The 116,593-nt window shown below is 47.1% G+C and overlaps 2 protein-coding genes across 3 annotated transcripts; one reads left to right on the top strand and one right to left on the bottom strand.

Moving 5' to 3' along the window:
- The first annotated feature begins 5,301 nt into the window (after positions 1-5,301).
- Positions 5,302-35,791, top strand: LOC144124815 (coiled-coil domain-containing protein 149). 2 transcript variants are annotated; one of them, XR_013313282.1, is made up of 13 exons: positions 5,302-5,488; positions 7,492-7,650; positions 10,441-10,497; positions 14,212-14,316; positions 15,847-15,969; positions 16,576-16,751; positions 17,460-17,532; positions 19,107-19,173; positions 24,956-25,088; positions 27,094-27,179; positions 28,337-28,447; positions 31,329-34,472; positions 34,524-35,791. XR_013313282.1 is itself a non-coding variant. In XM_077657713.1 (12 exons), exons 1-12 carry the CDS (start codon positions 5,432-5,434, stop codon positions 31,517-31,519), a joined length of 1,338 nt encoding a protein of 445 aa, XP_077513839.1. In that variant the 5' UTR covers positions 5,302-5,431; the 3' UTR covers positions 31,520-35,791. The 2 variants fall into 2 exon arrangements, 1 of the variants encoding a protein (XP_077513839.1); XM_077657713.1 differs by having other exon boundaries at positions 31,329-35,791.
- A 4,995-nt stretch (positions 35,792-40,786) lies between these two features.
- On the bottom strand, positions 40,787-66,017 carry LOC144124006 (uncharacterized). The gene is made up of 10 exons (XM_077656688.1): positions 66,012-66,017; positions 64,348-64,455; positions 62,745-62,987; positions 61,892-62,097; positions 54,812-54,923; positions 51,737-51,979; positions 50,836-51,012; positions 50,399-50,608; positions 42,149-42,325; positions 40,787-41,346 (listed from the first exon to the last, which is right to left on the bottom strand). The coding sequence occupies exons 1-10, from the start codon at positions 66,015-66,017 to the stop codon at positions 41,062-41,064; spliced, it is 1,767 nt and encodes a 588-aa protein (XP_077512814.1). The 3' UTR covers positions 40,787-41,061.
- Positions 66,018-116,593: the final 50,576 nt, after the last annotated feature.

The following is a 116,593-nucleotide window of genomic DNA, read 5'->3' as shown; positions in this document are numbered from 1 at the left end:
ACGGCACTCCATCTCTGACTTTTGGGTCTCCCTGCTTCTGTTGTAAATATGTAGCACTTCATCTCTGACTTTTGGTCTCCCTGCTTCTGTTGTAAATATGTAAATAAACCTTCAAGTTCACCAACCCTCCTGAAGGTTTCCCTCCGTCGTCTGCAGAGATCATCGTCATGCGGTGAAGACTTCGGTCCCGATACCCCAAGCATATCAGCACTGTATTCTCACAGCTAGGCTTCAATCAAGCCTACCAGCAGCTTGCTGTGTACAGTGACACAGTCGATGTCCTGACGGTAGTACACATCGAGGACTGTTCCTAGTTACTTGCCTGCCATTCGTAGTGTCATCCACCGTAGCCCTATTTCAGCGTTACATGGAGGGGGTGCCTCGTGGTACTGCCTGGAGTCCACGTGTACCTCGACGACATCATAAAAGGAGGTGGGGATGCCTACGAGCATAGCAAACGCCTGCGAGCAGCGCCAAAGCGCATAAGAGATGACGACATTCGTGCACGAGAGCCGAGAGACATGCACCTTCGGCACACCGGAAGTAACCTTCCTTGGATACCACATTGACGACACCGGTATTCATCCGACCGGAGAAAAGGTCGAAGCGTAGAAGCCCTGAACGAATTGCTCCGAGTTCTAAGAACAAGCAGCAACTCCAGTCTTTTCTCGGACCAGGGGCGTAGCCAGGGGGCGCGTTTCGATGTCAACCCCCCCCCCCCCCCCCCCAAAAAAAAAAAAAATTCTGAGCCCTGCATTTCCCCTCCCCCTTTGGCCTTTTCCTTTCGCCCGTTTTATTCACACCGCATCGATATATTAAAATGTAACAACGAAAATAAGAGTCGGTTTTCCGACAAAAATAGTTCCTATTCTATTAGCAAGCGGAAGTTATTGCAGAAAATAGTCACTCTTCGCTATCGCACGACGTAAGGCACTACTTATAACTGTAGGCACAGTTAACCCCCAAAAAAGAACATAGCTTTTCGCTTCAGCCTACGTTTTATCATTTGCACTCAAGGTCATAAACTATCACGAAAATAAAAATTTAATTTTTTAAAGCGACCCTGCGTCTGGGCGCAGGTTCACATGCATTGAGTAGAAGTTTTGACAAATGCCATTCGTTCGCAGTTGCCGACTTTGTTGTAGAGCAGAAGATTTTGTGTTGTTGTATATTATGTTAAAATATTGTAAATATCCGCGATTTTTCGTACGAGTGTTTTTTTTTCGTGAGAAAATAAATGTTATTTACGAATCAAGTCCTCGGAGTCCCATGAACACTCGTATTATGTAGATACTTAGTGAACGAAGCAACTAACCTTTCGGCTTTATTAAGCAGAAAAATGACTATGATGTTGTTTGGGCGCAGGCTCTCTTTCTTTTTATTTTTTTTTTACCGGCGGCTTATGACACCCAAAAAAAATATTTCTGGCTACTCCACTGGCTCGGACTGCTGAAATTCTGTCACAGAATCATGCGTGGTGCTGCTCACATCCTTGAGCCTCTGTATCGCTTGCTTGCGAAGGTCCACCGTTGCAGATGGTGCCACTTCGCTAGAATTAGCTGCTCGCACAGTACGGCTACGAGCTCATCTGCAGGCCAGGACGACAAATGGGCGACGCTGATTCATTCAGCCGCCTTCCATCGCCCTCTGCAAATGCTGAAAGTCCTGCTATGGCAGATGTCCAGCCTTGAATACCTATCCGAAGCTTTTGAGGATGCAAAAAATATTGCTCAACTGACAAAGAAGGATCATGTGTTTTACCGAGTGCTCAAAGGAATTCGTTCCGGATGGCCAGAAAAAGTAGAGGACCAGATCCAACCTTACTTCGTGCGCCGCAACTATAACTCTTCGCTTATCGCGACTGCATTTTGTAGGGTTCCCGAGTCGTGATTCCACCGCCACTCCACGCGGAAGTGCTTGAGTAGCTTCACTCATCACACCCCGAGATCGTCCGCATGTCGGGATCGCACGAGGTTATGCGTGGTGGCCGAAACTTGACAGTGATATAGGAAACACCGTCCGTGTGCGTAGTATCGATCTGCGAAGAATCTAGGAACGCTCCATCGCACGCTGCAGTCCATCCCTGGGAGCGGACTACGAGACAGTGGTCAAGGCTGCACGTGGACTTCGCTGCACCATTTCAAGGCAAGATGTTCCTAATTGTTGTAAATTCGTTTTCAAAGTGGCTAGAAGTCGTTATTGTCAAGACCGCTCCAGCTGCTATCGTTATCCGAGAACTGATAATAATTGGTTTTTTGGGGAAAGGAAATGGCGCAGTATCTGTCTCGTATACCGTTGGACACCTGAACCGCGCCGTAAGGGAAGGGATAAAGGAGGGAATGAAGGAAGAAAGGAAGAATAGGTACCGTAGTGGAGGGCTCCGGAATAATTTCGACCGCCTGGGGATCTTTAACGTGCACTGACATCGCACAGCACACGGGCACCTTAGCGTTTTTCCTCCATAAAAACGCAGCCGTCGCGGTCGGGTTCGAACCCGGGAACTCCGGATCAGTAGTCGAGCGCCCTAACCACTGAGCCACCGCGGCGAGAAAACTCTTTTCCACACATGAGACTTCCTGACGTCGTCGTATCCGAGAGCGGTTCTGCATTCACATCAGCAGAGTTCTGACAGCTTAATATTGTCGTCTGAAACAACATTCGTCAAGCTTTAGTCGCACCCTATCATCCATCTTCCAACGGACAGGCCGAGTGCATCGTTCAGGAAACAAAGACAGCGCTGAAACAACTGAAAATCGGCGACGTCGAACTTCAGCTGGGCCGCCGTTTCCTGCTCCAGCAGCACTTGCTGCCATGCACGACATGAATAAGCCCAGCGGAGCTGCTGTTCTCACGCCAGCTAAAGTCTGCCTTAGACAGCTTGCACGCTGATTCCCAGGAAGAACAGTCCAGCGAGAACGTAACCACATGCTGCCACAGAAGTTCCGAGCTACACCAACCCGCAAGTCTGCGCCCGGCGACCCAGTCTTGACAAGGAACTTTTCGTGATACGGACCTCGATGGCTTCCCACTATCACTTGCTCCTGCAAGGGACGTGTCCTATGAGGTCTGACTTCACGATGGTACGACCTGGCGAAGCCACGTCGACGACATTAGGGAGTCTAGTGACCTACCCGATGTTGCTCGACGTGCACCCGAACTCGAAATGTCTGAGCCGCACTCAGAGTCAGAAGATCAAAATGAACAACCTGCTCGCAAGCCATCATTTGGCTCACCAGAACACATGCACAGCCGCTCCGACTCTGACAGCGCAGGTGCCTCCAATGAGATTCCTCCGGCAACCGCCATCACTGTTCGGTGCTCCGCCCGAGAGAGGAGGTTTTCCTCTCACCTCCGACTAGCAAAGGAAGAGGAATGCAATGGCACTGCCGCTCTGCTCTGCATACCGCTCTACTGCCGCTCCGAGCGCCGCTTCATGTATACATCCTTCTGTCTGACCCGAGCATCGTATTTCGTTCACCACGTAATATCCCCGCCCCCCTCCCCCCCCCCCCCGGTCTCCGCGTTTACGCAGTTACATGAGGACACTGAACTCTATTCACTCTCCCTCCTTTTTGTCACGTGACTGTCTACCCTGCTTGCATGCTTTCGATCTAATGAACAGTTTTACCGCAGACTCAGACAGTTACAGCGCTGTGTGCTCGGCCTCTCTTTATCATCCTCAATCAATTTCGCCCTTTCCACACACACACACACACACACACACACACACACACACACACACACACACACACACACACACACACACACACACACACACACACACACACACACACACACACACACACACACACACACACACACTCTCTCTCTCTCTCTCTCTCCGGAGGAGAACACTTCAGTAGTCAAACACGCACAAATTAACTTCTGTTACGAAGTGAATTATCTGGTTTGGTTCTCCGGCAGTCACAGCTACAGCACCGAAAGCGTTTACTTGACGATAGAAATTCTGGCTATTACGACATGAGTATGTCTCAGAACTCTTAAGACAAAAGGACAACATATTTCTGCCGTTCATGTCAGCCGGTTCATCCCCGCTTACTTGTTTTCTCAATATCTCGTCGGTAGGGGTCTCCTTCCAGTCGACGTCTCTGTCCTGGAAGTAGTGACCGTCCAAAGGACAGACGTGTTCACCGTCCAGTGTGCAGTGCTCGTAGCAAGATTGACACAGCAAGTGCATGCAGGGAAGCAGTGCAGTCGTCCTGCACACGAGTCCACAGGCCAGGCATATCCTGTTCGGCGGAATTCGCTGAACGAAGCGCAGTGGCCTCCAGTCCAAGTCTGGAGCAAACCCGACCAGCGTGTACTGCGCGCCTCGAGGAGGCATCTTTCACAGACTCCGCAAGCTGTTTTGCAAGCAGCGCGAACGAAGGTTTCCGCGCGGCCTTATCTGTCCTGTTTCTCTTTTTTTTTTTCCGAACTAGTTGTCAAGGTTACAATCGTGTATTCATCCGCTACCTTTCCTTTCGCCGCTTCACGAAGCAGGTGCTTCGTCAGAGAAAGATATTTCCAGGCTGCGCTCACCGGATGCTTTGTTGGGCTAGCGTGCATGTTCAGGAACGGCAGATAACGAGTTATTAAAGAGTTATAGGCTAGCATAGCGTGATCCGCGACCCGCTTTCGCGAGCGCCACCAAAGGCGCGGCACCACTGACACAGTGGCACGTGACCCCTGATTAGGCTCTGATTGGTCTCGACGCGGCAGGCGTAGACACATATGACTCTACACATCACTACAGAGGCTAGAAGATTTGACAAAACTTCTAGCCTCTATAACATGACACTACAGATGACAGACGACGGGCCCGTGGCGCCATCTGGCGCTCTCAGAGCGATCTGCGCACGCGCAGTAGCACCTCGCGGAAGCGGTTCACGGTAGCGGATCGCACATGTGCCGTTGATCGCGCTGTTAGGGTGGCTTAGCACTGTGCTGTAATTCTCTATTAAGTCGCGGTGCGGTTAATTCTACCGGGGGAGCTCAATGGTCTTGATGCTTTCATCAGAGCTGTTGGACCCTGGTTAGACCGTTAAATTACCCGCCTAAACGTAACAAAAAAGTTTAAAAAAAAAGTGCAGCGTTGCTAGATTAATATAATAAATGGCCTGTTCTGGAGCATTAATAGTTGCCTTGTGGTGAGAAGAACAACATATAAACATAATTTTTAGGCAGTGCTGACCAGCATTTACGGCGTGTGTAATTAAATTATACAGAATTTGTAATGCCCTTTGAAATTCCACGGAAAAGATCTGTTTAACAGTTTCGGAATCGTGCCATGTTGCCAGGGTACCCGCCACAGCTGTATCGCTTGTGTAGCGGTGTTTGCTGTGCGCGCGGCTGTCGCCGCTGCCAAAGGGAACTGCGGCCCGCGCTTGTGCTTGTATGCGTCTCTTAAATTTAGGTTAGCAGAGCAAGAATGTCGTCGTCCAAGTACGCCAAACTCGAGCAGGACTACCAGAAGCTGGTCAGCGAGGTGAGTCGCACTCTTCTCCGGACATCGCCCGCTCGGAGACTCGCCGATTCCGGCGCGCGCATATCCGCTGCTCCAACAGCTGTACACAGTCACGGCTGGTGCGGCCGGGTGAGCGATCGCCCATCGTCTAACTGCTGTTGCGGGTCGCTCAAGTATGTCAGTGTGGTTGTCGAAGCTAGCCGCTCGATCCGTGCGACGGTCGCGTTCGGGAACGCGTAACGCACATCTGTTAGCATCTCGCTCAGATAAAACGGATGGGGACATCTGCAGTGCGGATCGATGTTAGTGCCCTGCGCTCTGTGCGGAAATGTAAAGGCATCGTTCATGTTATCCCGAAGCGCTGAACTCTGTCAGCACTGCAGTGTGCATGGAAGTCTCCCCAAAGCTATAGTGTGCTGTCAGTTTTGTGCGCAGATCTTCGCGGCGATCGAGGGCAAAATAATTAATCGGCTTACTTCACATACAGCTGTGTTTGAAGACCGGTATTGGACAGGAAAAACGGTAACGATCTTGTACTACAGTTGGTCTGTGTCGCGCTAATGCGCATTTATACATCTTGCTTAATTGGTGAGCCGCACGTCGCACGAGTGTTGTCACGGCTACAATAAAGGGCCGTGTGTGGCAGGAAAGCTTGCTTTGAGGAGGACGTTGTACGGAAAAGCGAGAAAGCACGAAGAGAAGCTAAAGCGAAACAATAAAACAAGTTAGCATGGGTTCTGAGGGGCTTAGGCAGAATTCTTACGTGCAAATCAATCAGGTCGGCATTTTCAGTCTATACTCAACGTCCTACCACACACGCACACGCGCGCACACACACACACATACACGTGCACCATCAAAGGAAATTTGTTTATTGGTCATAACTATGGCATATATGATGCTCCGATGTTTTGTATGAGGGCAATTAGTAACCGAAAGAGAGTATTGTGAAGTTTGAAGAAACATAAAATTTGTATAGGTGAGTGCGACTTAATTACAAGACTAGCACAGTATTTTTCAATCAACCCATAGCAGTATACACAGGCAGAAACAGAATGAATGTCATTTAATTTAAAACCAAAAAATAGAGGGGAGTCCCTATAAGTCGGTATATGTAGTACGTACTTCTGGCTTATGGGTCACTGTACATTTGCCCCAAAAAATAAAATTTGAGAGAAATGCACCATCTGCACGATAGATTTAATTGCACTGTTGAAAAATTACAATGCTTAAGAAATCTTTTACCGTAGCCAGAACTGTGACACATTTATATGCAGATAATTTCATTTTAATGGCGTAAGAGAGCTTGGCCAAACAGTGTCATCGCTAAAATGTTTTCATTTTTACATGCTTCTCAAGGCAATACACTATTGTAGCTTTCCAGTTCAGTGCGTTGTGCTGGGATTACCCTAGAAAACAACCCCATAAATGAATGTCAGGACCATTCTGGTGTGCTGCTGCAACATTCCTATGTTTAAGTTTCTCCGGAGTTCAGGAGGAGCAAATAACTGTGGTTTGTCATAAAGAATGAAATTGATTTCAGACCCAATTTTCTTGTGAGCAGCTTAACTGTTGCTGTACAGCAAAGAACCCCACATGATTGAAACTAACATGAAGCCCCCCACTACGGCATGCCTCATATAGCGCTGCTTTGGCACATTAAGATTCATTGATCATTATGCCAATCATTCAGTCCAAACCAAAAATCTTGTGCACTACATTATCCTGAATATGATGATGAACTGTGCATGGGTTATATTGACAGAACAGAAATATAAAGGCCAAAACTGAGGCCTCAGGTTAACTACATGCACTTATGCATGCGCACATATATCTCGATCACTACAAAGAAAGATGTTTTGAAGTTGAGCTTGAGTGATTTAATCCTTTCACCTTTGTGTTAGAATTTCTCCGAGGGGAAGGTGAGGTTGATTAAGGCAAGGAAGAGATTATGGTAGCTCGTGACAGGCCATCATTGGGAAGTTCCTAAGGAGGTCTGTTCTGCTGTACATTCCGGCATGCAGATGGGTGTCCTGCGGTGTCGGCTGGAGAGCAAGGCGGAGGCCTTGCTCATCCTCACCCGTGACCTGGAGCAGTGCCAGAGCGAGCGTGACCAGTTCAAGCTCATGGCCGACCAGCTGAGGGAACGGCACGGCGAGCTGCGCAAGCGCCTCCAGGCATGGGTGCGTGAGGGAGAGCACACATTTCTTACACTCCCTCTCAGTAACCCACACGCGCACACTCATCTTATCAGTAAATAACTCGCCTGCCTTCCTATGTACTCTTATGTGAAGTCATCTATATTGTGGATGGTCAACCTGTTTCCGATCTAATTAAAACTGGGTATAGTGGGAGGTACAGGGATCATTACCCTGCATTTTTGGCAATATATGTATAGTGGGAGGTTTGCCAGCTAGGGACAGGGAACATAACTTGCACCAGCACTTACTCCAATATCATCTTCACTCAACGCAGTGTCACAGCAACATCCTAACCTTCTGGTGATGGTGTACGATACCACTATAACATGCAAGGAGGGTACATTAAGTGTTTAGGTGCACTAGCAGGATGCAAGGTGACTTTGTGACTGGAGAGATATCTCTGAGAAGATGAGGGCTGTAATCCTATGTACTGCTCGCATTAAATGTGAACAGAATGCAACTCTGTAATGTGACTGCACTGGCCTCTGGGCAGTTAACAACTTTAGGGCACATTATGATGTCGAGCAAACGTGCCTCTGCAACATCCAAGTACAGGCAAGGTATGCCTCCTTAGGTGGTGGTTGTGGTGGTGGTAAACATTTTATTCACTAAAGAGCTTTGTGCCCCCTAAACTGGGAGGGGCTCTTAGTCTAGGGCTCCTTCCGCTTTAGCAGCTTACTATGCCCCATGGACAAGTGTTACGAGGCACTTCGGTCTCAGAAATGTGTTCTACTTATGTCTGCAGCGACCTGTATATATGTGAGCTGAAGAAATACCAGAAAGTGTCAGTCATACGAACACTAGAGTTTTAGCTTTAGGTTGTTTGTTTTCTCCAATCTGTCAGTCAGTCTCGCATTGCACTGCTCGCTCTCAGCTGTTATGGTCCTTGCTCCATCTGCAAAATAGATATATGGTTGTGGGTAATTTCATTTCTAAATAGGGGAAAAGGTTTATTGCACTGTGAAAGCTCATCTGCGAGAAGCAAATGTAGCTGGCTTTCTGGTTTTTAAACAGAGCAAGGCGGCCGAATGCTTTCTGGCGTCTAAACAGAACAAGGCTGCTGAAGGAACTCATGCCAGTAGTCGTACTGCCTTTCCGTACTGCTGTCATCATTCCTTTTGTGCTGCTTTGCATTGGTTGCTATTAACTTGCCCAGTTTGCCACCCTAGTAAGCCTATGGTTTGCTCTGTTGACACCTACCTTCATTTTACTTTGTTAAAATTTATGTTATGCTTCCAATTCAAATCCTGTGCATACTACTGCATGCATAATGGTGACAAATTCACTGCAAGGTTTCTTATACTCTTACTCTGTCATATGCAGTAAATGCAGTAACTATGTTGAACAAACTACATCAAGAATGGCATCAAAATATATGTATATGTCACTGATGAGTGGGAATGGTATTTCAAGGACCACAATTCTCAGAAAAAGCCAGCCACAATACCAAAACACTAAGGCTGGAGCCCTTACTTTGAATGATCAGTTTTGCTTCTTGTTTCACCCATAGAGCATGCTAAACTGGGTAAGTTGGAGTGGCCGCATAGTTAGACTTCAGCACAACTAGGTGGTGTGTGCGCGGTCACCTTTCTTTCGTCTTCATCTGTTTGCACTGAAGTCTAACTATGATGTCTTCTGATAATTTCCACAGGCTGTTGAAGTCATAGTAAAGCTACATATTTAGCAGCGGGTGCTTAAAGAACAGTTTGGACCATTGATCTTGTTTTTCTCATTTGTCTGTCCTTTGCATGGGAGCGAGAGCTCACTTGTAACTGTGATAAATGGGAAACCTGTTCCATATAACATAAAGACTAGTCAGCCTTTAAAATGATTAATTCCCATATTTATGTGTCCTTTAGCCTGCCTTCTTGGAAAAGCAAAACTTTTGCTGTTACATATTTCACAGTTACGCACATACACAAAACACTAAAGCTTGTTTCAGCATATTCCCAAAAGTTCAAGCCTATTTCTTTCATAGAGAGCTGACAAGATTATAGGAATGCACACACCAAACTTTTGCTTGCATGTTTTCTTCTTTCAATTAATGCGTTAAGCATTAGCATACATGGATTACCCAGTGGTATTCACCGACAACCACTAAATAATTTATAATGGAATTTCTTCTTGATGATGTTTAAGTTTCGGTTTCATCTACCAAACAGTGGCTGCGACGTGTAGCTATAGTGTTTACGTCACGTGAGGCATGAAAAAGATGGCAATATAAGTGCTGATACATCGTTTATTGCCATTCAAGCTCTTGATACAGGCTGGCTTAAGTGTTGTAGTGAATTAAAACTACGTGTCAGTGAATATACTGCAATTTTTTTTTGTGCGTCTCATGTGACCTAAACACCAACTACACGTCACAGCCATGATTTGGTTGTTGAAACCAAAACAGCATGGGGAAGAAATGCAATTACAAACTATTTAGCGGTCGTCGGCAAATACCGTGTGGTGATCCATGTATGCTTATGTCTAACGCATAATTGGAAAGAAGAAAACTAGCAACTAAAATTAGGTGTCTGTGTTCCTTTAAGGTTTTGAAATTTGGCGGAAAAATTGCACTAACCAGCAGATCACCAGCAGGCACAAAGCTTGACTGTTTTTCATACTGTCTTTTAAATGATCCCCAACGAAGTTAAGCATATTAATATTACCATATATTAATGACCCTGGTATTCTATCCTGATTATAGATATCAGTGCTTAGGGGCAGATTCCATTACAACAGTATGTGGCAGGAATTTCATGACTTGTTTCTAAACTTATGCAGGGCCCCACTGTGGCGAGTGTGTATGATGCCAGGAATCTCAAAGGCCAAACTGAGAAGGTGAGCCTGTTATGCTAATAACTTTCATCAAGTGCATTTCAAGCTGCTGGATGCGGTCTTTAATAGCAAGTAGCTGCAATTGATCTTAGCAAATTGAGTCTTGAATTTGTGGGCTGCGTTTTGGCTAAATGTACTCCTATGTCATTGCTTATACAATGTGGGGGGGCTGTTTCTTCTTTTATTGCAGAGCAGGTGCAGCTGGAGGTTATGGCACATTGTAATGGGGTATCCACATTTGTCCTTTTCGGAATTATTTTAATGCTTTTATAAAAGCTTGTAACTCTGTCAACTCTGCTGGAAACATGGCTGTTCTTTGCTCGGTTTAAAAGTGCCCGCTTCTCTCTCTTTCAAGCCAGAGCTGTAAAGCATAGTGGTAAACAAAACAGTAGCACACACCATGAAAATTAGCCAGCTGCAGCAGTCACATTTTAATGGAGGCGAAGTGCTAGAAGATCATGTCCTGTGTGATGTCAGTGCATGTTAGAGCCCCAGGTGGTCGAAATTATCCAGAGCCCTCCTCGACGGCATCCCTCATAGCCTGAGTCACTTAGGGATGTTAAACCTGATAGAGCATAAATCAACCATGATATTAGGTGTGTCATGTGTACAATACTTCATCTTTTCACGGTTTTGGCTTTGGTTTCCAAAGTTTTGTCTAAATGCTTGAAGGTTTATGCCAATTTAATCATGCAGATATCGGTGCAGATTTCACAGGCAAGAACACATAAAATGTGGTCAATAAAAGTTTTTATACGAATCATTTCTTGCTTTTTGTTTAGCTTGCATACTGCTGCTAACAAAAACTGCTGCACCAATGCAACTCATCCAACTTTAATAGCCTTACAGGTCTGCCTTTTTTTTGTCTTAAATTTTTACCCATTTGAGGTATGCTGTAAAAATTCAGTGATGTTGTCCACTTTATATGGGCAGTGACATCTATTACAGTGTATTGCCTAGTCACTATTTTTAGACTTAAGAAAAGCCTTTGACTCTCTTCACGTAATCTTACTACATAAATTACAATTTTGTGGGATACGAGGCTCCGACCTGAGTCTTATTTAAAGTTATTTGTCATCCAGAGTGCAATTCGCGATCATTATATGACATGCCTTCCAGCTACGGCTTTATACGCATTGGTGTGCCACAGGGCTCGATACTAGGTCCCATTGTATTCCTGTTCCACATAAATAATATTGTTAATGTTCCTCTTTGTTCTGAAGCAGTCTTGTACACCGATGACACAAATGTTTTTTTTAATGACCCCAGTTTACAAGCTATGCAGCAAATAGAACAAATCTGTGGTTAGAAAAACCTAGCATTATGATTGTGTGCCAGCAGGTTAGAATTAAACATCAAGAAGATGAATAATATAATATTCAGTGATAAAAATAGTCATAGAAGATGAGCCAATCATATACAACTCAAATATTATACGAGTACAATCAATAACATTCCTTGGAGTCATATTTTATGAATGCGTGTTGCGGACCGAGCATATTATTAAGTAAGAAAGAAAATTTTGCGAACAGTGGGTCTCCTAAACAAATTTAGGCTTTTATTACTATAATGGCTTAAAAGAACAACTTTATTTCAGTTTAATTCAATCGCATCTTCATTGTTGTGTGCTGACATGGGACAATACAACACCAACCAATTTAAATTCTTTGTTTCTGCTATAGAAAAAGCCATTAGAGCTGCTGCTAACTTACGTTATTTAGAAAGCATGGACCCGTTGTGGAACAGTTTCAGGCTGTTAACCATATTTCAGTTAAAATATCTTCGGCTAGCTCTTGAGACATATAACATAATTTATCGTGAACTTGAGTTTTTTGCAACAGCAGAGGTACCATAAAATTGATATCACCAAGCGAGAACAAATTACGGGTTTAAAACCATTAGATACCAAATGACTGCCTTTTTGAATGAAAACAGAAACATTTATGACTGCCTGTATGAAAATAAAAATCAAGAAATATAAAAAATGTGATTGCAGAGTTGACTGCATGATTTTTTTGTATGCTGTGTGATCTACTGAAAATTTCTAATAGTAAACAAGTGCTATGTGAATAAAACTGCTTATTTGCTGTGTATAGATCCATGTATTATGTATTGTTACAGCTTGTATCTGCCTAACAAGTCTACAGCTAGAGTAACAAGCACTCTGCAATTTTTCTTTTTTTATGCATTTATCTTAGGTTGCTGTTTCAGCACTTATGGTATGTGATGGTTTGGTATATTTTTGTGTGCAAAATGCTTCAAGTTCAGGTATTGCTGTTGTTTTTTTCATGGTTTTTATTCGTGGATTTCATTGTTTTTTTTTTTCACTATGGCAACAAGTGTCCACATGAGTACTATGCTAATTGCGTTAGTTCTTTTGTATGTATGCGCCAGATGCAACCTGCTTACTGCAGGAAGGAAGGCCCTCGTCAGGCATCATGCCTTTTGGCCTCCTTCCTGAAGTGTATGCAAATACACTTCAAATAAAATTCTAAAACAACTCTAGGAAGTTTCAGTTCCGTGATTATCGATTGCGTACAAATGGTGTACAGTACTACAAAATCTACTGAATCATATATCCTAGCTTGACAAGTTTGTGTGTTGTGTGTTCATGTGAGAGCGAGAGATGGTGTGGGGGGGAAGCATATAATTGGCATAGCAATAAGTCATGTTAGTGGAAAGCAAGACTTGAAAACATTTGAGTACCACACATTCTGTTTGAGTGGCTTGGCTTCTGCTAATGAGCTAATGCTAATTCATCACTTATACACACACTTTTCCTTCCAAGGTCGGTAGCCAGACAGGTGGTATTCATATTGGATGCTAAATGTTTTAATTTTTTTTTGTAGCTTGTGTCATTACGTCCAGTGGCTAGGTACACTGTTTCAGAGAACAGTACCTTGCAAAAGTGGAAGTTCTTTAATCAGTCCCTGCTCAGCGCTCTAGAAAATTGTATTTTTATCACTTCATTACTTGCCAACATTTCAGCTCATGGGTGTATTGATAACACCACACAGTGGAATGCATTGCCAGCAAGAACTGTTGTGAATTCAAATTGCAGAACAGCGTTTGATAAAAGAGAGTTTGACGTGAAATGCACTCTCCTCAAAAATGATGCTGATTCACCCTGACTGCAATGCCATTCTGAAGGAGGTATGCTTTGGAGTCACAGAATAAACTATCCTTGACAATATTCAACACAGAACTGTATACTGGCTTCACAAAAGTTCAAATTAACTGTCTTGGGCAAAAAGACATTACAGCTGTCAAAGAGTATTACTGCAGGTTGCTTGTAGTGCTTCTCAATTTTTTCAGGGCAAGACATACAACTTATGTATACCAAATATGGGAGCTTCCATTAGAGGTGAGGGTATCTAGAGCCTGTTAGAATGTTACACTAATTCATCTCAATAGATATTGTCCCACGCCTTGCAAACACTGCACATTGTAAACAATATGACAAAAACAATTACAAATAATGGGTGTCACTAACAAATTATTCTTGCTTTTGCTGCAACAGGAACCTTTTAACCAAAATAATAAGTCTCCCATCATGCTTGCACAGTGGTTGTAGCTGTCAAATGCCTGCTGCTGCTGTTGAATGAATAGTATGTTTTTTTGAGAGGCAAAGAGGTGAAGGTTCAGGGGGCACTAGCCAACCGATCATGCTTAATCTTAAAAGAGGCAATTAACGCCAGCCCTGTCCATCTTCTGCAGAGCCTGGCCCAGCTGCTTTGTGACATGAAGGAGCAGAACCGGCGGCTGCAGTCAGAGAACGAGTCTCTTGCCCAGAAACTCCGGGAGGCCCTTGAAGATGGCAAGGCATGTGACTTCCAACCTTTGCATACAGCTGAAGTGGCTGCTGCCTTTTCAACCGCTGTCAGAGAATGTGCATGGCTGCTGTTTGCTACTACTTCCATGTTTCTGTAAAAGCTACGGCATCCTTGCATATAACCTGATTTTATAAACTGTATGCAGCGTAAACATAGCATGGTGGTGGTAGTGGTTGTTTATTAAAATAATAGTAAAAAGGAAGGAAAAGATATTTGTTAGCCCCGGCATCTGCCATCGATACTGAAGCACCTGAGCTGGGGCAGCGGAAATAAAGGATAGCAGGCAGAATGGAGAAATGAAATGAAGGAGGTGAGGGGACAGGAAGAGAGGATAGGGAAACATAGCATAGAAGGTACAAAATTGTTGCCGTAGCTCTGTAGTATATCTGACAAAGCACAGTACTATGCACAAAGAGTCTCTCGAACCATGAGTAATTGTTCACTGGCCTTGTGCTCTCCATGAACAGAGGTGTTGACAGCTACTCTGCACAGCATTTCTATTTTGTGCTTAAGTTCAGAGTGTGTCACGAAAAATGATGCTTCTGGCGTGCATTGTGGTTTAAGCTTGTGAAGCATGTCTAGTCATTACTCCACATATTCGATGGTCGAAGTAGCAGGTGGTGTGAAGGAGCTTGATACAATGGCGTGGCTCTTGTCTGCAGTTTTCATGACACTTTCTAGTGCTCAGCAGCACACCTTCCAAGGCAGTCCTGTAGACCAGACCTTACTGCCATGTTATTTGGCTGCATAAGCAATGCCATCTTTCTTATTCTGTGCTGAGCAGAGTTCTGGGCTTTTGCAGTATGTCATCTGGCACTTTGGAAGCCATCGTAAGTAGTCGTAAGATCATGAACCACGAAACATTCATTGGATGTCAACTCACAGTTTTAATGCCTTAGCATTGGAATGGCCATTATCGCGAAAAGTGTCCGATGTTGGCATCTGAAGCCTCAGTTCGCAGCAGGCAAAGTGGAGAAAAGGAAATCCCCTCACCACTTTCGAGCGATAAGTGGTGGCAAAAGAAAGAGAGGTGGGAGGCGACGGGTGGCAAGAGGGACACCGCAGTCACCAGTCAATGTGGAGGGGTGGGGAGAGTGGAGAGGGGGTATCGAGTGTCACAATGTGATTGCTGGATTGGATTGGGAGATTGGAGCCGGAGTACGACATCTCATATGGTGATTGATAGACTGGTTCACACCACCCGCTCACACAGTCCGGACCTCTCGGCAGCAGCATCGGCTTCATCCCAGGGAAACACCAATGCTAACACATACTCAGCTGCATTAATCGCATTGATAATGTGTGAATTTTTTATTTTGTATATGTATTGCACAGCATGACAGCACAGAACTTTGCAATGGAAGAGCAAGTAACACCAGTGGCATTTGCCTTTTTGGCAGCACTCTGTGTGCTAACTCACGGTGTTCTATTTGATAACTAAGAGGCCGTGCACTTTCAAAAGTTTCGCATGCAGTGTGCACAACTGTGAGTGTCTCTGTGCCTCTCTGTGCCCATGCAGCTGTTGCGGGCACAGCTACAAGAGCAGGGACGCAGCCGCCTCGCAGCAGAGCCATGCGCCCAGTGCTCCGCCAGGCAGGATCGCCAGGAGCTGGTGCGACACCTGGAGATGCTCCAATCACGGGTCAGTGCATCACCACAGCATGAAAAGGAGCACCCCTATGCTGTTTGCCATGGGATGTAGCTCATCATGTTCGGTAGACAGCAGTGCAATTACTTGGTTTGTTTTTTAAAACAAGTCCAGCATCAGTGCCTAACCGCTTGAGAAACACTAGCATTCCACATGCTCTACTGCATGGCACCTTGTTTCGTCTTTTCACTAGGTCGTTCTGTGCATGTGTGCCTTTCCTCCTCTGCCCTCTCTCAAACTTCACTAGTTGAAAACAAACTGCTACCTTGCCCTGCGCATGTGCAACATGCACAGTTTGCACCTCAACTGGTTTTCTGTGGAACAGACAAACCTTTGCACAATCCACAAAGGATGCCGCAGCAAGGTCTAATTGTACTGGGCAGTACAGTGCAGTACCACAGTGTAAAGTGTAACTCCAAAAAGAAGTAGACAGCAAGACTGCAAGCTTCTTGACAGTGCGCTTCACCACCGCAGATGCTGACTGCCGACAAGGTTGTGCTTGGAAAGTGCTGGTGAATTGAGTGGGTTGCTTACGGCATTCACAACCTGGTTTGTCTTTATTCATGCAGCGTGTGTAGCTATGACATGTGTCACTTGCAGTGTTCAATGCTGGAGGGAGACCTGCAGGCAGTACTGGACGAGAAGGAGGAGCTGGTGCGGGCGGGGGATGCGTACCGCCATAAGGTGGACCGCCTCAACCTACAGTTGAACCATGCTTTGCGCGGGGGCGGGGACTACGTGCCCCTGGACGTCGACGCCCTGCTCATGGAGAACAGGTGGTCTTTCTGTGGCAGTATACAGACTAATGCCAGACCCGGTGAAGCGGGATTTCGCAGTGCAGCAAATATCATTTGCAGCTGGGAGAGCAGGCAGCAAGCCTAGTTATGATAAGAAAGTTGTGGAGGCCTCTATTGTCATATACTTTCTAGTTGAGGAGGAAATCCGGCTTGCAACACATGCTGTAGCAAACAAAGGTATACTGATATTTAATGAATTAGTGCATCTGTATAGTTTGCGAATCACCAGGACAAGTGAGGAGATATGCCTCGTGGCTTTTCCTACGAAGTTTGACTTGCCAAGAACTTTTATATAGGCTAGGCACTGCCAACCATGATGTCTGTGGTAGTCATTTTGCCGTCCGAGCGACTAATGGGGCTGCTGGTTTGTGCAGTAAAACTGCCTTATTGCTCAGGCATCAGCAGAGATGATGGCATACTCCTGCTTTGGACAGAGAACTGCAACTTGCTAAAACTAAACTTAATATTAAATAAGTAAATGTCAAGTGTTGTCCTATATGAAATTTGAGCTCGAAACTATTCAAAAGGCTTCCAGGATAATGTGTACTTGCTCTTGAAAGCAACATAATGGTCTAGGCACCTCTGTATTCATTTCCGCTTACTTACGGTCGTGCCTTGTAGTTTAGGAAGTGCACAAGTAAGCTGGCTGGCCACCTTGGTCAAAGCAGCGGGTGTCTTCCACCCCAGGTACAATCATGAGCGCCTGCAGCTTGCCCAGGAGGAGAAGGCACTGCTTACAGCATCGCTTAACAAGTTCAAGGTGGGTGTGGGTGCCTGTGTCCATACGGTGCACTTGAGCCATCTTCCATTTTGTTAAAAAATTCACTTAATATTGAATCAGCAATCAGCTATTTCTTTAGCACTCTCTTTATTTATGTGGGGCATTAGGCCATTTCTCAAAGCCTGCACACCTTGGTTTCAGCTGGAACCTAGTGGGTGAGGTTGCATTTAGTATTGGCATGCATATCTCTTCGTGCAAAGCACAGTCTTTTTTTCCCCCACTCTGTAGACTATGTGTGTACACTTTTGAGCAAATCTGAGACCACCCTTTTTTTATTGATAAATTTAATTTTTGCCCAAATCAGTACGTGTTTTTGACATTAATATTTGTTATTCAGAAAGTGAGCTGCACCATGAGAATGGAAGATATCAACAGCCTTGTTGCAAGTTTCACTGCGAATGAAATTCGAAATGACGAGGGAGGGGTGTCATTTCTTGCCCTGCTCATGTGTCGATGCATGCTAATTTCATTTTTTTTCTCTCAAAATTTATTGCTCGATGTAATAAAGGCCACAAACTTATTCCTATGTCTTGTATATAGTGTTAATAATGGCTTGTGCTTGGCAGGCATCCGCATGCGGGTCAGTAGGTGCTCATGCTGATGGCATGCAAATGTTGTCATCCATATGCAGCTGTTGATGCCAATTTGGAAATGCAAAAGCATTGCTTTTTTCATGAAACTGTGCTTGTGGGTGCTGCAGTCATGACATGGGTGCATACTGATTCATGGCTGGCATGCTGTCGCATGAAATTTCATGATAGTCCAATGTTTAGGGAAATTTCCCAAAGTGGAGTAGATTTGTAATTAGAGCAATTATGCAATTACATGGCATTTTCGAATTTAACAACCTTTCCTCTTTTACTGAAATTGTTGGAGGTGAGCGTTCATTATAGTGTCTTGTAAGAGCATACATTTCGTGTAACGCAAGTTTGCCTGATTAATCATGTAGACACAGTGTAAACAAAACAGATGTTGCTAGTACACCTAGTATTCAACAACATTCTCTTGGTTTTATTTCTCCTGAATGGTAGCCTTTCCAAAAATCCCTTTTCTTGTTTGCCTGGGCACCCTGAATTTACAAAATGCATCCAAAGTAGTTGCAGGCAAGCTGATAAAGTTTTTTTTTATTTTTGTTAACATTTGTGTTGTGCAAACTATCTTTTAGTCTGATTGGTGCCTACTTGCATGTAAATAGTGCTGAGAACAACACTGTAGCTGATAAAGTTTTTTTTTATTTTTGTTAACATTTGTGTTGTGCAAACTATCTTTTAGTCTGATTGGTGCCTACTTGCATGTAAATAGTGCTGAGAACAACACTGTATTACAGGAGTCTAAATGTCACATCTTTAGCAGCCTTTCCATGTTTGAATACACTTACCTTGTGTGTGCAATGTGAGGTGAAACTTATTTCAGCGAAGTGTATGTGGGGATGTAGTTAGCAAAGCAGCTAGGGTAGTTGCGCTGATCGACAGGCATTGATCCTTTCATGCAACTGTTTGAGAAATTCAACAGGATGGACTCATTTCTTGTTCCCACTTCTGCTGTGACAACAGAACCTGGCAGAGAAGAACCGTGGTCGTACGAGCACAGCTGCCTTGGCTGGCGTGTCCAGCAAGCAGAGTGAGTGCCCCACTTCGTTCTCCCCAACTTATCTCATTGCAGAAAGAGTCTCTTGTTTAATTAGCATCTTGAATATGGTGCTGAGCAGATTTTTAAAGGGCGTACCACACCTTTTTTAATGGCTGCAGAGCCTGTTCTCTGTATTTTTATACTAGGCAGTGTGGAGCACACTTTGAAAACTCTTTGTCATCACCATTTGAGACCAACCCTCTACAAGGGCTCAGTGGCTTTGGCATCTGGCCGCAGATCCATAGCTCCTAGGATTGAAGAAACAGCTGCTGCGTCCTCGTTTCTTTGTGAAATGGAAAAAAAATAAAAGATGCACTTGTGTGGTGTACAATGTCAGTGCATGTTAATGATCCCAGTGACGCCATTTGACAGCATGTAGGCCACAATAAGAAGAACGCACGTTTATTGCGGGGCATTGTACTTATAGCTTTTGCGATAGCACGGCTTACGCACTGCGCATGTCAGGCACAGAGTCATCTTGTTATCACGCAAGCCCGATACATCCTTCCACGGTTAGCACAAGATTATTGTTCCAGTTCTTGTTAATTGATTGAAGGCAGCATCATTATGAAGACGTTCGGGAGGCTTCACGATGCGAGTCAACCTCCTCAGGGTAATGGCAGTTGCGGGTTGCTCTGGTAGGGTAACTGAAGCCGAAGGTGTGGCACCATGGGCTGAAAGTTGCTAACACAGCCCCAGAGGCTGCTGCGGTGTTGCACTCCCCGGGTTGTTAGTCGCATTTGGCTCAGCCGAAACTGCGCAGTCGTGGTCGGTGTCATCGTCACTTGATTCAATATACTGCTCGTCTGAATGAAGCAGGTGTCTCCTGTTGTGCCGAAGAACACGATGATTTTCAGTTACGACGTGGTAGGTCCTCGAGGGAGCTTTTCCAACCACCTTCTCGTTCTGTGACCAAGTTTTATCTCGCAGCTTGACGACGGCACCTTTAGCTAGGGGAGGCAACAGCTGTCCTTTGAGCGTATGGCGGTGCTTCTTGACTTCAGTAGTCTTGATACTGCCAAGATCAGGGATGTTAGATCGAAAACGCCTGCCTTGAAGAAGTTCGCCAGGGGATTGACCATCAGTCAGTGGCGTCGATCGGTAGGCCAGAAGGCCTAGCCAGAAGTCCTGTCGTGCATCTTGCGTTTTCTTCATTATCCGCTTGACAACTTGCACACCTTTTTCTGCGAGACTGTTAGACTGTGGGTAGTGCGGACTAGAAGTGACGTGTGCGAAGTCGTGCTCTTTAGCGAAGGCTGTGAACTCTTGGCTTGAAAATTGGGGTCCATTGTCAGTGCACAGTTCGACAGGAATGCCATACCGAGCAAACATAGTGCTGAGAGCCGCAACAACACTGCTTGCACTTGTGTCGGGAAGCTTCTCGACATCTGGGAAGTTAGAAAGAGCGTCACATATGACCACGTAAGAATGTCCCCCAAAACAAAAGATATCCACTCCGACTCTGTACCATGCACACTGTGGCACCGGGCACATTAACAAGGGTTCTTTGGCTTGCTGGTATGCGAACTTTATGCATCTAGAACAGTTTTGAAGGACTATTGCGTTGTCGTTGTTGAGGCCTGGCCAAAAAACGAGCAGTCTTGCTCTTTCTTCGCATTTGTTTAAACCAAGGTGGCCGGCATGAATCCTTGTCAAGATATCCAGTCGCATGCTTTTCGGTATGACAGCTTTCGTACCCTTGAACAGGATTCCACTGATTACAGACAGTTCAGATGAAAAAGGTTTCAGCTCACCTTGAATTTGTTTTCCTGCTGATATATTGCCGACGACAGTCTGCAAGTAGCAGTCACGAGCAGTTTCCTTCGCCAGTTTCTGCTGCGTTGTTTCCGTGACCAGGCAGTTCAGCAGCTGTAGTGCGTGAACTTCGACGTCTTCTATGGCACCAGCATTGTCGACGTTTCCGGGAGGAGTCGCTCATGACAGCATGTCCGCCAAGACCAGGTGCTTCCCTGGAATGTACTACAGAACATTGTCATACCTGAGAAGTCTTAAAAAAAATCTCTGCAATCGTGGGGGCATGTCACAAATTCCTTTAGAAGCGATCGACAGAAGTGGTTTGTGGTCGGTCTCGATGATGACCGTCTGTACATACAGGAACTGGTGAAACTTCTCGCAACCGAACAGAATGTCGAGCGCCTCTTTTTCAATTTGTGCATAACGCTGCTCCGGTAGTCTTAAAACCTGTGAAGCATGTGTTACTGGTTGCCAGTGACCACCGTGACACTGCAAAAGTGCTGCTCCAACGCCGTCTTTGGATGCATCGCATGTTAGTTTTGTTTCCTTTTTTGGGTCAAATATTGCTAGCACGGGCGCTGTCGCGAGTGCCTGGGTGATGCTTTTCTATTCTTTCGCATGGGTTTCAGTCCACTCAAACTCAACTTGTGGTTTGATAAGCACTCGGAGTGGCGCTCTTCTGTCCGGCAACAGTGGCACATATTTTCCGAAGTAGTTAACCACTTCTAGCATGCGCTGCACATCAGCTCTGTTTTTTGGTGTTGGCATTTGCACCAGATTTCGCACAAGGTTCGGGTTCGGGGAAATTCCTCTTTGTCCGATAACGTCACCCAGAAAATGCACCCCAGTTAAGCCGAACTTGCATTTTTCTATGTCGAATGTTAATTCTGCTTTTTCGGCAGCTTTCAGAACTGCTATGAGCGGTTAATTATGCTCTTGACGTGCAGTCCCCCACACCAGAATGTCATCGATATACACGTGTACTCCTGGCAGCCCGTCAAACATCTGAATCAGCATTTTGTGAAAAACTTCCGGCGCTGATGAGATGCCAAACGGTAAGCGCAAGTAACGGTATCGACCGAAGGGTGTGGCAAAAGTACATATTTTCGATGTTCTATCGTCGAGCGGTATCTGATGAAATCCAGAGTTTGCGTCTAGGCAACTAGAGTACTAAGCGCCGGTCAATTCTGCTTCAATATCTTCGCGCCTGGGACGCTGGTAGTGCTGCCTCTTTATATGCTCATTGATCCTTCTTGGGTCCATGCACACCCTAAGTCTGCCGTCCTTCTTTTTGACCAAAGCCAAGGGGCTTACCCAGTCTGTAGGTCCGCCTTCTTTTTTGATGATGCCAGCTCTCTCCATTCTCTGAAGCTCGTCGCGAAGTGGTTGGCGCAAGGACAGGGACACCCGCCACGCTGGCTGGACTAGAGGGACAGCAGCTGGCTGCAGTTCCATGCTGTATGGTTGCTTTAAGCATCCTAAACCCTCGAAGACGTGCCTGAACTGCTTGACTGCTTCGTATTCAGCAGAGTTGCTGACAGTGTCTACTGTGCGTTGCGCAAGGCCCAAAGCTTTGCATGCCTGAAGGCCCAGTATTACCCGACGGTCATTTTTCACCACATAAAATTTTACATTAGTTTCGACATTTCCAACGGTTACTTTTTGGACTGTTGTTCTGAAACTGGTGATTATGCCTCTGTTGTAAGCTCGCAGCACGAAGCTCGTAGGACTCAGTTCGGAAGTTTGCAAGTTGTGTATACTGAAAATGGTAAAAGGCTTGCTTGTGTACCGGTATCCACCTTGAATAATGCTTCACGACCCGTGACTTGGGCTTTCACAATCCAATGGCCACTACTGCAACTTTCGATGCTGACGCCAAGAACGTCAAACTCATCATCAAAGTTGAGTTCACCGACTTCGCCGAGAGCTGACGCCTTCGCTGACAAGTTCAGTTCGCTAACCTTGCTGACGACCGCCCTGGCCGGACAACAAATCACAAAGTGATGAAGCTTTCAGCAGGAATTGCATCTTTTTCCATAGGCAGGACACTGTCTTTGTTCATGCCGTCGGTTGCATTTCTTGCAGCGGTACAAATTACCGACGACTGCACTGATCACTTGCTGCTCTATGCAGCGGCAGCATGATCCCCTACTACGAGAGAGTGCGTCAATGCTGTCATCTGGCCTAGCCTAGACCTGATTTCTTTGTGCCACTGATTCCGCTACCCTACACATTTCTTTGGCCTTTGCCAACGTTAAGCCCTTTTCTCGCAGCATTTTTTTCATGCAGTTTGGGATTATTTGTCCCAAAAACGATCTGATCTCTGATCATAGAATTGTCCTTCGAAGTTGCACTGCGCTGCTCGCTTCTTGAGGTCTCGAACAAATCTTTCGAACGGCTCTCCATCTTGTTTCCTCGAGCGAAAAACATAGCGCTTCATCTCCTGCAACGCTCAACAGGAGCGCAACTTTTGCTGCTCCGCTTCTCTGATGGTCCCTTGATGTGGTCACCCTGATGAAGAGTTCCAGTTTTTGCTTAAACCGCTTCCAATTCTGCGACAAGTTAGCCGAGAGCTGCAAAGGTTCCAAGGGCTTCAGCATCGGAAATGGTTGCATGCCGGCGCCTCCCACTCTTGGTTCACCTCCGTGCTCCGGCTGGGCGATCACGCTCCAAGCTGCTCCCTGCCCAACTGGCACCATGTGTCAGATCCCAGTGACGCCACTCACCAGCATGAAAGCCAGAACAAGAAGAACGCATGTTTATTGCGGGGCATCGTACTTAGAGCTTTCGCGATAGCGCGGCTTATGCACTGCGCATGTTAGGCACACAGTCATCTTGTTATCACGCAAGCCCGATACACCCAGATGTTTAAATAATATCGGACCCCTCTATGCTATGCTGTCCCACATGACAATTTGGAGCATTAAACCCCAAATATTGTACCGTTTGAGACGTTGCTTGCGCGGAGATATGATGTTTTTTGAAAATTGGCTTGAACGCTCTGAAAAAAAGAAGCAGCAGGCCACTTGTTGTTTTGTTGGTTGAAATTACACATTAATAATTCATGTGGATGTGAGTGTATGTTTCCACATTAAATAACTAATTGTACTACCCAAGAAACCGAAGGCAACCTGTGTGGTGAGTGCTAAAGACTATTTCTGCACCAAGCATTACTTCATAAAGATCTGAAGTTTCAATTATTATATTCATTGTTTTCTTTCTCTTAAGAGGTGGAGTCATAATGATCATACTTACTCTGTTACCTTTTTATTTTTCTTGGTGGAGTGGCCTTACCTCATGCGTAAACATGCACCAATTCCTGTTTACAATCTGGTCCATAACCAGGTTTTGCTGTTCGTGTTTCACCATTCCTTGATGTTAGTATAGTTTGTGACTTCTTAATTACTTGAGTGATTAAGACCTCACACAGGCAATAATCAAAGCAGGTTTAGAAAATTATTTATATCTTTTGTCTGCCACTACGGAAATGTTTCAGGTAGCTGTCCTTCAAAGAGTATACGAGGGAACGAGATGCAGGGTTTTAAAATGCTGCGGGCAAATAAATTTGTTGTATAGACTGTAGTTAATTTAATAGATAAGAGAATAATTACTTACGGCATGCAGCTGTCATAGTTTCAGTGCACACTGATGACCTCTTGTCTCTTTTTTTGTCATCTTTTCGCTTTATGCACAATATGTAAAACTTATGGTTGCTCTCTGCAATCATTTCCTCATATTGAAGACCTCTGATTTCCCCTGTATGTTTACCCTGTGATCCCCCTTCTCCTGTTGGCTTGATCCAGTTTTTCTGGCAGCCAAATAAATATCATAGGGGGAAATAAATCATCACTGACACGTCTCCAAGCACCATGACCACAAGTTGTGGTAGCTTGTGCCAGCGTACTTGCTTAGGAGTCGGCATGCTGAGAACTTGGCTGCAAGTGCATTACTATAGCAAAAGAAAGGAACTTGTGGTGAAAAGATTGTTCATTGTTCCCTATGGTGCATGTCTGCGCAGTCCAGCAGCTGCTGAAGGACAGCTCCCTGGACCTAAGCTCGGCGGGCGCTGACATGCGGGGCCTGGTTGCCCTGCTCCTGGAGGCCCTCAATGACCGCACCCTGGCACTCAACCATCAACGCAAGGCCAACAAGTGAGCTCCGTGCCATTCTCCAGCTAGCATGCCTTTTGTTTGCGTTCTCATACTGCTGCTGTTGCTGTGCTGCGACCAACCGAGTGGTTGGGGTTTCGGTTGCAGAGTTGTCCCATTCTACCAGATGCGAAACTCCTCTTCAGTTTTCTGCCTCCTTTGGAGAATTTATAGGTGCAAGCGGACCAAGTCTGTGTGTGTTATGTCCACCTCACAGCCCTATAGCTGTGACTCAGCGTACCCATCTCTGCATACCCATCTAGAGCATTAAACTGGCATCCTCTGGTACGAGCTGGCAGTATTTTGCACTGCCTCTTGGACTCAGCACGGCTTTCCGACTCACAAGAAGTCGATCAAGGTCTATGCAATATTGTGTGCAAAACAGTATGCTGTTTCAAACCGTGTGGCCACCTGCAAATGCTGCCTGCACACTCCACTGTGCGCTGTTTGTGTGCTCTAGGTGAGCATATGAAGCACTCTATCTGCTCACTCAGTTTTGCCCTTTGCTGACTTAGCCGACATACAGCCTTTATAAGAAGTTTACAGCCCATGAGGTTTGCTTCCAAACCGCATACTGTGGCTTTCTAGCAGCTCTGCCAGTGCAAAGCTCCAGGTGGGTTAGAATGAGAGTTCCTTTGAACTTGGAGACATTTAAACCATTGACAGTTCAATACAAACCTCACTATATTGGCCCTGAAGGGAACCTAGTGGGCTTTGTATTTTTGACGAAAGCTGTACACATCCCTATAGCAGCAAGAAATAACCAGGCAGATGCCGCTTTGGTGTTGAGTGATGGTAACATCCTGTAGTTCATCTGTCCTCTCACAGATGACTTGTTTGTAGACTTCCAAATTTCAGACAGTCAGCAAGCTGCATTTTGCTGCAGGGAGGCTGTATATGGAGTTCAAAAGCTACTATGAGCCCTGCGTGCCTATCACAACCCTAGAAAGTACACAGCACTAATGGTAGGAAAACATAAAACACTAAGGCATTGTTGACAGCTGTTACTGCTAGGACAAATGCAGAAATGCAAGTGTGGATGTTAGGAATCAAGACTTCATGTTTTAAAGCTGAATAAGGCTAGACATAGTCGGGTGTGGTGGTGGTGATGGTAACTCTTATTTGAAAGAAAAATAATGAAAGTCCGCAAGGGTGGGCTCCTACTTGTCCAGCAGTCCACAAGCCTGGGCTTCACGGAGAGCTCTGTCCACTAGTCATGTTTGCTGTGAGATGGGTAGAAACTCACTGAATGAACAGTTTTGCTCAGTGCATCCTTCATTTGTTGTCCCCTCTGGGACAAACGTTGCTATTAGTTCATGACATGCTTCAGGCATTTAAAGAGCCATTTGTAAAGAGGTATCACTTGTACCGGTGCTCTGTATGGGGTATTAAGTAGAGTGCCACATAACTTGCTGGCCAAACTTCTTTTCATTTTGGTGATGCATATGTGGAGCATGTAAGCTACTATTCATACAAAAATAACTTGCATATGTTAGATTTTTAATAAATTTTCTCCTGTTTGGATAGAAGTGGATGGTGTGGGATGTCAGGCTCACATCTGTTAAGAAGGACTAGTCCATGGGCTTTCTCATGCAATCTGCACAGTTAGCAGTGCTTGATCTGTAGCGCAATCTGCATAGCAGTGAATAACGTTCTGCTTCCTATTGATCTTTCTTTTTTCGAATCATTGTGGCGATGCCAAGTCTCCTGCATTTTTTATAGCAGGGCCTCTTGCATTTATTTTTACGGAGTGGAGTGCTCTGAATACTGCAGCACATTTCTAACTTGGTTGGGAGAAGCAGCATTTAAGTGGCTGATTGACAGTCATGCTTCTAGATATGTCATTTACTAATGACATGCCTACAATTTTTTTGTAAAGCTAGTGTAGCTTAATCACAGCCAAGAATGGCTGGAGGTGACGTGATGACAAGTTTCCTGTGGAGTTGTTCTGGACAGCTCATTTTTGCCTCGTCTGCACCACCCCCTTCTTCAATTGCCTCAATTGCAGAGTGCTGGGCAAGCGTGTCACAGAGCTTGAGAACAGGCTCAAGTGCGATGGTACCTGGAGAGTCAACATGCCCCTCTCGGCCACAGGTGAGTGCTTATTGCATGTGTTCTGTGACATTGAACATGGCAAACATGCAAGGGAAGAAAATGTGGGCACTGTGGCTGGAGGATATTACGTTTAAATTCTTAATGATTGTTTGAGCAAAGAAATTGATTTTTAAAAATTCTAAGTACTCTCCAAAGACCTTTGATGTTAAAGAACTCCAAAAAAGGGATGTTTTACTGCACTGCAAGATGAAAGGTAGGTGATATGCTTTGATTTCTTTTTTTTTTTCTCAGAGGCAGACATAACCAGGTTCACGATAGATGTTTTGTGGCACTACATTGCTCTGCCATTCTGTGCACGGACGCTGAACAGTTAGACACTGCTTCCAGCAGCCATCACATATGCAGATTGCCTCCTTTGGTTCGGTTTCCAGTTTTTCTGTTCCTAATTTCAAACGAAATGAAACAAGAAAACTATACAGAGTGTAGCACACTAAATCACGGTACTTTATTGACAGCTAAGGACACTATGAATCTGTTTTCGGCGTTGAGCGTGAGAACTCTCAGTAAATTTTTATGAGCATAAAACTGGTGTAAAGTGTATCTTTTCTGGATACCTGAGAGAACTATAGACACAGCTAACGAAAACTGTGGTTGTTGCTCATTTCAAGGAATTTGATTTGAACTTGAAAGATATGAATGTGCAGTGAAAATATACTGTATACAAGTAAACCTTCCAAGCAGGAGCTCTGATCGCAGAACTGTTTACTTCTGAGGCCAGCTGCGTAGCCAAGTGTTAGCGTACTGGCATCTGGGCTTCTCATTACATCGGTATCAGAAACCCTATTTTATCGAATCTGTCCATTAGCCATATTGGCCTGATAAGTATTGTTGCATCCAACTTCACATTTGTTTTTGGCCTGTAATGTGTCGTGTATGTCATGCAACTTGCAGGGTTCACCTTTTTACGTGGCAGGGCATGGATGATTGCTTCATAAACAATACACATATATACAGTTCACATATGAGATAAAATTGCTTCTGGCATGTGTAGTCATAGTCATGTGCCTCTTTCCTGTGCAGTAGTAGTTTTCAGTGTGCATTGAATCATGTTGCAAGTCATATGAATGTTTGCTAACCCTCTGCAAGTCATATGGATGTTTGCTGACCCTTTGTTTATCCGTTTTCCACCATCTCAGATTCAGCAAAATTAACCAATGGGTGCAAGGGGAACTGCATTTTGGAAGATATTGGCTCATTATCCAGTGGTTGCCTGGAGTCTACCACATCCAAAGTAGCACCAGAAAAAGGTCAGTTTTGCAATCTGCCTCATCCACCTACCTATGCACCCTGTGCAGAAGAGAATTAGTATTTGAATATTACGTCCTCATTGCACAATGTGTTTCAGCAGCAACTTTTGTGTTGAAAAGCTCCACTGAGCTTGCATAACAACAAGGTCATCCTGAGGTCACTGTGCTTTTGTGTGAACATGCCGTGCCATGCATGATTTCATACACTGCGCAGACATTTAGTGTGTGAAATGTGCCTGGAAAGCGTGTGTGAAGCATAAAATTGAGGCTGGGCTCAGTGCACTGAAAGCAGTCGTGAGCATCAGTGTATGCAGGTTTTATGCTGAGAGATGTCTCAAACTGTGTAATCACGCATGCGATTTTGCTAGCGCCCAGCAGATGTACAGCTGTGACGTACCACTGCTCAAAGAGGACACACACTCATTTTCACATATTCTTCCATCAAGCAAAACCATGCACGCTTGTCAAATAGTAATATGACTTCATCAGTATTATTAACAGCTGAATGGCATCAAAGCATCTTAAAACTGGTGCAGTTATATTGGGCCACAGTGTTTTTATCCTGTCGTTTTAATTTGTCTTTGCTGTGAATGTTACCATATTAGTTAGCCACACACTTTGTGGTCTTGTTTTCTTTACTGCCTGTTCATAGCGCACTGTCTTGGAGCCCTGATCTTTCACAAGCACTGTTTAGCAGTTCTGAGCTAAATTCAGCCATTAACATTGCCCTCTTTGACAAAACATAAGACTAAAGCTGAGGACATGAACACTGCATGCGGCATAGCATTCAGCACAGTGTGTGCAGTCTAGCAGGCAGCAATAGACACGGAATTTCGAGACATGTGATGTTCTTTGACCCTGAAATGATTTTTTCTGGTGATATTCAAATGCAATAGATCTGTAAAGGTTGTCGTGAGTATTCAGGTCAAACTTGGTAGCTTGAGTATGGCCCCTCTAATTTACAAATAATTTTTAAGATTGCTGCTTGCAACCAATTAGGGCGACACCTCACCACACTCTTAGTCACCCCTCCCCTTCTGACATAAAGTGGGGAATGTGGAGGAGCCTTCTCATTGGGCATGCTCAAGTGACATGGGTGAGATGCGGTGCAGCAGGGCGCAGTCTCAACATGTTTAAAGTCCCTTCGCCCTTTATTTTCCTTCTGCCTCACGATGAGCTTTTTGGCCGCCGCAGTGGCTCAGTGGTTATGGCACTTGGCTGGTGACCCGAAAGACGTGAGTTTGATCCCAGCCGCCGCAGTCGAATTTCAATGGAGGCGAAATTCTATAAATCTGTGTGCTGTGTGATGTCAGTGCACGTCAAAGAACCCCAGGTGGTCAAAATTTCAGGAGCCCTTCACTACGGCATCCCTTATAGTTTGAGTCGCTTTGGGACGTGAAACCCCCATAAACCATAAACTAATCACGATGGGCTTCGCCGTGCACGCCTCCCCAGGTTTGTGTTGGACATGAGAGAGAAATGAAGGAGGAAGTGGAGAAGGGGAAGAGGGATATCGCTACTTTTGAGGGGCTTTAGATATATTTCTTTCTTTTTCTTTCTCATGCTTCATTGTGTACGAGTTCAGGGGGAGGGGGGGAGAAGCATATAAATTTTAATAGCTGATATATCTTCGGTGTTAAAGGTGCTCTAAAGAGGAATCTGAACTTGTCTTTTTACCGCGGGAACTCTATCTACACGTTCTGGGTATTCTTATAGAAACTTCTAATTATGGTCCTGTGCGGCCAATTGCCCTAATTAAATTGGATTAAACGTCCCAGCTCCCGCCTTTTTTTGAACTCAACGTGGTAGGTAGGCGGAGTCAGCAAACGCGTGGAGTGCTTTCAGCCAGTGCAGTGGCGGCTTCGCTTTCACTTTTATGTTGTTTTTTAGGTTTCTGTGAATAAATAGTTTCAGTCACAGACAATGTAGTCACAAATTAGGCCCACGGAAATAAAAATACACGTGGACTCTGATTTACATATTATCCGCCGATGGTAGAGCGGTGAGCCGCCATGGGACTGGCTAACGCGTTGGTTGACTCCTCCTCCCTATCGCGTTGAGTTAAAAAAAAAGGCGGGAGCCGGGACGTTTAATCCGATGTAATTAGAGCAATCGGCCAAACGGCAATAATTCGCAGTATCTAAGAATGCCCGGAACATGTAGATAGAGTTCCCGCGATAAAAAGACGAGTTCAGATTCCTCTTTAGTGCACCTTTAATGAAGCTAGCTTAAAAATTTTTGTGGTGCAGTGACAAAGGACAGAGCACCCATCGCTCATGCACCGACCTCAGTAAATATCATGTCATGGTCCCTTTAAGCTTTGCTTCTTTAATTAGCACTTCTTTTCGGTTCCAGCTAACCAGCGCATACTTAGCTCATTTGTGTGTCACATTCATGAGTGACACTATCTGCAGACTGAAGGTGCTAACATACTCTTCAGAATGCTGGCAACTATTTTTTTCCCTGGATTGACGCAGTGCCCACAAGCTTGTGTGAGCTAGCACAACCATTAAAATAAATTAACATTGTCCAAGCGCAACCATATGAGCTTCACTTGTCACTGAGGTGGCTCTTATAACTCCTTATCAGCTTTTCATGATTACACTGTTCTGTTCCACACATTGTTTATGACAAATGGGCCTCAAGCACTTGCACAAATTTTTAAGGTGCCAAAGAACTCTGTTTCATTTTCAGTACGTGCTTATGTCCGTGGCTTTTCTTTTGTGTTGGCACCAGTGGCTTGCAAGAGTGAACATGGACAGTTCAGCAGATGATGTCCCTTTTAGGTTCAGTATGGCTTTGTTTCTTTTCATTTGTGTGACCCGCTGCACTCACCGCATTGTTATCCCCCCCTTCCCCATTACAATGTCTCCTTCTGCAGAGGTTCGCCGTTCTGTGATTTCTCGTGAGAGCTCGCGCGACGAGGATGACTGTGTGGCTGGAGAGGAGGACCTTCCCCCCGAGTTGCAGCGGCTTCTCTCGGCTGCCATGAAGGAGCTCAACTCACCTCAGCACCGGCCACCCCTACTGCCCCCCAAGGAAGTGACCGCAGCGGCTGACCTTGCGTGCTGACACAAGGCGCTCCCTGGAGGTGGCGCCGCGGCGCTTCGTCGCCAGCCTAGTGTGTGAAACACACGCACAGGGGACGCCGAGACGTTTGCATGTCTTCTGTTGGTTATAATTACAGCCTACAGAGTGAGCTACAGTTCATGAGACAGTCTGTGCAGGGACATCTGGAGGTGCTTTCTATGTTTCACAACTACTGAAGGCATGTGAAGCACAGTTCTTTGAACAATATTCCATGTGGATGTGTGAATTGGGTGCTATGACCATTCCAATGCAGTGCTGTTGGCAGAGTTGTTTATTAATCAACATGTTCCCATTAATTTGATGCTCTTTTCTTCTTTTGCAAAAAACGATATATGGTTTGAGTCTGCAGCAGTATATCTTGCTGAACTTCACACAGCTTATAAACTTCTGAGCTTCATTGCACAAAGGAAGACACGCTTGTGCACCACGCAGGCTCCCGCATGGACATCGTCCTGGTCATAACCCTAGCTGAGCATGGATATGAGATAGCGCTCAAGAACTATGTACCAAAAATGCAGCTCTTCCATCAGAGTAATGGCCTCTAAATGGCCTTGCATTAATGCCACTGTGTGTGTGCTTGATCGAGAGCTTTGGAGTTGTGCAGGCTAGTGAATGAGAATTTCAGGCTGCAGAGCACTTGTGTGTATGAGCTAGATACCTGGCTGGCCTTGCATTGTTGCTGGTAGAGATGGCTGCTCAAAATGGTCCAGCAAGCAATGTCCACGTTACCTACAAACCAACATGGTTAACTGTGCCCGTGTTTTAAAGTCCAGTGACCCTCAGCACTTCTTGGTGAATGTACAGGGCTACCTAACGAGTGGCAGAAGCCACGTGTTAGGTGTGGCTGTGATGTGACAGCATAGGTAATGAAAGGATTCTGAAACTGGAATAAGTAGCTATTGCTTTGAGTAGCATTTGTTGCAGCAGTTCACTTTGTGGTACACTGCATGCTTGACAGCCTTGCTGATTGCATGAGTGCAGCCACAAGCTACAGGTGTGCAAGGGGATACATAAGCGATGCTGTGGTGAGCTACAAATTTTGTACTACTTCATACTAGGTGACTTGCACAGGACTTAAGTGCACTGCCAGTTGTTTAATGTTGGCTTGTTAACTCTGCGATAACGAAGGTTTTTGAACTGCGCAGTGGCTGTGGTCATGAACTATTTTGCAAATTGCAGACATCGCAATGAAACACTGCTTCATTTCAGCAGTCTCTTGCAGCACTGGCAAAACTATGAAGTGTGTAGAGGCAACATTTTTGCACTGAAAATGTAGTGGCAATATAAAAGTCACCTCCTTGACTGCGGAGTCATGATGTGTATCAGTAGATTTTATAGGAGCAGTAGTGGGCTCTATGTTAGGAAACAGAACAACGTTTTATGCGATATGGCAAATTTTTCTAGGCTATTTAGGCAAAGATAGTTCTCTAGTTTCTTCCGTGTATCCCTGGAAACAATGGCATAAAAACTATATCATTAATATCAGTTCAGTTTCGTGTGTAGACGTCATCAGAACAAAATTTCGTGCTAAATACCCGGAGCACCGTGGAAGACTGCGAGAGGGTAGTGCTTTGGGTTTTGCAAAATTGTCATCCACTGTCACTTGTCGCACGTGTCGGAACTGTTACTAACAGCTTTATTGATGCATGCTGCCTACAGCCTAAAACCTAGATGATGCCACATGTCCAGGTGCACAGAAACACGTTTAAGATGTGTGCTTTCTTCTGATTTTTTTAGGCATCCTGTAGCTTCTGTAGTGGCAAAAGGAAGTGTCGAAAGTAAATATAGTGAAGCAACATTTATTTGTGCTGTGCCTGCACCATATCACCTGATGAAATCATAATACAGTAGGATCTCTATGATACAATCATGCCTGATATGAATTTGTAGAATTTCCTGCTCAAAGTGCGCTGTTTGCAGTGGGCAGAATTTCGGATGTTCCGAATGCCCTCCCATGCCACTACGAATGATACAAGCACAGGAGCCACCACCCACGATCAGCACTAAGCGATGACCTCACATTAGAGAGTTAGAGCATACTGTGACCCGCTTCCGTGGGATACCACTGAGTATGCGCTGACTGGTCCTGATGCAGCTGACGGGCACCCTAAAGGCTTTCTGCACACTTGCAGTGGCACCTCGCAGAAGCGGATCACAGTATCGGATCATCGCACTATGCTATAACTATGAGAGAGCAGTGGCGCGCGACCTGTACATCGCTGGCGTCGTGATCGCCAGTTTCGTGATATGCATCGCAATCATAGTGCGTGGTGCGCGCTATGCTAAAGATCATAATAAATCCGGTCAGCTGTAAAGGGACCTGCTTGTATGAATTTCCCGTGCTTCTGCATGTGAATGTTGTTCACTTTTGGATGATATGAATTTCAAATGATTCGAATATTTTTCGCGATCCCACAAGATTCGTATCATCGAGATTCTATTGTGACATGCATGCAGGCATGCAGGTGCCGTCTTCTCTCATTTTACAAGATAAAGGTCTGCACAGAGGTGTGGACAGTATCCTTAACAATGGCCATAATGATGTGTTGGTGCAGACACTGACTGCCTGATTGTTATTTGAGTCCCAGTACCTCTCAAGTCAGCGTTGAGAGCATTCATATAACCTTCCACATAATACTTGACTAGCTGTCCAGTTAAAGAGGCTTTTTTTTCTTTTTTCATTCGAGGAATAATGATGACAGCATCCTTGCCACTTGACGCAGTGCTGTTTATGGGGTACTGTTTCCTGCAGTGTTAGGTATGACTTTCTGGCTTTTTGTCTGCCATCTGATCTAGTTGCATCTTGACGGAGAGTGCACCAAATAACATCTCAAGCTGCCAATTCTGTCTCCATCATAGAAGAGTAAGGCATGAATGAGGGGCTCATTCCTTTGTGAATGTTCAAGGTAACAAGCCCTTGCACAGTCTGGCTTGAGTAGATACTTATTAACAGAGGCATAAAGAATTAAGAATTGCAGCCAAGGAGTGAGATGGCATTATTCTGATCAGAAAGATGCTACTAAGAATGGTTTCGGTGGAACTGGCGTGCAGTATTGCTGATTGCCACATTAGAGTTGGGCTTTGGCCGTCACTCATTGTATAATGCTGCAGAGCAGACTTCATCTTGGCAACGCTGCCTCGTACAATTTCCAACTCAAAAGCTGGAAGTTGCATTACAAAAGCTGGAAGCGTATTACATGGAAATGGCAGTCAGGTCAGCTAACTTGCTTTTGGCGGGACCAAAAATATGAAATGCTGACAGTGTTTGACTGTACTCTTAGCTCAAGGCATGCAAAGTGTAACATGGCATATGGGCAGGCATCCAGACTGATGCGATGAGAGCTTAGGTGGTGAATTGTACATGTTGGTATATGGAATGTCTGGATGAATGCAATGAAAAAAAAAAACGAATAGACTAGACTTGCTCGTGCTTGTCTAATCTATACATCCTTCTTGCTGTTCTTTTTTGCATTGCGTTCAGCAAGAGACATAGGTGTGCTCAGGTCTTTCCACGAGGTCATGGTAGCGCCTGTTCATCTTCTAGCTAGCAGGGAGCAATCGGGAACTGCCCCTCTTGCCTCGCCTTTATGCACGCCTATGGCTAAGACATGTTGTACCAGAATATCTAGAACATGCTTCTATAGTCTATTTGTGCCTATCTAGTCTATTCATGCTTGTCTAGTCTATATGAGCTTGACACATGCAGTGCACAAAACCTCCTAACCTTAAAATGGCCCTGCAGTATGGATGTTCAAGTTTGTTACTGTGCATAAATGATCTCACAATGTGATACCTGTGTCACACTGTTTTGTTGTTCCTTTAGCTGGGCAGTAAGTTTCATTTCAGTGCAGTGCAGTTCTTAAGATAGTCAACACTGGGATGTGCATGTTCCACTATGTAGGCACCAGTCGTCAGCATACACTCTGCTTGGTGCTGCTGCCAGTGATAATTGCTGCAAATAGCATATCATTTACAAATAATATTATTACAGGTTGGCTGCTGCCCACTACTGAAAAAGGCAGGCTGTGTGATGGCTCACTGAACTAAAATGAAATGGAACTGTTGCTATCTGGCAATGACAGCATGGTTGTGGCCCTGTAATTACTTGAAAAGTTTGCACATTTTCATATATCTAGTCTTTGTTGGAGATAAAATTTTTGTCAATTAAGACTCTGGTCTCCCTGCTGTATGCATTAGCGAGAGACATTAAAGCCGTCTTCTCTGAATAAACTATTTCTTTTGTATTAGGTGGCCAAGCTTGGTGTCATTCATGTTCAGATCGATGCATGCTGGCATATGCTACAACTTAAGGAAATCTATTACCCGGGATATTCTGGGTGAACCTAACTGGCATAATTTTTACTATAGTCAGATATAACTCAAGAGCAAAGCGGCTTTTCCTTGTCAAAGGACCCCCTTCCATCCTTTGGCATCAACTGATTCTCATGACCTCGCTAGCATGACAATGCAGGGAGTGGCAGTTGAAAGGGATAGTTCCCTCCTTCTATTGTCAAGGACAGTCTCCTCCCTGCATTGTCATGCTAGAAGGGTCATGAGAATCTGCCAATGCCATTGGCTGGAAGGGGGTCCTTTCATAGGGAAAAGCCGCTTTGTTCTTGAGTTGTGTCTGACTATAGTCCAGACAGTGTAGCATCAAGGGTGTCATTATCCTTGATCTTTTGATTGTGCAAGTGCTCAGGGATGAGATCACAAAGGGAGTGCCTCGTGGGGGCTGTTGAAAATATATGACAGTGTCTACTTGTCTTGAGCTAATGCCATAATGTAACACTGGTCCAAACAATTGGTCCTTGAGCAACAAACGCTCTTAGTAACGCCATAGCACTGCATGGTTAACTCTGGCACACTGACACACATTAGTACTCACATTAGTGGAACGGTGTATGGTTGGTGCCACTGCTCATGCAGTTGGCAAAAGCCTGAAAGGTGGTATATTCACAGCACTCAAGGAGCACCCCGACATCCAAGTTTTACAATGAAAGCTGTTATAAGGAGGATTCCATATCATAGACCATTAGCATCCGATCATGTGGTGGCAACGTGACCAGGCGAGCCATGCGACTGTGTGCCTGTTGCATCGTTACAGTAGTCCAAGCTGCCACAAAATCTGTAGGTCTTGGGAAACACAAGCGGCAGCATGTCGGCAACTTGCCAAGTTTAGCACATTATTTAGCAGAGCGTAAACGCTGGTAATTTTTATTTTAAGATGCCACCTCACCTCCATTAGCCCTATTGTAGGTTTATTGCCTGTTGCTGCATCACATACACACACACATGCCTCAAGACATGCCAAAGTTAGCAGGGTTCGTTTACATGCAGAACTACAAACCATGCTCTCTGTATTAGCTCTCTGCATTCTCATTTCTTTTCCTTTGAATGAGGGAAGAAAATTGCTCCGCATACAGTACTGTGCATCTTTGTCATCAATACATTTACAACCTTTCTCGCCTCAACCACTGGCTCATTTGCGGTGAACCTGCGCACAGAGCTTGGCTATTGTGGTAGTTTTTGTCCAGTGTAAAGTTTGTCAGCAGTACTTACCTTGTTCAGCTGTGCATGATGCTAGCCCATAATCATTTAAACATCTGAGCCGAAATCGACGAACTGAAAGCCGCCAGTTTTTTTGTTTTTTTCAAAATTTTCCTTTCACAAAGAGCAAAATTTAAACACGTGCCATGAACTTGCTTCCAAGAAGAAACTTTCTACGGCACGCAACTCTTTTCTGGATTAATTCTGGATTCTGGATTAATGGATGCATTCACTTGAAGGGGCTGTGAAAGGGGCTCTAATGAAGTTGCAGTATGCCTGTGATAATTTTTTTATGCGCTTTGTAGAAGCTGAGTTATCTGTAGCTAAAATTTGAATTTCAGCATCTTCGCGCCTTTCGCTTTCCCGTTACTTTTTGCACGCTGGAAGGTCGGCGCTCCTGCACCGCGGCCCAACACCCTCTGGAGTTGGCCGGCCCCACAGGCAGGGCGCAGAGCTTCTTGACCCACCAGAGCTATGCCGCTTATTGGTTGTGGCCATGGTTGCTGCCTGAGGTCTGACAGAATCTAACCAATAGGTGCGATGGAGGAAGGTGCGAGCATGAAAAAATTGAAGTCGCCGGAAAGGGCTCGCCAACTTTCGCGCGTGATGGTGGGTTCTCTGCTGTGTGTAGAAGTGTATTATTTGCCTCGGATGTTCATGACAACTCAGTGTAGTGATTGATTTGATGTGCCGCCCTTGGAAGGTGTTTCAGAGCTCCTTTAAAGGTGCCATGAAATGATATTTACTGACGTTAGGAAAAGTGCTCGAGCGATCGGTATTTCATCGCTCAGCACTGCACCGAATATTTTTCAAGGCTAGCCTCGTTAACACCGAAGATATCGGCGACAAAAATGATGCTTCTTCTCTCCCCCTCAACTCATGCACGCCGTTGCACCAGGAAAAAAAAAGTAAACAAAACAGGTCGGGACTGCAGCCACCGCTCCCCATCCCGCCAGCGTCCTGCACTTGGGCACGCCCAATAAGAATAAGGCTCGCCCAGGCTGCCCACTTTCAGTCAGCGGTGAGGGCTCGCCCTAATCATCAGTTGCGCGCAGCAATTTTTAAAAATGGTTTGTAAATTATAGGGTCCGCGCAGAGGTTTTAAATTTGATTAAATACTTTAGAATATGACCATCAAACTCGTTTCAGGGTCCCTTTAATAAATACATCCGCTACTCTGGCTTTCAAAATGAACTGTAATTTCCCACCCACGCGTTCTAAAAGCGCCTCCATTTTCATTCTGCGAGGAATTCGTACTGAGACTGCACTGTCAGGTGGAGTTTCGGCATCGACGAAGCGCGCGTGTACTTCTGTTACATACGTCTCGAAATCGAGATCACTGCTCCGTTGCCCCGCCGCGGTGGCTCAGTGGTTAGGGCGCTCGACTACTGATCCGGAGTTCCCGGGTTCGAACCCGACCGCGGCGGCTCCGTTTTTATGGAGGAAAAACGCTAAGGCGCCCGTGTGCTGTGCGATGTCAGTGCACGTTAAAGATCCCCAGGTGGTCGAAATTATTCCGGAGCCCTCCACTACGGCACCTCCTTTTTCCTTTCTTCTTTCACTCCCTCCTTTATACCCTCCCTTACGGCGCGGTTCAGGTGTCCGCCGATATATGAGAGATACTGCGCCATTTCCTTTCCCCCAAAAACCAATTATATATATATACACTGCTCCGACCACCTGGGGATCTTTAACTTGCACTGACATCGCACAACGCTAAGGCGCCCGAGTGCTGTGCGATGTCAGTGCACGTTAAAGTTCCCCAGGTGGTCGAAATTATTCCCGAGCCCTCCACTACGGCACCTCTCTCTTCCTTTCTTCTTTCAGTCCCTCCTTTATCCCTTCCCTCACGGGTTCAGGTGTCCAACGATATATGAGACAGATACTGCGCCATTTACTTTCCCCAAAAGCCAATTATTATTATCACTTCCGAACGGTCCCGTATTTCCGAACCGTTTGCTCAGAAGCAACCTTTGTGCGACGCGCGGTTCGAGCACGGCACCCCGCCAATTACGCAGCCATGTCTGCACTAGATATTTCCATCATAAAGGAGAGAAAAAAAATTATCAGCTTCCTGCAGCGACGGCCATGACACGGCTCGCTCGCTCGAAAGCGGAAAGCGCTTTCGAATTTGCCACCGCTCCAAAGGTATAATCTTGTTGCCGGTTACCGCTAGCAGATACTGCGCCATTTCCTTCCCCAAAAACCAATTATTATTATTAGGACGGGTTTCGTATGTAAAATTCGTCGCTTTGGGGAGGGGAGGGGCGACCTCCTCCCCCTTAAATCCGCCTCTGGACAGTAGTCGTCGTTACATAGTTACATGTGGTCCTTGGGGGGGGGAGGGGGATGAAAAGCTAAAAACGCATTGTAGTGGTTTTATTAAAACTAAGAATAGAAAGGAAGGAAAAGATTTTTGCTAGCCCCGGCCAAGGAGGACCCAAGCTTCAAGACGAAGACTTCTTCCTCTACCGCTACTACTTCCTAAAGGAACCAATCAAGTTTTTCATTCATTCATTCATTGCTAGCCCCGGCATTTGCCATCGATACTGAAGTACCTGAGATGGGTGCGAAGGGGGCGTTGCTTTCCATCGAAGGGCGCGCTTAAGAGTATAAACTATAACAAGGCAAGACGAACACTCCTGAAAGAAAAAAAAAAATACTGTGCACTTAAATAAGCGATATTGAACAGAGATGTGATCACGTGGTGGGCTACAGTGATAATGGCGGGCGCAAGATGGCTTTTTATGCGATTTTCAATGTCACATCAAAATCATAGATCCATGGTTTCTTTGATATCGCAGTGCTCAATTCCTACAATTTTAGGCACGGTCTTTTCACTTCCGCCATAATCTCGCGACACGTTTTGGTCAGTGTTCGGTCTCTTTAGTGCCGTGCCCCCCGCGAACTTAAAGCAGACTGTGCACAGCAACCTAATCAAATAGCGCGCGCCCCACACGGGTCGCCCACATGTCAAGTGCCATGTGTCCGTTTCGCGTGGTGCTATTTTCCCCTGCCTCTTCCCCTCTTCTGCAACCATAGTACTACTTCTGCAACTATGACGACGACATGATGACGCTGAACCCACGTGTGGCTTCCCTGGTGGCAGTGGTGTCTTGACAGAGAAGAACAATCTTTTGCTTGCACCGCCAGGACTGGCGCAAGCACAATGATGATCAGTTCACAATGATGATGATGATGATCACGTTACATTTCTGAGCAGAGGTGCTAGGGTTGTTTGGGAAATATAATTCCGAGGTGGCAATGCGACGCAAGAACAAGACACACAGTGACACACATGCATGAAACACATGATTGCAGAGCTACTTAGCATTGCCTAAAAGCACGATGCTTATTGAAGGCAACAACTGCACCCAGCACGCAAAACGAGTTAACCATCAAAGCAGAGGCGCTTTGTGCGCAAAGGGGTCACGATTATAAAGAGCAAAGCCTACGTGGAAAGACTGCCAGGCAAATTATATTGTATGTTTTTAGTATGGTCAGAATATTGTGTTCTTCCAACAACATTGTTTTAGTGGCCCTAAAGGCTGCTGATCTTCTATTATATATATATATATATATATATATATATATATATATATATATATATATATATATATATATATATATATATATATATATATATATATATATATATATATATATATATATATATATAAATTTATACGGTCGCACGGTTGCGATTGTTGACGGAACGTCGGCAACCATATCTATGTGGGCATCACGCAATTTTGGACATGTCCATTTTAGCGCAGCCCGTGTTCCAGACTAAAATGTAAAATTCCTTCTACATAGCCATAACCATTAGAGGCTCCTATACGGTGAATTTGGTCCGGTGGTCTGTGTCCTCTCCCGTCATGATGTCCCCCCTATACTTTCAGCTCGTCGTCGGTATGCCCTCCTGGCGAAGAGGTCTCGGACCGAACGGTGTTCTCCGCCCACACTCCTGTGCGTTATCAGGAGAGCGGGCAGACGCCGGTCTGCGACATTTGCGACGTCGGTTCGCAGCCGAAGAGCAGGAAAAATAGCGGCGCGTTGAGCACCGCCGCGTGGCACATCCTGTGGCCGTCCACGACGCTAAACTTCGGCTGCATCCGCCTCGTTGGCGCGTCCTTCGAGGCGATATTGCGCCCCGACGGCAGTTCGCAGAGGCCGCCGCACGCCGCCCGAAAGACGAGCCGCATTCGGGCGCGATCCCGCGGCGTCGCCAGGCGGTTGCCGCTCAGCTCCTGCGCCGAGTCCTGTGGGGCGCATAAGGTGTTTATCATCAGCAGTCAGGGACACAAGATGAGCTCGAGATGCGCTTGAACGATGGCAATCCCTAGTTCTAACTACAGTATGGTCTCGGTGAATTGCACGATGGCTGGGAGAGGGCTGACTTTACCTGAAAAACAACGTTGTGGAACAGCACCTAATGGCTCACTTTCGACCCTCGAATTATTCCATGCATGGCAGCTGAGTGATGCAATAAAATCATTCTAGCCGAGTACTGATTTCTGTCTACACAGTTCAACCTCGTTAAAACGAAGTTGAAGGAGCCCGGCGATTACTTCGTTATAGCCGTAGGTTCGTTATAGCCAGTGTTGACCTAGCTTCAAAAGGGAATCGCCATTACCTCGTTATATCTATTATTTCATTGTAAACCTTTCGTTATAACGAGGTTGGACTGTACATATGGCTCGTCCTCTGACACGTGCCATTGAAGCTTTGGTTCAGGCTGCTTTCAGGCGTGCGGTCTCGTAGCCACTGGCTAAGGTTAGCTGAGCGTTTGCGTAAACAAACGTACACCTGCCGTTTTAACAAGTTTGTGGATCCCGGCCTTGGCGAAGAATACGTTGCGTTCCATGAATTTTTGACTGCGGGCGTAAAAATGTAATCGCTTTTCTCGTCGGACGTTTAAACGCCACCGGAATCCCAGCAGCGACGCTCGGTTCGAGCGCTTCGTAATATAGAGGTGCACCGATACCGTGGCCGGCTTCATGTTGGTGAGTTTTGGGGTGTCAATTAATGCTCCGGGTGAAGGGAGACGCAGCCCGCGCTCACCAGAGCCACCTTGAAGGCCAGAGCCGTGGCGAAGAGGCCGGCCTTCTCCTGCGCCGAGAGTATCCCGCCGGCCTGCACCGAGAGGCACGTGCTGAGGCTCCAGCCCGGCGACACGTCGCGCTGGGCGTCCAAGATGGTGCGCGCCGCCCAGTAGCCCAGCGTGGCGGCCAGAAGGTCCTGCGAAGGCAACGGCACGGCCGAGATTTGCTGCAACTGGCAGCCCGGTATACCACACTCTTCAGCTCCCTACCAAAAGGTTACCGACAGTAGAAAACCACGAGTCCAGAAAGAGATGCAAAATTTCGAGAAGTTTTAAAAGGTCGGAAAGAAGTTTTTAAATTTTTTTCATAAAAATACAAAATTTTTGGAAATGAGAATTCATTTCATTAAGCACATTTACTCTGCAACTCAGAAATTAGTAAATAATTATATTTTTCCGCCATAACAAAGATGGTTTATGGGGGTTTAACGCCCCAAAGCGACTCATCTGATGAAGGACGCCGCAGTGGAAGGCTCGGGAAATTTCGACCACCTGGGGTTCTTTATCGTGCACTGACATCAAACAGTACATACACGGGTGTCTAGAATTTCGCTTGCATCGAAATGCGACCGCCGTAGCCGGAATCGGACTTGCGTCTTTCTGGTCAGCAGGCGAGTGCCATGACCACTGAGCCACACCGCGGCGGGTGTAACAAAGATACTGCAAAACATTTTCGGGAAAAGATGGTGACATACTGCATGCAATACAACCCACTCAAAGCATGATCAGTCTGAGTCGTCACGGCTCGGTAGGAATGTACTTGCTTATGCGCCTTTTCCCACGTTGAGGTTCGAGTGCACGCACACAAGTCTTTGCACGTGTCCTCCCACCAGCATGTTGCACAGCTTCGTATGCATGTTACCGAACTTCGACCAATTTCCTAACTTCCTTCACATGACGCAGAGGATGGGGGATTCGGAGTATCCGACAAGCGATTGACGTCAGCGGTTGGTTGCTACAAAGGCCTTGCCAACATATGGACGGCTCCATATGCTTCGATCCGCCGCGGTGGCTGAGTGGTTATGGCGCTCGGCTGCTGGCCCGAAAGACGCGGGTTCGATCCCGGCCGCGGTGGTTGAATTTCGATGGAGGCGAAATTCTAGAGGCCCGTGTACTGTGCGATGTCAGTGCACGTTAAAGAACCCCAAGGTGGTCGAAATTTCCGGAGCCCTTCACTACGGCGTCTCTCATAGCCTGAGTCGCTTTGGGACGTTAAACCCCCATAAATCAAACCAAATCATATGCTTGGAAGACACCAAATTGCTCATTTAGGCTACCTTTTACAGTGCGTAGTGAGATGATACTATACAGAAAAGAACGTGTTTGGAAATTTTTTGGCGTTTTTTTCTCTTCTTCAGGGCAATATTTTTTTTCAATTTTGGTTTATGGTTTATGGGGGTTTAACGTCCCAAAGCGACTCGGGCTATGAGGGACGCCTTTTTGAATTATCAAGTTTCTTCTTCAGGTGCTCACATCTGTAGCCAGAGCTTACTTCCAGCTGAGTATAGTTTTCTGCAGGCACACCGCAAGTTCTGCCAGCTACTGTATCCTGGTGCTATACTCGTAGGCCATCACTCGAGCCGACTGAAGCACCGCCCAAGAACCTCCATTTATCGCTGTTCAGCGCCAGCCTCAGGGCAGCTGTGAATTTGCTAGCCTTATTGTCCTTCTGAATCGCGTATGGTGCTGACTGCGTTTTCGTTTACTTGCTATCTAACTATGCCATTGCTACAATATGAAGGCGTAGGACTATATCGGCGACGCGCCCCGTTCAGACAACGAAAACCACAGAGAGGAATCTGTAGTGACTCATTTCTTCAGTCACTACTGCATGGTATACTTTTCGCGATGGATTATAACTCGACCCACTCATAAATTATTTTGTCGTTTTACGGTCGGTTACGATGGCTTTTGATGTAACTCTTGTTTTACTTTAAAAATCGGAAGAGTTTCCCAATTCTCAAGCTGGCTTCTCCGCAATTTACTTTGCCCAACCAATGGCGGAGCAGGCCGTTTTCCAAGCGCGAAATTAAAGCGTTTTCGTGCTTTTTCCACGGAAGTTATGTCGACGTGGGTTTCATTGATACCCGGCCGACATATATCCTACGTCAAAAAAAAAAACGAACTACGCTTACATTGCGTGCTCGCAAAGCTGCTTGCTTTGCCATTAGTCGGGAAGAGCACAATGCAGAGATACCAACCTAAGAATTTGGAGACTCTTTCATTGCGCACGGGAAGCGAATCGCTAGCTAGCCCTTCCTGTCACATAAAGAACACTGCTGGTAACACTCACTGCTAATAGAGACTTTTAGCATAGCGCGTACTGCTTAACGCGCGCCGCCATTGCGCACGCGCTGATTGCTTCCGACGCGGCAGGAGTGCGCGCAGCTGACCGGCAGGCGTAGCGCTATTTGGTGCTCTCCGTGCGACCTGCGCATGCGCTTTGATGGCGCGCGCTACATGGTGAGCGGTACGTACTTTGCTAAAAAGTCTAACTAATAACGCTGGCGTTTCTCAACGTTTGCCCTTGACGATGGCTTAAATAACGAGGAGGTCTGGTTAAAAAAAAAATTCCTTACGAGAACACGACGGTGATGAAGGTTGCCATATGAGTGGCCTATAGGAGCGGGGTACCATTGTTTACTTCCTCTGGTGGTGAGAGCGGATGAGGGTGAGGCCTGGTGCATTAAGAGAAAGACGGGAAGCAAGGTGTCGTCTATGGGGGTCAACCATCCACAGTCCGGGAGCAAGGGTTGGTGGGGAGAGAAAGTGGCCTGGCTATAGGCTCCTGCGGCCCCCTCCCAATCGCTGTACCCCGGCTGGCGCATGCTAGCCGTCCTTTTTGATACCGGTGTTTCGGCGAGCACCGTCGAAAATTCCCGAAGATAGCGTGGTCTAAAAGAAGGCAAATCTTGTAAAGAAGAAATTGAAAGCAACGGCGGACGTCAGTAATTTTAAGTTTTGCAAAATAGCTGGTTAACTAAAATTAGCACAATTTGGTGGTCAGGGCCAATGGCGAGTTGATAGTTGCGGAAAAGACGATGTCGTATCGGTTTCTAAAACGAAAGAAAAGGACTTGGAGCGCCACTAAATCTGGTGCTTTCTTTACGCAGCCGAGCAACAGCGCATGACGTGCGCAATAAATTAACGAGCAAATGCAACGCCCGCTGATGACTTGCTGCAATTAATGACTGCGGCGCGCACTTCGAGCCCTCAAGTGTTTCAGAGCACATTTGGGGGGAAAATTCAGGGCGGAGGGACGAAAGAAACAGAAAGGGGGACAAAACTTTTGCGTCGCCGTCGATTTAACCGGCACAGCGAACGAGCACAGCGGAGGATGAAAGAGGGCGAACGCGGAGAGCGGTATAGAGGATGAAAGTACGGCGATAGCGAAAATAGGAGGAGGAGGGAAGCGGAGGAGGAGCGTACAGCAACTGCCTGGAGACGGGCTTCGCGGGGGCAATCCGAAGAGATGGCGCCAGAGTAGCGCGCGCCGCCGTGGATCAGTTCGCCCGAGGTAAGGTGAACCAGGGGCGTAGCCAGGGCCGACCAAAACAACCACCGGCGCTGGATTGGATTGGAAAACATTTATTTCGTCAGAAAAGGCAGAATGCAGACGATCCGTGCTAGGTGGCTATCAGTCCACGGCTGACAGCGACCTGGGTAGCCCATTCAATGACCCGGGTTTGAACTCCCAAGTCTGAGCTGACCAACACGGCCTCCCACTGCTCGAGAGTAGGAACCTGTATTAGAGATTTCGGGGGCGGCTTCTCTTTACAATTCCACAATAGGTGATCATAAGTGGCTAAATGACCACATAATGTACATGCAGGGTCGTATTCACCGGGGTAGAATTTTGACAACAGGTAAGGCGTCATGAAGGATCGCGTCTGGAGTCGCCTCCAAGTGGTCTCCTGCTCCTTATTAAAGGCTTTGTCTGGAGGAGGGAATATCCTTCTTTCAAGTTTAAAATGATTAGTAATATCGTGAAAAGATGATAGGCCGTCCTTCGAAAAACTCTCAGCAACGACAGCGTCCCCTGCTCGGCTGACGAATCCTCGAGCTGTTATGTGTGCCGCTTCGTTACCAGGGTTCCCCGAGTGAGCCAGGACCCATATGAATTCAATAATTCTGTCTAAGTCTTTGGTTTGACCCAATATGCTCATTGCTGCCTGAGAAATTCTGCCCCTCGCATAATTGCGTATGGCAAATTTAGAGTCGCTGAGTATGGTAGTAGCTTCTGTGTTAATGATAGCAAGGGCGATTGTCGCCTCTTCTGCCGTTTCCGAGGATTTCGCTATGGTAGTGCCGGAGACTATCAGTCTACCATGCGTATCCACCGCCGTTAGTGCGAACGCTTGTTTCTGGGGATATTCTGCGGCATCTACATATACTGCATGTTCATCTTTGTTGTATATGTTGTGTAGAGCTTTTGCCCTAGCCCTTCTTCTCCCCTCGTGGTGAGCAGGATACATATTCTTAGCTAGTGGCTTAACTCTTATTACCTTAGCGATGCGTTTAGGTATCTGTGTTTTGGTATCTTGGGGTGGCAACTGTATGCCTAGTCCTAAACGATCAAGTATGGTTCTTCCTGCTTTGGTGCGGGAAAGCCGGCCTCTCTGCATTGTTAAGTGTGCCTCTATAAGCTCGTCTAAGGTGTTGTGTACTCCCAAGCCCAGAAACCTTTCGGTGGAGGTACAGTTCGGTAGCCCTAATGCTACCTTGTATGCTGTTCTAATCATAGACTCTACTTTGGCTTTTTCACTACTGTATAATTTTAAGTATGGGAGTGCGTAGAAAAGCCTGCTTATTACAAATGCTTGTACTATTTTGCAAAGTTCTGTCTTCTTCACTCCCTTCCTTTTGCTTGCAATTCGTCTAATTAGTCTTACCGTCATATTGACGGTTGTCTGGAGTTTTTCTAGTGTTTCCTTGTTCTTCCGGTTCGACTGAAGGAAGAGTCCTAGGATTCTTAAAGTTTGAACTTCCTTTACAGGGAGCCCTTCCACCCAGATTTTCAGTGGAGGCGGAGGTGTGTAATTTTTTGCTCGAGGGCCCCTTGGTTTGTATCTGATTAGAAATAATTCGGACATGGAGGGCGAGCAGGTTAGCCCTGCTTTACCCGCCAGGTCTTGTATTATGTCTACAGCTTGTTGCAGGGTATCCTCTATCTGACCATCGCTGCCAGTTGTGGTCCATAAAGTGATATCATCTGCGTAGAATGTGTGTTGCAGCCCCGGGATGGCTGCTAATTTAGAAGGAATTTTAATTAGTGAGAGATTAAAAAGGAAGGGTGACAGGACTGAGCCCTGTGGCGTTCCTTTACCTCCAAGTGAGATAGAGTCTGATTTAATCTCTCCCACTGCTATCTCTGCCGTTCTGTTACTGAGAAATGACTTGATGTACTGGAAAGTTCTTTCCCCTGGGTTGATGTCCGAGAGATTCCTTAAGATAGCATCGTGCGTGACATTATCAAACGCCTTGTTCAAATCCAAGCCTAATATGGCTTTAGTTCCTCTGCTGCGTTCCATGTCTATTATGTCTGCCTTGAGTTGCAGCATAACATCTTGGGTAGAAAGATTAGCCCTGAAGCCTAGCATGGAGTTAGGGAGTAAGGTATTGTCCTCAGCGTATTCTTGTAGCCGATTGAGAATTATATGTTCCATTAACTTTCCTAAGCAGGATGTTAAAGAGATTGGGCGTAGATTCTCTATACACAATTTCTTGCCTGGCTTTGGAATGAATGTAATCTTTGCATGTTTCCATTCTTGTGGAATGTTTCCGTCTGTCCAGTATTTGTTCATGAGATCAGTGAGTGCTTTCACTGACCCTGCGTCCAAGTTTCTAAGTGCTTTGTTAGTAACACCGTCAGGCCCGGCTGCAGACGTGGTGCGTAGTTGCCCCATGGCAAGCCACACTTCCGACTCCGTAATCTCAGCGTCCAAGTCCTCGTTTGGTGTTCCCTGATAGTTTGGCAGCGGTCCATCTGGGGACCGGCGCTGGAAATCATGCCGGATTTTGTCTACAATGTCTTTTTCACGCTCGAAAAGACATTTCGGCGCGAACATTGCGAACTCGAGCTGGATTTCGTGGCAATTAACGCCCATGCATCTGGAGTCGCATAATGCAAGGAACCCCATCCGAGCACACAGTTCCAAGGGCGTTTCGATGACGAGCAGGCTCGTCGCGGCATCTCGCGGCGGCAGCAAAATCTGCGGAGCGCATAGATTTCAGTTCCGAAACTTTATGGATATAAATTTCTCATAAACTTTGCCCTTTACATAGAAAATCAGCAAAACCAATGCAAGTAAAAAGCTCCGTTCCTTCAGGTTCATAAACGCGTAATTAGAAAAACGTATGACTGTTCATTAGCCTTTAAAATCGCAGATATTTTGCCGTTTATTGTAACAGTTAGCATCATGATCAAATTTATCATACGAATACGAAAATTACGAGGACATAAATAACCAATCTGACCGACCTTGTTCATTGCAAGCACGGCCCACACGGCGTTTCCGAACGAACACTCTCGGATATTGGGTAGTTCAACTTAATTGTCGCATCTGTGGCTTTAGTTTGTCCTTTTATTTCCTTTTATAGCTACATGCTCTTACTTCTTTTTCGAGCTAGACTAATACCCTTCTTTAATTTTCTGTGCCGAATAACTGTTGCCGCTTCGCAGGGAGCTAAAATACATATTTTCGTATTGATTTCTGCATTCTTCCTGTATTGTTCTATCCATATGGTGCTGTCGTGACCGCATACATGGCCCAAATATATATCACGATTTCTGCGATAATAGTTTTATTCTTGCAGGATCGTCTGTGTTTCTATGCGTAAAGGTTACTATCTGTGATTGCGCAACATGTGTTTATTTGGCTTGTTTTACATATTATATACAGCAACTTTAATTTAGGTATGTAAACTTATTAGAGAATATGCTTATATTTAAATATCTTCTCGCCATGCTTTGTGTATGCATGCAGTGAACTTTGTTTCCAGCAACGCTTTTTTGCCTTTTATCAAGCTGTATCTTCGCACTTGTGATATACCATTGTATCTTCGCATTTCTAGTGTATATTTTGCAGAACTCCTGCTTTTTTATATGTGCTCTCTGTTGCGATTACAATTTCGGTGCAGTTATAATACCCGGCCGGTGACAGCAGCGCCCGCGCAATACATTAGAACGAAGGACAGCGCCGCTGAGATTTTTTTCTGGCCATTGCATTAGTGCAATAACGTTAACAAGGTTCTTGAACGACAAAGATTCGTTAAATTATTTGTCCTCCACTTGGTTATTCATATCAGGGACATGCAGTGTTTTGATGGTTTCCAACTGTTATAGATCTAAAATTCATGAGACATTTTCTTTACTTACTAAATAGACAAAGAGATGGAAGCATTGGTATCAGTTCTTTCTGCCACAGTTTTTTGGGCATACGAATGTAATCTTTTATGAAAAATACATAGTTTACTTGTCTTTACAGTGACATAATTCGTTTGCAGCATCTAATACGCAACAGCATCAATTGGCAATGACAATGCGATTATGATTAATGCATTTCACCCCTCTACAAATTCTATAAGAAGGAGGGCGCGCTGCAACATGAGCCCCCCCCCCTCCCCCCCCCCCCCCCCCCCACGAACAAAATTTCTGGCTACGCCACTGAAGTGAACGAGAATATTCTATTGTTATAAATGTTTTCACCACCACCAAGACGAAACCAAGAGCCGCATCCGTTCGGCACTGCGTATCCCTTACGCAGTCACTTCGGCTCAAATGCCGCAGCAGCTGCGCTTAAAAACCGCATTACCGAAAAGCAAAATCGTCGCCCATTTTTTTTAACAGCATAAGCAGCGCACGAAGCCAAAGCAGATCAAGGCAATCAATAACGGCGGCCACTCCTCTCCACGCAGTCGGCGATACTCTTCTCCTGAACCGAGCGGCGAAGCGAAAGAAGGTGCATGTCGCTGCTGAACAGCGTAAAGCATGCAGTGGGCCTGGAGGCAAAAGCAAAACAAGCAAACCAGGTCAAGGGAAGGACAGCCAAACGAGAGTAGGAAAGTGGGCAGCTGGAGACCGAGACGGGTGTGGAACATCAGCAGACCGATGGAAGAAGTAAGGTAGTCCTATGTACGAGCTACTAGCAGCAGCCTGGACCGCATGTGACTAGGCGCAGACGCAGCACATGCTTGGCGCACGTGTGTACCTTGTCGTAGTCGTCGTCGAAGGCCGGAGGCACGAGCGCACCCAGGGACAGGTACAGGCGGTGCTCGGTGTAGTTGAACGCCATCTCGGGTAGGGCTGCATCTGCAGCGGCGGACTCCGGGGTAGGCTTGTTGGCCATCAGGTAGTCGAGAGTCGCGTAGTAGGGCCATTTCCGATCACCACTGGTCACGTTCCACCCCATGTCTGGCAGCTGCGGGTTAGCGGCAAAGTCGTCGTTCTGTCAGCCCGCACATTGAATGCATAATTAGCAATCTTATAGTTTAGCTCTAGCCTCCCGCTTGAGGACACGCGTACAAGTACCTTGCCGTACTGCAGCTCTAGCAAAGTCGGCGTTCTGTCAGCCCGCACATTGAATGCATAATTAGCAATCTTATAGTTTAGCTCTAGCCTCCCGCTTGAGGACCCGCGTACAGGTACCTTGCCGTAGTGCAGCTCTAGCTGGACTGCTGACGACTCCGGGTCTCGCGCCCTGGTGTAGGCTAGTGACAGGTTCCGCAGGGCGTCGGTGACATTCACCTTCTGCTCGAACGGCGCGCTGCTATGATCGACATAGGCGAGCAGGTGATGTCGAACGGCGTGCACTTGCTCGCGGACCTGCAACACAGCCGACAAAGTAGGGCCAACAGTTAACGGACGCTTGTCGTGCACATCTTAGCCTAAAATGCTTCAATAGATCCGCAGAATGTGTGTAGGCGTGCACTCGATGTGGTGACAACGTTCTTTCTGGTGATGCACACACTTAAAAAAACTAGTCAAGGAGAAGAATTCGGCGTGCAATAATAGAGAAATTTAGCCTAGCGTAAGTGTACTCAGAGACGCATACATAGGATTACCGGGCGCCGGCTGCGCACGCGCAGTAGCTCTATATGACCCCGTCTCTTCCGCTGCATGCGTGGTCAAGAGGTGTCCGGAAATCCGGCACATGTCTACGTTAACACGTCTCCGCTATGCTAAAACTCGCTAATATCAAAGAGGCCCTGCAAAACAGTTACGTTGACAGTGTTGTTCCTTTGCCTTTGAATCTTGGCGCCTCCTCTCGTCTCCGTCACCCTAATCCTAGTAACGGAAGTACAGGATCAGTGCAGGACGCACAATATGCCATCCTCAGCCAGTTGCCTCATCTTAAGCGATAGCTGCGCAGAGATAACAGCACTATCCCCTTACCCCCCCCCCCCCCCCCCCTCTCTCTATGAGAGTTCCCGTTCAAGGCCTGCCTCCGAAGAAAATCTGCTGTACAACTACATCGTTGTAATGCTCGTACGCCGGCGTGTATAAAGTGCCCTGTGTGCGGGCCTCCGTGTGCGTGGCGCTGCCCAACCTGGAGGTCTTTGTTCCAGGGCTGCACCACCAGCCAAAGGAGGCGGTTCCAGGCCCGCATCGGGTACGCGCGGTGCAGGTCGTCGACGCAGGCGCCCCCGGGCCAGAAGGTCGGGCCCAGCTTGCGAAGTTCACTGCGTAGCAAGTTGGCTGTGCTGCAAAGCAGCAGGTGCAGCCGCAGCGCCTGCAGCGGGGCCGTCTCCAGAGAATGCAGCTCGGCCGCCACCACGTCTGCGTCGGCCACCTGCGCATAGCGAGGCGGAAGGAAAACAAGACTGGTGAGGAAGGACATTGCTTGAGGGAATAATAATTGGTTTTGAGGGAAAGGAAATGGCGCAGTATCTGTCTCGTATATCGTTGGACACCTGAACCGCGCCGCAAGGGAAGGGATAAAGGAGGGAGTGAAAGAAGGAAGAAAGCGGTGCCGTAGTGGAAGTCTCCGGAATAATTTCGTCCACCTGGGGATCTTTAAAGTGCACTGACATCGCACAGCACACGGGCGCCTTAGCGTCTTGCCTCCATAAAAACGTAGCCGCCGCGGTCGTGTTCGAACCGGGGTACTCCGGATCAGTAGCCGAGCGCCCTAAACACTAAGCCACCGCGGCGGGGTGTCCCCTACTGCACATGCAGTTTTAAGGCGAAAGCTTTACTTGCCTCATGAGTCCGTAGAAAGTGTCCAACTCACCTGTCAATCAAATGACAGTGGGCTGAATACAACTTGGCTGACGAACTTGCTGCGCCTGCACATGGTTTCTATGTAACCAAGTGTTCTTCGCTTTCTGACTGTGCTCCGTTTTTAATTTTCTGCAGCATGTGGCGGACAGGAAAAGGAGGCTGCTTAGGAATCAGGGAACGTCAGGATCTTTAAGGAGTGTTCTGTTCCACATGCCTGCTCTTTCATTAATATTCTCAACCGTTCGCGCCAGTCTTTCATCTCTACTGGCTTAGCACGCATGCCCCCCTCCGAAGACTCCGCGTTGTATTCATGTTTATACGTCGATTACTCGCAACTGGGCTAGTAGATGACCGGTCTTGAAATGCATTTTACTAACCCTCATGAAGGACAAGGGACGTCTTTCTCGCACGTCTCGTCTCTTGGCCTTCATGAGCGATAGAAAAAAAAAGGGTAAGGTTTTAACGAAGTTAACCCACGTAGGACATGCGAAAGCACTTCAGGCAACACCGCCTCAAAGGCAACCGCGTGTAAGATCTTACTGTCAGCCACTATCGGCAGCTGCGCGCGGGGAGGAGGTGGCGGTTCAGCGCGTTGACAGAGCAACTGCGTAAGGCATCCGCCGCTGGCGTTCCGTCAAGGGTCAAAGGTAATTGAGGCTTCACACATACCTCGGGTTTTTCAGCTTTGCTGATGAAGTAGAGCTTTCGCGCCAAAATTGCATATCGAGACAGGTAGAACGTTCCACGAGTTCCGTGGTTGATGATGTACACTCTGAACACTAAATAACGTAAATTGCGCACAACCACACGCGAAGCTTGTAGATGGCCGCACTTAGCAAGACGCCGCACGAGACTTGCGGAGGTTATGGGATATATATGCTAGGTCATGGTGGCCCCATTGCTTTATCTACCACTTTCTTCACTATAAGAGGCAGATTGATAAAATCACCCTCACATTTTCTATTTCACTTCAAAACGCCTCAACTGGCTAATAAATAATAATAATTGGTTTTTGGGGAAAGGAAATGGCGCAGTATCTGTCTCATACATCGTTGGACACCTGAACTGCGCCGTAAGGGAAGGGATAAAGGAGGGAATGAAAGAAGAAAGGAAGGAAGAGGTGCCGTAGTGGAGGGCTCCGGAATAATTTCGACCACCTGGGGATCTTTAACGTGCACTGACATCGCACAGCACACGGGCACCTTAGCGTTTTTCCTCCATAAAAACGCAGCCGCCGCGGTCGGGTTCGAACCCGGGAACTCCGGATCAGTAGTCGAGCGCCCTAACCACTGAGCCACCGCGGCGGGTGTTCAACTGGCTGGCGCTTTCCAATTCATTTAGACTAACGCTCTCTGCTCAAGCAAAGATGAAAAAAAATGACGGACGATCGAGCGCGGTTGGGCCAAATACGAATTAGGTGAGCTAGCTCTTGGTTTTCATTCTTTCACTGATCATTCTCCTTTTTAGGTTCATAGATCACAGGGGGTCCTCATACCACTCCTGACGCAGCGGTGCAGCGGTTAAGCGATGCGCAACTGCCCTGCGAGGGCAGATGTTGTCACCGGTGGAGCTTGTGAGCCCCGAGTTGCTCTCCCGAGGGACCTCTCGCGTTTATTCATTAATTGAACTGTTACCTGTCATGGTGGGCAGTTTGCTCACAATCCTATGGCCGTGTTGTGATGACGTTACAAGGTCACGTGAGCTAGGTGGCCCACCTGCCACCCACATCTTTAAGGTCGCAGAGGGAACCGGGCAAACATCGGCGAAATGGGCGAGTGGGGCTCTAGTGGTAGCTCACTAAAACAAAGGATGCTGAGGCACCTGCGACACGACGAGGCACTCGCGGTAGGGAATCTCATAGGCAATGCCGGCCCCTGGCGCTTATGAAAGCGAAACCGACTGGCAACTGCGCGCACCCGGCAGGCGTTGTGTTTCTCCTCGAGGAAGCGCGCGCTGTCACTGAGTGCGGCGGCCCACAGGGGGCTGTCCAAGAGGAGGCTGGGCACGTCCACGACTTCCCCCTCCACTGCAGGAGCATAGTGCTCGTCAGCGCTGCGATTCCCGCGGAGCTTTGCGGCCAGTTCCAGATCGCCAGCGTTGATGGTCAGGTGCAGCGCCTGCGACCACCGCAGCGGGAGACTGACATCGGCGCATCATGGTCAAATACATCAGTCAGCTTTTCACGAGGGGTGCGGGTGGCGAGTTGGGGGCATTAGAGAGCTAGCTGTAGCATGCTGTCGCCGACGGGCATTCATGTTATTGGCACGGCGTTTGTAGCTCAGCTCTGTAACCTTCCAAGAACCATACGTGCCCACACGTACCGTGGCCACCACAGCCCCACCTTGGACGGAGGCATCGAGACACCGCTAACGGGTACTGTTCTGCCTGCCAAAAAACGTACCTTGGACAAGAGGGTCGCCAGCTGGCCCGTTCGGATGGCTGGCTCGAGGGAGGCCAGCCGGAAAGGGGAGCCCGGTTGAAGCCAGCATTCCTCGCCATCGTCGCTGGTGTTGCTGCAGTATACAAATTGAAAATTGGTTTTTGATGAAAGGAAATGGCGGAGTATCTGTCTCACATCTTGGCTGACACCTGAACCACACCGTAAGGGAAGGGGTAAAGGAGGGAGTGAAAGAAGAAAGGAGGGAAGAGGTGCCGTAGTGGAGGGCTCCGGAATAATTTCGACCACCTGGGGATCTTTAATGTGCACTGACATCGCACAGCACACGGGCGCCTTTTGCGTTTCGCCTCCATCGAAACGCTTCCGCCGTGGTCGGGTTCGAACCCGCGTACTCCGGATCAGTAGCCGAGTTCCCTAGCCACTGAGCCACTAAGCCAAACACACTTTCCTTAATCCATACATGCACTCTATATGGTTCCCAAAGCAGCTTAGCCCCGTCTGTTCTCTCAGTGGACACCATAAGGCAGACACACCACACATCCTATACTCATATAGTCAAGACAAGCCGTCGAACAGTATGCAGCTCTACCCAATCGCAGTAGGAGGCCACGCTGCTCAGCTCGGATCCGGAGGTTCAACTCCGAGTCACGGAGCGGGCCGAAGAGGCCGCTGAACGACATCGTCGGTCGGCCACCTGGCGTCCGGCCTAGAAGAGGAGCCCACCGCGGTGAGGCGAACGTCACCCCAACCCGTGCCTAAGACCTCATCTTTAATAAAGTTTACCTCCTCCTCCACTGAGCCACCGCGGCGGGTCTGCAGTATACATCAGAAACGCTCGAGCCAAGTCAGAAGCGAGGCACGCGACGCCTGCATCCCAACTACTTTCGAAGTAGACAGCACTGGGGGCAGTGGAAACTGCGATTCGGTGCACAATAGCTCTTACAGAGTGGGCAGAAATAGGATAGGATAGGATAATTTTATTGAGCTCTAACACAAGTGCTTTTATGCGGTTCAGATGATAATAATAATAATATTAATAATAATAATTGGTTTTTGGGGGAAAGGAAATGGCGCAGTATCTGTCTCATATATCGTTGGACACCTGAACCGCGCCGTAAGGTAAGGGATAAAGGAGGGAGTGAAAGAAGAAAGGAAGAAGAGGTGCCGTAGTGGAGGGCTCCGGAATAATTTAGACCACCTGGGGATCTTTAACGTGCACTGACATCGCACAGCACACGGGCGCCTTAGCGTTTTTCCTCCATAAAAACGCAGCCGCCGTGGTCGGGTTCGAAACCGGGAACTCCGGATCAGTAGTCGAGCGCCCTAACCACTGAGCCACCGCGGCGGGGCCGGTTCAGATGAGTCCATCTCCGCAACGGTCGGTTGCCCCTATTCCAGGGCTCCACTGGATGCTGCCGCCAGCTGAGCTCGCCGTATCTGACCGATCTGGTCATCGCGGCAGTCGCTGGAAAGAATACTCTCCCATTGCTGCGAACTTGGGTTTGGTATAAGTAAAGAATAATATAGATGCCTTGCGCGTGACGTCACGGGCACCACTATAGTAAACAACGCATAGCTTCCGCAGTGCACATAGAAAGATGTGGTGATAAGCTGGTTAGACACGCGCAGGCTTTTGCCGCGATCCTGGGTCCATCAACATGGCGGTCGATACGTGATGTCGGTGCAAGCCAAAAGGAATCCGATTTCACATTCATCTCAGGTGCCGCGGCGGCTCAGTATTATGGTGCTCAGGTGCTGACTCGAAAGAGGCGCGTTCGATCCTGGCCGCGGCGGTCGCATTTCGATGGAGGCGAAGTGCTAGAAGCAAGTGTTGTACTGTGCGATGTCAGTGCAGGTCAAGGAACCCGAGGTAGTCGAAATTGTACGCAGTACTCCAAATACGGCGTCCCTCATAGTCTGAGTCGCATTGGGACGTTAAACCTCATAAAATCAAATCAAATAAAATCAGGTTCACCTCTGAAGATCGTGCCGCTGCGCTTGAGTGCCGCACATTGTCACCGTCAGTGGCTGTAGGGCGCCTTTTAGGACAAGCCCGCAAGAACCGGCCGATAGACGCGGCTCTTCTGCAGGGATGGCCATAAGGGGTCGGCACATTGCAACACATCTGGCCTAATGACCCGCAAGGGTTCCGGTTGTGTGTGAGACGTTACGCGATTCCCTTCTCCCTTGCACCATGCAGCCAGGACCGGATTCATTTTCGTAGAAGATGGAGATAAGGAGCCTAGGCGCGGAGACCAGCTTTATTGTTTTTTTCGCTAGCATTAATAAGGTCATTGTGGGCAAAACTTGCCGTAGTCGGCGGCGAAACCTCGGTGTAGGAGAGTGAAAAAAGAATGAAAAGAAGAAAAAACGGCGCAGTGAGCATCTCACTTCTCGGTAGGGATGAAGGAGGGAATGAAGGACGGAAGAGAGAAAGGCGCCGTAGTGGTGCGCAAGATAGTGAGGAGGGCAGAACGGAAATGAGAAAATATGGCGGTGTGCTTGGCTTGAAGCACTCTGGCACGGGTCAGCCCGGTATCGCCCTGCCTCCGGGATCGGCCCGGGGCATATTAGCGCACGCCTTTTCTTTCTATCTTTGCTCTCCTATCTAACTCTCCTACTTTCAGCACGCGGTAGCGAGCGTGCCTCGGCTTGAGCCAGTAGGCAGGCCCCGGCACTTTCCTTTTCTTTCTTTTCTTCCTATCAGCCACAACAGTAGTACATGAGAAAAGAGGAAAGAGTGCAACTTTAATGTGCTAGCATTAGCACGGAAGTCCACGGTAGGGAGAGGTTGGTCAGACGGTTCTTGATAATCACAAAGTGAACAAGGGAGGGAAAATCTCAGGGTGCTTGCCAACGTTTCGACAAGTGGACTTGTCTTCGTCTTGGCTCAGGCGAAGACAAGCCCACTTGTCGAAACGTTGGCAAGCGCCGCGAGATTCTCGTTCCTTTGTTCACTTTGTCATTAGCATTAGTACGGTTATTTTCGGTTAATTTTTTAAAATTGGTTTTTGGGGAAAGGAACTGGTTCGAACACGACCGCGGCGGCTGCGTTTTTATGGAGGCAAAGCGCTAAGGCGCCCGCGTGCTGTGCGATGTCAGTGCACGTTAAAGATCCCCAGGCGGTCGAAATTATTCCGGAACCCTTCACTACGACGCCTCTTTTTTTGTGCGTCGGCGGCAGCACCGACGCACAGCGCGAGGCGAGAGCGCACTGTTCGGGCTGGACCTGAGAGTTTTTTTTCTGTTCTTCCCATGCTTTCCAACCGAGCATCTCCTACTCAGTAAACACCGTTCTATAGTTCTTTCACTCCCACTCCCTTCCCTTACGCCGCGCGGTTGATGTGTCCACGAAGAAGTTAAATAGCTAGCTACCGCGCCCGTTCATTTCCTCAAAACCAATTCTCATTACGGGCACCCACCCGCCGCGGTGGCTCAGTGGTTAGGGCGCTCGACTACTGATCTGGAGTTCCCGGGTTCGAACCTGACCGCGGCGGCTGCATAGCCAACACAGTGCTGCGCGCGTGTGTTTTAATTCCTCTAAAATGAACTAATCACGCGCACAACCTGGACACATTTCTCATTGTGTAAATAGTTTGTATATATTACTTCTCCCCCTATCTTCTCTTCCTGTCCCCTCCTTTATTTCTGCTGCCCTAGCTCAAGTGCTTCAGTATCCATGGCAGATGCCGGGGCTAGCAAAAATCTTTTCCTTCGTTTTTACGATTATTTTAATAAAAAACCACTACCACCACCACCTCCTAGTTCCACCTTTATCCCTGACCTTACCGCGCGGTTCAGATGTCGGTCGATATTTGAGACAACTGATACTGCGCTATTTCCTTTCCCCCAAAACCAAAAACCATTACGGTCAAAAGCTGGCGTCCTTGGCGGTTTAAAGCCTGGGTGTAACAAAAAGCTCAGAACCACCATCGAAGAGGAAAATTGATGGCTTTCTCGGTTGAGCTAATTGGACAACACGCAAATAAATTTTTAATTGTCGTTTGTGTGTGTGAATTCAGTTCGTGAACAGAAATAGCTACCCGCCGCTGTGGCTCAGTGGTTAGGGCGCTCGACTGCTGATCCGGAGTTCCCGGGTTCGAGCCCGACCGCGGCGGCTGAGTTTTTATGGAGGAAAAACGCTAAGGCGCCCGTGTGCTGCGCGGTCTCAGTGCACGTTAATGATCCCCAGGTGGTCGAAATTATTCCGGAGCCCTCCACTACAGCATATCCTTCTTTCTTTCTTCTTTCGCTCCCTCCCTTATCCTTTCGCTTACGGCGCGGTTCAGGTGTCCAACGATATATGAGACAGATACTGCGCCATTTCCTTTCCCCAAAAAAACCAATAATAATAATAATAATAATTCTTTAACGTCCACCGACATCGCACAGCACAAGGGCACCTTTGCGTTTCGCCTCCATCGAAACGCTGCTGCCGCGGTCGGGTTCGAGCCCGGGTACTTGGAATCAGCAGCCGAGCGCCCTAACCACTGAGCCAGGGGGGGGGGGGGGGGCTATAAAAGAGCGGATTCATTTCATAAACGAAAATTAAAAATTGGTTTTGGGGAAAGGAAATGATCTCATGTATCTCAGTGGACACCCGAACCGCGCTGTAAGGGATAAAGGAGGGAATGAAGGAAGGTAAATGCAGGAGTGGAGGGCTCCGGAATAATTTCGACTACCTGGGGATCTTGCACGGACATCGCACAGCACACGGATGCCTTTTAAAGCGAAAGCTTTACTGGCCGCGAACTTGCGATTTCGCTGTGCTCCAAGGAGGCAAATGAGGTCACAACGCGCGCCTCGCCGCGGAGCCGAACCGGTCTGGCCGGGCCGGCGACGGCTGGCGCACTCGGCGCGAAATAGACAAGCTCCAAGTCTCCGCCCGTGCGGGCAGAGTGCGCTGAATCCGCCAAACACGTCGGCGGTCAAGCGCAGTTGGAATATAGAGGGTCTCGCTTTGGCCGACGTGACGTCGCCGTGAAGCGCGCGCGTACGCCGGAGTATAAACGCGCCTTTACAGAGCCTGCGCTTAGCCGCTAACCAACGTATTTGGTGGTGGCATCTATGGGAGCCACTGAAACCCCGCGCACTCACTGAATAATAAAAAAAAAAACCCTGCGCCTACACGCGGAATCGAACCAGGACCTTTGATGTTGGAGGCGGAGACGCTACCACTCCGCCACGGCGACTCAAGCTTCAACCATGAATAAAGGCACATCTATAAGGCACATCTAATGCACTCTTCCGATGCAGACGTCGCCGAACTTTCGCTACGTATATCCTGGCCTAACAAAACTACGCCGGCAGCAATTTTTGCGATTGGCCTCCATCGAAACGCGGCCGACGCGGTCGGGTTTAGCAGGCGGCACCCGGGGGCCGTCTGCATGAGCCGCGTGTTACGTTCACTAGGTGGGCCTCCCGCAGCTCCTGGTAGTAGTTTAGCGCCCCCAATGCTTTGAGTATGGCATTAGACGTAGCCACCGGGAGATCCAGGGCTCGCTTAGTTGCCTTGCGGATGATGACGTCTATTCGCGCATCGTCTTGCTTAGTAGTGCGAAGGTATGGCACGGCGTAGAGCATCCGGCTAGTCACGACGGCATAGACGAGCCGAAGTGCGTCCCTGCCCCGCAGACCGCCCCGTTTGTTGGAAACGCGGTGGATCATGCGCCCTACCTGTTCACCTGCTCTCTTCAGTTTCGCAATAGTGGAGTCCGGTCTGAGTCTGTGGTGGATGAACATGCCCAGAATCCAGAGCTCCTCCAGCTCTCTAATACGATCTCCTGACAGAGAGATGTGTATTGCTGTGCTATCCTTTGGGTTCGCTCTGACATGCAGAAGCTCTGATTTTGCTGGAGCACATTGGAGCCTACAGTCAATAGCATACGCATCGACTATGGAAGCGGCCCGCTGAAGGCGGTCCTCCATGTCCCCAAGGCTCCCCTCGGTGGTCCAGATTATAATGGCATCTGCAGCGCGTGTTGAATGCCTTTTACCCGGGCCAGTTGGCTTGGGAGGCACATCATAGCTACGTTGAACAGGAGATGTGATAACACCGCTCCCTGTTACGAGTGCATGCAGGCCTGTTCTTTATGGGACAGATAAAACACTTGCGCATTGTGCCCGTGCAAGCAGCGCATGTTGTTTATTTCACTGGTAAACAGCAGCGAGCGAAGAGGACTATAGTCGGATACAACTCAAGAATGCAGGGGCTTATCCCATTGAAAGGACTCCCTTCCAGCCAATGGCGTTGGGCGATTCTCATGACTCTGCTAGCGTGACAATTCGGGGAGTGGCGACACATGAAGAGACGTTCTATCCCCGACCGTGGAGGCAGGCGACTATCCACTTTTATCTGCCATTCCCTGTTTTAATTGTTACACTAGCAGGGTTATGAGAATCTCCCGACGCCATTGGCTGGAAGGGGGTCTTTTCAATGGGATAAGCCGTATCTGACTCTAGTGTTGCGAAGCAACTCGATGTCATCGTTGAGCTCTGGATACAGTGCAAACGACTTAATCAGAAATTTTCGCGAACGGGCTATAACTTCACGAGAGATTAGTCCCGTGAAAAATTCACAACGTGAGATAAATTATATTTGCGTCCCCAAGCGCTAAGAATATTGTTCAGGAGCCAGTCTACATGCGCTAACAGATGCATTCTGATGTCATCACATTATTACAATCTAGGCTTCGTTAATTGATATTACCAAGTACAAGTAGATATTTGAAAAGCTAAGCTTTAGCGGCTCTTTCGTATACAATGCTTACAGAATCATGTATAGAGTATTTTAATTGCGCCTTTACGAGCTTCCTGAACAGTTATCACTGAACTAATTCACGCTGCATTCATAAAGGATTCGCTGTACTCGTTAGAAAATATAATTCTGAATGGCTGACTTGCGCGCTTCAGCATACCGTCGCGCTCCGGCCTCCCGCCTACATGTATGCAGCATTCGAGAGATGTTTCTAGCCATTTGGCGGCATCCGCCCGGAGACGACAAAGGTAGCGCGAAGGCCTACGCAAACAATTTCTGACACTGTTGGCAGGTGGCAATTGTATCGGCGCAGCGTTTGAGTGCACCTGGAAGCCGCGTCGTGTGGAGCAGCAGCGTGGCGAACCCTGAGCGCGGGCACCAGGTCCCCGTGTTCGGCCAGCCGCGCCAGGTGCTCGATGACGGTGGCCCGCTCGGCCGACCGGAAGAGCTCCGCGCTCAGGTTGTGGCGGGCCAGAAGGGCGTGCACTTCGACAGCGTCTACCAGGTGGTCCTTCATAACCAGCAGGCAGTACTGCACCCGGAGAGCGAATGCCATGTGTTCAGTTTCGCGCGCTTTTCTTCGCACCTTCAGACGCACGTGTGGCGGCGCACGGCGGGCAGGAAATGTACTGTAGCAAGACGCAAGTCTTACTATACAGTGCAAAGCCATGCACAGTACAATACAGTGGTACAATATAATATACTGAACTGTGTCGCTCGCGGGCCATCCCGCGACAGTGTAAATATTTCCATGACTATCGAGCTTTTGTCGCGCGCGCACCTCGTAGGAACTTAAGCCATAGACCAGGTTTCTTGACTGCCAGATACGCACGATTTTTCAGGGTAACGACAAATAGTAAAGATTAGTTACGCAAAGCTTCCGGCGGTAACGGCCTGCCTCTAGCCTCACGCAGCGGAAATGGAACATGACGCGACGTCCGCTCTGCGGGCGAACGGTCTTTCATGTGATTCGGTCTTTATGGGATGGAAAATAGCTATACGCCCTTTCTCATAACTCGTTGTCGTCAGAGAGAAGACTATTGCGACCAGCAACACATCGCCGGTAGGACGTGTCAGGACGCTTCCCCATTTCTCCATACAGTGACAACAGTGACCTAAAATAGAGCAGCCGGGATTTGTTTTGTGTACTCCGTCGTCGCCCACAGACACGGCGCCCACCTTGTAGGTGTAGATGAGCGGCCTCACGTCCCCAGGAAAACTGTCCGGGTCGGCTGTAGCCAGGGTTCGGGCCAGCAGCTCGTTCAGCGACCGCCGCTGCAGGGCACGGAAACCTAGCGGCCGCTGCCGCGGAACTCCTTCCTCTCCCGCGGCTCCGTGGAGGCCGCCGCACACGTGCTCGTAGAAGTCGTCGCACGGGTCCACCGACGCGTTGGACAGGGACTCCAGGACACGTTCGAGCTCCTAGGTAATTTCATCGCATGTAGTACGCGCGCGAATTCCGCCATTCCTGCGCAAGTTTTTTTTTTTCATGCCCGAAGAGAGCACGCCGATTTGACATACAGCCTGTACACCCTCCATGCGGCATTCTGGAGACCAATCAAACGAACCGCAGTCCCCAAGTGTTCACATTCTTATAACGCATACAGAAAGCTGTCTCCGAGTGTACCGTCTCCGAGTCTCAGGCCCAATACCCACGCATTTTTGCTGAAGCGGAGCAACAATAGAGAATGAAAATGTTCGTCCGTGTCGAAAATTGCTACGGCTGACACTTGCGCTCTTTCGGCGGAGAGTGCGTGTCATATATACCGCGCGGTCATTCAAAGCGCCATGATTGGAGGAACTCTTTAGTCTCGAGTTCAGTGCATATATGTACCAGTTGGTTTGCGTATAGTTTTTACATGTACAGCTGCTATTGCCATGCGCGTGCCTCTCACACTCTGCCGTTGCTGAGGCAAGCAGCCGTGTTCGTTTTTAGCTCCCGCAGGTCAGCGCTCTGCCGTCCCCTTGCCGGCGATCAACACATTACAGAGGCAATGAGTACAGCTACATACATCATGCATCCGCCTGCTCCTGGAAAGAGCATTTCAGGGCGTGTAAAACCTGTTACATACCGTTCATGAGTGTTAACTGACGCTTTGTTCACAAGATAAATGTACGAGACACCTTCTCCGGCATGAATGATATACATACTAGATAGTGTCGTGGATTAGTATCTCAAAATGGACGAGCCAAAAGGACCAGCGTGTCCAGTCTTATACTTATTTCTCTGTTGTTCCACCCTTTTTCTTAGCAGAAGCCAAGCAAAGAGAAGAACGCGTTCTCTATACAGTCCCAGGAGGCGCTTCTCGTTTAAACCGAGCTATGTGCGCCCTTACATGTGATATGCGCCAGCAGTTTTTTATCAAAGGTTTTCATCAACATTTTTTGGGGGATTGTGTAGCAGCAACCGCAAATCTGCATACTCGGCAGCTTTTAATTTCGACCTTTCTTTTTGTCTAGGCGGGAGCGATATTCAAATTGATAAGCTCAGAACTTTTTTTTAGTTATTCAAAAATGCCCTACTGCCATTCACTGAATGGCCTTCTTAAAGAGTTATTAATTCGGGGCCTGTGGGTTCGCCTGGACCGTGCGAAATGCCTTCGAGAAACTTATGGCTCCCATCTTTCCAGAAGACCTAACTTGGTAATGTTTGTAGTGACATACTAACCAAAACTAAGGAAGTGCAGAAATACTTATGAAGTTCAGTGACAGACTGAATAGCAAACCGTTCATGCTGGCACGAGCCGAACGATTCCGGTACAAGCGCATGTAGATGCGATACCGTGCATCCGGCGGTTGAGCAGGCCTCGGAATGGGGCTCCGACTGCGTCCAAGGCTTCGAGTGCGCCAGAAGCAGTGAGGCCACCAGTATCAGGTAGAGCCCGTACACCTGCAGCCAGTATACTTAGTGACAACTCAAACACATCACTATCCTCTATATTTATAGCCCGTATAGCAACCGATAGCTAGTTGAAATGCAAATCCCCTTGCGTCGATGACCTCGTGAGCATTATTTTTAAAGTGGTGGAACCGGTAGCAGGTAACTCAGAGATATCACTGCGTGATAAAAAGCGCTGCAGCTCCTTTACTACGCTGACATTTAGTTATATAGGTCAAACAAATCAATGCACTCATAAACTGTTGTCTTTGTGTTCGTCGATTTACATTCACAAAAATAAGTAAAGTGCACGCTGAAAAAAGCACAGCCGCCTGCACGCTGTTGACTTTGCAGTTTTATGTATTAGCAGCAGTGAATTTCGAACGTGGACGTCCACTTTGTGTATAATTGATCCCGGATTTTTACGTGCTACATGACCACTGCGGGCCAGGAGGCGGGTCATAGCAGAGGGTTTCTTGAAATTTTGTTTTATCCTGCTCTCAAGTCACAGTGCGCGGCTGTTTTGGCATTTCGCCTCCATTGAAATGCACCCACCGCAGCCAGGATATAACACGCGAACATGTGCTCAGGAAATAAACGTCACAGCCAGTGAGTCACCGCGGCGGTTCTTCACTGGTACACTGTACCTGTAGGTATACCTACTAAAGTACAGACGGTCATGCGAAGAGAGACCGGAACACATCTTTACGTGCTTCCTGCCCGGATTTCCAGGTATAAATAATTGCTCTATAGTTAGATGCAACTCAAGGACGAGACGCCAGATGCCCCTCAAAGAATGCCCTCCAGCCAATGTCGTCGACCACTTTTCATGCCGCCCGGGTTTCATCTCCCAACACCGCGATGGGCATGCTAGCAGGTTCAAGGAGATTAACCACGATGTCATGACAACTGGTCGACGCTTTTGACTGGAGGGCCTCTTTTGAGGGGCATTTGCTGCTTCGTTCTTGAGTTGTATCCGACTATCATCATCATCAGTCTGACTACACCCACTGCAGGGCAAAGGCCTCTCCCATGTCTCCCCTGTACTTTGCCAGCTGCATCCACCCTATGCCTACAAACTTCTTACTCTCATCCGCCCACCTAACCTTCTGCCGCCACCTACTAAGCTTACCTTCTCTTGGAATCCTCTCTATCACCCTTAAGGACCAGCGGTTATCTTGCCTTCGCATTGCATGTCCTGCCCAAGCCCATTTCTTTCTCTTGATTTCGGCTAGGATGTCGTTTACCCGCGTTTGTTCCCTCACCTACTCTGCCCGCTTCCGATCTCTCAACATTACACCTATCATTTTTTTTCTTTCCAAAGCTTCCTCTGTCTAAGGGATTGACGTCTAAACCTTATTAGGTTTAGACTTCAGGTTTTGACTGAAGTCTAGACTTCAGTCAACCAAGAGATCAGGCAGTTTCGTAAAGGACACTCGTCAATAGACCATATTCGCACTATCAATCAGGTGATAGAGAAATGTGCAGAATATAACCAACCCCTCTATATATAGCCTTCATTGATTAGGAGAAAGCATTTGATTCAGGGGAAACCTCAGCAGTCATACAGGCATTGCGGAATAGGGGTGTAAAAAAGGCGCGTGGATATACTAGAAGATATCTATACCGACTGCCCAGCTACCATAGTCCTCCATAAAGTCAGCATTAAAATTCCAAAAAGGAAGGGTGTCATGGAGGGAGACACGATCACGCCAATGCTATTCACCGCCTGTTTATAGGAGGTATTCCGAGGCCTGGATTGGGAACAGTCTGGGATAAGGATTAATGGAGCATACCTAAGTAATCTGCGATTCGCTGATGACATTGCCTTGCTGAGTTACTCAGGGGATGAACTGCAAATCATGATCAATGAGTTATACAGGCAGAGCAGAAAAGTGGGTCTAAAAGTTAACATGCAGAAAACCAAAGAAATGTTCAACGGTCTCGCAAGCCGTTCACAGTTTGTAGCGCGCGGTGCTGGAAGTGGTAAGAGAATACATCTACTTAAAGCAGGTAGTGACCACTGATCCGGATCATGAGAGGGAAATAACTAGAAAAATAAGAATAGGGCGAGCGCATATGGCCGGTTCTCTCAGATCATGAATGGCAGTTTACCATTATCCCCCAAGAGAAAAGAATACAACAGCTGTACCTTACTGGTACTCACCTATATAGGGCAGAAACATATGGAGGCTAACGAAAAAGGTTCAGCTTAAGTTAAGGATCCGGCTATAGACAGCGCTGAAATAGTTGTTACACAGCTTCTGCTACCGGGCCCTTATCTGGCTTCGGCGCGCATGCCGTCGAGCTGCTTGAAAATACTGCTGATCCTGCGTAATCCTGCGACGGAGTTAGCGCCCTCTCTGAGACCCGCCCGAAGATGCGCATCACGTGCAGAACGAGACAGACGCAGGCACCTGCCAGAAGACGGACCACGAGGGCCTGCACAGGCTGCACGTGTCCCTGCCCCAGGTGATGTCCCAGCTGGTGGGCAACGAGGGCAGCACGGCGCTGCCGCCGGCCGCCTCGCCGCTTTCCGCTCGAGGGGCCGACCCTGAACCTTCCTCGACGGGCAACAGCAACTGGGGCGGCCGGCACGGCGGGGGCTGACAGCTGCTGCATGGACGGACGTGCGGAAAAGAGACCGATGACAGTGGTCTACACCGGCGCAGTGCAGTACGTGCTGAGGAGAAAGGCTGTAGGACTGTGCCAGAAGCCATGGATAATTTCCCGCTTTGCAAGATGGGACGAAGGGAGGGTTATATAAGGGCAAATGGTGCGGCCAATTGTTCGTGGGAAAAGAAAAATCAAAGCAATGTGAGCAACACCACTTGCTTTCCCTCCTTATAGGCGCATTTGCAGTTTGAACAGATGGAAAGGGTTCAGCTGGAACGGCAAAGTTGTCTACTGCAGTCATCATCCTCAACAGTAAGTGGCACAGAGGCAGGTAATACATATTCGGAAGTCGTAGTCACATGTCTGTCACCACATGTGTACAGAGCTTGATGGGCAGTATATAACACTAGGGTTATACCTTGCACCACTCTCTTCAGGAGATCACGAACAGTGGATCAGAAGAGATGATGATTCGATGTTCAATTACTTCCGAAGAGGGGCTGAATGCCGGTCACATCTTATGCTGAGGCGTGAAAAAAAGAAAGTACTACTTGGTAGCCGAGGGTGCAAGGTTATGCACGCATACCTCGCGCGTCTCAAAGCAGCCGCATGAACTTGAGATCTATAGACTGGTTGTGAGCTTTCCTTATTTTGCTGTAGCGTAGGCAGCTAACGAACCGGCATTAAAGAGAAATGGCTTTGTTAGCACACGCTACCTGAACCTCCGCGGTCTGCGCTTGGCGTATACTATATATAGAAAATAAAACACGGTAAAAAAACAAGATATATATTTGAAGTATGTTTAGCGCAACACCGTGACGCAGCACAATCAGTAAGACAAATGGCATAAAAACGCGTTTGGTCTCACGACGGTAGGTCGAATCAGAATGCGAACTTTACAGACGAGGTGCCTTTATTCACCTGAATTTGATGCTTGCAGCAAGAATCAGCAAAAAATAGGCGGGGCTATTTCCCACTCATAGCGAAGGTGTATACACATCACTGCGGGCGAGGCAGATGTAACACTGTACAAGATCGCGTTGTGTAATGTCGTTGGAATAAAACCACGAGGTCGTTCATTATTTTACAAACCGCAAGGCCTTAAAATTGTGGTTAGCGCTGCAGACAAACGCGACTTTTTCACGTTTTACTACAGGCCTTCGTTCTGTTTTTCTAAGGTCCCTGCTCTTGCGAGGTGGGTAGTTCCCAGCGCAACACTGGGCAGTAACTGCAGCGAGTGCATTATCATCTCTTTTTTATTTGTGGTAGCGTAGGTTCAGGATTAGTCCAGAACGGTGCCGTGTGTGAAAGTTCAGGTAAGGTTTGCAGTGCGACACGTCTTTTGTCGCAACGCCGTCGCTGTTGGAGCGTTTCGAAACTTCCCTCCGCACTCATCAGTGCTCCCCATACTTACAGAACGTTTCATAATACTGTTTCAATCAGCCCTGAACCGCGCTCATTCAAGCACTGACGTGCCATCATCAATGTGATGTCCAACATCAACTATCTTCGCATGAGAAACTATTGTCATGCATGGCTTCTAATTCCTGCAGGCGTGATAATATCTATTGCGATCCCAGCGATTAGGTAGCCCCTCGGAGGGACAAGGTCGATGTAAGGAAACTGTGGCAAATACTAATGAGGATTGATGAGGTTGGGAAATTTCATGGAAGGAGGTATACGAGATTTGGGCTCACTGGATGCCTGGACTGCAGGGCTAAATGTATGTCGAGGCATTTCTCCTGGAGCGAACTTTATCTGGCTGGAAATTTTGGTGGCGATGGCGATAACGATGGTTCACGGAACACAATTGAATGGGCGACGCCAGCTCACTCGATCTCTGCCGTCAGGTACTCTTCGTTGGTTGGCGAGGGCTCCTCAGCCACCGTCTCAGCATCCCGCTCATCCACCGACGACACGGATCCGTGTGACTGCCTGGACGCGCGCGGCGAAACGAATCCAAATGCAGCTCGGTGGAGCGGAGTCGCTTGTTCTATTCAATACACACGAGAACGTTTTAGCGGAGTTCCCGGGTTAGAACCCGACCGCGGCGGCTGCGTTTTTATGGAGGAAAAGCGCTAAGGCGCCCGTGTGCTGTGCGATGTCAGTGCACGTTAAAGATCCCCAGGTGGTCGAAATTTCCGGAGCCCTCCACTACGGCACCTCTCTCTCTCTTCCTTTCTTTCACTCCCTCCTTTATCCATTCCCTTACGGCGCGGTTCAGGTGTCCAACGATATATGAGACAAGTACTGCGCCATTTCCTTTCCCCCCAAACCAATTAATATTATTATCCCGTTACTGTACGCCACTATACCGTCACTGCCACCGTGGGGCGCTGGCTGCGCACATGCACGCGCGGTGACCGCAAACTAAAACTTCCTTCCAACCCCTTATGTGTAAGTGACATTTGACAAGGTAATCTCTTGACGGCAGAGTGGTGCACGGCATTCCAAAGAACTAAACATTCAATCGACGCAAATGATGATCAGGCGGTGCAGCCTCAGGACACCGACAGAGATGGGCTCAGCGCGATCACCAAGGAGCGCTGTTTTGCTTCTTTCTTACAGGGACACTGAACTCAACTACATCACGTTTTCGTAGTAGAATCCAATAGCTGGGCCTTTCGTGACTCTGTTGACGTTTGACAGAGAGCAAAATTCAGTTTCGCTGATGATATCTTAGCAGTTGAAGAAAATATATTTTTTTCTCCGCCCCTCCATTTCAAATTTGTGACGTTGGTGATGACGTCGCTTGCATCATGTATACGTCTTGTTGCCGTCGTCCTTGTGCGATAAAAGCGAACTATATAGCGGTAGCGCTGCAAAGGCTAGCTTCATTTTCGGGCATGTAATCCTTGGTTTTCTGCTCTATTCAACAAATAAACCTCACCTAACTAAAGTCACCGAAGTGTACTTGTGGAAGCAATCGGTAGGGCCAACACCTGTCCTGAATTTTTTCGTTTCATCTAATTTACTAGGGCCCCGCTTTCTGTGCGAGTATTCAGTTAGAATCAGAAAGAGGTAATTCACTTATCATAGGCAAATTTCATCTCGTCCACTGAGCCGTTTTTGATATTTGAATTCGAATATATGAAGCGTGTATGTAGAGCATGCCATGTTTTTTTGCGTTAGCTAGCGTTTAAAATGGTAACGTAATCGCCATGAAGGAACCACAGATGGCGTTAACGTGCGCCCCCACCTGGCGCATTGCGCTGCGGAGAAGCCTAAAAGCCGTCGCGGCTTTAGTTGGCGATCGCGCCACCATTTTAAATGTTAGCGCAAAAGAATCCGGGTGCTTTATCTGCAAGTACCAAACATTTAATCCCTTTAATCTCGTCGGATTCTAAGCCCTAATCAGCTGTCCACCTGTTCTCCATGTCAAAAGAAGCATCGTTCCCGTGCTGGAGCTAAGAGTACTATTGCTACTATTGAATACCACTACTGAATGCTACTAAGCACAACAACTAAGAAAAGTACTCGCGAGGACTATAACTTGCTCACTCTTCCCCGGTGGTGGCGGCGGAGAGCATCCTCTTCATGCTGCCGTCTTCCTGGTCTACGCGGACTCGGAAGAGGCCGGCCGCTTTCTCTGAGGACGCGTGGGTCATGGCGACGCCGATAGTCTTCACGGCGGCCGATGTTTTTACAGCAAGAGCGTCGGCATACCTCGAACCACGTCAGCGTCCCTGTTCTTCCTCCTCCTTCTCGGTATGTGCGGTGCATTGCTGCTGGTGTTTTCCCTCTGAGAGAGGGGAGCATGTAATATATAGGAACAACAACCCAGATAAGCTGTTTGAGGAAAAAATAAAAAAGAACTGAAGAAAGACAGCGTACGGAAATCCACGACGAAGAAAAAGATGCGAATTTACTGAGGCGGACACGCGAAACCAGCGGAGACAAAACCCAACCGTAAAACAAACCATGACTTCAGAATAAACAGGGTGCGGAAATTGCGAGAGCACGGAAATGAAAGACAGAAAATGCTTTCCGACGTGTTTATTATCGGGTGGACAAGCCGCGATGCTCGAGCTGACAGAGAAGAAAGAGAAAAAATGGAGGGAGCACTATACATTACAGGCTGTGTCTTGGCCACTCCCCCGCAGTGGGTATGTGCCAGCATTGTTTGAGGCCAATCAACCAACCAACATTACAGGCATTGTATACTATTACGCTCATTAAGCCATTATCCCGTCTTCGATCTCCAAGTTAACAGGACCCCTGGCCTTGCGTCTTCCAATCTATCAGCCTGTATACTATTACTACTCCTTTTCCCGTCAAAATGTTCCTGTATCCAGCAGTTAACCGCCTGTGTCTTGGCCACTCCCCCGCAGTGGGTATGTGCCAGCAATGTTTGAGACCGACCGACCGACCAACCAACTTAAGGTGCCACTACAACAGAGGACAAAAACAACAGCAACTTAAGGTCCGCCGATGATCGACGCGATAGCGTAATTGGTCAATTCTCATATTTGCACACTTGGTCATTCTTTACATTCATAGATCTCTAGGAGTCCTCAAACCCCTCCTGGCATAGTGGTGCAGCGGTTAAGCGATGCGCCACAGCCCCTGCGATGACTTATGTGCTCCCGGCGGTGGCCTTGTAAGGCCAAGGTTGCACTTCCTGATCGACCAAAGCTTATTATAAAGGCCACCATCCGCGGTGCGCAGTTTGCTCAGAATCCGGCGGCCAGGTTGTGACGACGTCGCAAGATCACGTGACCTAGGCGGCCTACCTGCCTCCTGAGTTGCCTCTCCGGCGATTTTTCGTGGTCTTTTCGCTCACGGTCAGATTTCCTGCGACACGAGCTTCTTAACGTTGTCGCGTTAAAATGGCCTTTTTAATGCTCCCGCCGCTTCAAATTCAGAAATTCTTGTGTGGCATGTACGACAGCTCTTTGACGTTCCACATGGCTGTTTGGAATGCATTTATGCACCCTAAAATTCTCTATTAAACCGTCCGAATTGCACATTTACTGCGATAGCAGTACCAGGAAAAGGTGCTTGCGTAATCTGTGTGAAGCCTCGGTGATTGAAGTCTTCACCCTCCGTAAGCCCCACCCACCTTTCCACACAAACCCCCCTCTCCAGATGCGCCACCCACCATCAACCCACCGACCTTCTCCACAAGGCCTCCACCTACTAGAAGCTTCGCACCCAGCAGCGGAGCGAAAAAGCGACGGCGAAATTGAATACAAAGGCCTCCATACACACCACTAATCCACCAGTCGCATTTCCACTCCACCTGCACCCTCCGGCGGAAGGTCCGTGGGCTACGCGTCAGTGGTGTCGAACCCTTGGAGTCGTGCATGAGCACTCCATTCAAGCGACCGCGCACATGCACAACATCAACAGTCAAAACGCTCGCTTGCCCTCCCGGCGGGGTGCACGTCGCCATTCGTCAGGAGAAGAACATGCCAGAAAGCGCGAGACGTTTCTTCTACGGCCGGATACGGCCGCTTACGATCGACGTGGAGAGGGCATTACTTAACACTCGCTACGCTCTCCGCCGGTAATCAGAGGGTTCTTCTCCATTCCTATCCTTCTGTTCGCGAAGCGCTAGCTTATTTTTGTGACACGGACCGACGGACGCCATACACAAAACAATGTAGAAACATTACCACAGAAATAAAGACAGTGACAAGGCATTTACTAAGGTAATGACTAATAGAGTAAGAGCAACCTTAGACATTAATCAACCATATGATCAGTCAGGCTTTCGTAAAGGATATTCTACAATGGATCATATTCACACTATCGATCAGATGATAGAGAAATGCGCAGAATATAACCAACCCCTATATATAGCCTTCATTGATTATGAAAAAGCATTTGACTCAGTGGAAACCTCAGCAGTCATACAGGCATTGCGAAATCAGGGTGTAGATAAGCCTTATGTCAAAATACTGGAAGATATATAAAAGAATTGTACAGTGACCATAATCCTCCATAAAGACTGCAAAAAAATTCCAAAAAGGAAAGGCATCAGGCAAGGGGACACGATCTCGCCAATATACTATTCACCGCCTGTTTACAGGAGGTATTTCGAAGCCTGAATTGGGAACAGTTGGGGATAAGAGTTAATGGATCATACCTAAACAATCTGCGATTCGCTGTTGACATTGCTTTGATTGTCCCTCAGGAGGTGAACTGCAAATTATGATCAATGAGCTAGACAGGTAGAGCAGAATGCTGGGTCTAAAAATTAACATGCAGAAAACCAAAGTAATCTTCAACATTCTAGCAAGGAAACAGCAGTTCACAATTGGCACTGAGGTGCTGGAAGTGGTAAAGGAATTTTACTTAGGGCAGGTAGTGACAGCTGATCCGAATCATGAGAGGGAAATAACTAGAAGGATAAGAATGGGGTGGAGCGCATATGGCAGGTTCTCACAGATCATGAATACAAGGTTACCAATATCCCTCAAGAGAAAAGTGTAGAAGAGCTGTATCTTACCGGTACTCACCTACGGGGCAGAAACGTGGAGGCTAACGAAAAGGGTTCAGCTCAAGTTAAGGACAACACAGCGAGCCATGGAAAGGAAAATGATAGGTGTAATGTTAAGAGACCGGAAGCGGGCAGAGTGGGTGAGGGAATAAACGCGTGTTAATGACACCCTAGTTGAAATCAAGAGGAAGAAATGGGCTTGGGCAGGGCATATGTCATGCGAAGGCAAGACAACCGGAGGTGATTTCGAGAGAAGCCAAGCGTAGCAGAGGGCGGCAGAAGGTTAGGTGGGCGGATGAGATTAGGAAGTTTGCAGGCATAGGGTGGTTGCCTGGCAAAGGACAGGGTTAATTGGAGAGACATGGGAAAGGCCTTTGCCCTGCGGTGGATGTAAGTCAGGCTGATGGCGATGATGATGATGATGAAAGACAATGAGCACAACAGAGATTTGAACCGGCTAGACGAAGAAAACATATTGGGGGTGAAGCCCGTAGATGAAGACAATTGCGTGAGAAACAAGAACGATCGCACAACAAAAAAGCTCAGTGTATTCAGCTATGCGTTTACAAATTCGTACGATCCGCACTGCGCCTTCTGCGGTGAAGTGGCTGACTTATACCATATGGTATGGGTATGCCAGAAAACTCAGCTATACCAAGAATCAACAAGCCAACAACTGAGAACTGTGAGGTGGCGCTGTGCAGCTCACATTCGGAGGACCAGCTTTCGTTGCTGAACCGGGTAAAAGCGGCGGCAAAAGCCAATGGGCTACTGTAATGAGGGCCCACCTAAACATTCTATGTCCTAAACGTTTTTCTCTCTCTAGCAGTTATTGGTACCCGACCGTAGCATCGCTAAAGGCTCGAGGAAGAGAGGGGAAAATGCAAAAAAGAAGAAGCAGCAATAATGCGCACGTGTAAAAATCAGCTTCGTTCCAGAGCAAGGACAAGAAGCTTGACATATGTCTAGACGGGCGAAGTACTGGCGGGGCAATATTGACCAATATATGGCGAGATTTACGCAATGTTAACTATCCATCGCTACCGGCAGGTCACTGTTGACCCATATATGCCAAGATTTGTACAACGTTGGCAAACCCCGAAGTACGCATCACAGGCCACCCATCGCGACCGGCGGGGCAACAACTACCAGCGAAGCCCGTGATATACGCAATGATGGGACGCCATCGCCACAGGCGGAACAATGTTGAATTACATCTGTCACCACATGTACGCTGTCAACAAGTCATTCAAACTGGCGGGGCAATATTGACCAATGTGAGCCATTTTATGTGCAATTTCGACAAGCCATCAAAACTGGTGGGACCGTTTACCAGCGTATGCCGGGATGAATGCAGTTCTTCCTGCTCTTCGCAGCAGGCTGGGCAGGGCAATGTTGAACATATGCGAGATTATATAAAACTCTAATAGGTGGTCAATACTCGAAGGACAAATTTTAGCCAATGTATGCCAATATATGTGCTACAGTGGGTACTCATCACAAAATTCAGCAGCGCTACCCAGTGTGTAGAGATTGTTGGGGAGTCATCCCAGATATCAGGACAATATCTGCTCTACCTATACCAAGATGGATATCGAAGCTGGCAGAAAATACTGACCAACGTATACAATTATATATGCATGGCCGGTTAGCCAGCCCAACTGTCCGGACAATATTCGCCAGCGTATTCCAGGTTATACGCAATGTTGGCGGACAATTATTCCTGGCTGACGGCGTTGACCACTGTTCGGCGGTGGACTGCCAATGTTGGGGGATGAAGCGCAAGCCCAGGTCATTGGTGGATATATTCTCCAACGGCAGCCCCCTAATTGGTAATACATTGTCAAGAACGGGCCACCATAGAACCATGGATCGCCAGCCGCATCTCCAATTTCCGGCAAATGACATGTGGTGCCCGGTAAGCATTATATTAACACTAATATATCAATAGCGAACTGTCGACTGAGCAAGGCGTGTATCCTGAAAGGGCGATTCTACCGGACAGTTTTGTTCGGCATCAGATTGTTAACTAGCCTCATCGCACGAAATATCCCCACGAACAAGCTTGTAAATGAAGAGAACATCTGCCCGCACTCGACACCACAAAGTCGGAACACTTGTCAGGAAAACATGTCATCGCTTCTGTCTGCTTTTAGGTGGCAGAAACGGCGTTTGCATATGGACGAGAAGTTATTCTGAATCATTTCGATACAGACAGGGACTCCGAAACAGGGGGGGGGGGGGGTGAGGCAAGGAGGGTGGTCTCTCCCTAATGATTTCTCTAGAGGGGGCAGTGCCACCCAGTCTCCAATAGCTAGCACTCATATCAGGTTTCTGACTTAGGCTTCAGTTTTAGGACGTTATTAAAGTAAATTGGGCACAGTGAAGCTGGGCTAGTTGGCTTCACTCCCAGTCGTAAAGCAATTTGCTTGAGTAAACTTAACCAGCCGTACTATCTCAACATAAGTCATTGAGTGACTGGCTTTTTTTCATGAACAGGAGTAAAGCAACCAAAACGGACTGTCCTCAAGTTTTTAATGCATTTGATGACTCCTCTTGTGTACATCTCTATAAATGCCTATTTCAGTTGAGGTTTTTTTATACGCATTCCCAAATACACCTTTGAAAAGTGCAAAATAATAACAAATATAACCAAAAATTGAAATGTTAACATAGAAAAATAAAAATAATAGTTTTCAAAAACAACAAAATAAACCTGGTCTTGTCCACCCACACTGAAAAAAAATGGGACACTTAAGCTCCCCCTAGAGTATGACGCCATAGATTAATAAGTTATGTCCATATATGCAGAATTGGTCATTCTCCACTTAACATTCATTGATCCCTGGGAGTCCTCATACCCCTCCTGGCGCAGTAGCACTGAGGTTAAGCGGTGCGCCACTGCCCTGCGATGGCAGGCGCTGCCACCGGTGGGGCTTGCGCGACCGAGGCTGCTCTCCCCGAGCAACCTCTAGCGACTAATCATTAATTTAGCAGCCATCGGTAGGACAATGGGTTGCTTGGAATGGGTTGCGATGGAGGTTGCTATTCACGAGCAGCCTCTCAGGATTAATTGAGCTGCCGCCTGACACGGTGGCTAGGTGAGCAGCCCGAATAGAGAAACAAACACACAATGGCTGAATGCGGGGAATAGCCGCTATGGGCTCCGTGCGCTGCAGTTTGGCGCGCGCGAGTGGCGCCACCTGGTTAACAGCGGTGGCGAAAGGCGGACGCAGCCAACGCAGCTCTCTGGTTCAGTTTGCAGTGAGCGAGGCGAGCGGTGAGGTGTTTCGTCCGAAGGCGAAAACAAACTTGGATAATTATGGGTGCTCTACCTACTGCTGTGTTTACTCAATGTCATAACAGCTACAAAAACACTGCAGTCAAGGTACCGAATATATTTAAACGCTTTTCTTGGACATCGTGCATGCTCGCTCATGCACAGAGGGTATGCTGGAAATGAGTGCACTGTGGAATTAAATTCATGAGAGTGAACTGGGAAAGGTTTACATTGACTGGGGTGTTTCGAACGTGACATCATTGGTAGGAGCTGCTTTATGTCTTTATGTAGAGCGAAGGAATGCGTTCAGTCAGTCACAGGAAATGGTCTACGGTGAAGTTCTTGTAGCTAGCATCTGAAGTTTAAGTCTTCGTTTGTTATGCTCATCTGTGGTTCAGCGTGTCAATTTTGTTTCTATTTTTTTTTCGTGCGTGTGTTTATGCAGTGGGAGCGACGTCGTACTTCTGAGAGTGCTTATGTAGTTTTTCACATTGTTTTACCTAAGCTTTTGTGTATTTATTTGCATCATTTTATTTCCTTCAGTGGTTTAAAATTTTGTGTCTTTATTTGTTGCATTTATGAGATCTCAAATCCTGTTCTAGACGAATAAAAAGAAAAATAGAGAGTGGTTCAAATTTCTCTCTATATATATATTTCTTGGATTTCACAACATCACTATACCCTTAATTTCGGGAATTAATCTTTTGATGTTAACTAGGTTTACCGTCCCAATGCAACGAAGACTATAAGGAGCGCCATAGTAGGAGGTTCCAGATAATTGCAACCACTTGGAGTTCTTTAACGTGCACTGACATCGCGCAGTACGCGGGCCTCTAGAATTTTGCCTTCACCGAAATGCAACCGCCGCAACCAGGATCGAACACGAGTCATTTGGGTCAGCAGCTGAGCACCATAACCACTGAGCCACCGCGGCGGCCTTTCTATAGTTAAGTATTTACCAAAAAAGAAATACGACCAAAATAATTCGTGTAATTGGTGTCTTCATGAAATTCTTGAAATGAAAGTCCTGTGGAAGATACCTAGCAAGAAACCCATCGTCTTTTTGTATGCTTAGAGCTATGCTTCTCTGAAAGTTATATACAAAGTAAAGTGTCGATCCTGCAGGATGTAGAGCACTATCATCTGATATATATGTGTAGTAAGTTTGCGTTTTTCGCATTTCTAGCCGACCATTCACATAGTCGATGCCACAGTGGATGTAAATTACATAGCTGATATCGTTATTTGGGTCAGAGCCTTTTTTCTCAAACTGTAAAGGTAGTTAATCTCAACAAGTTCAACTGCGCTGCCAGATATTGCAGGATATTGCAGTGCCGTCGGGACTGTAACACAATCATGGTTGCTCGGAATCGGTGATCAGCCCAACCTGAAAGCAATTGAAACGAAATGCAGCAGTGGTGGCGTCAAGGCTTTCAATGCGTTGAAATCCGCAGAGAAGAAGGCGTTGACTTAGAATGGCATCGCGGTCAGTGCGCATCTGCTATGCGGCGCAGGGCCACCACGGCCAGTCTCGAGAGGGGCGCGCGCGCTCTCCCTTCGAGAGACCGGCCGTGACTGAGCGTCCGGTTAACGCAGCGAGTGCCACGAGGCGGCGCTGGCGATGTGGTCGCTGCTGGCGCCACCATACCAGCGCACGGAGCCCATAAGTGCTAGCGCACTAAAAGTACCACCAAATCTCAAATTCCGGCCGCCCTCGACAGAGCTCTACTTCGGATCTTGGTGGGACAGAACGCCGCGTTTTGCGAGTGTAGAAGTGAACTCTGGTTCTCGCCTCATCCAAAATTTGATTTGTTAGGGGCTATGCGTCTCCGCTGTGCTCCTTTCGTTCTCTCGCCACCCTTTCGTCTCCCCACCCTTCCGTGCCTCCGCTCCGGGAGTGCCGAAGGGAAGAGAGGGAGAACAGCAGATCCCCAAGGATAAAAGAAAAGTGACAGTCGCTGCTGTGTTCATCAAAATGGAGATGTTTTGCGTCACGCTGTTGTATGCATAATAGCTGGCAGGAGTAACATTTGCAAAGCAGTGACAGTGGGCCGGACACATGCCATCGCGCACTCGGTAAGCCGGACCCCTAATTTTCTTTGAAAGGCACAAAGGGACGCCTGAAAGTCCATCGAGTTCCTGCGTACTCTCTACGCAAATAGACACTTTACTACGTTTTTCCTAAATTTTGTATGCTTAATTGCAATTCATTCAGCCGCCACCGCCAATTCTTCCTCCCTGGCATTTGTTCAAGCGAATGGCAACAAATATACGTCGGCCGACATCAACTCACACTGCGTCGTCCCTCTGCGACCGAACTACTAAACAAGATGCCCACCTGCCCCATGGCTGTGTACAGTGATCTAAGTAAACGCAAGCATCCAGGCTTGCGAAACAGCAACTGCAGTTTACTGCCCTTGCAAGCATGCCCTTAATTTCAGACGTCCAGGCTTCCACTCCCTGAACAGCCTTCCTCCTTCTGTGCTGAGCTTATTGATGTTCAAGAGGCGTTTAGAGCTGTAGCCACCATTACCATGCTTCCTCATTTTGAGAACACCGCTAACACAGGACGGAGCGAGAACACAACGCAGGCGCTGACTAGCCAACTGGCGTTTATTTCAGAAATACAGACATATATACATACTGCAACCCCGCAATCAAGAAAAACAGATTCAACTTGCTGCGCGAAAAGATGGCGAAGAAAAAAGAAAAAAGGCACGTGTTCAGCTCATGAGAAAAGAAACTTAACCAGAGGTGAACCGGCAAAAAGGTGAACGGGGGTATCAACAAGGTGACCGGGTGAAAGGAAACAAGAAAAAACAATAGCAAAGCTAAAAAAATTTTGTTGCTACAGGCGCGCGTCAAGGATGAAAAGGTGGCGACGTGAATGCCACGTGCTCATTTACGTGCCATTCACTTTCTTTTCATCCTTGATGCGCGCCTGTAGCAGTATATTTTACACTTCAAGAAATCAGGCGCTACATACACACGAGACGAGACAAGACGACGATGTGGCGCCTGTATCGCCGTCCTGTCTCGTCTCGTGTGTAATGTTGCGCCTTACTTCTTGAAGTACAAAACGGCTCATATATAGTCCAGCGGTAAACGGGGCAGAAAGCGTGATCGATGTGGAACCAATTTTTGCCGGCGGGAAAACCTGTTGCTCGCCGTTTTGCACGTGACGTCGCGAACGCCGTGATGGCGAGCCATGCATGGCTTCCACGGCGCAGACATGGCCACGTGGCGACAAGCGCATGCAGCTTCTCGGCGTGTTTCTGGGCCGCCTCGTACAACCCTGCGGAAAACGGCGTTCGGAGGCCGGGTGAGCGGACGCGCTTCACATGTGCTCCCCAAACTTCGTCCTTTACGACCGGATTTACTCATCCCAGCCGTCTGAAACTAGTGTCATCAGACTCCGCTTCTCGTCAGGAACCTGCCGACACCAACCTTTCCCGATTTGGACCACCACATTAAGAGGCGAGTTCATATCTCATCACCCCGCTGCGCTGAGACTAAGCCTTGCGGCGCAGCAGCCGCCGATACCGAACGCCGCTAGATACGCAGCTTCGCGCTCGGACCTCCGGCGCGTCGGCGCGTCGACGGCGGCATGTAACCCATTGTAGTAGAGGGAGAAGACATATCACACTCAGAACTTGCCTCTACTAACGGCTGACAATCAGCGCACGACAAGCGAAGCTCCAATCGCAAATCCCCTCCCACCGTTACTCCGAATCTGCCTCAAGCCCCGGCCGGGCGCCGGTCCTGGTCGCCCCAACTGTCTTTCCTACGCCACCCCAAGCTCCCCATCGACGAGCATAAGATCGTCCTTCGTCCTCGTGGCGGCCTCAACCTTCCGACCGTGAACGGCGTTGTGCTTCGCGATGCCATTCTGCAAGCAGCCGGCTATCCAGGCCTTCACAAATCAATTCGCCAACCTCACAGCCCGTCTAGACAAATTTGCTCGCCGAATTGACGAGCGATTGAAAGAGCAAGAGGCTCGCCACGCGACAGCCTGTGCTGCCGTGCGGCCTAAAAAGAAAGCCCGGCTCCACACCGTCTCCAACTCCTCCATGGCAAACGGCAGCTTCAGTGATGGCGAGACCGCGCACTAGCCTCACCATCTGGCAGTGGAACTGTCGAGGCTTTGGTTCCAAGCGGGGGCTGCTTCACCAGTTCCTAGCTCAGGCAGACGGCCCCGACGTGCTCGCACTGCAAGAGCCCTGCTAACCCCTCAGCCTACTCAGCTACGTGCCCATCGTCCCCTTTTATCCTACACCCAATCGGGTTGCATTTCTTGTACGCCGTGCGCTCACTTGCTATCCCCCACTCCTTAGACGTCCCCGAATATATAATCTCCTCATCCAACTCGTGCCGCAGCGCAATCGGGATACTACAGTCTCTTCATCCTCAACGTATACAGCCACCCGAAGTGCCTGCGGCACGACTTCGACCGACTATTCACGCTTGCCAAGCGAGCTGCACACAAATGCCCCCTCCCTATTGTGGTGGACTTCAACGCCCCGCACACTGCCTGGGGCTACACAGCCGACACCCCCAAGGGGCGCAGGGTATGGCTCGCAGCTCAGCAGGCCGGCTTCTCCTTTCTGACAGACCTCACCACCCCTACTCGCACCGGGAACAGCGTCTGCGCAGACACTACTCCTGACCTCACCTTCACCCACCGCCTCCCTCACGCTGCGTGATGTAACACCCAGGAGAATTTGGGTAGTGATCACTACATTATCGAGATTCTCCTACAACACCCTCTCGTGATGCTACCATCACGAAGTGGGACTTGCTCTGCACCTCCCGAGCAGCCCGCACTCTACACAGCATCTCAGACATAGCTACTTGGTGCGACCAACTCCTGCATGACGTCCGCGCCGGGGCTCGACAACTCCCAGAGTACTGCCCTGCAGACGCGATGGATTCCCATCTCCTGCTCCTATGGGAGGCCAAGGCGGGTTTCGAAAGGAGGTGGCGGCGTCAGTGCTGGAATAGAAGACTCAGACGCCGGCTGGCCCGGCTCAACAAGGAGATTGAAACGCATGCTGCAACTCTGTCTCGCTAAATATGGGAATCTCTCTATAACAAGCTGGACGGCAACATGAGCCAGCCCCAGGCCTGGAACCTATTCCGCCATCTCATTGATTCGACTCAGTCCAAGACACATTAGATACACAACCTCATAAAGCTCATACACATATCCGAGGCCTCCCCGAAGGAACTCCTCGAGGAGCTTCATGACATCTACTTCCCCGCATATCCCTCCGCAGACCACCCTGACTACGCAGGCTCCCCCAACGACCTTCTCGACCAACCGATCACCGAGGCGGTAGTGCGGGCAGAACTTCAGCGCCTCAACGCGTCCTCAGCTCCTGGCCCCGACGGAGTGCACAACAAGGCACTCCGCAACCTCGATTCCCCCTCCGTCAAAGCCCTAACCGACTACTTCAACGAATTCTGGCTGTGCGGCGCCTTCCCACCTCAGTGGAAAGACGCCAAAGTAGTCTATTCCCAAATCCGGCAAACGACTTCTCCCGCTAACCTCCGTCCCATCTCTCTTACGTCGTGCGTAGGCAAGCTCATGGAGCACGTTCTCCAGACCCGACTCAGCCGACATTTGGAGAACAACCTTATGCCTTGGTGCATGTTTGGTTTCCGCCCGGGCTTGTCCACCCAGGACGTCTTTCTACAGCTCAAGCACCACATCCTTGACTCTCCCGCGGGCGTCACCAAGGCTATCCTCGGCGTCGACCAAACGAAAGCTTTCGATAACGTTACCCACGCAGCCATCCTAGAAGGCCTCCACGCCCTAGGCGTAGGCCCGCGGATGTACAATTACGTCCGCGATTTCCTCTCCGAACGAACAGCCACACTCACCATGGGCGACCACCGGCTGTCCGGTGTCTCACTGGGAGCGCGGGGAACCCCTCAGGGTGCTGTACTGTCTCCTATCCTCGTTAATATAGCCCTTCTCCAACTCCTCCACCAACTCGCGCCCAAATACCCGACATACATTTCAGCCTCTATGCTCACGACATCACTGTCTGGGCTAATCGAGGCAGTGATGCCGACATGGAACGCAACCTACAGTCGGCCCTCAACATCATCGACTCATACGCTCGCACGCGCGGCCTAGCCTGCTCCCCTTCTAGATCAGAACTCTTCTACCGCCCCAAGCCGCACGATCCGCAAACCCTCCCATCTCACTAACTCTAGGAAACTACCCCATTCCCCTGGTCTCCAAGATTGGCATCCTGGGCCTCGTCCTTCACTCCCATGGCGCGCATGGCAACGGCATCCAAACTCTCCAGACCCAAGCCCAGCAAGCCACCCGTCTCCGCGTGGCGAACCGGCGCGCAGGACTGCGAGAGCGGAACACTCTCCGCCTCACCCAAGCTTACATCACGAGCGGCACGGCGTACTGATTCCCCTACCTCCCCCTAAAGCAGAAGGAGTGGGGCCACATCAACGCGCTCCTCAGGAGCTGCACGAAGGTTGCCCTCCGCCTACCCTCCAGCCACCTCTACTACCCGGCTCCTCAACCTTGGTACCCACAACACATTTGAGGAGCTGGCAGAAGCCACCCTAACAGCACAGCTGACTCGCCTGTCGAGTACCGCGGCAGGCCGCACTCCGCTCTGTCAGCTAGGCATCACCCCGATCACCCATCCTATCGAGGGGGGTTCCCCTACCTCCAGACCTACGCCCCCATCTCATCATCCTTCCAATCCCTAAGAACATGCACCCCGAGCACGACGGAGAACGCAGGGAACCCGCACCAAAGCCCTGCACAAGCTCTACGGCAACAGTTCCGAGGTATCCTACGTGGACGCGGCAGCGTACTCGTCGGGCTCCCGTTTGGTTCTCGCCGTCGCTAATTCTCAGGCCCGACTAATCGCATCAGGATCTGTCACCACAGACTCATCACAAATTGCAGAGGAAGCGGCCATTGCACTTGCTCTCATCTCCACCTCTGCCACCAAAATTATCTCTGACTCAAAATCCGCCCTATCCAATTTCGCCAAAGGTCTGATATCCCGTACCGCGGCTAGGCTTCTACGCTTCTGGCACCCCACCCACCCCGTAAACCTTATCTGGACCTCCGCACACGCAGGACTCCCGGGTAACGAGGAGGTGCACTCCCTCGCCCGAGGCCTCACTTTCCGGGCCGGAGTTGGGCCTCCTCCACCATCCCAGGAGCGTCTGCTTACGTTCAAAGACATTCTGAACTACTATACCGAGATACCCGGCGCGTTTACGCACCACCGGCTCCCTCCCTAACCTTAACCCAGGCCTCCCACTGGAGCCGACTCCAGACCCGAACTGTTCCCTACCCTATTCTCCTTCATGCCCGCTAGCCCGATCAATTCTTTTCTTCTTGTAAGCTCCGAGGGAAACCGGGAGACTTCCTTCATGTCCCCCTCACATGTCCTACCTTCTCACATCCTCCACCCCCAACCACGGCGGAGTCATACTGGGAGACTCTCCTGGCCAGCTCAGCTGCTGCTCACCAGCGCCGGATAATTACCGACGCCCTGAAGCGGATAACCCTCCAAGGACTGTCCTTTGCCCTTTAAGGGCAGCCCCCTAAGGGTTGCCTCGGGCCATGGTAGGGGGTTTTCTCCCCTCTGTATTTGGCAGTAAATGTTTCCACCACCACCACTGTACGGCTCTGCAGCCGCGCCAGCTAGCGGAGCGCGCTCATTGAGCTCCGCAACAATGGCGTATTTCGCTCGCTCTTGACACCGGAGTGTGAGCGTGACAGCCACGGTTATCATCACATTCCGACCGAAAGCCTGCATCAGGTGCAATTCGGCAGTGGCGCATTTCATTCGTGCGCCCAAGTACATTGCCTGCCCAGCCAAAATGGCATTACCGGCCATGCAGGTCGTGCCTGTAGCACCTCGACCCTTCAGCCCCTCCATATATGCAGTTTTCCGTTTATCGAAGGGCTTAACTCATCTAGCCTAACCGTCGTTATGTGTCGGTAAAGACTGGTGCATGTACACAAGCGCTCAAGGGCCATTTACGCAATTACTTCCTGACGGCGCGGACCCACACTATAGTGTAATGACACGCACGTGCCCCGACTGTCACGCCCCCATTGACCCGGTGCGCTCACACCCCTTCCGAGAGTCTACGACGAATTCACAGTGCGTGGAGGCCCGTGCGGGCCATCTCAAGCCATTACAACTGCCGCCACCCCACCACACCGCTTGGGTTAACCCGATGGGCGCCATGTATACCGATAAATGTTTGTTGTTTTTTTTTAGGAAGGAAAATGCAGTAATTGTCTCACATCTCGGTGGACACCCGCACCGCGCAGAAAGGGAAGGGAGGAAGGTGGGAGTGAAAGAAGAGAGAAAGAGAAGCCGTAGTAGAGGGCTCCGGACTAATTTCGGCACCTGGGCATCTTAACGTGCACTGATATCGCGCAGCACACGGGCACCTTTGCGTTTCGTCCCCACTGAAACGCGGCCGCCGGGGCCGGGTTCTAACCTGGGAAACTCCGGCTCAGTCCTAACCACTGAGGCTACCGCGCGCGGCGGAAGCGTTTTTGGATCCGCACAACACAGTACCGCGCGAGCGTCGCCCAAACAGTTTGTCAGCGCCTTATCACGGTGCGGAGCGGCGAAGCCAGCGACAATAACCGCGCGCGCACAAGTTTGCTCACACGACGATTGTCGTCTGGGCAAACCTGTGCGCACAAGGTTATTCTCGCTGGCTTCGCCGCTCCGCGCCATGGTGAGGCGCGGTGCTGTTAAAGAATTGGCCGGGTGTAGCTATGTCCTAAGCCAGTAAAATCAATCAATCAATCAATCAATCAATCAATCAATCAATCAATCAATCAATCAATCAATCAATCAATCAATCAATCAATCAATCAATCAATCAATCAATTCTACAGCGATGCTGTTCACATAACTAAAGCGAAACCACACCAGACGTGTGCAAGCATGCTATAGAACGCCGCCGTGCGCCTATATAAGTTTCGGATTAGGTATTTTCAGTAGCGTGCTGCAGAAACTGAATAGGGTGATAGCTGCTCGCTGCGAACATTTAGAATTTGGGAGCCGTTTCAAATAATGACATTCCCACAGTCTATTGAACAGTGTACGCACATTTTGGTCACGTGATGCGTGGCTCTCACTTGAGCTCGCACTTCTCGCGGAGTGGCTAGTTGAGCAGTGAGTGCATGGGTGGCATGGCGCAGTCAAAAGACTGCCTTGCAGTGACTGTGGACTGTCGTTTGAGGTACGAAAACTGTCGTTTGAGGTACGAAATACGCGAAGTTAGCGCGTTTTGCGTTCCTGAAGTGTGAACTGCCACAGAAAAGGCTGTGACTCTCACGTTTTCATCTTGAAGACGTCGCCCAAAGACACTGCGTAGTGCGACATCGAACTACAGTCGTCGCCCGAAGCTCGACCTGCGGCGAAAACGAGGAGGTAGGAACCATTGAGGCTTAAACGCATATTTTCTTAACTCAGCCCATAATTTCTGAATACCTAGTGCTTTAAAAAGCCTTGTCTACTGCTAACATATGTGCTGTACTCGAAATTGCCAGCGAGCGGTTTGGTAACTTGAGGTTTTCGAATTGAAAGCACGCGCGGGCGTATTATGGAATTCGCAATAACTTTAGTTTGCCCCCTCTGTTCTGCTCGGTGTCGCGAATCGATAGCGTGAGCACTGTCATTACAGGTATTTGTGTTTCTGTGCGTTGCTGCGAAGGTCCAGAAGTGTATTCGAGAGCGCTTTGTTACTGCAGGTGGTCTCGAGTACAGGTCGCATACGTTTAGGAAACTGCCTCGGTCGTGACCGTGCGCGCCAGCTGGTTTCGCTTTTCCTCCGGCTCGCACACAGTAGCTCAACCGTGAGGCGCGTAAGTCAAACGGTGCGCTGTCATTATTTATGCCCATGGGAAGAATGGAACCTTCCGCTATAGATGAGTGGCTTTGGCGTTAAAATGTGGATCCCAAGTTCGCGGGATTTAAAGTTGTTTGCCCCCCGGGCACGGAGACGGTATTTTGGTTTCTCTTTCCTCGGATTTCGCTCACCCGCGCTTTTCGACGCTGCAGTGTCAGAATTCCTCTTTTTACCTTGCAAGAAGGTTTCGCTAGGTTTTAAGATTGTAGACACCCAATTTTAGTCTCGTTTCCTTCACTGTTGCACAAGACATTTTAAAGCATCGCCACGTGGTTTTTGCCTTAACTATATATAATTTATAATTGGATTTCTTGTCTCATGATGATTTGGTTACATCAACTGAACGATGGCTGACGTGCAAGGTATGTTTAGGTCACGAGAGGAATGAAAAAAATTGGAGTATTTGTCATTCCACGTTTTGAAGCAGGCTGGCTTCAGCATTGCAGTGAATTAAGACTATAGTATCGGTGATTATAGTACAGCTTTTTTCATGCCTAGGTGGCCTATACAGACCTTACACGTCACATACATCATTTGGTTGTTGAAACCAAAAGAGCATAAAGAAGAAATTCAGTTATAATTTATTTCTAGGGGAATGCCACGAGGTAAATCATTTATAATAATGCCTAACATATCATTTGAAGGAACAAAACACACAAGCGAAAAGTTTGTCTTGAGTGTGATGCATGGTCTTCGAGATGTCGTAGTAATAAAGGGGCTCTTGATTAATTTCGACCACTGGGAGCTCTGATGTGAATCCATGTCGCATAGCGCAGTGAAGCTTCTTCATTCCATCTGCACTGAAATGCGGCGAGAGGATTTGTTCCTGACCATGTGCTCCGCAGCATAACACCTTTGCCATCGAGCTCATATAGTGTTCCCTGCTGTAGAAGAAAAAGAAAAATGAGCCTAAGTTTATATAGCTTCCGTGGAGCTGTGTCGTTAGTGGTCTAGCGTCTAATTCGGTTAAAATATTTTTAGTGAGCTATTGTTAACATCATGTTCTGGTATTGCTTTTCGTGTGTGCATGTGTGCAGTTGTGTGCTCATTATAGTTACTGTCAGTGGCACAGCTATAGGCTGTTAAGCGTGTATAACAACTAGTATTTGTGTTACTTCTCACTGTTCTTAAAATTGGTTCACAATCATAAAAGGCAAGACTGCAGTCAGTTAAGAAGCAGGTGCACTAGTCACAATTTCCAGCTCTATATTTCCCTGAGCTATCTCTGGCATTTGTGCTCAACAAGAAACAACCACTGGTGTCTGTACATAGTGTCCCATAGTCCCTGCTTCTGGCGGGTTACTCCCGCACCACCAAGAATTGTCTGACCAGATGTATGCTGTTGGTAACGCGGAACAGCACTTACTATGATGCATTTTTGCCAGCTGTTTAGTTGTCTTACATTTTCAGGCAAAGGCAGGACCTGGAGCTTTCGGCACTGTGGGAACTTCTGAAAGGAAAGGTTTGGATGTTTTGTGATGTGTAGCTATTGGATAGACGGAAGGTGAGTACCAAGACTTAATTGTTATTAGCTCGCAGTTTCTGTTCTCTTGGAAATGTCTGAAATGGAAAGTGTAAAAAACCAAGGAAAAAAAACAATACAATGGTTTCCTTTAGATTCCCTCTGGCAGGATCTCAGCGTTCATTATTGTGCATGTACAGTGCACAGTTGACCTACTGGCACATTTTCACGGTCAGTCTTTCATGTTGATTTCTCATTCATTGCACTAGTTGCCAGCAGTGCTGCATGCAGTCTCCTGCTCTTGTACTTTCACATGCATACTTCTTGCCTATAGTTTTTTATACACCAAGATTTTGGTGTCCGAGTTTGAAAGCTTTCGCGCTTGGTGCACTTGCACTTGCAGCAAAAAGGGCAAGGGGCCTGGCGCACTCTTTGGAACACTCTTGATACGGCATCTCTGCTGCTGCTTTCTTTGAGTGGCTGTGATGGCATGACACGACTTCAGAAATCGAGCCACATTGCACTGAGTGCTCTGTAGGTGTGAAACTTCATCAATAAGGGACAGCTGCAGGGACATCCACTGAGATCCTGTTCGAAAACATGTTATTTAACACAGGCAGCTTGGACCAGTCAACTCCCTTTAATAGGTGTTCTGCCTTTGCACATTTGTAGGAACAAGTGAACACAAGAAGCAACTTCACCCTACTGCAGTTCCTGTTCTGGTGCCTTCATACCCTACATTCATAAATGTTGCATCCGTTATTAATTAGGCTGCTGAACTCAACAAAAGAAAAAAAAAAAACATTTGCTTTTATGTTCATTGAACGTACATATTGTGTTTGATGGGCTATTTGCAATTATTGAACCTTTATTGTTTCACCGATTCTCTCCGTGTAGGGGGCAGAGATAAAGGCAAAATGCCTGACAGAGCCTCTGCGCCCCTACAGTTCAAGGCAGCATGACGTATCATTCACATACATATTTGCCAAACATATCTTTAACACACAGCAGACAGCAACGAAAAATTCAATTATTCAGATCGCATGTCTTCAAAACATTACTTTTTCTTGAACATGATATTGAAAAGGCAGAAGGTACATAAACAATAAGTATTATGTAACAATAAAATTGGCTTACATCAGAAGTCAGCAAAGAAAAGAAAACCATAGTATTCACTGGTCTGAAAAAGCATATGCAGTAAATAATCAGTACATAGAAACATTTCAGAAAAGAACAAGGTTTAGACTGATGTACAATGTAAATGCTGAAACAATGGCAAATATATTTTACAAGTGCTGAGAGAAATAACATAATATAACATATAACATAAATAATAACATAATATAATGCAACATAACTGAGGTTACATGTGTTATCAGGGATGAGCGCAAGTTACACAAAATGGAATGTCACTGCCCACTAATAGCTTTTTACAGTCCTTTTTGACGTTGTGGAAGGACTGTATGTATTGTACGTTAAAGTGATCACTGTTTTAATATATTAATCGTTTGAGAATTCAATGTTTGCCTTTCATAATTAGTTCTTGTGGTGGGCTTTAGATGGTGTGGTCTATGTATTGGGTATGAAGTGCAACTGTCGGCAGTTATTGTGTGCAGCCAATTTTTATAAATCCACTGGAGTAGTTTGAAATAATAAACTTGATCTGCTTTAAGCATGCTATTTTTAATGAAGAGCGTTTTTGTTCGGAGTCCTCGTTTGTCACACATATAGTTATCACATTGTTGCACGCGTACTGGTGAACGTCTTGAAATGTGCTGGTGTGTAAGTTAATGGATATTGTGTCAATATTTATATCTCCAAGGATCATAAAAATGCACATTCTCCGAGCTAAAATACCAAAGTGAAGTTTCAGGAAACATGAATTCAGATACGCAGCCAGAAGGTGGCCTGTACATTGCGCAGACAGTGGTGTTAAGCACTTTCACCGATAAGCTCTCAACATTTTCATCCGTTCTGCACATGCTACCTAATATTTTTTGCGGTAAATTATCTTTTAAGTGAACAGCTATCCCACCATCTATTTTGTTTTTTCTACTTTTGCTTTCCCATTTGTAACCCTGAAGGTAAGGAGGTTCGTTTTCTTCTGTCAGCCAAGTTTCCATAAGTACTGTAACGGTAAATTTTAAGCTAAGTGACTGCAGAAACATTTCAAGATCTTGAACCTTATTTTTAAGGCTTCTCATATTTAGATGAATTGCTGAAAACTTTCCTTCGCCTTTTTTGTATTTTTCATTAAAATGATCACATTCATTATAGTGGCGTTCTTGCGGTATGTTTTCCATTATACTTGTTTTGCACTGCACAGCTTCTAGCTCTTCTATACAATTACCTGCTCAATGTCAGCAACGCTGCTAATTCTGTGACTTGTGGTTCACTCGTCCTTGCGGGCAAAAATTTTCCCACCAGCCACCCACATGATCTTCCATCCTGCTACTTTTTTCTGAGCGATCGCAGCACCCAGAATTATCTTGTTTGAGCGGGTCTGGTGCTCGTTCTCATAGATGGGTGTACCGTCTCCATCATAATCAAGACCTTTTGTAGTCATCCTCTGCGTTCTCGCTTTTTGCAGAATTTCGTCTCGTTTTGTGTGTTGTACAAAGCGGACAACAATGTTTTTTTTTTTTTGGAAGTGTTTAATTTGAGCACACGATGGCAGATGTCAATGTCCGAATCAGCAATCGGCTCATTCAGAGTACTCCCGATCCTCCTCACAACATCGACGACGTCACCTTCCTCAGGCACTCCTTTTATTTTCAAGTTGTTCATCCCCTTTTAGTGCTCTAATCGATCTATCCTTTCACTCAATCTGCAGTTCTGATCAGTTTCCCAGCGAAGGCGATGGGGACTGGTGCCGTGGTGTCGGAAGAACTGCGTGCAGAGAAAGAAGGTGGTGGAGAGAAACTGCAGTCGGAAGTTGGAAAGCAGCTGTGTTGTTTGGCTATCCGGGAATAGTCGCTCGAGGTCGATGGCCATTGCCAAAGATTAATTGGGGGAGCAAGGTTGATGGGTCGCTCGTAGCTAGCCGGTAAATGGCGGGGGCAGTAGCAAGCGATGTGCCCCTCGATGCCGCAGTGGTGACACAACGAAGTGGTTCAACAAAGTCTTTGTTCCTGACATATCTCTGACAAGACAGGGCGCATTGAGTACCCAAACGAGCCTTCAGGCCTTCTGGCGGGGCGCTGGAAAGAGTGTACTCAGTTCGGTTAGTGGTGGGATTGCAGGTCAGCCGGGAGTGAGTCGTAGGAAGTCGGATGACCAGGGCCATCGAACCTTGGTGTGAGGCCATTGGGGCAGGTGCCAATGTGAGCGGCATTCACTGAAGCATAGGCATTGAGGTGGCTACAGAGGGAGCCCCTCGAGAAACGGCAAAGTCAGAGGGCACAGATGGTGTGCACCGCGGATAGGGCTCAAACCTATGGAGTTCCTCGCGAACAATCTGTTGGATTGTTGATGACAGATCCAAGAAGCTCTCTTCAACACTGGCCACAGTTGGGACGTTGGCTGAACACCCAAATTCGGGCGTAATGCGACGAGTCTTCAATGTCTCGAATGTGTGGACATGTCGAATGACATCTGAGACCGCTCCCAAGTCATCTTTCATAATCGGAAGATAACAAACATCATTGGCAGTGTTTTTCAGGAGATGTCCAACTTTATCTTCCTTGCACATATGAGCGTTCGTGGTTTTACATAACTGCAGAATCTCCTCTATGTACGTTGTGCAGGTTTCACCCGGTAACTGAGCCTGGTGTGCAAATGTTTATTCAGCCCGCTTTCATTGCCCGAGGCAGTCGCCGAACATTGTCGCAAATCAGTAAAAAATAGTCCCCAGGTTGTGAGGGAGTCTGTGGTTCTCAAACCAGACCAGAGCAGTATGAGTAAGAAAACCACGTTGGCAAGCTTAGTGACAGCGTCCCATTGGTTATAGCGGCTCACCGTTGGTAGTTGATCAACTACTCTTCCATGTCCTCACCTGCCGCTCCCATGAAAGTCCGAGGCTCCTGATAGGGCTGGGAGAAACTGTTCATTGAGTCCGCAGGTCAATCGGTGGCCTGGATCGCAGCGTCTCGTCACTCTGCTGGTAGCTAATCGGCTGGTTGCATGGTGCCTGTCAAGGGTACCCAGCCGGCAAGGCGATGACTCCGGCGAGGCTCCAGTTGCAGCTGCGCCGTTGTTAGGGCCTGCGGATCGTTACCCGACTTCTGCACCACAATGTTACAGTCGTAACTTCACAACTGAGACGTCCTAGCAAGTGCAACCGGCCAGGATCACACGGCTAGCGGGAAGCAGCCCAGGTGCCGCAAGGGAGGGTCGAACGGGGCAGACACAATTTAACCCTTGCATCCTTGCTTCCACTTTCTTGCCAGTTGTGGGACATCCTCAAAACTGTAGCAATATTGTTGATTTGTTTTCTTGTTTCAGATATTGGAAGGAATAATCTTTCTTCTATTGTATGTTCTATATAGTATATTCTTGGTAACCCACGGACATATGGTGTATCCGTGGTTACATCGATGACATTCATAGCTTGAGAGCTCTGCTGAGTGAATAATGCAACAAATGATGTTCTTGCGTTCTGCATGAAGGTCGTCATTGTATGGGTGATCGAAAATTATAGTTCAGAATGCTGTACACCCGTGAATAATTCACACGCGCACACACAGTCAGTTTTTCAAACTTAGTCTGACAAAAGGGTAGCTACTAGCACTGAGGCATAAAGAAAGAAAACACTGCAGCGGTCTGCAACAGTGATGGCACAGCTACTCGTACCTCCTATAGTAGGTCAATGATGGTTGCAGATCGATTACATGGGCACGTTGGGAGTGAAGGGACATTTTTAAGTTGAAAAATCAAGAAAAGGTACATAGTCATAGCCGCCATCTTTTGCCTGTTTTACATTCAGGTTCTCACAAATGACAAGTCAACATGGGAAGACATAGGAGGAACCATAATGGGTTTCTTAAGCGAGATAAACTCGTTTGTACATGCGTTAAGCGGGTAGAGACCACCTTTTTTACATCATCCCACTCCATGTTTATACAATTGAGTGCCATGATTTGTTTGCTGCACGAATTGTCTACGGGTGCTGGAATGCAAGACCCTCTTCTGATAGTGCAATGCTCTTCATTGTCGGGCCAAGATGCTGTGTTGTTTGCTACAAATCCCTTTTCACAGTTGCAGTGGTTGCAGTCAGGCCTCAAGACAATGTGCTCTGCATGCGCTACTACTGCGTGTGAGCAACTGTGTTATGTGGCACTACGCACTGTGTGCTGCGGCTCCACGGGTGGCATCTCTTCGTAAAAGTGTCTCCCAAAATTTAGAACTCTATTTGTGATTGTGGGTAGATTGAATATGCGTGATGCTTAAAATAAACATGTAATCGCTCTGTACAGAAGCAAGCACAGTTGCACGGAGATACCAACACTCTTGCACTTTAGTTGCACGGTTCTCAATTATCCAGCAGTTCCTATTTTGAAACATGAATCATGCATTGGCCATTGTGCAAATGTGTGGGGTGGGACTCGGTCAGCTTTTTTCACAGATTAAGAGAATTTTATAACAGTGAGAGCGTGTACGCTGCACTGTGCTACTGTTACTTTACAGACTGCACAGCTGTCTTGACGTGCTTTATTAATGTTTTCATAAAACATAAATCCTCGAATTTGAGTATATTGTAAGGCAGGACTTCGCGGAGCAGGTTTATTCTGACCCACAGCCAGGGACACATCCCAAGTGAACAGCCCAAGCGATGACAATGAGACAGTACCTTGGATAATGACCGAGGTACCATTGGTAACGATGCGGTGCTCAGCAACAGAAGTTTTTCCAAGGGTAGCAGAAGTCATATCAAAAGTGCCTTGGTGTTTGCGAAGCAAGTCTAGTAACTCTTGGCATTGTGAAGCAGTGGGGGTCCAGACTGATGGTGGTAGAGAGAATAGAGAGAGAAATGTCCTCTGAAAGTGGTGATTGGGAAGGGGGCGCTGTAAGCACAACGAGGGAGACCATGCGAATGTCCAACATGCATGAAAAAGAATTCCTTATGGCAACACAAGAGGTTCACGGGAGGTGTTCAAGGCAGTGGCAAAGGCTGCCCAATTTTCAAACCAAAACCAAAAGGCTAGACTGGAAGGCAAGTCTCCTAGTTAGATACCGATCAGAAGGTGTGATGAGCACATCCCCATTAACGATGGCATCAGAAGTAAGCATGACAAGTTCTTGACACCCAGTGGGCAAAACTGAATCTACAGAGGCAATGAGACGATGACATGGCTCGAGAGCATCAGAGGACAGGCCGCTTTTTGGTCATGTTGACGATGCGTTCGCAGTAAGAAATAAAAGCATTTGCGAAAGACAAAAATCCTAGCCAAAAGTGAGAACATAAGCGCAAGGAGACAGCATAACAAATTGTACATGGTGACGGACACAGTCATTATGACGCCGTTAGCTCAACGCAGGTGGGGGGGGGAGTCCATCGTACGGCATTTTCACCTTCTGCAGGTGGAAAGACAAGCTGCCATGAATTGCAGAAACTGCAGCACCTGTGTCAATAAAAGCCTCAAGTCGTAAACCTTCAACACACTGAAGCATGCCATTTTGGACGGGCGTTCCGGAGAAATTCGCCTGTGCCTGAAGCATGCAGCTTTGCCTCCAAAAACTGCACCAGCTAGTTTTCTGAGAGGGGTTCAGGTGCCAGAGAAGCCGGCAGGAGCAGAGAGGAAGAGCGGTGGTATGGGTGAAGGGGATCGACCCCTGGTGGGCTGATAACCACGAGGTGGAGCAGAGCTGTCGTGAGGTGAAGAACATCGCGAAGAGTCAGTGAAGGAACTGCGTTGGTAGGAGGGGGCACTTGGAGTGAAGGCGCTTTTGAAGGCTTCATAGCCGTGATGTTTGTCTTGGAGGCGCCAACGACAGAAGTGGGAAAAATGGCCCCGGAAGCTGCAATGATAATAAAATGGGCAACTGGGGTGAGTTGAACGGTGGCATAGAAGATGGAGGTGCCAGAGCTGTTGCATGGTCACATGGAGGTGCTGCCATTTTAGGTGCACCAAAGACTGGTGGCAGTGCAGCAACCTGGGCGCACGTGGGTGTAGGACGAGGAGCAGGGGTTTCTGGTGTTAGAGGGCAGGTCATCGAGGCCAACTCTTCTTTTATGATGCTTCAGAGGCCAGCACCGGCACATGACGGAGCAAGAGTCACAATTAGCCTGTGAAGGCACGAAGAACCACGGGCGAGAGGCCCCTTACGGATGAGCACACGAATTAACACACACAGGTCGGAGTCTGTGAGAAAAAGGGAGGCAGCCGGGCCACATTGCACACGGATGGATTGCAGTTAACCTAGGCATTGACAGGTTGTGATGATGGCATCGGAAGACGTAGGACTTTGAACGGCAAGGGCGTTCAATTGCAAGAAGGCCAGTATCCTTCAGGGCATGGTGAACTCAGTTAGCCTCGGTCATGCTGGCATTGACACTCCGACAAAGAGCGAATACGGCTTCAATGTAGGAAGTGTACGACTCAGTAGGGTGCTGAATGTGGTCATCAAGCTTATTCTTGGCTCTTGGCTACTTCAGACCGAACAGCTGGAGAGCCAGAAATCTGTTGCAACTGCTGCTTGAAAGTGGGCCACTCTGGAATATCCGTCTCATGATCAAGGAACCATGTGCATGAGACATCAGTCAGATAGGACGCATTCAGGAGTTTAAGGGAGTCATCCCATCAGTTGAAAGAACTCACACGGTGATAGTTATCAAACCAGTGACCAATATTATTGCTGTGGAGGCCAGCAAACACGTGAGGGTTGCGTTCATGGCTGCTCACGGTCCAAGTTGTGGGAGGAGTAGAGGGCAAGTGGGAGGAACCTGGGCTAGTGACATCCTCCTCTTGGGACATGACAGTTAAAGCACACAAGCTGCAAATGGAACGTAGTTCCAGGGACACGCTGGGAAAGAGGCAACGGGACCAAGGCACACGTCTACCATGTGTAAGGCAGGACTTCATGGACGAGGTTTATTCTGACCCACAGCCAGAGACAAACAGAACAGCCAAAGCAATGATGATGAGTATTCACAGGTGAAAAAGGCTGAAATTGCTGCTAGATAGGTGGAAAGGATGAAGGCACATTTAGTGCTCACATTATTCACTGTATTTTAAAAATGTTTTTCATGCTGCAATAACATTGTAAGCAAACTAATGCTGTGAAATATGGGATAGCAGCTCTAGATTTTTATTGATGCTTCGGTTATTGCAGTTGAGTATCAGTAACTTAATCCGTTCCTTCCATGCATTTTCAGGGTCTGCAATTGCAGTTGTGATTTTACTACACATGAGCAAGGCCCTTGCACACAAATCACTTGCAAAACGTGAATTTTTGGTGCGTAAGTACTAATCCGATGGGTAGCTACCCCGAGCAATATCGTCCATTGTCTGTTCGCCTATCGGAGTGCTCCATCCTGTGGCACTGCTCGCTTTTCGTCGCACTAATCTGGCGGTTCTGACCCGAGCAAAATCGTTTTTTGCGTGTCCGCAGCTGGCCTAGTGCGAGTGCTTCGTCCAGCAGCACTGCCCACTCACCTTCGTCTTCTGTGTAACAAAAATAGAGTCCATACTTTCGCACTGATTCGAATGTTGTAAACATTCTCTGTAGTTTTTTGTTTTCGATGTCAATACCTTGCAGTCAGACACTCAGGTGTTGTGCATTGCACTGTACAGAGAGGGTGCCACACTTCTGGAGGAATCCTGTATTGAAGTACCCTAGGCAGAAATTGAGTGCTTCTTCATGAAGCATGAAGCCAGGGAAATGGAAACGACAGCGCCAGGCAGATGAAAACAACAGATGGCTGTGCAGCGAGACCTGGAATCAGTACTGACGTAGGCGGGCTAAATAAGCGTGTTCAATATGAGCATGTCATTCTTTCAAAACCACCAAGAAGACTCTACCAACTGGTGACAAGGATGGGATTCCAAAGGCGAGTCAAGGATGATGCAGAAGAGTGCTGGCACCACAGCTGAAGAAGAGGAAAGACGGCATTGGGCCACATGGAAAGGAGTTGCCAATGCTGTTCGGCACCTTCAGGCGCGAATCCCATCGTTATCGGCCATGTTTCGCCTTTTAACATTTCACACATTTTCAAAATTGTGACTCATTTCTTCACACCTCCAGTATGATATTTCTTAGTCAACCTGCAGTCTTTTTTTTTAACGCTGCCTGGTCTCGTTTGCATACTCTGCATACATGTTTCCAACCTCTCCTTGATCCCTTAAACATTCATTTCCCTAATGTATGACCTTTCTCCTTCTGTCCAGATTGCATTGATGATATTTTCTTATTGAATGCAAAAACTGCAGCCCTTTCCTCTCCTTCCCAGTTTGTTGAAGGACCACCTACAGTTCTTTCCCTCTCATATTCTTATTGCTACTGGTGCCTCGCTGTATTGGGAAAAGGCAGGTGTGGGCATTTTTTCACCTTCATTGGGTTGGTCCTTTTCTCTCCGTCTTCCAGACTTCACTCCAATTTATCTGGCCGAATTATTAGCAGCAATCTTAGCCTTACAAAAATTAGAAACTATGGTTTCCTTTATCCCTTAAACAGTCATTTCCCAGATGTCTGCCTAATGTATGACCTTTCTCCTTCTGTCCAGATTGCATTGATGATATTTTCTTATTGAATGCAAAAACTGCAGCCCTTTCCTCTCCTTCCCAGTTTGTTGAAGGACCACCTACAGTTCTTTCCCTCTCATATTCTTATTGCTACTGGTGCCTCGCTGTATTGGGAAAAGGCAGGTGTGGGCATTTTTTCACCTTCATTGGGTTGGTCCTTTTCTCTCCGTCTTCCAGACTTCACTCCAATTTATCTGGCCGAATTATTAGCAGCAATCTTAGCCTTACAAAAATTAGAAACTATGGTTTCCTTTATCCCTTAAACAGTCATTTCCCAGATGTCTGCCTAATGTATGACCTTTCTCCTTCTGTCCAGATTGCATTGATGATATTTTCTTATTGAATGCAAAAACTGCAGCCCTTTCCTCTCCTTCCCAGTTTGTTGAAGGACCACCTACAGTTCTTTCCCTCTCATATTCTTATTGCTACTGGTGCCTCGCTGTATTGGGAAAAGGCAGGTGTGGGCATTTTTTCACCTTCATTGGGTTGGTCCTTTTCTCTCCGTCTTCCAGACTTCACTCCAATTTATCTGGCCGAATTATTAGCAGCAATCTTAGCCTTACAAAAATTAGAAACTATGGTTTCCTTTATCCCTTAAACATTCATTTCCCAGATGTCTGCCTAATGTATGACCTTTCTCCTTCTGTCCAGATTGCATTGATGATATTTTCTTATTGAATGCAAAAACTGCAGCCCTTTCCTCTCCTTCCCAGTTTGTTGAAGGACCACCTACAGTTCTTTCCCTCTCATATTCTTATTGCTACTGGTGCCTCGCTGTATTGGGAAAAGGCAGGTGTGGGCATTTTTTCACCTTCATTGGGTTGGTCCTTTTCTCTCCGTCTTCCAGACTTCACTCCAATTTATCTGGCCGAATTATTAGCAGCAATCTTAGCCTTACAAAAATTAGAAACTATGGTTTCCTTGATCCCTTAAACATTCATTTCCCAGATGTCTGCCTAATGTATGACCTTTCTCCTTCTGTCCAGATTGCATTGATGATATTTTCTTATTGAATGCAAAAACTGCAGCCCTTTCCTCTCCTTCCCAGTTTGTTGAAGGACCACCTACAGTTCTTTCCCTCTCATATTCTTATTGCTACTGGTGCCTCGCTGTATTGGGAAAAGGCAGGTGTGGGCATTTTTTCACCTTCATTGGGTTGGTCCTTTTCTCTCCGTCTTCCAGACTTCACTCCAATTTATCTGGCCGAATTATTAGCAGCAATCTTAGCCTTACAAAAATTAGAAACTATGGTTTCCTTGATCCCTTAAACATTCATTTCCCAGATGTCTGCCTAATGTATGACCTTTCTCCTTCTGTCCAGATTGCATTGATGATATTTTCTTATTGAATGCAAAAACTGCAGCCCTTTCCTCTCCTTCCCAGTTTGTTGAAGGACCACCTACAGTTCTTTCCCTCTCATATTCTTATTGCTACTGGTGCCTCGCTGTATTGGGAAAAGGCAGGTGTGGGCATTTTTTCACCTTCATTGGGTTGGTCCTTTTCTCTCCGTCTTCCAGACTTCACTCCAATTTATCTGGCCGAATTATTAGCAGCAATCTTAGCCTTACAAAAATTAGAAACTATGGTTTCCTTTATCCCTTAAACAGTCATTTCCCAGATGTCTGCCTAATGTATGACCTTTCTCCTTCTGTCCAGATTGCATTGATGATATTTTCTTATTGAATGCAAAAACTGCAGCCCTTTCCTCTCCTTCCCAGTTTGTTGAAGGACCACCTACAGTTCTTTCCCTCTCATATTCTTATTGCTACTGGTGCCTCGCTGTATTGGGAAAAGGCAGGTGTGGGCATTTTTTCACCTTCATTGGGTTGGTCCTTTTCTCTCCGTCTTCCAGACTTCACTCCAATTTATCTGGCCGAATTATTAGCAGCAATCTTAGCCTTACAAAAATTAGAAACTATGGTTTCCTTGATCCCTTAAACATTCATTTCCCAGATGTCTGCCTAATGTATGACCTTTCTCCTTCTGTCCAGATTGCATTGATGATATTTTCTTATTGAATGCAAAAACTGCAGCCCTTTCCTCTCCTTCCCAGTTTGTTGAAGGACCACCTACAATTCTTTCCCTCTCATATTCTTATTGCTACTGGTGCCTCGCTTTATTGGGAAAAGGCAGGTGTGGGCATTTTTTCACCTTCATTGGGTTGGTCCTTTTCTCTCAGTCTTCCAGACTTCACTCCAATTTATCTGGCCGAATTATTAGCAGCAATCTTAGCCTTACAAAAATTAGAAACTATGGTTTCCCAGGTAGTGGTTATTGATATGGCTTAGAATGTACTTCACAAGCATGAGCAAGCCTTTACTTGGAAGTTAACCATGTCACTGTCTGGACTGCTTTTCTGTGATGCCTTCTACTGCTCATTAGCATTAATAGCTGCACATTGAGCACTTAGGCCACTGACAAGTTACTTTTACTCAAATGGTTACAATTACAGTGTGCTAGAAATAGTCAAAATAGGGGTGCGGCCTTTGCTTAAAACACTTTGTGCAGAATGTCTCCAGGTCACAGGCTTTTTTATTTCCCCAGTGTTGTGAGAAGCGTCTTGGCATTGCTGTGAGACAAACATTCTTTCTTCTCGGGTTCTTTCGAGGCACTGCAGTAAGGTGCTTTCTTTTTGGTGCATTGGATGTGCTTCCTTTGACAAATAGGCTGGCAAGCATGGCAGAAGTGCTCATACAATGTTGTCTATTGACGCCGTTCTGTCGTGCAAAATTCACTCCTTCCGGTCTTCTATAACATACGCACAATCATGCAAAATAATGTAGTGGGCCTCGGAGTGCTTGTCTTTAAAGGGAGGTTCCTTTCTCACTGCTTACGTCGGGTATCACCCTTGGATACTCCGAAATGTGACAGTGTGCATATGCGTGCGTCATTAGTGCGAAAGCCAGGCTATCTTGCAAACTATCGCCGCCACTGAATGAACTCCCACCGAGCAGGAGTTGGAGCTCAGTTGGTGGCGGTGGTAGTGGACAGACCAGTGTGGGGAGTGGCTCCGGTGCATAAGCTGGCGGAGGGAAATGCGAAGCAGGTCTGAAGGTGGATTCGGCCAGGGGAGGTGAGTCAAGTGGCGGTGCAACTTCTGAGCCCGGAACAGGAGCGCAGGTAGGCGGCCATAGCTCCAAGCCAAAGTACGTGGTGAAAGCCTTCTTGAAGTCTGCGTAAATGTTTGTGCCAGGAGGCGGCAACCGAAGTTTTGCCAGGAGACTGGGTGGGAGTTCATGGCTGGTGTGCTGATAGCGCAGAAGCTGGCTGGAAACGTGGTTGACGTGCAAGTGTGGGTCCAGAAGCACCAGCCACAAAACGGGGTCTCTGGCATAGTACATAGGCAGGCCAGGCAGCCAAGGAAGGAAGGAGCACTGATATGACTGGAGGAGCTCACCGGATATGATCGTAGGCGCATAAATGGTGGCGAGAAGATGCCGGAACCTGTATGCAAACAGAGGGCGTGCAGCGGCATGTCCAAATAGGACGAGCAGGAGTGCAGAGCCGGTGGTTGCGGCGTTGAGTGCGTCGAAGCTGGTGTCCGGAGTCACCAGATGTGGAAGGTGGTCCACATGTATTGAAGGAGGCCCGGTAGCCATGGCTGGTGAGCTGGTGGAGCGGGCTGTTGACGCTGCTGGCCAGGCCAGTTGTCGATTGTGTTTTGTTCTGCGCGAGCAAATTCGCGCTCCAAGCTTCATCTTCATCATCAGCGCCGCTGGCGATACCAGTGCTGCTACAGGTATCCTGTCTTGCACCCTGGTGCATAGCAGTGCATTTCTCTCATGCTTTCTCCTCTCCATATCTTGCCCTAGGCACGTCGACATCAATAGGAAACCTGGCACTTATCATATCTTTGCCTCTGTGACCACTGAAGCTAGTGGACGGTGGTGGTGGCAGCATTGTCTGCTCAAGAACAGCATAGTAGCGCCCTGTAGGCTATCAACATTTCCAGCTTCTGGCTGCCTATGTGCCTTTGATAGTGCTTTTTCTACTGTTCCTACTTCTAGTACAGTGTAGTTGCACCTGTGATAATTTGCAGCATGGTGAAATGGTTTCGAGTGATGATTCCTGTTGTGTCGGGCAGCGACTATTCGCTGACTAACATTGCGGCTGCCCGGAGCACTCCACAGTGATCACTATGGTCGCTGTGATTGCTATGATTTATTCGATTTTCCTTTGACCACGCTCTCATATAAATCACCTCCCCAACCTTTGGGGTGGAAAATCTGCAACAGACAGTTCTGCATGTTCCCTGTGCACTGGGGCTGGTTTCAAGTGTGGCTGAGATTGCAATTGTCTATTGCATGGTGTTGCTCCTATAGTCATGCAATGCCCTCTTTTTAGGGATGGTGCTCACAGGATGGGTGTCAGGTACCAAGACTGGCTCCCAATTACAGACCATCCTGTAACATAACTCTCTTCACTCTGATAGAGACCTGAGTGTTGCCTTCAGATCCAGAATGAGTAACGTCCCATACCTCCTTGAATAAGGCATAAAGTTGTTACCATAATTTCCTTTGATCTCAGATCAATCGCTTTCAGAGGAACTATAATCTCTCTGCCTTGTTCAGGCTTCTGCAATAAGTAACCAGTATATTTTTTCAATCTGTATAGTGACCAATAAAAAAAAACAGCTTCGTGACACGAAGCATCAGAGTCACCCGGCAACATTTCAGATCCTGAGGATTCGGAGGCCACTGAAGGACTCAAGAAGGAGTGCTCAATCGAACCTGACTTGCTAATGGTTGTTTAAGGATGATGGCCAGAAATTAAGGAAGCATTGCGTGCTTGGGTATTGGTTGCGTATGATGTTTGCAAACTGCACCTGGCTTGGGTATCTGTGAGACGTTGAGAGCACCTAATGTGATTTGAGCCATCTACTAGACATGTCAGAGCTGCACTTGAGCCAATGGGCAAATTAAGTAGTATTTATGTTGATATGCTGGTCAGCCCCCTTAGCTACTACTACAGGTCTGCTGTGTGCTACCCCACAGGTAGCACTGGAGGTAGCAATAGGGCTGGTATAGTTCCTTTGTGTGGCGACCTTTGATCCTCATTCATTACATGCCTGCTTGCATTCCGTTATTTGTATGTGCAGGCTTGTCTGTCTTGGGCCACTGTTGCTTTCCTTTGGGTAGATCTGCCCTGTCACTTTGGATGTTTAAATCTTTCTGTGTTTTAAAGTACTGTTTACGAACGTCAGACAAATTCGTCGCATTAGGAAAGCCTCCATACTGCACTCTAGGATACATTACAAGTACATGTTAAACTTTCAATGTGAGTGTCATTTGTAGAGTTTTGAAATGATTGAACATATATTGGAGAAATAATGGAGAAATGTTTAAAATGTGATGAAAGAAGTGATGTGCTGACAGTGAATCGAACTCAGAGCACTGTTACAGAGAGCAAATGAGAGTGAAAGAAATACATCTGAAACAGCTATTGGTAAATATGTATCAAAAACAAAGACCCTTTGGTGACGGAATTGTAACACATCTTAAAGGCAGTGGATGCAGAGTCTGAAGCAGGAAACAACTTTCCAAACTGGGAAAGTCTTGACAAAAGTGAAAAGCAACCAGGTGCAATTCATTTTTATGTTGCGTTTTGCGTTCTTCTCGTGCCAACTGCCTTATGCCTATGCCTAAAGACCCGAGTTTTGTCTTGCCCTCAGAAAGGGCTGTGCCGTTTATTATTTTTTAAATATTGGCTTTGTGCGGTTGTAGCATTGGGTTATGCCCTGTGAGGACTAGAAAGTTCTAGGACTTGGGTAACGTCTCAATTGTGTGAACATTGGTACACTGTTTTCAAAAGATCTTCAACAAATTAACAGTGGTTAAATTAAATTTCAGTAACTTCAGTACGCTCACAGTCAATTACACATACGCAGAATGTCTTTCAGTGGGTAGCTGTTGATTAGTCTGGCATGTGGTTAGTGCAGTGACCCTTGTACTTTCTTAAGTGCAATTGAGTAGAAGCAGAATCTGTTATGGCCGATTCACGCGACGGTCCGTTTGCCCACGGCCTGCGCATCACGTGTTCATGCGCCACTAAAAACTGGCCTGCGATCTGATGACGTCAAGTGGATGTGATGGTCCAAAAGAGCAGACAATGCTCTGGGTGAACCACTGTTGCCAGAATATTTTAAAGCATTTGGCAACGCTGGTCAAACTGGTTTTTCCTCCCGACCCATGGCTATGGTTGAATGGTGCAAGTGCGGCCATTGTCCAATTCCTCAATGGCCTGGGTCGTCTTGCTAGCCGAGTCGATAAATTCATGGTAGTGAACGCAGTGCAGCTTGTCAAAACAGCGTGCCAGCTCAACGCCACACAGCTAAATGCGGCAGCCGTAATACTGGCAAGAGCGGTGGTTGCCAGGGCTGGCGCGCGCATCTTCGTGGGCCGCCGCTAATTCCCGCGAGGGGAGAGGCACTTGAACTTCCTTGGTTGTCCAGTGCGCAGGCTGACAGCACGCCTCTTGATTTGGCGACGCACGAACACGTGATGCGCGGGCCACAGGCGAACGGTCCGCCCTGTGAATCGGTCATTATGGGCAGCGCTCCTGGCAGCCGGCTATTCTGATCACCACTGCCTTATGCTTGCGGCTACAGTTCAAGCTGTAGAAGGATATGGTTTCACCTGTGAGCTGTACTTGAGCAAGGTAAGCAGCATGTCTCGAACTAGTTCAGCCAGTGTAGACGAATCGAAGAGGCTTTAATGCAGGCTTGATATGCTTGCTGCTATGTTAGTACTGTTAAGCCAAGGAAAAAGGATACTTGGACATTCTGTTTGAGTGAGTGTCTTATAAACTTAAAAATTAGAGGTTTTAAATAGTACATGCAAAGGATTAAAATAAATGATCTTTTCTTTTTTGTAATGATTCAATCTTACAGTAGTCTAGCTGGTAAATACTACTTATGTGTGGTAATGGGTGTGAATCTCTTGGCTAGATTGTGATGGAAAAAACAACTGCCTCGATGGCATAGAAGTGCCTATTGGTGAAGGAGCTGTGCTCATAACTATTCTTGATATTAATAATGTGTTGGTAATACAGAGGCTTAAAAGCTGAAAATAGTAGCCTGGGAATGGTAGTTCATGAATACAAAATATAATGAAAGAAAAGTATTTTTGAATTCTTGCAGCAGTCACTAATTAAATGGTGGTGCATTCACTTGGCAGCATCCAGCTGAAAGGCTTAATCGGCTACTTTCATAGCATAGCGCTGTGTGTCAAGTACTTCTGAAATCGAAGCAAAGACAGCGACCCACATTTTCAGTGGCACATCGTGCTGCCAGATACAGACAATAGACTTTAGAGATGAAACCCATGAGGTTGTAGCTCTGTTTCCGCTTTAATTTAAACTGGCGAGCGGTCATTGTTACATCAATATATGCCCGACCGCACGTATTAGGAAAACCACGTGCTAACTTCCATTGGATACTCCACCTCCGAGTGCTCTATCCCCACGATGAGACTGTGGTATGCAGCAACTTTAATGCTCACCACATGACGTGGCGATATTGTCGCATAAATGCCCTTGGCAGGCATCTCACCGAAGAAGCTGCAGATGCTGATCTCCTGTTAGCAGACGGCGTCACCCAACTGACACGCCTCATAGCCTTAGTCGCTTTGGGACGTTAAACCCCCGTAAGCTAAACTAAACACCGAGATCCAGCAAACTTGAGAGGACGTGAATATGACTTACAGTATTGAATGCACACTTGATAGCCAATAGTACTGTGACAGTGATATTGCCTTTGCTGCGCTCACGCTCTACACGTTACTATGTCCATAATTGCATCCATAGTGCATCTACGTCTACGAAATCCAGTCATTAACTTGGAAAACACTCCTGTTTCATCACACCACCACTGAAGCCTGGCGTCTATCATCATCTTCATTACTTTGCACGAGCAGCTCGTCAGGCTGACTGGGCAAAAGGAGTCGAGACGCAAAGGGAATTTAAAGGGCTTTAAAACGGGAATGACATATGTGCAATCTTTCATGACTGGAGAACAATTTCATTGACCCACACATTGTTAAATATCCCCAGAAGTACTGCAGTACCCTTGGCTCCAAGGTTTTGAAGCATTCCATAAGAAATGGCATCAGGCCCAGCAGGAGTCTTTGGATGGCAGAACGCATGAGCACTTCTAAGTTCACCAATTTTGAATACAAAATCCAAATAGGCATGTTGCGCTTTGACGCAAGCACTAACTTTTTGCTGCACACATGTAGCTGAGTTTTTAGATTCCTCGCAGCCCAATGAAACGTCAGGACGAGAAATAAGTCGACAAAACTCATCAGCCAGGTCTGTTTATACAGTTTCCCGTGGATTCGCAGCTTCTAGATTTGGAGGAGGTGCGTTCCTGTGAGGCGACCTGCATGAAGAATTTCGTGACGCCAGAGGTTTGAAGCAGATAGGTTTTGGGGAGAACCCAAGAAAGAAGCGGCATGATTACCATCACGTTTCACGCACTTCAGTTGCAGGAGCGATTTGCACTGGGTGTGCCCATGGCTGTCCAAACAAATCTTCCATCGGTGCAAAGCACAGCAGTTCTTTGCCATGCGGCCGAATTGCTGGCACTTGAAGCAGTGGAGTGCTGGTCTAAGGTACTCTTCCACAGGATGACTACTGAAGCCCAAGAACATCTTCTCTGGCATTGGTCTTCCCGGAATGTGAGAATCTTGAGTGTAGGGGACGGGATTTCATCGCTTCATCCTCTTGACACCAGTACATAGTGTTTCGGCGTGCCAAGATCACTTCGGCATCCCTCAGAAATTATAGAAGTTACTCATCATTGTACTGGAGAATAACGTGGCAGATTTTATAATGTTTCTTGTATAGGACTCGAGAATTGCAGGTATGACACCTAATCCATCTACTTCAGATAGCAATAAAAGACGCTTAGCTGATGCTAAGGAAGTAACACATACAGAGAAGCTGCCATCTCCATTTACCTTGAATGACGTAACCTTCTCCAGTGTGGCTAAAACAATTTCTGATGAAACTCTGTTTTGGTTCATTTGCCAAAAGATTCGGCCCTCTTGAGATGGACGGAACACTACAGGAATGCCTTCTGGTCGCTTTTTCTTGTAGGAGACGAGCGTAAATGGGGCTTCATTCACTCTATAACTTCCAGCTCGCTCTGCACATTCTGTAAGGTGCTCTCACTATAATTGCCACTTTCCTGGAGGTGAGGTTTTTGTTCTCCACTTCCTCTTCTTCATCCTCTGCTGGAGGATGCGTTGTGATAGCTCCTGCGCCATCATGCACCCATAATGGCGGCTTGAGGATGTTGACATGATGGCCAGCCGGCAGTTCACTCCACCCAGGAATGGCATTCGTTATGCCCGCATTCATTATGCCCAGGATACCCCTCGAAACATGAGGTTGGGGAGACTGGAAGGTTGGGGGTTAGTCCCCAACTACTGCGGTGGGTGCGGACGCGCGAAATCAAAGGAGGGCACTCGATGCGCTGCAATCCCGCTGGAACTCTTATTGGCCACACGAGGACCAGTGGGCTCACGAAACGGCGGTCACACGAAATGCAAAAAAAAAACTTGGAGCGCAACAGAACAGCAACCAAACAGGACTACCTCTTCTTCTTCCTCCTCCCGCACGCAAATAGTAAGTGTGGAACCGTCCTTCTCTGCAGCATTTCTTTTTTTCCCGGATTTCCGTAATGAATTGGATGTTTGCTTTCCCATTTCTAGCCCTCTTTAGTTTAAGTGTTGTTACTCATGAACTGTAATTTCTTGTGCGATCGCTGTACTGCTTTAAATTGTATTATTATGTACTGTGGTTGAAGCCCCTCCTCTATGGGCCTACTTGGCATGTAGTTTGCCCCAAATAAAAACAAAAACAAGCTTAATCAACTCGTCCCACAGTGCGTGTTGAATCTTGGCGCATAACAAAATGGACAACCGTACAAAAGAACCCAGGAGCGAGAGACAAGTACAGGATGACCGAAAAGTACTGTAACACGCTTTGAACCATATTTGATTTAATTTTGTTCGCAATTTTGAGTATCGATATTGTTGTATTCGGTTTCCTTGTGCTTTTTTTTATACACAACTGCTATTTTCAAACATAATATGTGATATTGCTGGGGAAAAACAACTCTACACCATTGTCAGGCACCACAGGAAGAGAATGCTGATTCAGGAGATGCTCAGAATGCTGAACGAGCAAGTCCTAGTGTCTTCAACCTATTATAGAAGACAGGAGGCATCAGGAGCCAGTAGTAGAGTGAAAGACCTCAAACGACCGGAACCCCGTAGATGAAATTGTCTATGTGTGAAAAAAATCAAGCAGCATCTTTTCGCGGCGCTTCCCAATCCCAGTTTAATCTCCCTAAGAGGACACTGGGTGGGACCAATCAAAACAGCCTATCTGACCACGTCGCGGAAGTTTGCACACCATGGTTGCCTAATCGCTGTAACTCGTTCTTGCCAAGGCTGTGCAGCTGTCCAAGAATAAATCTGCTGCTGCTCAGACTGATAATCGGTCATCAAGCAATTGATAGGCTGCCAAAAGGAGACGACTGAGCCTCAAGTCCTCCTTACATATGTGGCAGCACAGCACCACCACATCTTCTCACGTGTCATATGTCCATGTTCACTGATGACCATCGTGAGCATTTTTTTTAATTCCGTTGAAAAAACATTTTTCACCAAATACTAGCTGCTTCACTTCTTTCTCATTCAGGGCACCAGAAAAGCTGACACTATACGCAAAGCCTGGCTGTAGAAGCGCTTAGTCTGCAACTGGTCACAGGACAGAACAGATGTAGTGTTCTTAATGCTGAGAGGCTCACAGAGGTTCTGGTGGTGGCCATGGAGCCAATTTCGAGAGTACTCACTGCAGCACTTCGCAATGTCTTAATTTTTGAAGCACGCCTCATTCTGCTGGCCCATATTTTGCAATATAGGAATTCGGCTCGTGGGCTTTTGCAAAACGAGACAGAAGTTTTTAAAAATATTAAATTTTACACCGTTCTTCTCCATGCGCATAAAAGCAGCAGTTGGTAACATGTCATGGCATGAGGCGTCTAGTAGTACTCTGCTGACAAAATCACAAATAAACAAAATGAGCTTTTTAAAATTCTTTACTATTTGAAATAAGCCGACTAGAGGCACCAAAATTCAAGAGCTTATCATTTTCCCGCATGTTTAGCTTCTTATTGAGGTAACAAGAGAACATTTTTTTTGTTATGGAGGAATTCTGTGTAGCAATCCTGAATGTGGGTACAGCATCACTGCAGAGTTAAGTTGCATCCGACTATGCTTAGCGTGGCTAAAGAACAGCAGAAAATTATTTGGCAATGTTTGTTTGTGTATATATGAATTATGAACTAGGGTTAGGGCAAATCTGCTTAGAGTTTTGCCCCAATCTCGCCCAACTCCTCCAGCCCCAATACAAAAAACCCAGAATCGGTGTTCATTAAGTGCCGCCGCACCTCAGCTTCTTGCCGCCGGATCCCCGTGCTCCATGCTGCCGTGCTACGAACGCACGCCCTTTACTTCCCTTTTCTACTCTTCACTGCACTTTTACCGGCTTTCCTTTCTCAGCGACCCGCGCCGCCTCCTTTCTACGTTCATAGACATCCTTTTTTTTTTCGTGCGCGCAACGCGCTTTGCCTCACGGCCTTGAGGTCTTCAAAAGTTGGCTTCTCCTGGTGGCTCTCCAGCTTGGTGGCGAAGCCACCTCAAAGAGCGCCGTTTTACCCGCGAGGTCATCATGGTGCCACGACCAGACGCTCTCTACTATAGCCGTTTCTTCGAAAAAAAAATTATTACTACAACCGTAAAAAGAAATGTACAGTCGTCTAAGGAAGGTATATTGGGGCAGCAGCTTCACTTTACTGTATCAGAGTTTTTACTATAATCGAGTTTACTATAGCGGGGTTCTACTGTATTCAGACCTCAGCAATACAGAAACTTCTCACAGATAGAGCAGACTATAGTTAGCCCTATCCGTGTACTGTAGCTGTACTGTGGGGAGAGAAGTGCATTGAACATGACTGCACTGACTGTTCCCCCGAAAAGTGGCACCCAGCAAAGCTGAAAACAGTACTAAATGAAAGGCACCCACTACTAAACGTGCATAAGGGGAAAAATAGCAAAACTATTGCTGAATGAAAGCTTTACACTCTTGCACAATATTTTAGAAGTTGACCACAGAGGAAGAGAGGAGAGAGGTGGGAGACAAAAAAAACATGTTGAGAAGTGATGACATGCAAGGGTAGTCATAAAGGTCATGTTTAACAATAGGAAGTATATCTTAAGCATCATGCTCCACAACAATGTTCACAACATCAAGCACTGTGGCCAACTAGGAGACATGTTGTTATGCCACAGTCAAAGTGAAACACTGGTGCATTAGCTTCTGGTACTGTTGACCTTCCAAGCGATAACTCGTCAGAGGGCCATCATTATGAGGGAACAGCAACAGTGGCTCTAGCTGATTCCTTATGCCAGGAGTACTGCTCAATACAGCCCTCCCCTCACTAACTCTCCTGTAGAGCTATTCTTGTGCCTTGCCAGGCTTATGATGAAGCATCTTCAATTGCTGCATGGAATGTTCGAACAAATACTTAGCTGTCTAGATGCCCCAAATTTTGAGCATCTTCTGCCAGGCTTATAAGACTGTGGGCATCAGGAGACACAAAATCAATCCCGTATGCGTCCCTAGAGGTGGACAAAGTGCCGATGAAACTGTTCAGCATAGTCTACACAGTGCACACAATCTAGGGGATGGTAGGATTGTTATGTCTTAATGCAAAACCATGAAGTTCCAATGCAAGTCTGCATACATGGTCATATATAAAAGTTGCAGGTTCCAGTTAAAAAGAGTTGAAGTCCTGTCACCTTCCACCTGCCTAACTCGTTTCAGTGACCTTGGTCTACAATTAAGCTCTCATTTGAAGGAACCGATGTCCTCAGGATCGTCGAACTTGACAATTTAAACAAAATGACCAAAGTAAACTTTGCTGTGTACTGACTTCTATTCCTGCTCCAATTTAATCACGCAGTCTCATTCAGGTTATGATTACTACACCTGTGATGATTTGAATTCCTGGATGAGGTCAACTGAAACTTTTTTTTCGGCTATGCTTGTAAATGTTCGGAGCATGCGTAACAAGGGTGACTCCATTACCGTCCTACTTTCGTCACTACGCACAAAGTTTGATGGTGTTTTGTTTTCTGGAACCTGGCTCTCCACACAAGATGAATCTATTTATCTTGATGGTTATAAGTACAATAGTTTGACGAGGCCTCATGGAAGAGGTGGCGGTCTTGCAATTTATGTGAAAGACTGCTGCACGCCTAGTGTTATTGAAGAGTTTTCGATCATAACTCCCAATTATGAGTGCCTTTCTATATCCTTGTCACACGTTATTATTGTTGCAATGTACCGACCACCCACGGGTGATAAGCAGACTTTTTTTCAATTTCTGGAGTGCCTGCTTGACTATTTAGCTTCTATTAAACTTCCTTTCATACTTATGGGCGATGTGAATATAAATCTTATGGCTACAGATTCCAATGCATGCGAATTTAAGAGTGTGTTGTCAAGTTATGCTTGTAACTACATAGCTTTGCCTACAAGAGTGACTATGGAGACAGCCACTCTGCTAGATGTATGCATAACCAATCTGATGTCCCCAGAGCCCCTGTCGGGTATGCTAGCTGCGGATATTAGCGACCACCTGCCTGTATTCTGTTTTATTCCCGTTAAACTAAACAAGAGAACTCTAAACAAGGCTATACACAATTACAGAGATATCAATGACTCCAGCCTTCTTAGATTTAAAACTCTAATTGATAGTAAGTACAACTTGGGATATACACACAATTTATGATGCAAATAAGGCCTATGCCGCATTCCTCAAGATCCTTCTGGTGTGTTATAATGATGCCTTCCCTCTTCGTGCAAGAACGTTTAATTGAAAGAAGTATAAAAAGCCCTGGATGACAAAATCACTGTACCAACGCATTCGGATGCGGAATAACATGTACCATGCTTTTATTAAGAGTCGTGACATAGCTCTACTAAAGGAATTTAAGAAGTTTAGAAATACACTTAATACCAATCTTAAGGCCGCCAAGACTACTACATCGAGCGGTTTTCAAAAGTCCCAAATGATTAGGGAAAAGTCCGGAAAGAAATAAGTAATCTATTCAGTAAAAACTTGGTTCGCGAGTTGAATGAAATCATAACTTCAGACGGTACGCTCAGTGGTTCCAGCTTGGCAAAAACAATGAACGAGTTCTTCGTGACAGTAGGCACTCTAACAACTGATAAACCCGAACTTAGCAGTGACTACCCGAGTCCCATTGCACCATTACCTAATTCTGTAGTGTTTGTGCCAACAACTCCAAGTGAAATGGAAGCATTAATCAATAGAATTAGAAATAATGTGTCGCCTGGGTATAACCACGTAGCAGCTGTGCCGTTAAAGTACGTCTCTTCATCTATATCTGGCGTGTTGGCTCACATTATAAATCTTGTGTTTGAAACGGGAGTGTTCCCAGACGACGTAAAAATTGCTCGTGTGTGTCCTATCTATAAAGGCGGTGACACGAATGAAATCTCCAACTATAGGCCTATTTCTGTATTACCTGTATTATAAAAAGTGTTTGAGGGTGTGATTAACAGCAGGTTGCAGAACTTTTTTGACAAACATAACATTATAGCTTCTACACAGTACGGCTTCTTAAAGAACAGGTCCAGCGAACAAGCACTGCTCAAAATTAAAGACAAAATTATCGATAATATTGAAGAGCAAAGATACACCTTGGGTTTGTTTTTGATTTTCGCAAGGCGTTTGACTGCGTACAGCATACCATTCTCCTCAATAAGTTGCATGCCTGCATTGTGCGCGGAATAACCCTGGATCTTTTCACAAGCCATTTAGAAAACCGCTTACTGTATGTTCGAATAAATGAGAATTGTTCCGACAGGCTACCCACAACCCAAGGTGTTCCGCAAGGTTCCATCTTAGGACCTTTATTATTCTTAGTTTACATTAATGATATATCCCAAATATTAAATTCACCTGATCTTGTAATGTACGCAGACAGCACAAACCTTTTTTTCACTGCCCCTTCACTGCCTGCCCTGGAAAGTATGACCAACATTTACCTAACTAGATTACATATGTGGTTGCAGGCAAATAGTCTGACCCTAAACCTGAAGAAAACTACCTACATTATATTTAGGCCCATCAACGTTGTTGAACGCTATGTAGTCAATATTGATTATGGGAACACAAAAATTTATAGAGTCAGCAGTCTCAAATTCCTCGGTGTCTGGATTTCCGAAACTCATTCTTGGAATATTCACGTTACTAATCTTATATCTGATCTATGTAAAACAGTTGGTTGCATTTATAGAATCTCCCATCTCCTACTTAAATGGTTGAAGTTATCTATGTACTATGCACTTTTTTATTCCAAATTGTCTTGTTGTCTCGTCTGGGGCACTACGACTAAAAGCAATTACAATAAACTGATACTTGTACAAAAGAAGGCATTACGAGCAATTGAAGGGTATCACGGTCATCCTCAATATTTGGCAACAGCACCGCTCTTTCTCAAACACAGTTTGCTTAAAGCGGATCAGGTATATTTTTATTATTTGTTCCAACACATCTACAAAAACCGGCTGTATAATACCATTCCAGACAATTCCTCATCACAGTATGGCCTCCGAGCACATAGGAAACTAGTCCCTAGGACGCGTACAAACTACAGGAAACAGCAAATGATCTATCAAGCACCTACCGCCCTAAATAATATTTTTCGGATGATCTTGATTTTAGTGTTTCTCTCAAACATTTTAATGCAATAACCAAACGCTACTTAATGCAGTATGACATGTTAAATCCTTAAACTTTTGTGCACCGATGTTCTGACACAGTCTTAGCTTACCTAATAAATACAGCCCCTTTTTGTGCCTGAATAGTATTAATACAATTGAAAAGTCTTGTATATTTCACCTTTTGTTTTGTTCACCTGCAAACTGTACAAGGAAGCTGAGGCCTCGTCAGGCGCTACAGGCCTTTTGTCTCGGCTTCCTTTCTCTTCATAAGGAAGACATAAAGTTTGCTGAAGGGAACTTGCTAAAATGTGTGCCATTGGTTTGTCTTGACATCGGGGAGTGCAATAAAGGTAAAATTTTCATCCTGCCTATCATAGAACTTAAGTTATAAGGTTTTTAAGTTGCCACTCCAGAAACAGGGATGCCAACTTTTCTTCCAATTTCTGAAGTGCCAACTTCAAAACCCTGTAACTCAATTTCTGTGATAGACAGGATGATAGTTTTACTCTTGTTGCACTCCTTAATGCCAAGACAAACCAATGGCATACATTTCAGCAAACTCCCTGCTGAGATGTTTCTTAAATGGTCTCGCCAAATGACTTTCATAACATTTTGCATAAGTGCAAAAGGACTTCTTTCACATGAAATTAAATGACATATTTAGAATCAGCACACCAAAATACATGTTCTCTGAAGATTGCATAATTGCGACTTCATCAATAAAAATTTTTTTCCAAAGACCAGGCTCCCTCATTCAGTTCTTTAAGAAATCTGATCTCTTATTTGAGAGGCCATTCCAAATGAATACTGCCTTTGAAACTAGTCTCGGCAGCTTATGCTCGACTTCTATGAACACCAAGTGCATATAGTCGAGAAGAACCTGCTACACTAAGTCAAATGCAAAATGCTTGAGTGCAGTTCCGCCAATATGGTGGTCCTCATCAGTGCACTCTCTAAAGCTGACATGTGCATGTGTTCTAGGGGCCGCATTTAACTCTTGGAAGCACAGTCTGCCATTAACAATCCTGTCCTCTGTTGTACACTTTGTGCAGCAGCTGTATCCATTGTGTCCTTTCACTGGCAGCACAAATGCATGGGCAGGGTCATTGCAAACCAAACCTAGAATTTGTACGTCATTGACAGCCCCTCAAAAATACCACTTTTTCTTGTGCTTTTTTGAGTTCAGAAACAGGCAAATCATTGCTGTTTGTGGGCTTCTTGTGCCCAAAGTACACGCCAATGGGAAATGGCTCACTAGTTTCAATGTTTTTCACTTGACACAGTGTGAGCCAAAACTGTGCCTTGGTGCTCTTAGTAAGGACAGGCCGTCTCTGTTCACAGCGAGCTCTAGAAGCTGAGGTGCATTGCTGGTTTCCCTCGAAGCATATAACAGACCAGCCACGAGACGATAGTAATGTCCGCTACCAAGACTGACTATGCCTTCAGTTCTGGGCGTTCCTAGCACTGACACTGTGGAACTCGGGAATTCAAGATAACGCTTGGAGGGATTTTCAGGTCTGTGAGGCAGCAGTGTGAAACATTGAATTTTACAGCCCAGGACGTCAAGCAGTCATAAATGCACGTTGTTCCACTGTCTCTTCCATTGCACTGTAACATTACTGGCGGCAGCACATGAGAATGTGCACAAGACGACGAGCAGATGAGCACCAGATGATGAGCATGCATCGAGCTCACGCTGCGCCACCGAAACGTGCGCAGACTACGGCAAAAGGGCTAAGAACAATGCGATCGAAAAATCTGCATGTTCTGAATCCTGACATTTTCCCGGCCGTGGCGGTTGAATTTCGATGGAGGCGAAATTCTAGAGGCCCGTGTGCTATGCGATATCAGTTCACGTTAAAGAACCCCAGGTGGTCGAAATTTCCGGAGCCCTTCACTACGGCGTCACTCTTAGCTTTAGTCGCTTTGGGACGTTAAACCACCATACACCATTAGTCCTGATATTTTTGCGCAGCTGCAGTTGAGCGGCGCTTAGCTTGTGCTCGGCAGAGAGCTTGTTTCTACACTTTCATATCTGGCACCACAGTTCCATGCAAACAGAAAAAAAAAATCAGATGTTCAAGCACTTGACAGCCACGCACCATCATTGGCCGCCTTGGCCTCCCATGCAGTTGCCACAAATCACGGAGTTTGCACGGGAACCAACGAAATGAACGGCATGCATAAGGAGCACTAAAAAATGCATGTATACAGTCAGGCTCCTCTGAGACATTAAACACCATACACAGTACCAAAAGGACAAGAAGGACGGCAAGTAGCGTGTGCCTTCTGGAGAACTAAATGTGGTGTTCCATTTTGAATGCTTTTTCCTCGGCTCTTTATTTTCCCTAGCTTGCTCCTGACTTAATGCAGCTGATTTCTTCACCATTTTTCCGTTTATTTTGACCTTGTTTGCTTTATTGCTATCCAAGCACCGCACCTTATGGCCATGACATACTGGTTTTTCATCTTATGCAATAAACCTTGAACAAACTAATGTAGCCACAGTCTGAAGATAGAAAAACAATTTTTAAAAAATTCTGAGATGTGTTTTTTTTTGTGAAAATATTGTCATAAACGCAGACTGCATGTAAATTTTTATGAATAGATTACGCAAAAAAAAAAGACTGCAGAAAGATGTGTCCCGCCCCACCCTAAATAGTCACATGGCTACCTTAGGCAATGCGAGCAAAGAAGGCATGTCAACATGATGCGAAAAAAGACTTACCTTTTGGCGCACCTATGGCCATGCTTCAATGTGAGCTGCAACACATTGACAACAAAGCCAAGAACAGTACCACAGTTCTTTATTGATTGATTGATTGATTGATTGATTGATTGATTGATTGATTGACATGATTTCTGGTTTCATAATCTAGCAGGGAATTGCTTTTTCAAGCTGGAAGCAGGTG

The sequence above is a fragment of the Amblyomma americanum genome, chromosome 3 (genome assembly GCF_052857255.1).
Source record: "Amblyomma americanum isolate KBUSLIRL-KWMA chromosome 3, ASM5285725v1, whole genome shotgun sequence".
In the NCBI taxonomy this organism is placed as follows: domain Eukaryota; kingdom Metazoa; phylum Arthropoda; class Arachnida; order Ixodida; family Ixodidae; genus Amblyomma; species Amblyomma americanum.
Note: the sequence above shows the minus strand (reverse complement) of the source record. Positions and strands in the feature narration are given on the sequence as shown.

Bases quoted from the DNA above. Each gene is read 5' to 3' on its own strand.
- LOC144124006 (XM_077656688.1), bottom strand. The intron at 62,988-64,347 runs GTATCGCATCTA...GAAATTACCTAG, and splicing joins GCTCAACCGCCGGATGCACG to GAGCTCGAACGTGTCCTGGA. The intron at 54,924-61,891 runs GTGCACTCAAAC...TGTATACTGCAG, and splicing joins CCACACGACGCGGCTTCCAG to CAACACCAGCGACGATGGCG.
- LOC144124815 (XM_077657713.1), top strand. From the start codon at position 5,432: ATGTCGTCGTCCAAGTACGCCAAACTCGAGCAGGACTACCAGAAGCTG. The intron at 5,489-7,491 runs GTGAGTCGCACT...TCCGGCATGCAG, and splicing joins ACCAGAAGCTGGTCAGCGAG to ATGGGTGTCCTGCGGTGTCG. The intron at 25,089-27,093 runs GTGAGCTCCGTG...CCTCAATTGCAG, and splicing joins CATCAACGCAAGGCCAACAA to AGTGCTGGGCAAGCGTGTCA.